At 40.1% G+C, this 144179-nt stretch overlaps 1 protein-coding gene across 1 annotated transcript; it reads left to right on the forward strand.

Annotated features, from left to right (window-relative positions):
- Positions 1-45097: 45097 nt before the first annotated feature.
- On the forward strand, positions 45098-94685 carry LOC310910163 (mucin-5AC-like). Its single transcript, XM_083862620.1, has 49 exons — positions 45098-45277; positions 47190-47255; positions 48170-48229; positions 49211-49472; positions 50447-50561; positions 51035-51125; positions 51497-51609; positions 52096-52312; positions 52650-52775; positions 53780-53897; positions 54627-54765; positions 56099-56209; positions 56580-56649; positions 57423-57560; positions 57645-57809; positions 58538-58632; positions 59583-59709; positions 60252-60507; positions 61116-61165; positions 61780-61880; positions 62009-62160; positions 62670-62808; positions 62905-63021; positions 63305-63484; positions 63996-64235; positions 64823-64979; positions 65588-65716; positions 66043-66184; positions 67386-67429; positions 67524-67730; positions 68604-81983; positions 82166-82389; positions 83245-83419; positions 83604-83854; positions 85161-85344; positions 85711-85909; positions 86840-87018; positions 87257-87326; positions 87627-87724; positions 88071-88102; positions 88821-88998; positions 89680-89784; positions 90022-90056; positions 90423-90539; positions 90654-90752; positions 91388-91516; positions 92148-92205; positions 92805-92910; positions 93432-94685. The coding sequence occupies exons 1-49, from the start codon at positions 45205-45207 to the stop codon at positions 93661-93663; spliced, it is 19851 nt and encodes a 6616-aa protein (XP_083718746.1). The 5' UTR covers positions 45098-45204; the 3' UTR covers positions 93664-94685.
- The last annotated feature ends 49494 nt before the right edge of the window (positions 94686-144179 follow it).

The raw sequence follows: 144179 nt of genomic DNA on the forward strand, positions 1-144179 counted from the left end.
TCTTTTGTCTTTACTTTCTGTTACTCGAAAGGAGTAAGGACTATGAAGTAGTTAATTAAAATAAGTTAAAAGAGGATTACTTATTTAGCCAAAGATTCAGAAAGTGATACAACATTTCTTTGTACACAAAGAGAAGATTTGAATTGGAATTGGGGTGATATGGATGTGATTCAGCAAAGTTGATGTACATAGAAAAGCCTACATCCTATTCTTTTCTGTATCCCTTGCTGTGTTCCTTATTATAATATATCTTTAAAGAGATAGGCTCTGTCTAGGCTGGTTTTTTTATGTTTTCCTGATTTATGACCTCCAGGTGAGTTTCCTCTAGGAAAGCAGTATTTCAGATTTTTGCCTTTAATGGGATATCCATTCCAGAGGCAAGACAAATGTTTTCAGGAAATAAAATACAGTAGGGCACAGTGACCTCTGGAATTTACATCATTTCCCTTATGCAGCAGTAGTGACAAGCAGACATCTGCTCCAACATTTCCACGAGGTCTTCTGCATACATAGCACACTTTATTTTATTGACAGCTCCAAAATGACTTTAGAGCTTTATCCTGCCATCACCACATTGAATGGAAAGTTGGGATTTTCATGTGATCTTTCAACATCAGCTGTGTTTGCTTTAAAGCATGCACCAGAGGACTCTGAGGCTTTTCATGAAATAGTGATGCCAAGCCTGACTTTAAGCATATATTCTCTGACATGAGGAAATTTTATGCAAGTGGAACCTATGGAACCTATTCCCTGTTTTCTAGACAGATTTCTGATAGGTTCTCTGTGCTCTGATTGATTTGTCTTTTTTTTTAATGCATAGAAGCTTTACCTGTAGCAAACTGACTAGCTCCTACAAATAATTTTCTACACATTCTTGGAGAGGTCTCAAATCCAGAAGGAAGGTTAATTAACCTTTGGTCAAGCCGATAAAGCACAAAACTTATTTGCAGCAGTTACACTGGCTAAATACAGATGGTTAATCTTGATGAGGATATCAGACGTCAATATGTCCTTTAAGCTTTTACTTCCCTCTAAATATAATTTTGGCTGTGATATCTCCCCTGGTATGAAATTTTAGATAGATGGAAACTCCTGAGAGGTTTCTGAGGCATGCAGTTTGAATCTCTGCATATTTCTGCCAAAGGAATGAGAAATTATCCGATATGCTGCTCTGGCCTCATTTTGCTGTTGGAATGATGATGTTACTGGCATACATGTACTGATGAATTCTCTTAGAAATCCTTTTGGATGAAAGGCATTATCCAAATGTAAATTTAAACTTTTAGCAGTATCACTTGTAACTTTAGATTAGGAATTGCATGAGCAGATGTTTGAGTACCCTGGCTAATTCTCTTTGAAAGGCAGGGCATAAGGTAACTCTGTTGCAGGCCTGGTTTGAGTCTAGAACAATAGGAATTCAGGGAGGCCAGGTGTTATAAGCAAGGAACACTGGAAAAGACAGGCAAGGTCTGTAAGTGTCCCTACTGGCTTCCTTCTCTTCTTTAGGGAAAAAAAAAACAACAAAAACATCATGAAAGAAACTCTTTGTTGTCTTCTTTCAAAGCCTATCACATTCCTAAGGAGTCTTGAGTCTTCCCTTTGTCAGTTTTCTTTATTGTTTTAAATTTTCCATATACCTCCACAACTTTCCTGGTTCCATGGCTTCCATCAGGCCACATTTCCATCAACTCCAGGAGCTGCTGCTCACCACGTTCTCTCATTTTGCATCACTAAGAGCAGGATGCTGCTTCCTCTGCCATGTTTGAAAAGACCTGATTTTTCCTAGAGCTGAGTCTTTTTACTACATTCTTTAAGGATGGATGCATTGATTTATGAACACAAGACTCCAAACAATCTGTGTGCCAGAACTGTTCAGTCCCATTTTGGAAGTAGATTAGAACCTAACTTCAATGTTCAGCCTTTCTGGAATTGTCAAAGAATGAAGATCACTTAGAAGTCGTCTCTGCTGATGTTCAGAGCTGGTTTGTTTTGCCTTCTACCAGCCACCTTCCCACCTTTACATCCAGTCCTGTATCCTGTATTCTGTATCCTGTATCTGTCCTGTGTCCTGCACTGAAATGCACATCTATGACTTTTTCAAGTCAGCACCAAGGATTCCTGCTAAAGTCCAGGTGGTGCCAAAGGGGCCTCTCCTTGACATCTCATATCCATTCCTGTGGGGAACATTTCTGCAGATACTTGATTCTCCTCCAGACATCTCTCCACTCCATATGGAATGTGAGAAATGGTATGCTGAGATGTCGGGAGCCAGGAACAAAAGAATTGTGCAAATCCAGTCCACCAGCTTTTTGTGTTAAGTTGTGCACGTGTGCTGACTCCAATGACACAGACACTGGCTGGAAAGTCAGCAGCTGACAGGTCAGTCTGGGGCCCAGAGGTGACCAGACCTGCCACCATGATCAGGCTTCACTGGTGTGTGGGGTCAAGTAAAAAACCACAGGGTTGAGATGAAAGGCAGATAGGGGCCCAAGGCCAACATTAAGGACAGTTACATGTGTAACTTCAGCTACAGCTGCAGCTTTACTGACATAGCGGAACTATGCAAAACTGTAAGGGCACACGTACACAGATTTTTCACTGAATGCTTTCAGTGGGTCACCCCAGTATTTGCAGTGATTTAGCTTTAGGCAAAGCAGCAAGGTGCTATCTTCCTCCAGAAAAGTTTTCCCAGGTAATAACCTGTGCCATTGACACAGGAAAAAAATGGTAGTTTTTCACTTCCCTTAATCTTGCTAATTTGTTATGTTAGAGAGTTAGGGTAAAAATGAACCAGAAAAAGAATGAAAACTACTGAAATAAAAGTATCTGCTGTCTAACTTGCATTGTTCTCTGCATTTCCAGCACAGACACCTCCCCAGTAATAACACTATCTCAAGGCCTTGTGCTGTGACTTCACAAGCTGTTTTAGGAATCCAGTGTGGAGAGGTGATTTCCATTTATAGGCAAGGCAGAGCACAGAGAAACACTGCAGAACAGAGGATAACTGTTGCACTCTATTTAGCTGAAAATTTAAAGCAAGATTTCTAGCCATGAAAATTCCTCCATGCTGTAAGCAGACCACCACAGGATTAGTGGATCTCCTCCTTTATTGAATTTATCTCTGATGGTCAATTTTTATCCAATTGTTCTTTCAGAAAAATGGCATCTTCTAGTTTTATGTATGATGGTTGGGAAACAATGGCCTAATGCTGGGATAAAAGGTGAATGAATCACCTACTGAATTGTTTATGCCACACATTAAGGGTCTCTGAAAGGTGCCATTCACATGGCTGAGATTGTGCTACAAGTCTGTATCCAGCAAAAGGAAGTATAGGAAGCACAGATGTACTCGCTCACTGGCATTTCCTAAACATCAGAAATCTTTGCTAATTCAAGTCTTGCTCTCAAGTCTCTCTACCTGCCAAATCCCTTCAAAAACCTTGTGGGTTTAAAGTTATCACAGTGCCTCAGGTTTAAAACACAGTGAGGTAGAGTGTTTCCACTGATTTTATTGACATTTTTATCAAGATGACCACCATGACTAAGATTTTGCCGTACTTCCCATTGGAAAAAAGGAGAAAGTATGTGATTTTGTACACACATTGTGGACTTTTCAATGTGGTCATTTCTGTCTTTCTTGTCCGATTTTTAATAGTTTACAGTCAAAACTCCTGGTTTTTAGTTCCTGCTTTACTAGAAAAAAACAACCAGCTACGTGGCAAATTACTCCAAGAGTTTGCAGTAATGTTCCAAATTTTTAAAGCACCACTGGCATAGTAAAAGTATACCTAGGAATGTAGAGATAATCTTGAAGATAACAGATATTACCCCACTATATTAACTAATTAAACCTTAGAGACCCCGGAAGAAAAAAGAGCAATATATTCAAAACTACTTCTAAAGACCTTTTCCTAATCTCTGTTACTGGCATTCATTCTGACCAACACACACTGCTTTATAATCTCTATGAATATTTACTGAGGCTTTGCTGCTGGTTCACTGTTTTTACCTGGACAACAAGATTCATGGAAACATTGACAAATCATAATCTAATCACAGATGAGATACTGTAAATGAGCTTTAGAGCTTTACGTGACTGTTACTGGAGTGGCTCAACAGGTTTTGATACGTGTCTGGTACACCTGAGTGTTTTATGGGGACATCCCACTAGATTTGCATCCACAAGCACAATCTTTATTGGTTTGAGAACTTACAACAACCAGTTCCTACTTCACCTCAGCAAATTGCTCTTATAATTGTTTTATCTATCTGTCTGTCTGTCTGTCTGTCTGTCTGTCTGTCTGTCTAGCTATCTAGCTATTTGCCTGAGTTTGGAAGATCCTTTATTGTTTGGGGGTTTTTGTTTGTTTTTATTTCTCAGATAAAAGTAATTGGATGCAACCTCTTCTGCAACCATGCTGATCTGTTTTCACAATGAATTTTCAGGTGCCTGATTGTGTTTGGCCAAAGGCTGGTATATTTGTATATCCCAGTTCCTCAGGACTTTAGTTCCTTGAATGGCACCTTCTTCAAAACCAGTTACTGTGCATTGATTTCAGTGAACAGTTTGTGCCTGACTCATTTGTTGGCCACACAGCTACTTATTGATCAGTGCCTTTAATATGTTACCAAACCAGAAGGAGCCAAGAGCTGCTCTGTCTACATTTATATGCAGACTGACCTGCTAGCTGTGCATCAGGAAGATGGAAAGGGATTCAAGCACAAGGGTTTTTTTAAAGTGAATGAATGCTGCAGTATTACCTGTGTTAGAGGAGTTTCTCTTTTCTGTCAGTCGATTTTAATCAATGTGTCTCAAATCCTAAATGAAATCCAAGAATCTGAAACATGCTCAGAGGAGGTGTTGTCCTGGGGAATTTGCTGCTTGAGGAAGCAGCAGTTTAAGCCACTTTGGAGACAATCTCAAAAGTGTGATAAAGATTTTATTCAATTAGTCAAAATTAGAAAGAGATATGAGTATGTCCACAAACACTGAGGAAGCTTGAGTCTACATATTGTGAAAAAAATATTTTACTGTATATGGTTAATCATCAAAAAGGAAATGGCAACAATAAAAAAAATTAGGTAATTCCATATAAATTATCTCAGTTTCAGTTCATTCCAACTTCTTGGATTATATAGGAACAGGACAAAAGTCTAATGTATAGTATAATCTTTGTAAAATCTTTGAGAGAGTCTGGCAGTACTACACTCTGTAGTACAGAACCTCTTTCCCTTGAGGACTGAGACCACAACTTCTATGATAAAGTTCATCTAACTTTCCTTTCAGTACAATGCTATAAATCATTTGTGTGAATAACGCTCTGAGAGAGCCTGTTTCTGACCAGGCATTGCGAAAGGAAGCATAAGCATCTGATACAAACACTGCAGATATGAAACAGGGCATAAAATGAAGTCAGCCTCTTTTTCTTTGTCTAATTAATTACATTCTAGAAATATTAGCCATATCCACAAGCTGTTACCATTGTTGCAGATCTTTTGGGAGGTGCTCCTTTACGTCATACCCTTTTCATTCAATATTGTTAACGTAAAAATACGCAACACAATGTAGTGAGCTTCATTATGGTTACTAAAGATAAAGATCTGCACATTCACCCCCTGCCTTTTTTTAAGGCACCTTTGGCCTTATGGTTTTGTTCCTCCACGCATGGGTACAGTGTCTCTTGGTACTAGGGACTCGAGGGGGTAAATACTGTGCCAAAGGGAAAATACTCTCTATGCATGACAACCTTTAAATGTCATGCATGGCCAGAGAAGCAAGGGAGAAGCTGTATTTCCCATCTGCACTTTGAGCTCAATGGGTCACCAGGTCTGAATATGACTCATATGGTTTTCAACAGCACAGAGTAATTTTTAAAGCTCCACATAAAATCACTCTGGTACAAAGAATTTTTGACAAATATCCAGAAGTCTATAATGCATATATGGCTTCATCACACAGAATCTGAAACACAGACTACACTGATGGTGTAGGGATTCAGGATGAATCCACTGATGGTGGTGGGTTCAGGATTTTTTTGGATTATGTGGAATATATTCACCCTATATAATGTAAATAGTAAAGGTACAATACAGATAAAAATCCAGTGCCCAGCTCAAGGGTTGTACAGTGAGGAATAAAGATACACAGATGGTGACTGCCCAAACGAACTTAACTGTAATATCTACATAGCTGGAATTTACATTATTCATAAGCATGTAAAATAATTTGCCCTTTTTATATATAATCAATTTGTCTGGCTTATGGGCCTGTTAATGTGGAGAAATACCCAACACTTCAATTAAGAAAACTAGTGGACCATATTCTCCATGGTGGTATGGTTTTTGTCTTTCCTGCATTAGTACAGTCCACAGTGTGATCATTATTACAGCAGGATAGAGGTACTACATTCTATTGTGAGTGGCTCCCCACTTATATCAACACCTTCATAAGCACCATGAACACACCACATGTATAACACTCACGTTGTAACCATGCTACATTTTTGGTTCAGGTAAAAGCATGTGACTTCTATGTACAGACAAAGCAAACATGAAGCAAAACCAACCAATCAAACCCATGTAAATACATATATGTAAAATTCAGTAAAATAAGCAGTGTTATGAGGAAAAACTCAACATGCTGCACAAGCTGTGGAGCAAGAAGATCTAGCTTCTCTGCTAAATAGCAAGGGTTGAGCTTATAGATCAATATAGCCTTTCTTTTAATAGCAACAGTTTTTCTTTTACTTGATAGAGTTTGCAAGAATCTAGGGCCTCTGGGATCACATACCTGCCAGATTCCATGGAAATCATCCACCAGCTACAGGCATTGTCTGAGAACAGGAGATTAATAGGTGGATAGATCCATGGTACATCACTGGATGACCTTAACTGCAACATAAAAACCTGAAGCAATAAGGGGAAAAAAGTGTTTATTCAATACAGTACACAGTTGGAAGCATGGGGTTTTATACTCACTTAAATGTCCATTTGTCCAGTATTCTGCTTTTCTGTTCCCAAGCCCAGTACATAAGTGAAATGGAGCACCAAAACCTGGGGTAGGAAAATACCTTAGAGGTAGAGAAAGGTAGAGAAAGTGTAGCCATAGTGCAGCCAAATCTCCAGAAGGGCCCTGTGGCTTTCTACAATCTCTGTTTTCCAGCAGGCTCTGCAGCAAGGCAGGGGTGGCAGCTGCTGAGCAGTGAGGTGTGGTGCTGATGCCCAGTTTTCCAGGAAGCCTGAGGTGCTCATACAGAGCAGCAGGGAAGCAAGATAGCACTGAAAAGTTTTTGCTTTGCCTATGAAAAATGCAGCCTTAAGTTTTCCTCCCAGACCAGCTCTTTGTACACTCCTGGGCAGTGAATTTCATTAACCTATACAAAGAGTCCTCTTACCTGGAAAATCACCCAGTGAGCTTCCTCATCCCTGTAGGATCAATTGCCTTGTAGTACAAAGGAATGGTGCAAAAACCGTTCCTGGAGAAAGAAGGAATGACACTCCCCAGCAAAGGATGCCTGCAGTCAGCTCTGTGCCATGTGCTTTGTATACCTGGTGGGTGCATCTGTTCCAAACTCTCCTTGTTTCCAGACAGTACCTTGACTCAGAGTGACAGTGATTAACTGCTGCATCTTGTCTGTAATATGACATCTCCCTCCCAGCATCCACTTCAGCCTTGTGTGACACAGGAGCAAACACAACCCAGCAATGAAACACTCTTTTCTTACCTTCTTCAACAAATACCTTACAGTCCTCACTTTCAGAGATGTAGAAGGCAAAGCACCTTCCATGTGAGAGTTGTAGGCTGATGCCACTTCACGTTCTGTCATCTGGGACTGGAAATCAATTAGAAGTATTTAGGTTGCTTAAATAAAAGCTGCAACTTTACCCTGCCAATGATTCATAACTCCAGAGTACAGAAGTAATATTATTTTTAAAGTCTGTTATCATTCCCTTGATTTAGGGTTTTGACTTAGAAGAATTGTAGCAGGTCTCAAGGATGAAGCTGTGCAGAGGTGCTAGAACTATTGCCTAAGGACATGTATTGCTGGGGTGTTAGGTTACGATTAATAGAAAGGGAGGAATGAATTTTTCTGGTCAATACATAACAGCCTTTCTAGTAAGATTAAAAAGGTCTTGTACAATTGCCAAGTGGCTTTTTTTTTTCTATGTCTATGTGAACATTTTGAACATTACAAGTGGTCACTTGGCTAACATTAAGAATGTGAACTGGTGGACTGGTGGTCACTGCTGACACAGCAATAGATGTTTTCCTTGTGCTTCCATCCAGTGACAAACAAAAGGAAGGAAATGACCACATTGACAGCATGGCTCTATTTCTTAGGTTGTCCAAGTCCAAAAATCATATCAAAAAGGAGGACTGCAGGGAAAGGATCAGCATATAGACTTGATTGAATGTGACAGTAGTAGCAGAACATTATTTTCTTTCAAGTAGGTAGTTTGTGTAATAACTTTGAATAATATGGTTCACTGCTTTGCTCATTTCTGTCTGTTTTTCAACAAATAAACTTAATTAAGAATACTTGTCTACAGCTGTGATCAGAACTCAAATACTTCAACTTGGTATATACTATATATATCTAGTTACAGATTTAAGACCTCCAAGTACTGAAAGTATGTAATTCCATCAGTCCAGCAACTGTAGTGTAACTATTAATGCTGATGAAGAACAAAAATAAGGTTTTTTACAAATTAATTTAAAAAATTTGGAATTGCAAAGAAAATTTTAATTCTCAAGCTAGCTCATGATGTTTTTAAAATAGTAGCCTATTCCCATGTAATGCATGCGATGTTATTAACAAGGTGAGTGAAAAAGCAATTTTTATTATCAGTATCATGTTTCAATGCAATTACAATTTTTATCACAGTATAATAGGAGCTACATTAAGCAGTTCTAATACTGTAGAATCTTTCAGTAGTACATCATATCACAACCCTTTTTCCTCTCATATTCAAAGCTTTTTGCTTAAGAACAGCAAGAATATCAAGTTTTGGAAAGGAAGAATTATTTGATTAGTTGTCTTGCCAAGGTTCGTATTGGTTCTGTATTTTATTGGTTAACATTATAATGATACCATTTATAGTACTAATATCATTAGAAACATAATGTCAAATATTAACTTTGTGAGTATCTTGAAAAGTGCTGCTGGACTTAAAAGGATATTTGATCCTAAAATATCTTTGCTGTGCAATTTATAAAGATTTCAATCTTACCACATGAATGTACTGCAAGATTAATTTCTTGTATTATTCCTTGAAAGGCAGCCATGTGACTTTTCTGATATTAAGGTAAACCACAATATACTTATTTTATTCTCACGTTCAAGGCTCACACCTTCTTTTGTCTGTTCAAGCAATTGTGCAGCTTTTAGCAAGGCCTCCCAAACACTTACTGGTTTCTGTTTGCACAGCTCTATGGTCATTAGCGTTAGAAGTTTAATAAAGCAAATAAATACCTCTCCATGACCAGTTGACTGCTTTCCACATTCATGTACTAGATGTATTAGAGCCTGACACAGTTCTTATTTTGGATGTGCATGTCTTCGACATTGCATCAAAATTTATTCTTCTCAGAACTGTGTTAGGATCTTTAGTGAGGACACCAAAGTGGCCCTTATTGAGCTCATGTCATATGAAAAACTGATTTAGCCCTGATTCGGAAGGATGTGTGAGTGCACAGTAAATGGATAGAAATGCAGAGTGATGACATTTTGGAAGGCTCTTTTTATCTAACCTTGGGGATCTGAAGTTTGAGCACATAAGACTTCACAAATGCCTCACTTCCTCTGTCCAACTCACACCAAGAGAGGGGTATCATTTTCTAGAGCTGCCCATCTTCCTCTCTGAAGTAATGGAGATCTATATGAAACCGTAAGGCCAGAGAGCTGTTTTCAGAAGGCTCAGCTTAAGCGAGTCTTCCTAAATGTGACAGCACGTATCCTTTGAGATTTTATCTTATGTAAAAAAGAAAATAGATACGTTCATAAATCAGCTGCAGCAGCATGGGCTATTTTAGATGCATTGACACAGGTTTTGTGGTATATCTGCCCTTTGTTGCTGCTGGAGTGACAACAGAATAGACATGCCTTTAGGGAAAGAGCTGTCAGTTTATCCGGTGATTCATGCAAGGCGTTGAGAGCCCTGATGTCTTGACAATGAATGTGCTAATTGTAGGCTGGGTACCACTGGGTGTGCACTGTTGAGTCCTACTTCAATGTGCTACTTATTTCCTCATTTATAATGATCTTTTTAAGTAATAAGAACAATTGAAAATAAAGCTGTGAACAAACTAGGCACTACATAATGAAAATCGTCATGTTCATGGCTCCTTCTGAAATTCTCAGATCTTGCATTAAAAAAAAAAGCCTCTGGTTTCTGCACATCAGTAATATTTTCTTATATAAGTGATACAGTTAAAAAGGCAGCATAAAATCTTAAAGTCATTGTTTCCCTTCCTCGGGCACTGTGTAGAAAGAATTAGAAACTATTCCTGTTTATCTGGCGTTTATCTCAAACATGTGTGAACTACCAAAAGTAAAAAGAAGCTATTTGTAGAGAACAAATATCTTTCCTTATCTACTTTTTCTTCAGGCCACTGAATCTTAACTGGCAAACAGAAATGGTTTTGTGGCTCAGTGACTTATCAGTTTTCATCAGAAACATTTATTTACAAGCTGTTTCTCAAAGTTGACTGTATTATACAGTAAATGCAAGTGTTTTATAAGCTAAGAGTCAGCACTTTAGCAAACTGATAAAACATCATTTACACGAACAGTAGCACATCTATGCTTTTGACCCAACATGTTTACTTACAGATGAGGTATTACTCCCAGTGTGGAAGTTTAGTTCACTACAGTACAGAATTATTTCTGACGCTGACAAAGCTAGCTCAGTCTAGGGTAAAATACCAGGGATCCTCTTGGTTCATTAGAGGTACAAAGAGAGGTTTACACAGAGCATCCTGCACTGCCGTCCCTCCTCACTCCTCATCCCGACCTTTCCCAGAATTACCATGCTGCAAACTCATCACCCCTGAGTCTCTACTGCTCTTTTGGATTTTCTTCAAATCCATGTATTTTCCTCTTTTCGGAAAGTCACTGAAGCTCCTTTAAAATAGGTCAGCTGTGTGCCAGCTGTATCCACCGTATGGTGAGATTCTCCTTTGTGCTGTTTGTTGTGAAGTTCATTGCATTTTCCTTGGAAGGCACTAATTGTCCTGTTGGTGCCAATAACTTACAGGATTTGCAGGCTTGGCAGCCGGAATTAGTATGACTAATTAATTACTCTTTGTAATTTCATTCTTAATGTTTTCCTCACATAACTGCTTCACAGCAATTCCCAAAAAATCACAAAAGGGTTTCCTGGACTGCCAGCACTTGAGAAAACTCAAGTGGAGTCTGCCAACACCACTTCCTCTTATTCCAAGAGGAAAGATTATTTTGTACCCTAGAGAAATGAACTGTGCAGAGAGGGAAGAAGATGCTGGAAGGTCAGAGTGTAGGTAGGAGAGACAGGCCTTCCAGTCTGTAGAAGGCTTTGAAGAAGGACATGTCTCTCTGTGAGCTCTGAAGTTGATTTCAGATTCAGTTTAGGGTTTTTTTCTCCTTGAGACACTAGCAGTTTTCTTTAATTCTGAAGAATTTCTAATTTAGAGAGCTAAAGGATAGAAATTATTCCCTTTTATATCTATTGCCTTAAAAATATGCAGAACAAAGCCATATAGACTGAAATTAATGTAGTATGCAAACTGACATATGGGGTCTTTGTGCATAGAATTTATTACAAACACAAGTCTATCAAGACACTGATATTTTAAAAAAAATGAGAAAATGAGAATCCATCTTGAAAAATTAATCTAACAAAAATATTCAAGTCCATTGAAATCTTCATTTTTTTTAATCTGAGTAGGAAAACTTATTTATATTTCTCCTTTTCCCCCTATATTCAACTTAAATTCCACCTTTGTGTTGTTTCTTTGGTGATGCTTATATTCCCAAGTTCCAACATAAGTAGTTGGTCTCTTTCTGCCCATCTAGACATAGTCCAGAAGTACTTTAATATGCTTTCCAGTTTATCTGCACAGCTTTGTGAACACATTTGATGGCAGAGGTAGATGGCCGGGTTACTCCCCTACTTGTCTCAGTGTTACAGACTTTCTCTTTAGTCAAGGCAACTTCTAAGATAGATATAATATTTACTACATACAGTACATCTCTTCATCTTATAGCCACAGTTAAAATTTACCTTAATAGTCACACAAACACAAAATTAGAACCAGGAAAGAGGTTGTGCTTTCCTGTTACATAGTTTCTCCATCAGCAGCAAACCTTGACAAAACCTCCCAGTGGGGAGTTAAACTTTGACATGGAGCATACCTCCATGAAACATTTAGAGTTAGGGAGTTTATGGACCATGTCCTCCATTAGCTAAAAATCATGGTAAGCCTAGTGATAATGAGGGTGGCTGATAACAATTGCAGATATATCCTGTTTAGGTGCCTCTTTCAAGACATGCCCATTTTGTCTACCTTTCAGACAGGAATGAGGTAGCGAGGCCATATAGGCTTGGAAGGACCTCAAGGGTTCCTATGTACCAAATAACTATTCCACTATGGAAAAAAGAGAAAAGCCAGAGGACAACTGGGTAAAGGCTGTAGAATTGTATCCACATAGTCACTCTGGATATTAACTCCTGTTTTATATCTTTCTCTTTTTTTTACTTCTCTCATATAATATTTGCAGTTTGCAATTCTTGAACTTATTTTCTGCTTAGTAATTTGCCTGTGTTGCTCACTTAGACAAACTTCCAGATAAAGAAAAGGTTGAAAAGAATAATATAAATAAGGTTATTACTATTTAATAAGTGAGTCACAGTTAGATGAAATATAGAAGCAGGGAGGCATCAGGCTATGTATAAGTCAGTAAGGCAAATACAGTCTTGGGCTTCACTTCATTAAGAAGATAAATGGCATTAGTCATCTCTTACCAGAAACTCAAAGTAAAACTCATTTCACTATTAGCTTTCCTAATTTTTTGATAAGTAGATAGTCCTTTTTTTGGAAAATGAGACTAACTCTTTTGCTTACTTCCCTCAGTCCCTTTTTTTAGAAAATAAACCTTTCTCACAAAGGTCATAGCTTATAAAAAATCCAAAATAGAGAAAATGGAAGGAAACATGATCAATTTTAAGAAGCCAAGTGTGTAGAGGGGTCTGTGACTCATTCTTTGAGACTATAAACTTCAGAATTTTGAAGCTGCTCTGGGAAGAGAAATATACACTCTGTATACAATACAAGGTTTTGGTTTTTTTCTTTCTATTCAAATCAGTTTTGAAACAGCTTTCTTAATTTTTTGAGCTGCCTCTGAATTTGCCCATTTGTCCTCAGTTTGCTGTTCCCCAGCATGCTCCTTGCCTATTCTCCTAAAGCAGGAAGACCAACAACCCTTGGCCATTCCTACCATTTGCCCTTTCCCCACTCTGAACACCTCAGGCTGTCAGACTATATGCTCCACTACCGTGATAATGACAAGGGACCTCTTATTCTAAAAGAAAATCGGGACACCAGATCTGGAAATATCTCCTGGAACACTAATAAATTTACTGGAGACTGAGAAGAGAACTGAAGGAGATAGAGCTGAACATCACTCATGTTGAAGTTGTAGAGTTGAAACAGTCCCTGAGGTAAATGAAAACAAATAAATTGTATTATTTCACCTTTTGTGGTGAATTAAACACAACTTAAGGCTTCCTTCTTGGCTTCTGAAGGAGAAGGTGTCATTTACAAATGCACAGCTTTGCAGAACCAGGAAGAGACTCTTGAATCCTCATGTCAGTGTACAGTAAAACTTACATGGCTGGTAGGGCAACCCAACACCTCCTCCCTGCCACCCCCAGGAGCACTGGACAAAGATCAATAACTCATGTGGTAAAACACAACGTGTCACATTACTTGACAAATCTGCCAGAAGAACTGAGTCTTGCATAGCACTTTGATAAATCATTCATGAACAGATTTCCTTTCACCTTTGCACGTGGATTAAGGAGAGGGGAGTAAAGGGGAAAATGTAGATGTCATATCAGGAACAATACAAATGAAAAGAGTATCGCATGAAAATCTAAAATTGCCCGTCCCACTTTCCCAATTTCTTCGGGGAAATACGTTCATTTGAGAAGGTGTGTCTGTTTGCTGCCTTTCTGCCTGATATGCAGGCAGAAATGCTTGCATCCTGCCCACTCTCCATCAAAATTTTGACTGAGGAAATAGATCCTCTTTGCCTACAGGCATTCAAGCCTAAACTCCAGACAGAGTGTAATATCATTTCCTTTACACTATGAGGAAGACAGAGAAGTCCCTTTTTCTTGAAAATGTTGGTCAGTGTGACTTAACATTCAGACAGTAACATGTTAAAGGGGGCTATTTTTTCTTGTACAAGGCTAAAGAGTGACAGGAGCTCACCTATGGGATTGGGCTGTGAACATATGACAAAGACAAAATACTGTCTGGATGGCTGTGGACAACTCCAACAAGGAGGGCTGATGCACTGTGCTGTGCAGGTTTTTGCTTGGATGAATGTCATGGTAGTTATGTTAATGGATTTACCTGAGAAAAGCTGCCTGGAAGATCAGCAGGAGCTGCACGAAACTCCATGCTGTTCCCCCTCTACCACAAGTGTCAAGACTTGACCAAATAACCAAATGACCAAACATCTGTGCAAAGGTCCCAACTGTGACCCAAAGAGAAAACTGAAGAAGAACTTACTGAATGCTGAAGAAACAATTTTGAAATTAAGAATTAACAACAGTTAGCCAAAAAAAAGATAAAAACATGACGTTCAGACTGAACTTACAAAGGAGGAACAGCAGTTCAACAAAATACCAGGAACAAAGACTGAAAGTAGGAAGGTGAGCAAAGCTCTCAAAGTCAGACGAGCAAAAACATTGTTCTGATGTGCATAGCTGACAAAACAGAGAAAAAGAGCCACTTCAGACAACCAGGATGCTCTCAGGCTCAGAGGTAACAAAGAATGGGGAAGGAAGAAAGGGCAGTAGAGCTGAAAATGCCTTCATGACTCACAGAGACTGGAAAGTACATGATTACATAGGAGGAGAGGAAATGGCCTCAAGTTGTGCCAGGGGATGTTTAGATTAGATATTAGGAAAAGTTTCTTCATGGCAAGGGTTGTCAAGCATAGGAACAGGCTGCCCAGGGAAGTGGTGGACTCACCATCTCTGGAAGTGTTCAAAAACCTTGTGGCACTTGAGGACATAGTTTAATGGTGAACATGCTGGTGGTGGTGGGTTGACAGGTGGACCTGATGATGTTAGAGGTTTTTTCCAACCTTAACAGGTCTATGTTTCTCTAAAAAAAAGTACCTCTAATTTTACAGCTAAAAGGGGAGTAATTCATCCCTCTCAGACCAATAGTGTGTTATGAGGGATGACCACAGTGGAGTCATTCAGTTCCAGGGCAAAAAAATTTTTGAACAACCATTGGACCTAATAAAAACTCATTTCCCAGAGTGTTCTGCCTTCTTGTACCACTGAAACTTTAACTGGATTACACTAAATGAAATTTTAATTGAACTATGGTAATGTTATTCCTTCAAAGCTAACAGATTACAAATGTGCCAACTTTCAGTCAGTATATTCATCTTATTGGACATCAGAGACCCCACCCATCAGTTCAGATGTTTTAGAATGTGAGTGGCAATGAACCTTGTTTCCAACATATAAACATTTTGATGTTCAGCTCTCATGCTGATTCCCTGTGCAGTAAGGGGTAAATTAATATTGAAGCTTTTCCTGAAGTGGAAGGGCTTTAACAGAAGTATTCTAATAAAGTTTCTTTATTTTACCTGGCTAACTAATTTCTCTAGCTTTACAGAAACTTACAGAAACCTGAGACATCAATTCATCTGCCAGATTTGATTGAAATTGGCCAAAGATCCAGAAAGTATTCTGAGGGACAGACAGATGTTTACTCTAGGGAACACATTATTATTGTATAACACATATAATATAAATAAGTGGTATGGTAACCATTTAGAGAATGGATCTTTTCTCCTAACTCCCCATGGTAAAGGTTTGAGAGTTTTGACTGAGCAATTTCTTTTCCGGACATGTTCAGAAGGCTTTGGCAAGTGCCCTTAGCAAAGAGCACGTCTTTGTGTACTCACTGCTACTTCTGGAAAACACTGTTTCTGCAGACAGGGGTTGGCTTGTGTTCAGCAAGGCCAGAAAGCACAATCAATTTTTGAACATTCACAGGGTCAAACATTTGCACAGCTGGCATATTACTTAAAAAAAAAAAAAAAAAAAAAAAAAAAAAAAAAAAAAAAAAAAAGTGAAAACATTTGTAGGAGAAAAAAACCTGCAGGTTAAGAATAGATTGTGTATAATTTTGTAGTGATCTCCACAATTTCTGGCCTACAACCATCTAGTGTTGATTAGCATTTCCCTACTGCTTTAGTTCCAGAGTCAATAAAATGGTTTCTGTTCTCTATAATTTGCTGCTTTCCTTATAGATGTGCACTGACACTCATTGCTTGCTAACAAGGTCCTATGCCAACTCTTCCCTGGTATTTACTTTTTGCAAATAGAAAGTCTTTATGTCTGAAATAATTCTGGTTCAGTTTACACTGGAATGTCTCTGGGGTCAGTTTATCATGCACAGCTGATAACAAGTGAAAGGTATGCCCTGGATGGCTCATCTAACTTAATGTGCTTACTAGCCCCTCTGGACATTTTGCCCAGGATAAATCAGATAGTACATCTTCTACCAGTCATGGCCCAAGACTGCATTTCAATGCACTATTAAACAGCTTGTGATTCATGCAGAACCGTGATATACCTGAAGGATTTTCCACCACTACCAGACTACAAGTTTATCAGTGTAACCATGTTAAATTGGGGAAGTCTTCCTCTTTACAGTACTTGTCAGTATGTTCCTCCATGCCTTTCCTTGTACATATGTGAATATAATTACATGTGTCTATTAGATATGATATGGTATGATGTGATATGATTAGTATAATCTCCAAGGTGCCTGGTCCTAACTGCATGAGATTGTCTCTTTGCCATATGTCCTTGCATCCTGGTACAATTCTGGGCAGGGCACATCATTATGGCATTTGTCCCCCAGGTCCTATGCATAGACTGGTGTGTAAATAGCTAATCATTTATTTTCTCACTGTCTTTCATGTTCCAGAAAGCTCCTAAACTGCTAATTGTCAGATATGTCTGAGATATCCCAGAGGAATAAAATATTGCAGAATTGTAGAATGGGTTTGATTGGAAGGGACCCTAAAGATCACAGCCATGGGCAGAGATATGACTCAGGAGACAGGGTTGCCCAAAGTCTCATCCAGCCTGGTCTTCTTGAGCACTTCCATGGGTGGCACAACCCAACCTCTCTGGGCAACCTGTTCCTGTACTTCACCATGCTCTTAGTAAAGAATTTCCCTCAATATCTAACCTAAACCTGCCTTCTTTTAGTTTAATACCATTGTCCCTTCTTATCCTGACACTATCTGCTTGTATAAGAAGTCCCTCTCCAGCTTTCCTGTAGGTCCTATTTAAGTACTGGAAGGTGCTCTAAGTTCTTCCCAAAGCCTTCTCTTCTCCAGGCTGAACAGCCCCATCTCTCTCAGTCTGTTTTCCTAGGAGAGATGTTCCAGTCCTGTGATCAACTCAGTGGCTCTGCTCTGGACTCATTCCAACTGGTCCATGTCTTTCTTGAGCTGAGGTCCTCAAACCTGGACACAGCACTCCATGTGGGGTCTCATGAGGGCAAAATAGAGGGGGAGAATCACCTAGACCTAAAGGAGTTGTGAAAGGTTGCTACCAGAGAAAACTGGATCTCAGCTCTTGTAGTCATCCTAGTGGCAAAAGTCAGCTCAGTAACACCTGAGGAACAGCTCTTAAACTGATGGGCTCGAATCTGCAAGAAAACCCCAAACCGCCAAAACAAACAAATTAAAAAAGAATAGCACAGTGCTTTCTGGTTTGTCTGCATGCTAGACAGGGTGGAGGCAGACTTATCCTGAGCCCCAGTGCTCCACCAAGGGCTCCCAGCACTGCTCAGAACTCCTGCTGCCACCAGAAAACATTGCTGGTTACCAAGGAGCAAGACCTCACTGCTATCTACACCTGTCTATCAGACTTTTTTTTTGTCCAAACTGAAAGAGAAGAAAGGGACACATCTCCTTCCTACCCAGCACTTTGTTAACGGCTCTATTAGTGAGATTAGAATCCAAAGGGGAGCAACAAAAGGAGAACCAAACTATGAAGTAAATTCTGTGGCATTCTCCCATAGGTGTTTCCACCCCTGTAAAAGGGAACATAAGCCCTAACAGTATGCCTCACAATATATATTAAAATTTCCATAACATTGTGATAGTGATGTGTGACAGCAGTTACACAGAGAGAAAGAAGGGTTTGGCCATGTACTGGTTATACTGAATGTATGTATTTTATGATCTACAGTTGCAAGGATATGTAGACAAGGAAAACTTTGCCTCCAGCTCTGGATTTGGAGATTTTTCTCAAATTTGATAAAAATAAATGATGTTGCTGATCAGAGAACTTATAAACCAGCATGTATATCTATGATCTTGAAACTGAAGTTTCTACATTACTTTTTTTTTTTTCTTTTTTGGCTTCTAAAAATGGCAAAAATACGAAAGCCCCAAGGACATCCAAATGAAAAATGAACCCACTCACACCAAGTCTTAAGAGAACAAATACCTACAAGCAGATGGTCCCCACCTTGCACCAAATTGGACAAGTAAATAGTAATTTATCTTTAGGTGCAGTAAGCATCATACAAAAGTTTGCCAAAGGCTGGATAATTCCATAAAGCTGCTCAACAAGAAGTGAGAATTGATTAGAAACGAAAGGTCTCACACCACCACCCTGAGTACTCAGCTCTTAATCAGGTTATCAGGCAGTAGGGCTTTTCTTAATTGATACAGTCTTTTAGCAAATGAGGGTGTTATCTCATTGGTGAGGTCATAAAAAGTGAGTCACTCAGAGTCAATAGGATATCTAGCACACAGGCCATGGTATGCATTATAGAGGCTAAAGATACTGCAGGTACTGTAGGTGCTGTTTACTTACAGGCAACTACTAAGTGTTGTGTCTCCCTCCAACCTTCAGAAAAAGCTATTGTAACCTCATTTTAAGCTGTGCCTACCGTTCAGAATAATTCTGCTTATCGTGTTTTGATATTGTTGCCTTGGCAATGCTATGGGACATTTTGAACCCAGGGCCTAATTTCTCATTTTCAGTTGCCCCAACCGAGAATTTAATTTAACTAAGTGGAATGCATTCTCTGAGCACTGAGCTCTGTGTGGTTAAACTGGCAATGAACTCATATTAAGAAAAGAAAAATGAAAACTTTTAATTAAGTGTTTTGCAGTTTTACCAAATTTTTACGTTAAGAATAGCTGCCAGTCAGAACTAGACTTCTTATCTTGGAGATCTCTGTGACGGTTCCATGATTCATACCTGAATTCTTGTGTGCTTTTGGCAAGCCTTTGGCTTTGATTTTCTTCCACTCTTAGGTTCCCAATCTTTGGTGTTGTACTCTTGCATGAAAACCAGTGCCTTCTTAGCTTTCTTTTTTTTTTAATTTCTTTTCCTATAAATTGGGAGAAAGTGACTCCATAAACAAACCCAGGGAATTTGCCTACCTCTTATGAGACTTCTAACAAAGTCCATTCCTAAAAAAATCCTTCCATAGTAGTTGCTAATACTTTAAGTCCCAGAAAAATATGCACTGTGTTAAAAGAGTTGATCGTGACATCAGCATGGGAAAGATTTTGTTTCTGAAATGAATTTTTAAGCCAAACCAAAAACTTTAAAGTTGATCAAGCATTTTGTGCACATATTAGAAATATTTTGTTTCATTTTCAAGTCACTATAATGCTTTTAAATATAAAATTACTCAAATGTAGAAGGCAGAAAGAAAGGGCTTTTTTTAAATAGAATATCTAAAGATGGAAGGGACCCATAGGATTCACCAAGTCCAGCTTATCAGTTGGACTTAATGCATTGGTGATGGTAGTTAGACACTCATCCTTCAGGCTTGAATTTCCGCCTGGAGGGCAGAAGGGACCAGTTTGTTGTTGAGGTGTGTTGAGTTTCACCCCTGGCACACAGAGCACACAGACACTCAGCTTCACTGAGTGGTGATGGTCCCATCACAAACCATCACTGGTTGGTTTCCCAGGCACACTGAGGCTGTGGCTTCTCCCACCTTTCTTCTCTCTTAGTTACTTAACACAATACTATGGTCAGCTGCATCAAGTGCAATGTTTCATCCTATGCCAGAAATGGTATTAAACAATATGTTCAATGTCTGATGGAGAAATCACTTCATTCTGAGAGCAACACAAGAGCAACTGTAGCTGGAAAATGCTTCCAAGTGGTATTGCAAAAAGAATTACCAGAAGAACAGGAAGCATCATCTCACACAGGAAATTAATAAGTTTTAAAGATTAAACAAATTATGTCCATTAAAAATTTGCAAGAAAAAGAATCCTTCCATTGTACCCTACAAAATGGTGAGAAGCTTTAGCTTTAAATAAGGTGAAAAATTGCTAAAGACCATCCCACACCCTGCTAAAGCCAACAGGCTGCAAAGAAAACATTCACAATTAACATAGGTGCCACAGATCCATAACTGTACTATCAGAGAATCTAAATAGTCTTAAGGGAATGAGAAACCCTAGGCAAAGATCTTCCTGCCACTGGGTTTGAGCACCTTAAGGTAATATTGAACCGTTTTTTAGCCTCCTAGACAGAAGAAAATCACAACTATCACCTTACTGCTGTTAGACCCATTCTGTCCAGGCTGCCCTCAAGAGATCAGGTATATGGAGCACTGCTCAAATGAGCATTGACATTATTGATTTAAAAAAATTGTGCACAAAAAAAAAAAAAAAAAAAAAAAAAAAAAAGGTCTTATTCAGCTAAGATGCTGAAAGTTTAATTTGAATGTTTCTTCTTAAATTCGAAAGCTTCACTGTCCTTACAATAGCATTTAAGTAAGGTCAGAAATTGATTCTATGTTTCATGATGTATCTATGTGCATAAGAGTTCATTGTACCAGAGTAACTGTGTCATACTAAGACCAGTGGAGTAATAAATTTTAAAGAAGATTAGTTTACTTAGTTGGCATATATGAGATAATAAATCAGAGTGTGTTCTCCAAATGAAAAATGAAAAATCTCTGGTTACATGGTTTCATCCTGGTAATAAAAGGCTGACAGTGAATAGCTTAGACAATTGATATTGAAATGTAAAGTCTTATTTCTACCAACGCTGAGGCAACTTCAAGCCTTAGCTCACTGACTCACCATCTCCTAACTGCTATGGAGTACTGTTCAACTTGTGCTGTAGTTCAGTGGCTTCCTATTAGACAATTGCCATCAAACCACAACATTGCTTTCCAGAAAGGCTCTTTACAGTCATGTAGAATGACCTAATTTCCAGACTTCCAAGAAAGTGAATGCATCTAAGTTACTCAAGCTGTATGCAGAAGATCACACTGGAGAGGTACTCAACCCACAGTTTTTTATGATAGCATCTTTATGCCCACAGGAAAGCAATGGGTGTGTTTTTGGAGAATTTTAGGTAAATTCCAAGCTCATTGCCTGAGCAGAAGCCTGTGTTAATAACCCTTGCAGCAGTAAAGCCATTGCTGAAGGCCTCAGCAGTGTTGTGTCTGGCTCAGTTGCACAGCTGTAGCCATCACCAGGTTCTAGGCTTGCTGCCTCCTCCCAGCTTGCCTGCTCTGCAGCAGCAGTGAATGAAGGTCAATGACAAAGATCAGCTTCAGAGTTCAGAGCAGACACCTGGGATGGGGGACCATATTCCCCCTGAAGTTAAGGAGAATCAAGCAAGGAATCAAGCTCCTCCTGGGGAATATTTACAGCATCAAACTTGGCATCCTGCTATTCTCCCCTAGGGATACAGCGACAAGAACACGGTGTCCTTTGCAAGTGTCTGGCATTGTCTTTGGAGGCAGAGGTAGAAGGACACAAATTCTCTGTTCATCATGCTTGGGTATCCTGGGATATTTAAAGGGGCACGAGTATTTTTAATTTGCACTGTATTCAGGCAACTAAATCCTACATCTGAGGTCTAAAGAATGATGTCCAAAATAAGTCTGTGCCTGGGTGTCCCCAGTGCTTCCAGAGGTAAGAAGATAATAAAGTGCTGAGGCATATCAGTTCAATGAGACCATGCGTTCATGACAAAGAGTCATTCATGTCTCATGAATGAGGCATCTGCTCTGTTCCTGAAACAGTGAATTCCCATGGATTTTGAAATCCCCTTTGACAGGAGCAGGCACATCAGTGGCTAACACTTGCTGAGCTTTAATTCTTGTCACAAGTATAAGCCCACACCTTGTACAGTCTGGAAAACACTTTCTGTAAACACCTTGACAGAACTGTGATGGTATCCATGGTCATTTATATTTATCCCATGAAAATTTAAATAACTTGCATTTACATCAAAAAAGCTTATAAAATGAAATTCTAAGTATTCACGAAAAGAAAGCTAACAAGAAATAACTTTTCCCTTCTCTTATACTAATAAAATAATAAAAATCAGTGTTCCAGTCTTTGATAAGTGGCAAACAGAAAAATCAATAAACAACCTCATATATAATTGTTTTAGAATAATCACTGGAAAAGGGCTTAAAAACTTTTTATAACAAAATTAAGGTAACTGAAATATTTTCATATTTGGTAGAAAACTGGATTGCCTCTATTTTCAGACAAGGACAACCCTCTTTTATTTTTTTAATCTGCAGGGCTGCTGCCTAAGAGATTAATGTTTTGAGTTTTCATTCACCCTGCAATACTGGCTGCTGTGGAGATCAGATCCCAGCTATCTCCAACCTGCCCTCCAGTTGTGGCAGCCCTGATTTGGGTTGTGGGGTCATGCAGGTCGTGTGGATCGACTCCATCACTATCACACCTGCCTTTATCAAGGCTGTGCAGCTCACCCCTTGTTTGTACGTAAAGCATTATGTGGTGTGGCTATCACTTACTTCCTGCACACCTGCTCCTTGTGTCTTCAAGGGAATGGAGCCAAATAGGAACAACCTTGGATGCAGACCGTGCCAACAGGATGCAAGTAGCCCTCTCTTTTTTTTATTGGTTCCAGAAAACTGATGTACAGTCCATGTTACCATTGGGGAATGTTGGTTTGCCACTGGCCACGGGCACAGATGAGCTGACCAAGTGACCCCATGGGCTCTGAGTGCTGAAACCAGCCATGCAGAATTGAATCTTGTGGTCTCCCAAAACATGTCCACCTCCCTGTGATCCTGGAGTGATGGGAGCCTTCTGTTGGTGGGCACACCCAGGTGGATCACCAACAGAGTCCCTAAAAGTATCATGAGAGAGAAGCCTTTAATACTTAGGACTAAATAAGAATGATCTCTTATTACTCAGCTTTAACAAGCTGAGTCAATACTTAAGAGAGATTACTTTATACAGCTGGTTAGTATATATATATATATAAAACAGAAAACTCAAGGAAACTTTCATCTTCTGTGACCACAGTTCCTGCAATACATTTTATATGTTTTCAGAAATACACTTTTAAAGCCTGAACTGGAAGCTTGATTTGGGGCACAAGGGAAACATCTGTAAAATGCTAACAATTCTGTTCAGTGTGTGGTGGGTTCATCACCTTCTCTCTCATGTGATCTCTGTGAAGGGTACCAGGTACCAGGTAGCTTGTGCCAACTCCCATGATTTCCCCAAGCAAGTATGATGTGTTTGAGTGCAGACTATCACTGCTGATACTCCCCTACTTGCTATCAGGAAGGAGCTGAATGGGCACACAAAAAAGTAGCCTGAGCTGCATTCCTCATTCACCACAGCACTTGCCTGGTCAGACTATGCTGCAAGAGACACAGGGTGGGTAGTCAAATCCTGTAAGTAGAAGTGGGAAGTAAAGGGAGTGTTTGAAGGGGGAGAAAATGCAGGCTGTTTTGTTTATTTGTTCATGTAGCCAAGGACACCAAACAAATATAATAACTGACCCAGAGATTTGTTGATTTGGGACATCACCCAGAGCTGGATCTCAGCACCAGTACTGGAAAAAGTCGGATTGTCTGACCCAATAAATTTGAATGGGTTTCTATTTCTCTGGTTATTAACTTGCATCTGGGAGCTGCTAAATCAGTAAATTGTTAGCATTTCTGGATCTGAACTCAACAAGCTTGACTTGCTCATCCAGTTACTGTTGCACATGCTTTGACATCAACTTTAGCAAGGAGGAGGATTTGAACCAGGAACTCCTATGAACAATTTTTCTTTGAAATCAGATTAGCAAGTCAGAAATGCCAAGTGATAAGAGAAGACTTTCCTTCACAGACTTCCTTTAGCAACCCTGAGTCAATGGCATTGGGAGGACATTAGCCTTCATATCCACCCTACACAGGGTAGAAAAAAATTATTCCCTGCCATCATAAAAGTTATAATTTTAGCTTTGCTTCAGCAAGCTATGGAATATAATTAGAGATGTATTAAAACTACGTATACCTTCCCTATTTTTAAAAGGAGAAGGTATTATGGAGGAAAAGTTCACCCAAAATCTGGATTTAAAAAAGGGAAAATAAAAATAAAGGGGAGAAAATCAACCTGTAGTGTCTTTGCTTGCTGGTTTTGACATTAAGTTCCTTTTCAGGCCAAAACTGAGCCTTCCAAGCTAGATAGAAAGCTTCTTCTTTTGGTGGAGTGAAGAGATAGAAGTGGAGAGATGTTTCTTTTTTGGAGCTGACTGGTCACTAGAAAGATCTTTTTAGCAAATTTATCCTGGCATAATATTCCTGACTAGTTCTTCCAGCAGTAACCCTTGTATAGATTGGAATAAACCAAGAAGGTCCTTGCTTTGAGGTGTGCACACCTGCACGTTGGCATCACACCTACAAAATACACTCTTTGGAGAGTCAGATACACTAAAGCCCGTGGCTCCTCATCAAGCAGGCATGCAAGATTTACTGAGGGAGGAGTACTTGGTGAACATGTAGGAGGGCAGTATCTCTTCTAAAAATAACAAATCAGTTTCCCTTTTTTTTCCTCTGTTGAACCATAATGATATGGTCCATCTCAGACTCAACACCTCTTTTGGGGCTAGAATGAAAACTCAGATTGAAAGCAGGATAATATTATAAATAATTTAGGAACCTGCAAGTATCCAAACTGCTACTAGCAGAAGAATAACCTATTAAACCTAAAAGTTTTTATACTTATGTCTGTTCTTAAGGTCATTACCCAAAAGATTTACATTAAAAATATCTTTAGACCATTGCTATTACAAAAATATTACTGCATCATATACTATCTAGCATTTACCAAACTGGATGGGTTATTTTCCAAAAAGGAGTTTTCAGGCGGGTATTCACATGCATGCTGGTTTACACCCATCTACAAAACCTCTCACGCCTAGCCTGTAGCATCCTAGCCAAAATGGAATCCAAGGAGGTGAAAAATTCAGAGTGTGAAATGCACTCACTGGGTGTCTTAAATCCAGCGGTGAGTTTCATGGTCCTCCTCTACTGAGAGTAGAGAGAAGCACCCCTAGAACATCATTCAGCCCAGCTAGAATCTGACTGAAACATGTGGCATAGCTCCACCTGAAGTTACAGCATTCTGTAGCAAATACCATTAAACAGCAGCATTCAGAAGTAGCTTCTGACACCCAACCCAGGAAGATCAGTGTCATCCCTCTGTCTTGATCAATTTTAATGCAAAATAAGAAAACACATTATACTGCAGGAGAAATGGAGCCAAGCTCTGTACATCCAGTGTTTCCATGCACAGGCTCTAGTTAGGGCTGTGATCTGTCATCACTGTGGTGGGTCATTACCACAGGTATGAAGTTGCTTCTGTCAATATTTGTTCAAGTCTGCAAATAAGTGGATTACCTGAATGTATATGTCTCTGCAAAGATTTACATGTTAGATTTGTTGTTATAGATCACAGAGGGTTTAACACAAATTTGACCACAATCATTTCAAAGAGCTAAGCTTCTTTCTCACCCTGGCATTTTACCACAGGTTTCAGAGTAATATTGTCACCAAGACAGAGACAAGATCAAAAGACATAAATAAATGCAGAGCAAGCAAAAAATTCTACTTCTCTTACTTTTTTTAGGTTTAGTATGCAATAACACAATTAAAAGATTTCATGCTCATCTGAAACAGTTTTAAAGGTAAAAATGGCTTTGTGAGCTGATGTCAATGCACTTTCAAAAAACAGTTTCAAAGGAAATGAAAAGAAAAAAATCTCAAGAGAAATTACTTTTTTCCCCATTCTCATTTTCATGAGTACATTCTGAGGAGAATGTACTGAAAATGTTAATTTGATGCCCCTTACCATATCTTTGCTACATATCTGGTGAAAAGGTGGTTTTCCACTCACTGTATGAATTTTATTGCAGCAGTGGCTCCTACTTTAAAGTGAATAAAGGGGAAAGTGTCCCAGAGGTGAACAAAAGAGTGCAGATTTTTCTATCATACCTGAAAAATAACCTATAGCAAATATCTTATTAAGCTGTCATGGAAGCCAAGACTGTGTTGAATCATTACATCAGGATGTTCCAGTCACTGGGAGAGTTTAGGCTCCTTTGAAGTTTGTGGTTCAGTGTTCAGCTCAGACAGAGAATTGTGAGGTTTCCTGACTGAAAGGAAGTAAGTATTTGTATTCACATCCTGGTGCAGGAATAGTATGTTCCACTGATGGGGAGAGAAACTTGTTGAACTTGGCTGAGAATAGTAATTCTTTTGAACCTATAAAATGGACTTTCAGAGATGCTCTCAAACTAAAAGCTTCCTTCAGCAACACATGTTCAAACTCAAAAGTAAAGCCAAGGAATTTGGCTCTTACAAGGCACATGAAGTGAGCAGCAGGTTGAGAATTTAAGTTCCAAGTGGGTGATAAAGTCCATTGTAAATGTTACACAGTACTAAAGTTAGAGCTACCAGTAGTGGGCATTCATAGCATTAGCACGTGCTTGCACTAAATTATAACAGCATTGAATATAAAAAAAACCCCAACCAAACCTCAAACAGCTGTGTACTTCAAAACTGATCAGGTAAAAGGTTTGGAGGAATGAGGGATTTTGAAAGTCTGTAAAGGAAAAGAATCATAACTGTAACTATTATCGTTACTCCTGAACATTATTTTATATATTTGCTTTTAGTATTTCTTTGCTTCCCGTTAGCATGGAAATAATGTCTTTCACAAACCACCTCCATTAGGTTTGTTCCCAAAGGAATTTATTTCAAATCAAACTATATTAAGGCTCTTTTTACCCTTTTTCCTTCCTCAGTGTGCATTTTCCTTTAAAAATGAAACTTTCTAATTTATTTTAAACCAGACAATTTTCTGCTTGATATTTTCTCAGTTAATGCCAGACAATTTTTTCCTCCTCCTTCTTATAAGTCCCCTTTCTAAAGAGCTTCTTGTTTGATTTCTCCTGATATATACATACACCTATCTCAAGCCCTTTATTGTAACATTTATGGCTTTCATATACATGTATTCTACTTTTTAATATTGTTTCTATGTTCTATTTAAAGGGAAGTGCTACCCTTTAATTTCACACACACTGGTAATATTCTTATTGACCAGATAGAGAATCTGAGCTCACACATTAGTGTGTCAGAGGGAAGAGTAAATGAGTTTGCTTCTGTTTTCTAAGATGTTAAAAATGGTTTACCAGTTTCTGAGAAATACTTGACGCTTTTTCCCTCTATACCTCATCCCATTATAATTATCTATGAGGTGTCCATGCTGCTCTGGCTTCATATCTCTTCTGGTTTTGGCTGCAACTCTAACATGCAAATGGCCAAACAATCAATTTATCCCCCCAAATCAGTTGAAACAACAATATCTGTGAGGCAGCAAAACTTCTATCTTTTTAGAGATACTTTAGCACATTAACAAAATTACTCAATGGAGGGCTTTCACGCTTCAAGGTGTTTCTTTTTTTCTTTTTTCTCCCTTCTCATTACTGGTGATGCAGCTTTCCCTCTTCACTGGGTGCACACATAAAATCCAAAGTTTGCCCAGATAGGGAGCTGTTATGGGTGGGCTCCACAACCTCCAGGACAGGAGGAACCTGTCACTGGATGCTGGGTCGGGTAATGGGCTGACATATTTCTTCTGCTCCTCTGCATGTGAAACACAGAAATACAACACAGCCCTGCATCCGTGGGAAGGTAAAACTGGTTTATCCCATAGCTTTGGGCTTTGGATCTGAGTATTGGGAGGAGCTGCTGTCTATGAGACACTAACTCAGAGAAGTGAAACTATGAAATCACCGGGATGTTGGCCATTATTAAACTGGAGAGTTAAGATTTCTGTCAAGGTCTAGCACCTTTTTGTTCCTGGTAGCATTACTTGGGGATTGCTGCAGATTCCAAAGGGTTAAAGAATCTCAACTTCCTCCCAGAGATCTTTGTACAACCCATCACCCATCTGCATACACACAGGACTGACAGCAAAATAAAGACCCATGTTGACACGGAACACGGATCCTTATTAATCCTAGACCTGATACAATATTTCAGAAAGCCATCAAACAGAACAAGGATCCTACACACTTAAACGTGACCTCTGACTGTATCCCTGTATAAAGGGACTGTATCTCTGTGTACAGGGAGAGATGAGTTATTTCTTTATGAGTCATTCTCATAAGTAGTCTTTACCATCAAAAGATATTATCAGAACTAGCTGGTCACTGCTGAACATCTCCTTTCCCACCCCAGTATAAAAACAGCTAGTTTCCAACCTTTTCCATTGCTGCCATGTTCTTCTCTTTCTTCTTGCTCCTTCCAACCAAGTCACTTTTTCCTTCCTGGTGGTCTTTGTGGCACCATCAAATCTGCTCTGAAGAGCATTATTGAAAAAAAATTAAAAGGGTAGTTATCAAGACCATTCTCTGCTCTGAACACTGCTTTCTGTTGCCATAACTGCTGAAGTAGCAACATGTGGTGTCTGTCAGTATAAGCAGTGACTGAAAGCCTCTGCCATCAGCACCATCACACAGTGGATGCATCTTGAAGAAGGTTCTCATGGACCTCCTCCTGCCCTAAAGAGCTGTTTCTACAAATGGTATGTCTTGTGTAGCTCAGATCAGTCATAACAGAGACAAAAGAAGGAAAAACATTAGCTGTGGGTGACTGATTGAACACAAATAACTGGAGGGTACAGAGGTTTAAAATGCAGCTCATTTCCCTCCTTGACCTAGTCCCAGCCTTAACTGTAACACCTCGAAGGTAAATGTTCAGAGGGGGCAGATGTTTTTCCTGCAGGGTATTTCCATCTTGCACACGGTTCCATGAAGTTCTCCTTTTATGATGGCTTTGTGCAATGCTGTGAGCCCAGCAGAACGGGCTGTGGCAGGGTGTTTTGGCATTTCAGTCTTGCACTTGGTCCTTCCAGTCCATGGAATGCCTCCAAGAGAACAGGTGTGTAGTGGATGAACAGATAGCTGATTTTACATACGTATCCACTTTCCTTGACCTCGGTGAATACCTGGAATAATTCGTTGCTAATATTTACTCAAAGAGTTGCACTCTGTGTATGTTGTACTATATCCTGCTTCCACGCTTTCTACTTTTTCCTATATTATTACTTGTGCCTGTTTTGCTGTCTGTTGTTTGGTTCTTTTGTTGCACGCCACTGGGGAAATATTTTGCCCCATAATTACACACCTAATAGAGCAGAAATTTGGTCTGAGACCAAGTGCTTAGAAATATATATAAGGACAGGAGTTCAGCTTCCCTTTATATGTTCATGACTTCATGCCACCTTCCACAGTCACCTTCTCAAGATTGGCTTTAGGTCATCCAACACCTTCATTTTTCTTAGGTCATTGTTCCTGTACCGGACCATCTTCCCTAAATTGCCATTTCCTTTTTAGTAGACATAAGGTCTGAGCCATGTATTGTAAAATAACAGACCTTTGCCTGGCACAAATGGGGAACAGGCAAAGCCCAGTTTGTAACCAGAGGTAGGAGAAAAGAGTGTGATCCAGATCCAAACTTTCTCAGGCTCTTGAAAGATGTAAATTATGGTTTTGGTGTTAATGTTCAGGTGTACATCTGAGTGGCCTCAGTGGAGGGCAGAGAATCCCAGTTTAATATCTCTTTTCCTGGGAACACCAGTGGCTGTGTGCTCCTCTCTTACACCACATCATGAACTCACTTCAATTAAATCAAGAGAACTACATAGAAGTAAGTAGAAGAGGGCTGGGTCACAGTATCCGAGAATTTACCTCTAGTAATTCTTGGCAATAGAATAGAAATTTTCCAGTTAGGTGTATCCAAACAATGGCTCCCTATGAGACATTTGGTACAAGTATTTATTTAAATTTTTGTTGTATTTTCAGGGGTTTAGGGAGAATTTGTACCAGAACAGTAATAGAAGACTGTAGCACTGTCAAGGGTTTTCAAATAACATATGCTTATTCTCATTAACTTAAATTAAATTATCATGGATAGATAACAAGCAATAAATATCCAGCTAGAAATCTTGTTTTAACTTAAGTATTTAGAGAGTTTAAGGGTGAGGCTGAAGTAGCACAAGGTCTTATTTAAGGGACCAATGTGATCTCGTTTGGGGACATCATTTACAACAAATATGGATCTTTTATAGCTAGATGTTCACATACACTGAATTTGGGATAAAGGATTCCTATCCCATCTAAAGCATTATATCTGGTTTAAAAATTATCTATACACTGATATAATAAGCATTCCTCTCTACAGAACAGGCTGAATGCAAACTTAACACTGTGTGCTTATATATCAAAGTCAGTGGGTTTATGCTTATTTATTAAAAGCCGAGCTGGGTAATAATTACTCCACCAGGTCTATCTCACAAGTTTAATTGATCTCAGATCCTAATTTACTTTCTTTTTTTTTTTTTCCTTTTCAAGAGACTTTTTTATTCTTCCCAAAGGACTCATGCATGTTATAAGTATCTTTATCTTATTTTTATGTCTTACACTACTACATAATATATATAAAAAATTAAATACTGGCAACAGAATTTCCTCCAAGTCACTCTCTGTAAAAATTCAGTAATGGCTTCAGGGGCAGCAGCTTTGCAAAAGTTGCTGTCTGTTGCCTGGATGGCTGCAGAGCTACTGCAGTGATCAGATACCTCTAGAAGTCTGGCTATCAAAAGATACATTAAATGAGATCAGCAAATGTCTCAGGAAACAATTTCACAGGGGAGCCACAGGGTCTGACCTGGCAGAAAAAGCCAGTATTAGCTGGTCCAGGACACTGCCTTCTTTACTTCATCTAGATAATCAAAGAGCAGATGAAATCAGAAATCTTAAGAGTTCTGAAAAGAACTATTTTCATCCCACCATTCATATGAAAAATTGCAATTCCATGCAACACTTTTCTATGGTTTCATATGAAAACAAAATTCGTCTAAGATTTACATATTCGCTTTGTCTTATTTGAGACTCAGATGGGGTTTTTTTTCTCCTTCAGCAACAGATCTGCAGGGCCAATGTCCCCTGAGGCAGTTTTTCTTGTTGCCTCATGTTTGGATGATTAGAGCTCTCCATCCAATCCTTTGGACTACTTGTTGCTACACAAAAAAAGAGACAGGTAAAACACTAAGTACTCCATCCTTGTCCTTAATTGAGTGGAGATGTAGCACTTTCAGGAAATTCACTTTTTGACTTGGAAATCTCTGCTGTGCTCCTCCTCTTCTTTCATTTTTGAACTGTTTTCCTCTTATATATCATTAAACCTGACTATCCTACATAATCCCAAAATGGCATCACAGTGTGAAAACCATCACTTTCAATCATTTCCCAATGTAACAATCATGTTAGAAATGTAACATAATTTTTCCCTACAGTGGCATAGGTGTTATTTTCTAAACTTAGCAGAGGCCACTTCCCAGCTGGGACCTTGAACAAATATGGAAAAACAAACAAGTAGGTTGGACTCGATGATCTCAGAGGTATTTTCCAATCTAATTTATTCTGTGATTCTGTGAAATAAAAGTAGACTAACATTCTACAACTCCCAAAGGTGGCAGATACAAACAAGCGATCTAGAAGCTGGTTATTGAAACAAATAATTGTCAGAATAAGTACCTTTAACTACAACCATCAGTAATTAAGTTTGTGCAAATGCAGAATTTCATCTTTAAATTGTATTTGCTTGTATTAACTTGTATAATAATAATAATAATAATAATAAATTATGATTAATAATGAGAAGGGTCAAAATCTTCCTCCCTTATTTTCTGACTCAACTTACTCAAAAAATGGCCCTTTCCCCTCTGTGCACCAAAGGAATCTTTAATCCAAACTGCCTCAGCATCCTCACTCCTTTGTCACATTACCTTTGCTCCTCAAATCCCCACTTCACTGCTTGTCAGGATAGAAAAGGAACTAAAGGGAGACTGACTTTCTTCAGCTGCAGAACTTTGTTGCCTCCCTGTAGCCACCCTACCAGGAGGCATAGTCAGAAATCATCAGCTAAATCCGTGCCTAACAAGTGGGAAATTGGACTTGGAACCAAGGCTTGATTTGGACTGAATGCCACTGGGACAGCATCTGAGTATTTTCAGAATTTAAAGTACTACGTTTCTGAGATGTGAAAATGTGTGATCTTGTCAACAGGATTGTTGCACACTGCAGGTATCCATGGTCTCAAACAGCCAAGTAAACAATCACAAACCACAGGATAATCACGCAGAAATTTGATATAATTAATTACAGGGACTATAGGGTCAATATATTTCATTAGTTCAGTTGAAGGTTCTACTACAGATAAAAACAGGATTTACTTCAGAGTCTAGAGGTTTTAACCTGACCAGAGGATTTTGTTCAGAATGGAGTTAAATTTCCTGGCTGAAATGTGTTGATCTTAGAGAATATAATTATGGAAAGAACCTGTGACATGCACATTGGCAACACAGATTTCTGAACACTCTGCTTATTCCCTGCTATTGCTGCACCATAGCTCTCAATAAGAATGTGCTTTTTCAGGTGTGTTGCTCCCTGTTGAGTCAGACAAGAGTGAAGCTCTTGGTATTCAGGGTTGTTTCCAAGGACCTGTGACAGATAGAGTAATATTTTTCTCTTCCATTGTGGAGAAGGTGCTGGCTGACACCTGCAGAAGCCTTGTGTAAACTGGCATGCTCCTCATACGTGCAGGCTGGTGCTCAGCTCAGCATATTTAAACTCCTTAGTATACAACAACACCCAACAGGAATAAATGACTCTTCTATTCACATTAGATGAACCAGGAGACCTCTCTGGGTGAAAGTGCAATTTCGTTTTTTATAGTCATTGCAGAAACAAGTGGATTTAACCTTGTAGGTCTCCATAGAAGACATTAAGGCTGAACAAGAATTCCAAATTTGGGACCTGTGTGGTTATGGGTGGTATGGCTGCTATCAAGAGAAAGCTTTGAATTAATCTCAGATAAAATAAAGTGAGAATTCTCTACTTTGTTCTTACTGAACATGAGAAATTTTCTTTCAGACACCTATCTGCAGAGCACAGCTTAGTATTAAGCAGGCACTTCTGGGTGAAAACCAACTACAAAATTCTATTCTTTGCTGTAGTTCTTGTTCTCTTAGATAATGGTTGAACAAGCTAGTCTTTGTTGTCGATGATGCTTGACTTGAAATTGTTTATTTAATGTTTTGGCACTAAACAGAACAACCTTTGGCAATCTCTGTGACTGTGTACTTGCTCAATATTTTGTTTAAAAATAGTGTCATGATAAAATCTGCTCTTCACTCAAAAAAAATACTGACATATTCAAACAGCACACACTAATACCTAAGAGAATGGGAAATTGCTAAGATAGGAATTCTATAAATTAATAGTTGATTAAATTAATATAGCAAGTTATTATTATATATTATACTGATAATGGAAATCATTCTAGCTCTTTGTATGAACATATAAATCGGTATCTGTTCTGGACATAAAGTAATCATTCAATGTTTCATTCATGATTTTGATAACACCACTTCTTGATGATATCAACTTTGGATGGGCAACAAGTATTCAGAAATTGCAGAGGAAAATAGACACCTGAAGCCAGCCAGGCAACTGCATACAGTTTGCTATAATATCCAGTTAGCAGGTCTGTAAAATAGCATCCTTTTACTTCCTGTTTAACATGAGGTAGGCTTGCAAGTCTAATGCTTCCAGAGCATTGCTGCACATCCTTATGTATGTCAGCTGCCAGGAATTTTTACTGCAGTTTTATCCTGATTAGAGAGATTTTCAAATCAGGTTTCAATTTATAAGAACCAGTGGTTCTTATGATGATTACATTTCCTGCTAGCAATACAAAAAGACTTACAGCTATTCTCAAATAATGCAGTCAAGGGGTATGCTAGTCAGACTCCAGGTGTTGAGTATGTAAGGACCAATTGGCAATAATCGGGATGGCTGCAAACTCTCTAAATACATTATTCACTGTAGAGGATAAACCTTCTCTTTAAGCTCAGTGATCTTGCAGATGATAGTAGTGACACATGAAGGAAGCAGTCTGTCTGTAACACATCCTGCTCAGCCCAGCCCCTCTCAATTCCATTTCCAAATGGTAGCTCACCTTAACCAGAGTTGCAATGCCTTCAAGAAACAGTGAGCTGTAAGCAAATTTGGTTTGGGATTTGTGGCCAGAGTTTAGGATGCAGCATTACCACTGCATATATGGTGCAGCATAAGATGCAGCATTACCATTGTACATATATAGGTAGCGTACTACCTACAGTTACCATTCCTTTCACTTTTCCTCTTTAATCTCCCAACATTCCCAGGAGAGGGGGACAAGAAGATTCTCTGCACACCCACCAGGGTACAGTATGGTGGCACTTTCATCATGAGTAGTTTTATTCTTTGTAGTTACTGGGATGAAGTGAAGTAGTAATGCAAGGGAGATCTGTCTGGAGCTGTTTCTCCTGTGCTCTGTATCGCACCGTTTCTTCCCTGCTTTGAATAAGCACATGTCAAGAAGGCTGCCAACAAAAGCATTGTTTCTGACTTTCAGTGTTTCAACAAACACTGTTTTCACACTATGAAATGTGGCTCTGAGTTTTAAATGCCTTGTTTTCAGGCATGACAAAAGCAGGAATGATTGAACTTATGCACAGACTGTGGGCACTTAAAATCCTCACCAATGCCATAGCCCTGGACTCCACCCTTTCTTAGCACTTAACCTGACATTGTTATTAAATACTGAGCTTTGTTATACACTGCTCTAGACAGTGGCTAGGCTTGTTGTGTATTTAAGATTTTAATAGGATTTGTCCTGGCTAATCTTACATGTTGTAACTGCATAGTGTAAAATAGTCATTGCTCTTTATACAGGGAAGGCGTCCTTAGGCCCATTTTATTTACCTACTCATGTACAGTTCTGGCTCTGACCTGCTTTTTCAGGCATTTCTACCCTATCCCTTTATTTACCAATGTGGAAATCAGCACAAACCATCATCTCTTCATCTCTGATTTTTAAACTTCTAATCTAGGACCCTAAGACATACTCATTTTTACTTGAAACACACACATACCCTAAAAAACAAACAAAAACCAACCAACAAACAAACAAGACTCCCAAAACCTAAACCCCAAGCCTACTTTTCTCAGTATAGAAGTTAAAACAACACAAATTCTAAGTCCAAGGAATTTTCCCCTGGCTTCTGTAAAAGTAGATTGTCAAAGTACATTGCTTATCAAGGTGTCAAGGTGGATCATCTCCCAGGACCACTGAATTTAGTGGATTGCACAACACAGAGATAATCATTACTTCATAAGAGTTGAGGGTATGCTGAGAAAAGCCTTTGCTTTGAGAACAGCATAAGTTTTGTGATTATCTGCAATGGAATCCTTTCCATAGAACAAGTTTATAAAATCTTGAATATCAAGATTTAATAGGTCAGATACACTGGAACCTCTTTTTACTACTTAAGAATCTAGGATATTATAATGTCACATGAGAGAAAATGTACAAATTTTTTATTTTGAACTCTTAATGGTACTTATCAATTCAGCTTGGAACCACTAGAAGGAAAAGTGATTTCACATTATTGATTACCACATTGCATGTTGTATTTCCTCAGCCACCCTAATAAGTGTAAATATAATGAATTAATGTGACCCATGACAAGCTGGTTCGAATGAAGGTCTAGCTTGATGGAGCTGGAAGCCATGATGTACACAAACTGCTCAGTACTTATTAAGTGTTATGCAAATCACAAAAGAAAAAAATCGTTTAAACCTTTTGATATGGAGCAAAATTGAAATACAATACAGAACCTAGAGAACAGGCTGAACTGACTCTTGTACAGCTCCAATGCGTTTACATATGACCCAAACAATTCCTAACACAGTGAAAGGCTTCTCTTGCTTTTTTCACCTGCAATCGATATTCTTTCTTGATCTGATCCAGCTTCATTTGTGTGGGATAAAACTGGACTGATTTCCTGGGAACCAAAACTAAGTATGAAAAACAAGGATGTCAAACTGATTCTAACCAAATTTTGACATAAATCTGTCAGCACCGACTTGGTGTTCAGCTGGGAAATGCTTCAACTGCTGATGTATGCAGTGTAGGCTTTCCTCTATTGATTCTTCCATAGAAAAGGAAGACTGTCATTTAGCAATGTTGAGTATATAACAACGAAAACAGCTTTTCAACATATTCAGGCAATTCTCTGTCATTGGGAATCTCTGAGCCAAGAAGGGATGTTTGCCTAAATGATTTGTCCTAAATGTAAATTGGCAAGTTACATGAAAAAAGTACAGGCTAAAATGTGTATGAGAGCACAGTCTGTGATATAGAGGAGTCTGATTCAGCAAAAAGTGATCACCTGATGGTTTACAGTCTTTGAGACAAGAAACGTAGTGTTTGGAATACCATTGTCAATGCATGGGACTGGCAGCCTCCTTCTGTGCAGCCCAACTGACTTATGCTGAACTGCTTTGAAATTCACCAGCGTAAGAGACTTGGGTTTCCTGGAGCCTTGAATTCAATCCAAAACCTGCAAGGAAAGAAAGCGCTCCCCACCTGTTTGCAAGAATGATTCAGAGAGAACAAATGAGCATACAAAGGAGTTCCAAAACTGCAGGATCCACACCATAAAAGCAAACTTACTTTTCCTGTTTCTCTTCTTGTTGGACAGAAACACAAAATGGAGATGAACAGCCTTCTGGATTGTGTTTGTTTTAGAAGGCTTAAAAGCCCACTACCTGCTATGAAACATATGTCAAACTTTTCTATTTCTTTCATAGATCATAGAGAGTAATTTATTTGTTTATTCTTGTGAAGACAGGAGAAAAGTCCCCTTGTTTCATGGCAATATTTTCTCTATCAAAAATGTTATTGCATTGATAAGGCAAAGAATGGAAAACAGCCCTTTGTGTCAATAATAATCTGAGATAAATTTCAATAAGAAACCCTACTTGACCTTCAATTTCCAAAAGAGCCAGCTTTTTACAGATACATTTTTTGCATCCATTTCAATGATCATGTAATTAGTTGAACAATGGACAAGCCTTCTTCAAATCTCTTCAGCATCCACTGCATAGAGATTGTAAGCTCAGTTCAGAGCTGCATTTGATGCATTCATTACTGCCTATTTTAGTTCTATTTTAATTTATCTAGTGCAGTGTTTTCTATCTATAGTGTCCAAAATTCTTTCCAGAAACTTTAACAACATTCCTAAATTATTAAGAGCAATATAAACAAGATATAAATGTGTTTTACTGTGTTGTGTAAAAGGAATCATAGCTCTTCTACTCCGTGTTTGTATAAAGGCATCAGCCCATAAGCATTTATTAGAACTAACACTAACCACATACAGAATGTCACATCTAGCGTGACTATAGACAGTGTGGTTACTTTCCTAATCAGCAGCTCACAAAAATCAGTTTCGGATCTGAAATCTACATATGATTCTCTCTGTTCGATTTATTACTAATAATTCAGACTCTACCTTCATTTCATAAGAAGTATTGTTAGCAGTTAAAGGAGGTGAAGAGTTGGAGATGCACACTCTAAATTAGACATAATCTGCAACAATCACTACTAGCTTACAACATCAATCTCCTACTGAGGACTGACAGTCAAACTGCCATGGATAAAATTTGCTTGATGATGACAACAGAAAAGAGCAGAATAATCTTCTCTTCATCCTTAACTCTGCAAGTCATTTCAGGTCATGGTAAGAAAGTTCAGTCCATAGAATTCTTACTTTCAAAACATGAACATGCAATACCAGTTTTCAGCCATTTGCAGCAACCTACCAAAGCAGATAAGGATTTTTATATTTTTCAGATCAATAAAGCCGAAAACTGTCTATAAAAAGGTCAACAGACAATTCATCCACTGACGTGTTGAATGTTCAATAATGTACAAGTCTAGCTGCTCAAGTTTGACAGCATTCTTGTTTTATATCATACTTCAGCACTGCAAAATGATAAGGAGTCTGACAGCTCAGCTTATCAAACCACACAAGACCAATTAGTCACCTCCATGATGCATATTTAGAGAATATATCTAAAACCCACGGTCTGTGATAACTTACAACAGAGAGCCCATGAGAATTTCTCATGAGTAGTTCTCCTTTCCCCACTCAGACTCCCTGAGGAAGGGTTACTTACGTGAGCAGGGAGTGCAGGCTATCAGAAGTCGCAATGTGCCATCTTTGTGCGTAGGCAGGATTGCACAACCCCGAGCCTGTGATTGGATCCTGCTGCTCTCCACTGGACTGTGTGCACATCAGGCACCTGCTGCAGGCAGCTGAACCCGGATTCAAGGTTCAATGAGGGTTTCGAGGCTCACGCTCTGAGTATGATGGTTGCCCACAGTCCTCTCTCACTGGAGAATTCGGCCACTGCAGAGTGAAAATGGCACACCAATGTCACCATGTTGGAATGGATTCAAATTCTCCCTTATTTTGAATAGTTTTGAAGCTGCATATATTCATTTAAACTGGAATTTTCACACTTGATTTTTTTCTTCTAGATTCTGTGCTGGACACTTCAACATCTCAGCTGCAGAACTGTAGGATCTTCACAACTCTATCTGAAGATCACATACTAAGCACGCGACCACCAAAAAAAATTTCAATATTTTGAAAATTAATCCTAGGGCTTTTATACTGTATGCCCCACAAAATTACTATGTCTTATTTAGCAATATGTAAAACAAAGATAATACATCCCATGTACTTAAAAATGTGTTTTCAAAATCCACTACTAATAATGACTTCCTCAGGGACTCCAGTGATGGGCACCACAGAAAAGTAACTGAGGAAATTGCTGACTGTATTCAGTGAGGATTGATTAACACACAGTAACAAAGTGTCAGGACACATAGGTAAAAATAATTGAACAAGAAAAGACATTTGTTATCTAAGCTCTGTCTAAAAAAAGCAAGAAACCCTCTAAGAAACATAGCATTTCACCTATGTAATTTAAAACTATCTCATGGAACTGCACTGATGGTCTTAACGTCAATACCTCCTAGTGTTTTGACATTGCAAACTTAATAATACTTCATAAAAATAAGCTCTCCTTAAAATTTACTAAAATAAAAACAAAACAATAGATAAAAACTATGAAGACAATAAACTCTCATATTAATAACTACATAAGTGAGCATCAGGTTTGTCTCCAAAGTGATTATGATTCTTATCCCTGCTACTGCAATAAAGTCTTAAATAAATGATAGCAGTCATTTGATGCTTATAAACCTTAGCCAAATTTCCAAATGAAATTAATTTGTGGCAAATTTGTACCTTGCTGCATTTTGTTCAACAACTTCCATTAGTTCAAGTCTTTATGCTGTACCATTTTTGGTTTGTGAACCAAGGTTTGTGAACTGAAACGCTGACTGTAGAAAAGGACTTTTACAATAGAGATTGAACACACATGCACAGATAGCTGCATGCAATATGTTCTCCCTTCAAGAAGGATGACATAACAGAAGCTTAAATTATTAATGTGAATGGAAATATTTGAACTGAAATACTAAAGAGATCTCTGCAAACTTTTATACCACTTCTATGAGTTTAGTTAATTGCTCTGAGTCCTGAATAATATATGGACCAAAGGATTTTGTTTCTTTTTCCATGCTTGTCCTGCTTGTATGCATTTAATTATATCCTCCCTATTTTTTTTTTTTTAAATAAGAAATTCTGCTACTGATGTAAGATAAGGGAATATACTCAAGGGTCCACTAATTATAGAACTTCTGACAAAACTTGCTAGTGGCAATAGTATATATACATCTCTGTCTCCACTTATACACAGTCTGTAGTTTATATTCAAACAAACAAAAAAGTGTCATTCCGAAGAATTATGTCCAACAGAGTATATTGACGCAGATATTTTTGAGCTTGTTCATCAACAACAGGTTCCTTTGAGGGTTTCCATAGGTATATAGATACTGTTCAGCATAGCCCTCCATTTCACCCATTTTTTGACTAGTTGTACCATTTATTTCTCTGAGCCTGCAAACACTAATTGCTTCTAAAAACTGATCTTTGATTTGGGTCACTAAGGTACTGCATAACAGACCCCAGCTTTCAGCTGGCTTTACACAGGACTGCAATGGCCCTATGGCATTGCACAGCTCTAGGCAGAGTGCTGATCCCAAACACAATGCTGCAGTGTCAGTGCCTCAGAGAAAAGCAAATTCTCTTAGGCGCAACTTCATGTCGATGCAGTGACACTATTTCCTATTATGAATTTACCTTGGCGTCTGCTAGCAGAGGGATCTCTGCAACATGCACCACTGCACAATGTAAATATGCCTTCCAGTATGTGTGTGTACATCAATTTTTTAGTCTATAACACCAATTGCAAATATTGGCATGCACAGTTGTGGTGTCTGTGTTTACGAACTGTAAAGAGGCTTAAGTGTTTATCCCACTTTATACACAGAGATATCCTGGACGTGTTCGGACAACATGGAAACCCTACTCTGGCCCCCACGTCTGTACTTCTCGTGGTACAGGGTGCATGTTTTTTTTTCCTTTACTAACTCTGCACAGGATCTTTACTAACTTTCCATAGGGAGAATGTCTTAGTACAGTACTCTTAGTTGTTCTCTGATGGATTTGCTTCCCAGAGGATAACTGCTAAATGAGAGATATTAGACTCAGTATGTTTTACTTCCTAGTCATTTTGGTGTTAACCAGTCTCTTATGTTGCAGCTAGTCAGTCTCCAGTTTCTGATTTAAAATGTCATGCTTTGCTTGGGTTCTTCTAAATGACACTTCAAACTTTGAAATGAACAGACCAGAAACAGATCCTAATCAAGTTACGTATTACTTGTTTTGCGGTAAAACATAGAGATTGCAATGGAGGTTAAAGCATAATGTATTGCTCCTCTACAATGCACACACTAAAAGACAGAATGAGAACTACTCATGTTAAAATCTGTTATAATGTGATTTGATTTTCAATTAATGAGCTATATCTAAGCAGTTGGAAGTAAAGGAATGGATCAATGGGTCTGTGTTTGAATAAGATCTAGTAAAGAACATAAAGGGAGTTGTATTCCTATTCTTGTTTTTAACTATAGCTTTACTTTAGATAGACTATATTGTATCATACTATGAAATACTTATTGCAGGTGTTTGAAATGCAGCTCATTACATACTTCACTTACATACTTCACTGAAGTAAGAGCTCACCTATAACGTTAATGAACAACTTTTAAGCTGAAATTGATCAGTTACCTCACTTTTCCACAGAAACGTTCAGATAATCCACAGAAACGTTCAGATAAAAATCATGCATTTGAATTTGCACAGATCAAAATTCAGGGACAATCAGAATGGTTCTTCAGCTGAATTCACTGCTAAGTGTCCCAGCACTGTGGAGCTTAAACATGGCTTCGGAAGTGGCCAAATGACCAGCCAAAGTCCAGCAGGCAGCTCTTTATTAACTTGAATTTTAGCATTCACACAGAAGTGCTGTAATTCCTGTCAGTTACACTTGTTCTCCTCCTTCCCTTAAAACGTATACTCCATACTCCAATATGGCACCAGGTGGACTAGACAACGTTTTGCATGTCTCCATTGGTTCATCATTCTTTCTTTTTTAACTACAAATGGAGATACTGGTTTCAGTCATTATTGCACCCAAAAGTTAACCAAGTTTGCTATCACATTTTATTTGCATTCTACAGTGGGTATCTTGAAGATAAGATATGATGGTCTCATTCTATTTTATGAAGAAGGAGAGTCAGAAATCATGAGTAAGATGTGTAAATAACATCACCACCATGTAATATTTGATCACATAGGGTTAAAAAGAATGGATCTGAAAATGCTAATAAACTCTTTTACTGAAATATTTCATTCAATTTAATATTGCAGATGCAGAGAATAGGAATATGATCCCATGAAAAAGTAAGAGAAACTACAGAAAGACATGCCAGGGTTTTCAGATCAAATGCAATGGCAAAATCTTCTATCTTTTCTGTTAAAAAACCTAAAAGTAGGTACATCAATAAATTCTTCTAACATATTAATATTTCCATTTATGCAGTCAATTGTATGGATTTGATCATAAGGATCAGATATGTTACTCCCAAGTAATTTTAAAATATACTCTCCCATGTCACATGTGTATTTCTATTGAGTGAATGGAGATGAAACAATTTGAAGAGGAATTATTTCTTTGAATAATTAATAATGCTACTAAATCAATTTATCATAAATATTTGAGATTATTTTTGTAAGTCTCATACATTTTAACACATTTTATAATAATTTCTGAGAAGAAATAGCACAAGATAAGAAATTTAATATGGCAAGAGTCATATGTTATAGTCAATCAGTAATCACTTAGTACTGCCGGGATAGTTGATTCATGACATATATGAGATTTGAAAATTTCAGTCAAAAATACAGATATATGGAATCACTTCTGATGGTGCCTTAAAACTCAATTAAAGGGATTAAATGGAACTGTAAACCAGTTTCGGCCTAACTTGCGATGACCATACTGGGATGTCTCAGACTTCAGGATGTCTTCCTGAACATGCAGGAAATGTATATGAAACCACAGCATAGCAACTGTTCATATGAATTGACTTTTAGTGGTAAGTAATACAATGACTCATAAAGTACATTTTTCCTCTCACCAATATAATCTCTTAATAAGCTTATGTGTTACCCACCTGAGTTTACCATACTATTTTATCATTACTTTAATTACGTATCATTTTAATCCACTAATTTTTTTTCTAGGTCTTCATCCTGGTATTTTGATAATAACCATTAGAGACAATGATACTTCCTTAAATATTCACTGCACGTATTTCTGTTTATACAAATATCTTGTAGACATCTTCTTTTCCTTGTTAAATAATGCTAAGGTAAATTCTGCAGACTTACACATCAGTGAAGTTGCCAAAAGTATAACTCATGACTGAAACAGAACAATTTTTTCCTCAAAACTTCCAGTTCAATTTTGTTATGTCACCTTTATTTAAATAGTTGTACTCTTAAAATGTTCAGGACAACCAGCATATTTTCTTGCTTTTGTTTGCTCCTTAGGTAAAAATCGTGCCTTTTATTTCCCTCTTAGTGTTGAAGTTACTTCCTCAAATCTAACAGAGAGTAGATTTTTATTAGATATTAGGAAGAAATTCCTTTCTGTGAAGTGAGTGAAACACTGGAACAGATTGCCCAGAGAAGTTGTGGATGCTCCATTCCCTGGGGGTGTCCAAGACTACATTTGACGAAGCTCTGAGCAAACCGGTCTAGTGGAAGGTATCCCCGTCCATGGCAGGGAGTTGGAACTGGATGATCTTTAAGGTCCCTTCCAGCACATACCATTCTAAGATTCTATGATTCCATGAAAATTTTTTATAAAACATAATAGAAAATTGTATTTGAGAGAATTTCAAATGGACATTTAGTTTATTCCCTTGCCCCAGAGCACTACCAACAGCACTTAGACTATTCTCATGTAGGTATCTTAACTAACCTAGTGATGGAAATTGGACAGTATTCCATGGCAACCTAAATGAGTATTTCATTACCTTTTCAATGCTCCTCTAATATCCCTCCCTAATGGCTAAACTTCGTTCCCTTTTAAACGTAGTTATGACTCTAAAGAATATGGAGACAATCCCAGTACCTTCTTCCATGCAGGAACTGTTTGAACCCATGTAGGATTATGGCATCTGCTCTCTTAGTGAAAAACTGTGTTTCTCTATGCCCCAGGGTAATTAATTTCCCAAAGTAATATAGCTGTAAAGAACTATTTTAACACACTCGGAAAACATTCTTCACTCTCTCATTGCTTCTAAAATTAGGAATATTCAAAAAAATATTCTCTACAGTTAGAAATCACATAGATCTTTTTTTAATCATAGATAGAATCCAACTAATTTATAATGCTGAAATCATCTTTACTCAGAAGGGAAACTACTAATAACTCTAAAATTTCCCATGTGAGAAGAGGAGTCCCTTAAGGAAAGGGCCATATTACTGACTTGCCAATGCAGAAGAATTCTCGTTGTCCACACCTGTGTTATGCCTTGCCAGCAGGATAACTGCTGACTTTAAATGGCATTTGATTTCTTTATTTTCACAAGCAAAGTAGCTACACAGGCAGATGCAAACTCATTTTAAAAAAATTGTATCAGGTGGAACTTATTTGGGGCTTTGTTGAGATGCTAATCATCATCACTCGCCCTAAGGAGGAGAAAAAAAAAAAAAAAAAAAAAAAAAAAAAAAAAAAAAAAAAAGTGAAGCAATTAACTCAAACTTCCTGCTCAGAAGTCACCCAGAAGTCTCTTAAATTGCATTTATCCCACAATAAACAAAAATTTGGGAAGACTAAGCCTAAGCAAAAGTTCTTGCTCACTTTTTGACATTTCATCAAAAAGACCTGTGGAAAGAAGACTCCTCCTAGAGTGTAAATAGCTGAGGGAAAGTCAGAGCATCCTCTATTTACCTCTGCACCTGCAAAAGAAAACGAAAATGTCTGAAGCCCCACCTTTTAAGAGCCTTGTGAAACAGTCTGGGAACTGAGCCAACTTCTGAGCTCTCTCACTATATAAGACTTGGGAACAGACAGGTATTTCCTCAGAGGCAGGTAGTTCGGTAGTTTCTACCGGACTTCCAGAAGATGGGTAAAGGTGGTGGGACACGAATACTACTATGGATATCAATACTAGCCCTGGTGCTCATACAGCTCAAAGGTAGGAAGCTTCACTTGCTTGGAATTTTTACTGTTTTGAAGAATTTATAACTTGCTTTGGAGTTTTAAGCTTTTTTTTTTTTTTTTTTTTTCCTTGGCTTTGTGAAGTTAATGAACCTGCTACCTCCATGCAAGATTTTGTTTTCTGCTTAAAATACTTTCCTTCCTATGAAGAGAAGATTAACTCTTTTGAAACTGTTGTCCTTTTATTCTCCAGCTGAAATCTGGAACAGTTCCACTGCATTGAGTGGAACTCCCTCAGAACCTACATTTCTACAAAAATGCCTCAAGATTTGCATTTAGCTTTTAATATCCACTTCAGGATGGCATAGCACTTCTAAATATACAAATCAAAAGTGCAAAGGTACTGCTAGAAAGGAGCAAATCAGTTGAGGAGTATGTCTGCATGAATTATTAAAGATTCTGTTAATCAACTGGTGAGAGAGTATTTAAAAAGGGAGGATTTTGCTTGAAAATCATTAGGCAATAGATTTTAATTTTTCATTTTTCATTTTTAATTTTTCATTTACTCTTGCTTATAAGGTTGCACAGAAGCTTAGCACACCGGGTTGGTTTGCAAAAGGCTGAAAACAAATGGAACTGCTATAAATGTTCTGAGGGTACTTAATAGTCATGGATGGAAATCTCTTTTTATTTTTAATTTTTCTTTTTTCAATTGATAATTTCCCTTAAAGTCTAAAATAACAATAGTGTTAGTTTTAAATGCATTTTGATCTCAAGTGCAGGTCCTATTGTATGATTTCATATTTTTCCTACTCCTAGGTAGTTCCATAGTAACTTATGTTAAGAAGTGGTAGTGTCAAAGAACAGCCCATGACAGGACTAGCTGTAGCATTAGCTCAGCATGCAATGGCAGCAGGGATCTGCAGTGGATGTGGCATGAGACAGAGCAGAGACACAGTGCATGGAGAGAAAAGCAAAAAGCTCTCTGAGGCTGGGCACTGAAGGAGCCCAGAAGCACTGAATGATGGACTCACATCCTCTAACCCCAGCTGCAGACCCCCAGCTCCTTCCCCAGGAGGGGCCCTCCAGGCTCTCTACAGCTCTGCTTTCAGCCTTAGCCCTTCTAGTGGTCCTATCCACAGCCTGCCCTTGTGAGGTGCAGCAGGGAGTGAACCTGCCCTTGCAGTTTTCTCTGACCAGAATAGTCTTCACCTCAACCTGCCCTCTGATGAACTCTCACTAAACAGTGCATTGAAAGCCCCTCTGGCCTCTGTGCATAATGTATGTATTCCTATTCTGATGCTGCCGTAGAATGGAATGAAAAATGGTTTCTTTGCTTTGGGACAAAGTCAACAGGCACAAATGTATCTATTGGAAAGAACCTATTTCCTTCTGTGTGGTGTGGCTTTTGCATTTATTTTCCTTCTGTGGCTTATTATAAGGAGAGTTCAAACTGTAAAATACAGAGTAACTTTGACAAAGATCAATGCTCTAACCCTAAGGTGAATTCCTCCTGTACAAAAGAGACTAATTTTAAAGCCATCTAGCTAGAAAAAAAGGTTTTACTGATGCTTAAAGCACAGAGTGATCATAAAACTTAAGAAATTTAGGTCCCTTATCTGGAAGGCTTACAAGGGAATCCAGGAGCATATTGTGGCAAAATAAGGACCTGCTCAAATCACTAGAGGTGTGTTTTTGATGGCTTCCCTACAGTAATTTATTACTCAAAAAATTAAAGAAAAAAAAAAGGAAAAGGCTGAAGGAGTGGTGTTGGCCATCATAGTTGCATGAGTCCTGATGCATTTCTGACCTCCTGTACATAAACATATCTTTGATGTTTTTTTTATATACCCAGTGTTGCATGTTTAAACAGATACAATTGAGACATTATGAGGGAACTCAAGAAAGTTAGACATTCACATTTTCCTTTACTATTCTTCTTGATGCAGTTCAAGCCCAGGGTGGTGAACAACCAACAGAGTATGTTTCTCCACCTCTCCTGCAGCGACAAAAATGTAGGTATTTTTATGCTGATCCATTTCTAGGGTTTTGTTCCAAATAAAGGTGATAAATAGTACGATTACTAGAATATTTTGATTCCTAGCTAAAATATACCACACACGTTAAAAGAGAAGTCCTCTGTACAATATATCCAGTTTTCAGCCCTTCTCTGACTGCTCTAAGCTTGAGAAACTCCTCTGAGATCTGGCCCAGTGGGTCTGCTCTACTGATATGACACAGTTATCTAATCTTTGACTTCACGAAAGGTACATAACTTATATCTAAAAGTGTATTTTCAGAAGAGGTGTGTGTTTATATACATATCACCAAGGTACTTGATAGTAGGTAATAAAAGGCACATTTTTTTACACTGTGTCAAGATGACTGCATCACTCACAAGAGAATAAGAAAGCCGTAACTACCTTAAATGTTAGAATAATTAAGTACTACAGGATCATGCATGACACATAACTAGACAGCACAAAATAAGTGTGGAAGGATCCAAAGCTAACTGGCGTATTAGTGATGACTGGCTGAAATAATTGATCATTAAGCCTGCCTTGCAAAATATGTGCCACAGATTATTTAAAAATAGCTGTTGTAATCACTATTACAATACAGTGCTCTGAGGATCATATTGCTGGTTTTGAGTTCAGAGTATCTGAGCCAGCATCAGATTGGAGCCTTGAACAAATGATGGAAGAAAGTACTGCAGCCTGTGCAATTTAGCTGTTAGTGAAATTTATAGAAAGACAGGACACAAAGCATTGTGTAAAAACCACCAATAAAACTTTGTGGAAACTTTCCCCTAGAGCATAAATAGTTGTAAGAAATATTAATCACTAAAAAGACTAGGTGATCTCTACCCATGTTTTAGGATTTCAGAAAAGATTAAAAGTCTTTTTTTCTCCTTTCTATTTTTGACCAGCCTTGAAATCCCAAGGAGTGACAATCATTCCACCTTTACAAAACTCACTGAAAGTAAAGGGTAAGTTAAGCAGATGCCATGGCTTAGATATCTGTGCTCTTGTTAATGACAAAGAGCATGGAGTAACTAAAAAAATCCATAAATTGTGTAAGGTCCTTAAAAAAAATTAGCAGAAAATTAATTATTCAGGTAATGTGGATAATCTAACTGTGAATCCACTACTTTGCCTTGTTTTATGATGCAACAGAAAAAAATATATATACATGCATACATATTGTACATATTTTTCCCTAGTATTATATATATTTTCAGTGAAACTAGTGTGCTGAAAACTGTCAAGACACCTTATCTAGGGAATAGGATACAATTCAAGCAGGCTGAGTGTAAATGTGGAAAGGGATTGGGAAGGTAATCAGGGATATTGGAGAGTATACTTGCAAGGAAAGGAAGACTGAAAAGAAAGAAGAGATTTCTATAATGGGCAGGGGGAGAAGCAGGGAGGTAGAACTCCATCAAGGTGAAGTGTAATTCTGGCACAAGAACAACCAGGCATACATGGGATGGGAATATGTTTTGGAAGATATTGACAAAAGTCTTCCAGCCATTCAGAGGTCATGGGTATGAGTGGCCTTCCCAAGTAGAAGTATAAGCTAGTTTTAAACTAGCTTTAAAATGGTTTTGTGGTAAAATTTTAGGCCTCTATACATTTAGGAAAGGATTTATAGGATACGGAAGTCATCAGAACTATAGCACTGGATCTAGTGACCCAGGAGGTCTCTTTTGATCCTAGGCCCTATATCCTTATGCAAAACTGATTAAGCACAAAAAGCAACTTAAGTAATAAATAAATTATGGCAAATAAATAGCTTGGCAAAACAAAAACAACAACAACAACAACAAAAAAAAACCCACCCCAAAACAACAACAACAACAAAGAGCTTTTTGGACAGAGGCTGGTGAAAGAAGGAGGGATAAAGCATCTACAGGGAGGGTATTACAAAAACTTACAGAAAATTCTTACTCCTTATTTTGAATCCACAGCTGGCAACCCCTCTCACAATGGCCGTGTGTGCAGCACATGGGGCAACTTCCACTTCAAGACCTTTGACGGGGACATCTTTTACTTCCCTGGGGTCTGCAATTACATCTTTGCATCCAACTGCAAGTCTTCCTATGAGGACTTCAACATCCAGATTAGGCGTGCAGTTGTGGAAAATGCTACTGTGATCACTCATGTCATCATGAAGCTGGAAGGAACAGTGATCGAACTGACCCCCAGCTCTGTCCTGCTCGATGACAAATTGTATGTACCTACCTTGTTCCCAGTGGGCTCTTTGAGCAAGTATCCCTTTCCCCCATCTGCTCCCAAGCAGTGAGAGGGCTCAGGTTCTTCTTGTAGTAGCAACAAAAACAAAGAGAGCTTGACAGCAAGCTAAGTGTCACTTCTGCAAATTATCCCTGTGGTTGTTTTGTTCAAATGAGCTATATTCAATATATTACAATAGTGTATGTATACAATTAAGTCTATAAGCTGCATTCTTTACACCCTTGAAGTTAGTACTTTTCATTAATTTTACCACAGCAGAATCCCTGGGAGGAATTTTTGACAGCTTTTATCCTTGGACTGAACAGCGTGCAGTAAAGCAGTGACCACTCTTCAGCTTGTACCTGAATTAATTTAAAATTATCTGTTCTGGAATTTTGCTATCTGTTTAGCAATTGTAGCATTGACTTTGGCATAGGGTGTGAAAACTACCCAAAAGGCCAGGTAAATATTTGGCCTGCTATCCCACAGTGAGCTGTCTGTTATGGCAGCTATGTACAGTGAACTAGTTTAAAGGTTATCTTGGGTACAGCTTCCTGAATGGCACTCATGTCACAGAAAGCCTAGAGTCTATCCCTTCATTATCAAATACTTCAAGGAATAAATAGCAATATCCTGAAGCACACTGACTGTAAAACAGAGCCTCCCAATGCTTTTTTGAACAATACAATCACAGATATGTGCTTAACATTTTACCCAGAAAAACACCCTTAACGGAGAAAGCCAAAAGGAACAACAGGAAAAGCAAGGGTGATCCATTTGTACAATGAGGGGCAATTGCATAGGAAATGGACAAAATATTACAAACCTCTGTTGTCTGTAATAGTTATTGCTCTAATTTCCTCACAGATACATGTTGAAAATTCTCAAAGATAATGAGAAAGGATATAATTGTGGACATTCAATGGATATTCTGTCCCTACCCCTGCTGACTTATGATGATCTTTTCCCAGGGTCCAGATGCCCTACAGCCATATGGGAATCTTGATAGAGAGAAGTAACAACTATTTGAAAGTTTCTGCCAAGTTGGGACTGACTTTCCTTTGGAATGGACAAGATGCCCTCCTGGTAAGAAAATATCCAAAACACAGCAGAATTACTGTATTTTGAAAATAGTCTGTTTACACCTTTGCAGTATTACAGCCAGGCAGGCATTAGTTACTTTTGGAATTGTGTCCATTTTTAGTGTATTGTTCTGTCTTCCAGTCTTCTCTCAATTTCTGCTTTTATTTTCCCCACCAAGCTCAGCTCAGAATCAATAGATGCTGAATTATAATGCTCCTACCTCACAGTGAAGTACTCCTCAGATTCCAGACCTGGCAAAGTATTGATGTTCACAACCCAGAGCTAGGATAAGAGAGAGCTTTTCTTGATCATCACTGACCATTCCATGTGATAACCTACCTTGTTATTACATAGCACAGTCTCCACAACAAACATATCTCAGATTTTGAGTACATGAGCAATACTGGTGTAGGCTGAGCTACAAACCATCAAGACTGCCATTTCTATAAACCTCCCTCCTCCTTTTTTTTTTTTAGGTGGAACTAGATAAGAAATATGCCAATCAAACTTGTGGACTTTGTGGGGACTTCAATGGAATTCCAGTCAGCAATGAATTTCTTTCAGGGAGTAAGTAATAAAAAGCATTAATTTTTTTCTTACAATATACTTTAATATAGGTTGTGGGTTGTATTAACTGGAAAACTGGAGATACTTCTTCATGTATTCCTGTGATGTCAGTTGTGCAAAGTCAAGACTTTGAGATGTACTAGACTGCTTCCATCACTGTTAGATATTTTAAGACTTGCCACATAAAACTTTTTACTTGCTTTCAATAGTCAGGATCCAGTTCTTTATATATCCTGCTCATCTTTTCCCTTTCATATTATAGTGATATTATTTGGTAATCACTGTTCACACCTTAGTAGGTAGTGTCACAAAAGAAAACCCCATGCAAAATTCAGTAAGCATTACTCTAATATTTGGACCATTTTTTACAGAGACAAAACTGACTCCCATACAGTTTGGTAATAGGCAGAAGATGGATGGACCCACAGAGCAGTGTGATGATCCTATTCCTCCTACTTCTCCAATGAACTGCTCAAGAGAATTTGTAAGAACCTCTCTCTCAAATTTTGTTTTCTCAGTGTGAATACATTCTCTGTCTTTGGAGAAAATTTTTAGAAGGGGAACAAATAGAGCATGAATATGACTCAACTGTAGGTCTCAAAAGAAAAATTTTCTAAATTTCATGTTGTATTATTTGCTAAAATGAATGCCAAAAATTCGCATTCCCCTTCTACAAGAAGACTGAGTATTTTCCTGAAAGAGAAAATTACTGAGGATGTCTTAATAAAAAGAAATAGTATAATGCTTGGGAAATGACCTGAGGTGATGGTAGCTAAGGATATGGAAGCTACTAGACTTATTCAAAGGAGTTCCATGTGGGTTTGCCCTATTGTTAAATTTTTGTTTAAATATCAGGTTATGACTACTGTTGGATGGGTTTCTGGACCAGATCAATCTTTGCTCCATGCCTTAAATAATTAGTTCCATATTTTCTTAACACTTTGTTTACCTTCTCTCTTTTCCTTCCTAGGCTTCCATCTGTGAGACAGTATTAACTAGCAAATCATTTACAAGTTGCAACATGCTCGTAAATGTCCAGGACTACATTGAAACTTGCATACAAGACCTGTGCCACTGTGACAGCTCTATGGCTGACTTCTGCATGTGCAACACCTTTGCTGAGTATTCCCGGCAGTGTGCTCACGCAGGTGGACAGCCCCTGAACTGGAGAACCTCAGATCTGTGCCGTGAGTATCCCTTAAATATGTGCTTACTACACACATCTAGCAAACTTCAAATATGTGAGGTTTTTTCCTGAAGAAGACAGTAATTTTAAAAGTGCGTGCAATTATAATGAAATCAGTTTTAACCTGGTGGTACACAAGACTTTGGGAATATGGAAGTTATGGGGATTTTGTCTAGGGTATTTTCATTATAAATCAGAAAATCTAAACTGTTTCATCTTCCGCTTGGATCAGGATACCCTTGTCATACCTTGACACCAAACAACCTAAATTGCAAATATACTGTTTTCTCAAACTTATAAATGAAGAATTAGCTTTATAATACTCTTTCTACTTTTAGCCAAATCATGTCCGTTCAACATGCAATACCATGAGTGTGGCTCTCCCTGCTCTGACACGTGCAGCAACCCGGAACGATCTGCACTTTGTGAAGATCACTGTACAGATGGCTGCGTCTGTCCCCCAGGCAAGCTCACTTCCTGCCTTTTCTCATAGCTAAACTAGAGCCCTAGATTTCTCACCTGTTACAACTTTCATACTCCGGATCATTCCCATCACATCATCAGTGTTATTATCATTGAAGTAATAGCTACGTTTCTCCCCTGGATGCACTATTTCTATTCAAATTACTAAATATGCCCTTTTAAACAACAAATATGATTTATACATATCTATTTTCTAAAATATATATATAATAACTGATAATAAGATAACTTGCTCCTAACAACAACAGTGTCATCTATTCTCAGCATTCCAGTTCAGTTCAGAGAAAGTATGAAGTGTTTAAGCAGATTTTGCATGCAATCATTAACTCCTGCTGTTAGCAAAGCTGCATCTAATTCCACAAATGACCAAATCCTTCTTGTCAGGTGTTGAGTCTAAAAAACAAGGATTTGACAGAGTGCTAGGCAGTGTGTTAGATCTGGTGCTTCAGAGAATTACACACAAGAATTGTGTATCCATACAAGATGTGTTCTCCTTTTGCATACTTCTGGGTCTAAATTTGTTGCTGTTGTGACTGTGTATCACAGGAGCTTCACCCCTTGCAGCTGTTCTGCCCATCCCCATGATGTCTCACAGAATTCACCATCACATGTTTGTGTAATAGCATTGACTTCTCTAAGGCAACCCTCTGTCTCTGGGCATAGAAATATTTACTGTACAGATATGTCCCTGGGCAGTCTTACAAATGGTACATTTATTCCAGTTTATTACCTAATAGTTTTAATCCTAATTCTATTCTAATGAAGCCCATAACAGAAAGCTATTTTCCTAGAGGCCCCTTTTGATCATGCTAAAATTTTTAGGTAGACCTCAATTGAATATAGCCCTTTAATCTCTACATAGCTTGTATCCTCTTATTTTAAAGTACAGAAGAAACAGGACATAGTCTTAGCCATCTGCTAGCTATGTGTCCAAAGGCAGGTTCTGCATTGCACAGAATTAATAATAGATGTTTTCTTTTCCTAGGAATGGTATTTGATGATGTTAATGGTGCTGGCTGCATTCCCCGCAGAGAATGTCACTGTACCTATGAAGGTGAAACTTATGCTCCTGGTGCCTCCTTCTCATCTAACTGCAGATCATGGTAACATACTTTCTCAGTTTTTGGTGTTTTTGTTTTTTTGTGGATTAGCTGAATATTTACTGATTCCCCCTTAAACAAATGAGCAACTACTTACCAATTGAAGTTCCATAATTACACTACTTTAGAGGTTACTTTTATGTCTGTTTTCCCTTCATACTTGGAGCAAAAAATTGAGTTTTTAAGCAGGAGCTTCAATTTTAAGAAATACCAATGAAAGAAGATAATCAAAGTCAAATACCAGACGTGTTTAAAAATGTGAATTAGTGTTACACTTTTGCAGCGCTAAAGTATAATACTAAGATGCACATATAAATACTATGGAGGACATGACATTTGGGGGCATGTTGCATTTAGAGTGGGAGATCACATTTGAGAGGTGTTTTTGACAAATATGTATTTGAATATACCTGTAATTACTGAAGCATAACTGCATAAGTGTATGCAACTGTACTGATCTATTTTTTTTTCCAATAAATATTTAACATATTTGACATAGATTACAAGTTCATCAGGACTGAATTCTGTCCAAAGACTGGAAATGATCAACAATGTATATATAGAAATACGGGTGCCGGCCCCATATTTATCTGAGATTTCAAAGCAATACTGGTTTCTTTGGCAGTATGATCAGTGTTTCAAGAGGAAAATTAAGGCATCATCTGCTCTTCGTGTTTTTATTTCATTTACACTTGCATTATCCAATGTTACTGAATGCTTCCTTCATTTCAGTACCTGTGTTGGAGGTGAATGGTCTTGTGTCACTCAGTCGTGCCCTGGGACTTGCAGTATTGAAGGAGGTTCCCACATTTCAACATTTGATGAGAAATACTATTCCTTCTTTGGAGACTGTAGCTATGTCCTAACCAAGGTAAAAATGAGTCACAATCCTTGCTAAATAAAAATGCTTTCATTACATGTAATGCTGTTTGATGAAAACTACTGGCAATTGCATCAGTTTTCTGAATCTCAAAGGGTTAACATGGATTGAGGGCTAACGGTTAGAGGGATAACATCCCTAAATGGATTTCAGGGGCTTTTCTGTTAGGGTTATACTAAATTATACTGTACTATTTTTGTGTTCTTTGATCATTGTTTAGGATTTGCACTGAGTTTTTATGTTAGTTTTCATAACCCGAAGCGTATTCATTGTTAATTTTTACCGGATGACGGAGGTAAACTATTTTCATAAAATCTGTTCTTGACATGGTCAATCTGAATGCTACCAAGAAAAAGAATCATAAAATCTTAGAAATGAGCTAGAATGAGATGATTTAGAAGTACATTAGCCAAATCCATGAAACTTTTGGATAAGATTCACAAGCACTGCCTTGATGCACAATGGCACCATAGGTCAGACTTACACACTAAACTCCTCCTTTTGGCACCAACATGCAAAATTAGGTTCTCAGGGTCTCTAGTGGCAGAGGAAAACCCCTAAATTTTTACACAAAAGTTTAAAAAAGCTCTAGAATTTAATACTGAATTTCTAGACTGCTATAATTCTGCAGCTCATGCCCTCAATTTAGTCTTCAATATGCCAAAAATTGATAAGACACATTCAGAATTACAGCCTTCTCTGAGTCTTTCCCTGTTGTTTTGGCCATTAGGCACACTTTGAAGGTGGCTCATAGAATACAGCCCTATGAAAATCAGAACTGAGTCAAAATCTGACCCTTTTTACAGTAACTTTCTGCATAATAACTTTAATTTCATTTTCTCCTATGAGGGGATATTTAAATCCATATTTCCTACCTATTAAAAAGAATGTTGAAATCTCCAGGGTCCTGAATAATCTGTTCAGTGCGGAAGACATTGGAAACAATTTTTCCTCTCCCTGGTAAACTTCATAACCAGTGGGCAAGAAAGGCACACCCCCTTCTGCTTTAGCAAATTAAAGAAATGTTACCTACACATTAGGAACTAGTCTTACTAATGCATGAGGAAGTTTTCATGTTCAGATTAATATGTCTAACTCGCCCCTGAATGCCAGAAGCAATGTATGATTTCCAATGTGCAGACTGCATTAATGCCAGCTTACGTGGTGCCTCTAGACATATATGTTAGACCACATGAGCAAGAGGAAATGAAATAATATATTAAGACTCACTTTACTAAGAATTCCATTTGGTGTGAACCTTTTTGAGATAAATATTTCAATATAGCAAATCCTTTTAATAATATCTCTTGTTTTCTTCTTCAAGCTCTGTGACAGCAATGAATTCACGGTGTTGGGGGATATCTACAAGTGTGGCCTGACTGACACTGAGACATGCCTGAAGGGTGTAGCCATCAGCCTGAACGGAGGACAAACGGTGAGCAGCAAATGTACACACCTGACATTCTGCAGGGATGTTCTCTAAGATTAACAGACAAGGCAAATGACACATAACAGCACAGACAAGAAATTTGCACTGCCTTTTTTAAAATCTCGTTTGAACATTATTAAAAGAAAAATTAAGAATGAAGTGTGCAAATTAGAAGAGAAGATCTTGGTAGCTTTCTGTTAGATAATTTCTGGTTTTTGCTTTCTTAGACAGTCAGTGGAACACAATAATACAGGAATCAGAACATCATCAGTCTCCCTTCATTTTTTCCCCTTTATCTTGAATAGTATTGGATATGAAACATTTGGAAAGTATTTAACTTATCTGCTTGATAATAATTGTCTTTTCTTGTGGACAGAACATTGTGATCCAGCCTTCTGGGAGTGTATTTGTGAATATGATCTACACACAGTTACCATTCTCAGCAGGTAAGTTCCTTTGAAAAATTTCTATTTCTCATTTTTACTTTAAAATGTTATTATGAGTTAAACTAAAGCCAAATTCTACCTCTGGTTACACTGCAGCAAACCCAGAGCACTGCCATAGAGCACTGTCTCAGATTTTTATGTAATAGGATTTGCCTATTTTCAACTAATAATTTTAGCAAAATCATGGTTTCAATTTGGCAATATCTAATTAGTTCAAGCAAACACTGTAATTGCTCACTTTCAGATCCAAACATTGTCATAAGAGAGGAAAGAAACTCTGACATATAACTGGACTCCAATTTCTCAAGTCATTTAGTTCCCTGTGTTCCCCCCATCTTTGTTCTCAAAGCACATTCATCACTGAAGTTTCTTTCATGCCAGTTCTTCTCAAACACTACTGCACCTGAACACAAAGCAAACCATGAAAGGACGGAATAGGTCCAGGCTGGAGTCTTCAATTAAATAGTGCTATAGCACTTTCATAAAACAAAGGCAACCTTTTATGTAACAACAGAAGTGTGTGTTCTTCCCTCATTTCAAAACAGCTGACAGAAAGTAGAGGGTTTGCATACATTTGTTTCTTAGGTGTTTAGGTTAGACTGTTTTGGTGCTGGATTTGAAATCTTTTAAGATTTCTTCAGGAATTAGGATCATATCAAACACAGCTGTAGAATTCCTCTACTACTCCTCTACTATATTGTTCCTATAATGAACAATTAATTCAAACGTTCATCTCGAATGAAATTATAACAATTTTGTTTTTATATCCCTAGCAAACGTCACCATCTTCAGGCCTTCATCTTTCTTCATAATACTGCAAACAACTTTTGGTCTTCAGCTACAGGTTCAACTTGTGCCTTCAATGCAAGTTTTTATAGACCTAGACCCATCATATAAAGGGCAGACCTGTGGTGAGTGACCTTGTCCTAACAACTGCCTTCACCAGTACCTGTCATCCTGTAGGAGACTTGCACAGACCATCTGCTTCCTTCTAGGTCTCTGTGGGAACTTCAATGATGTACAGACAGATGATTTCAAAACCACCAGTGGTGTGATAGAGGGCACTTCAGCTGCCTTTGGCAATACTTGGAAAACTCGGGCTGATTGTCCTGATGCCAAAAATACCTTTGAGGACCCCTGTACTGTGAGCATACAAAATGGTAAGCTCCACAACCTCTTCCATTTTCCTTTAAGGTGCAAAGAAGGAATAAGCTGATCAACCACCAAGTATTTAGCCAAATTAGCAGAACTGTTTGCACACGCACACGCACACACACACTTTTCCTCGATTGACACTAGAAGTCTTCAATTAATAAATAATAACTGGCAAAATAATTTGGATGTTCAGATATTTTCCTTTGGATCAAGACAGCAAGTCAACTCAAGGAAAATTGGAACCATACAGCATATTAGGGATTCATCCCTGGAAAGGACTGATGGTCCTAAAAAGCTGTACCTAGCCCCTCTGAAGGTTGTGGCCCTTCCACTGTTAAACTAAGAACCAGACTTAGAGTTCAGAGAGTGCAAGCATTCAAGGTCCATTTCAGCCAACAAAATATATAATTCTTGAGTATTCACAAGCTACTCTTCAGTTTTCTGAGATGAACTAGTGCAGTTTTAATTTACAATGTGAACCTTCCTTTTTAAAATTCAGCTAGGGGGATCTTTAGTTTATTCCATGGCAATTATGAATTAGAGAACATTCAGTTTATGAAGAGTTCATATTTCTGCCTAGAGGAAGTAAAAGACTGTGTGCCTCAGCAAATGCAGAGCTTAATTATATTGTTAAGCTTCTGCAATTTCCCTGGAGGAGGTCTAGTTACACTGTTACACAAGAGTTTAGCAAATGAAGTGCCATAGAAATCCTTACCACGTTTTCAATTCACAGACCAGTATGCTCAGCACTGGTGTGGACTGCTCTCCGATACCACAGGACCTTTTGCTGAATGTCACTCAACAGTGAATCCAGAAGTTTACCAGAAGGTATTTGGCTCTAACTCCATCCAATATAGTAGTAAAAGTCTCAGAGAATAACTTGCCAGTTGTGAGGAGATGTATTCATGATAGCTTCACAAAGAAGAAAATTTCCTATTGTGTAGATAAGAATGACCCCTTGGCTTGTAAAGAACTATCTTTCTTTCCATTCCCTGGAGGATAAACTTACAGGTGTATTCCTCCTGCACCTATTTTTAGGTGTGAACTTTAAGTTAGGAGTTTGGATTTGCTGTCAAAGGATAAAAATTGTCCCTTCTGAGAGATATAATGAAAGCTTTAGCCAGAATCTTAACTGGCATTTTAATTCCTCTGAACTGCTCTCAGAAGGCTTTTGCATATATGCAAAGAAAAGGCAAGCGATGTGCGTAAGAAGCAGCAATGAGAATTAGACAAGATGTGAATGAAAATGTTCCAGGAATTCAAGGTGATGAAATCCTGTAACAGAGTCCCTGGGTACTTTAATAAAACCTTCCTGTAATTGGAAATCTGTAAGATTATGTTCAATAAACATAATCTGGAATTAACAATATTATATTATCCCTGCCCAGCATAGAAACACATCAAATAACTTCTCGTATTCTTTGCTCCTCTGCTGCAGCATCCAGGCTCTTAAGCATAAGAGTTAAAAGCTGGGTGGCATCAAATAATCTCCATTTATTCCAAGTATATATGGCACAGTGCATATATACTGTGCACTGTGAAGTAGCTGGAAAACTGCCAACACATGGGGAAAAAAAAATCATGGTAGAGGACCTCTAATTACTCTTTTCATATAAATGATCTATTTTGAAAGAGCTCAATGAAAATCAGGCATATGTTTACTTATACATGTGGATTACATTCACTTTAACCTCTAATGAACACACCACTCTTAAACTGCAGAGTGCCCTGGCTTTGACATGACATTCTGATGACCATATATCATCCTCTGTTCCTAGACCTGTATGTTTGACACATGTAACTGTGAGAAGAGTGAGGACTGCATGTGTGCTGCCCTTTCCAGCTATGTCAGAGCCTGTGCTGCTAAAGGCGTTCTTCTCACTGGATGGCGGAGCAAAGCCTGCAGTAAGTTTCACATCCCTTTGCCTTTTGAAAATGATCACCCGGAAGGCCCCACACAGCAACTCTCAGGGACACCACCGTAAACAGTATTAAACTGGGGTTTAAGTATAGCATTGACTTTGAAGAAGCTGAGGAGGAAAGGAATGTCATAAAAGACAAACAGCAAACAGGGAGAAATATTAAAAAGAAACTTTGTTAGATTACTTCCTCAGAACCATAAGAAAAAACCTGAAGAGCAATACCCTTGCAATTGGAATAAAATAAGTAGGGTGTTTCTCAACTTACTTTGGCAAAAAGTATAAACGTAGCATAGAGGAAGAAACACTGTCTTCATATAAGCAAACTCGGTTCTTTTTCTAACTTGGGCAAAACATTTGATGTATTTATAAGTCTAATAGTACTACAAAAATTACACTGCTGGGGATATCAGTGAAGCATGTGTACATACCATGCCATGTTTATCATATATACTTTATCTCAAATACTTTACAGTTATATTGATTCTTGAATGAATAATGAATGTAACTCACCTTCTTTTTCTCAAGCAAAATACACCACCTTGTGTCCGAAGTCCTTGCAGTACACCTACAATGTCAATTCCTGTCAGCCCACCTGCCGCTCTCTGAGTGAGCCTGATGTCACATGCAGCATCAAGTTTGTCCCTGTTGATGGCTGTACCTGCATAAATGGAACCTACATGGATGACAGTGGCAAATGTGTGCCTGCTTCTAGCTGTCCTTGTTACTACAAAGGAATGCCTCTGTCTTCTGGAGAAGTTGTTCATGACAATGGTGTTGTCTGGTAAGAGATTTGGGAAAAAAAAAAAAAAAGATTGGTTATAACCAATCATAAAACCAAACAAATGTTATGAAATCAAATAAAATCAATTTCTATACCTAAAATTTTCAGTGAAAAAGATCGCAGCTTATTAAAAAATTCTTAGGATTACCCATGTTTGGAAGGTTGTACATAACTACAGGAATTCAACTAACAGTCCTATGGTGGGTCAGCCTTTGCTAACAGCCAAATTCCCACCCTGACCTCTCTGCCTCCCTTCCTCCCTTGCCTCCACACATACTTTTCTTATCCATGACTGTAAATGCCTTGTTCCATGGTGAAAGATGCCTGATAACCCCATTACAGATTATTCCCGTTAGGATGGGAATCAGAACTATTCTGAATGACAGTTTCAAACCAGGCATATAGACAGAGCAGATATTTATTTATATAGAATCTACTTGTATTTTGTTCTGTTCTAATATAGAATATTAATATTTTTAAATGTGCAAATTGTTAGGTAAAGGACACATTTTGTTTTATCACACAGTAATTTTTCATTAATTCAAGTTCATTGGGAAATAGGCTGAAACTTAACAAGTTAAAAAATATCCATTTTCTTGTTTTTATAGCACTTGTGCCTATGGAAAGCTGAGCTGCATTGGAGAGAAGCCAGAACCAGGTAACATATCACTTAAGATTTCCTTTAATTCTCCCTCTCCATCTTCACTCTTTTAATTTCTTTCTTCTCTTGTCATAATGATGCATATTGTATGAGTGTGAAATCAATCAAGAAAATGAACTGAGGCCTTGTGTAACATAGAAGACATTCTCAAAATATAAAGAAAGACAGTCTTACCTTTCAGGTGGCTGAAACAAGTTAGAACCCCTTGGGTTACCCAGGGTAAAAGGATATGTGGTCACCTAACTCAATGTGAGGGGAAAACCATTCATATTTTAATTAAAATGTAAAGGCAAAAAACCCCAAAGCAAACAATAATAAAAAAACCCAAACGAGTAAACCAGGATATTTGTTATTCTGTTTTGTTCTGTTTTTCTGAAAGGAAGTGTTTAATGAAGCTAACTAAAAATTAATTTTATTGAGTATTCCAAGCATAATCACAAAAACCAGGTGAATATAAAATCAAAACAATATTTGGTTTCTCTTTCTTGCTACGCACATCACATTAAGATACACACCATTCACAAAGGAGTATTTCCATCTTTTTTCTTGGAAACACAAAGATACAAATGCATGGTTGGTCTCACATTGCTTGTGACTTTTCTCTCTTTCAGTCTGTGCGCCTCCCATGGTTTATGTTGACTGTGGCAATGTCACTGCAAATGTGGTAGGAGCAGGATGCCAGAAGAGCTGTCAGACTCTAGATATGGAATGTGTAAGTACAGACTCTTTATACCTAGTTGAAAACATATTAATCAAGGTCTCTTTTATAATTGCCAGCTACAGCTGGACTCTTCCAGCAGGGAAACGTTTCAAGACACGTTTTCTTTATGGTCCTTACAGTACAAAACTCACTGTGTCTCTGGCTGCGTATGTCCTCCTGATCAAGTGTTGGATGGCAAAGGTGGCTGTATAGCTCCAGAAGACTGTCCATGTATTCATAATGGGGATTCCTACAGTCCAGGAGAATCAATCAGAGTTGGCTGTAACAACTGGTAAGAGCATATTGAAAAATAATATTTTGGAAATAAAAAATAGAATAATTTAAGCTCTAAGCAAATAACATCATTTCACTCCAGCAGTGTCAAGATTTCTAGGAAAGAATCTTGCATAAAACAATCCACTTAGTACCTAAAAAGCAAACTGTCTATTTTTCTCAATGGTACAGTCCAGAAATTGCAAGTGGTCAGAAAACCACCATGGTTTTGATATCATATTAATTCAAATCAAAAAAATCTTTTTCTTCCACGGAAATCCTTCCATTTCATTAGATTCAACAGGATCTAGAAATGTGAAAGAATTGGTGTTTTCTAATGCTGATAATTAGTATTGTCACACAGTCTTCAGATAATTTCCATTAGTCTTGGGCTATGCTGCATTATTGAGAATAAGCAAACCTTATTTTTTTCATTAGAATCTTAACACATTTTAAAATACAGAAATGCATTTATATTTATAGTGTGTGTCTAGTTTTTACATTTGGAGTGCTTTTTCTCCTGTGTAGCACATGTAGAAACAGAAAATGGCAATGCTCTGAGGAACCCTGCCTGGAAACATGTTCTGTTTATGGAGATGGGCATTATACCACCTTTGATGGCAAACGCTTTGATTTTGAAGGAGACTGTGAATATGTTCTGGCCCAGGTAAGAGAGTCCTGCCAAGATTTTTGCTCTAAGTACCTTTCCTAGAGCCTTGAACATATATGATAGTTTACAGTGAATATAATTCTCCTGTTTCAGAACTACTGTGGTGGTCAACAAGCTGTGAATCAGGGAACCTTCAGAGTCATCACTGAGAACATTCCATGTGGCACTACAGGAACTACCTGCTCTAAGTCTATCAAAGTTTTCCTGGGTGTAAGTATTTTCTTTAAGTTGTGTCAGAAGGATGGAACAAGCTGTCCCAGATAGACTGCATAGGAGAAGTGGCCTCTAAGATAATGAAAGATGTCACTAAAATTTCTGCTCTCTGCTCTAGAAAGCTAAGGAGGGAAATCTACAGAGAAATTTCATAACATGAGGTTGTTGAATAGGATCCTTTTGATGATAATATTATTTCAAGATGTTACTATAAATATACAAAGCTACAAAATAAGCAACTGTTAAAATTGGCCTCTAACTTTTTCTTCTCCTGTCTTAGAACTATGAGCTGGTACTCAGTGATGGACACTCTGATGTCATCCAGAGGACACCTGGAGGAAAAATGCCATTCCAAATCCGTTCCATGGGTATCTACATGGTGGTTGATACTACTGTTGGTCTGATACTCATGTGGGACAAGAAAACCAGTATATTCATCAAACTTAGTCCCAGCTTTCAGGTATATTTTGAAAGTGAAAACATGAATAAAATGAATTCTGTAACATATTCATATCTTTCTCAAAGACAGAGGGTGGAAATTTAGGCTGTGAACCAGGAGACTGCAACCAAAAGAGCAGAAGTCACATCTTATCCTTGTTATGTTGACCTTAATTGTTTACTATGCATTATCCTTGAATTAGATTATTCAGCAATGGCATAACAGCCACTTTATCAGTAGCTTTCTTCATGAAAAATCCTCACTGAAGAGACATATTTAGGATCAGCTAAAACTAAATAGCTCAGTACTCTAGAACAAAATCCGTCAATCTACTCCTTCTTCCTAACAACAGGTTAGAGACATCTCTTAATGAAAAGTGTTTTATGAAAATGTCCAACACTGTTACTAAATAGGAATTAATAACCTTAAATAAGATGCTTACATAAGAGTCATCCTGAGGTCTGTTACTCACAGATACTAAGAAATTGTACCTTACTGATCCTTATCACTTTGTCTGTTTATCCTGATGCAGGGCCATGTCTGTGGGCTTTGTGGAAACTATGATGGCAATGGAAATAATGACTTCACTACTCGCAGTCAGTCCGTGGTGGGAAATGTGCTGGAGTTTGCCAATAGCTGGAAAGTGTCTTCTAGCTGCCCAAATGCCAATCGTACACAGGATCCATGCACTGCAAACCCATACAGGAAAGCCTGGGCACAGAAGCAATGCAGCATCATTACCAGTGAAGTGTTTGCAAAGTGTCACTCACAGGTAAGACAAAAAATTTAGTCTTAAATTTTTGACAAAATTATTCCATCCATTTTTATGTGAAATAGATAAAAAAGTACTCTGAAATACACCTTGTCATGCTTGACAAAGTGAAGTTAGACCAAGTTCCTGCATAGAGAGACTGCACAGAAATATTTTCACTTTTCTCAGCTTTTCTGTTGAGCAAGAACACGAAATAAATAGTTTGTTTTGGTTAGTCTGTTTGTTTTTCACAGAAGGAACAATAGATAAATCTCAAGATATGTTTTATTTTCTAATCATGTTATTTTCGACTAAGATAAATATCAGCCACCTGATATATATGACTTTGTGCTAACTTGTAGTAATCACCAGTATCTTGCAACTGTCTTCAACATCAAACAGTTCTTAATATTGCACCTTACTAGCAATAGCTTTTTCAAGAGAAAATTCTATGTTTTCCCCTTGATTTTTTTCAAAGCATTCTCATCATTTATTCCTCTCTTAGCTTTCTCACATACAGAGATGTGAGTTTCAGATACCTTATTCAGCTATTTTAGGACAGTGCAAAGAGGACAAGGGCATGAAAACTTGAATGTTTTCTTCATCAGGTTGAACCAAATGAATATTACCAAGCATGTGTGGATGATGCTTGTGCCTGTGACACTGGAGGAGACTGTGAATGTTTCTGCACAGCAGTAGCTGCCTATGCTCAAGCATGTAATGAGCTGGACATCTGCATATCGTGGAGAACCCCATCCATTTGTCGTGAGTTTCAACTCACTACTTTTTTAAGGCGTTCAGAGGGAAGGAAAACAGAAGGAGAGAAAAAAGGAAACAGAGTAGAACAAAAAAGGAAGGATAAAATTGTATTTCTAAGAGGTTCAGCTGTATTCTTAAAAAACAAACAAAACCCGAAAACCACCTAAAAACCCCAACAAAGCAGTTAGGTAAATCAATAGAAGACAATCTATCTTAGTAAAATGAAACCACAGGTAATAATTTTACAAGTGGTGTGATTAGTGTCAAGTTAATTAGACAATCATGATACACTACTGGTGAAATATGATATTTTATTACACTGCCACCTGTCTACATCAGGCTCCATGTAAATAAACATTAGTGCATGCTAGCTAAGATCAGTGTTTCAGTCAACTGATTTTTCATGTTTAACGTGTTACTCTGTTCTGTGATGTATATATTTATTGGTGTAAAAAGGTTTTAGAAATATAACAATTGTAATGTGTTAGCAATAAGAGAAAATATGGTTTACCACCTATGTGATTATGCTGATCCCACTGGATTTTTACCTAGAAAAACTGAAACAGTATAGAGCTAAAACATCAAAGATATTTTTCTGATATTTCTTCTTCTAGCTCTGTTCTGTGATTACTATAACCCACAAGGGGAATGTGAGTGGCACTACAAGCCATGTGGAGCACCTTGTATGAAGACCTGCAATAATCCAAGTGGAAAATGCCTTCATGAGATGAGGGGTTTGGAAGGTAAACATGATTATGCATTCTACTTGAAAGGCTAAAATGCAGTATGGTGAACAAAATCTGTATTATTCAATGTATGACATGTTTGCATTAGAAATTAGTAGAAGAGATTTTCCAATTAGTATTGTATTCCCTAATGGATTATGTACTTGTTTGGAGTGAAGATGAGGACAAAATACTCCAAAGCATAATGTGCAATCAAAGGAATAGTAGTAGGAGGGTCTGAAATTCCCCTTACTGTGTGGGACATTTTGGGAAGAGCAAATATGAGTGCAGAGTTACTTATATTTATGGAAGGCCTAGTGTCAATTTGACTCTTTTCATTGCAGGCTGCTATCCACAATGTCCAAAGAATAAGCCCTATTTTGATGAGGAAACCATGACCTGTGTTTCTAATTGTGGTTGTTATGAAGATGGAAAAAATTACAAACCAGGAATGGAGATGCCTTCAAAGCAGAATTGTGAATCATGGTAGGATTAGAAAAAAAATTAAAATAGAGTTTAAAATTGTGGAATATAATTACCACACATTAAATTTGTTATTTACCAACAGAACTAGGCCAGTCAGAGGCTGAAAAATGTCTAATTTTCTTCCCAGGAAATTAAATGATAATATAGTGAAACATTTTATCATTGAGAGATTAATAATTAAAGTCCTTTTAAGTTACTGTCATAATTATTAAATGAAAACAAGCTAAAATAATTTTAGTTAGGGAAGAATCTGAGAATTTTTAACATGATATACCTAAATTCATTACAAGTTAGCAGCCAACTCATCTACATTGTTTAGTGTTTGTTTCTGTTATTGCACTGATACTTCCAAAGTTACAAGAGTCAGCACATACTCTCTAGCATTACCGGTGGCAAGTGTTGCTAAGCCTTTGCAAGGCTTAAGTACAGAGCTAGCAAAACCAATTGTGAAGCAGTTGTGTTAAGATACCTTTACAGTAGCTATGCTTAAATATGGTAAGCAGTGCAATCTGAATTGCAAAAATCTTAAGGCAAAGTCCCTTGGAGCTAAACCAACTTCCTTGGCACGTTTTGCACTTCATAGATGCCTTTGCCTATATCATCTAGGCCATTAATAGCAATAAACCTAACCCATTAAATACATATCTAAATTTCAGTTTATTCAGCATATAGATGTCCTTAGGCCCTGGAAAGAAATACATCAAGATTCAGTTCATAACAGATAAATTTCACTTAAAACCAGAATTCTTTTTGCATATTTTGGAAGCTCAATGTAAATTCACTGGGTATACTCCCTCAATGTCCATGGTAGCAATCCTTTATATATATCCTTTTAAATGTAAATGATACATTTACTGTGCTTTTCCCTTCCAAAAAATAAATAGGCCTATTGGAGAGATAACAGTATTTCAAATCACCCATCTCACATCTTTTGTCCTGTTCCCAAAAGTACTGGCGGGGATGCTGCATGTTTTATATGCTGGCTCAAAGAAGAGCTACCTTTCTTGCCAGAGAACTTGTGAAGATACCTAGCCTGAATTTGTACAGCAGAACTGACTATCTAACTCAGTGCAGATACAGTCATTTTACATTTAAACACACAATGAATAACAAAGGATTGATAAAAGAAAAATAAAAACAAAAAAAAATGATGTCACAAACCAGTATATCCACATGCATAATATGTTATTTTCTTTTTCAGCGAATGCACAATTCATGGCAAAAAATGTAGCTATGATGAACATGGTAAGTTGATGAAGTTGTTTCCATATTAATATGACCCATTTAGCGTACTCTGTGTTTTAGATAGCAAAGAATAACATCCTGTTTTAATCCACAGAATGTGTCTGCATTTATGAGGGGCAGAAATACAACTACAAGGATGTGGTCTACAACACTACAGATGGCACAGGATGGTGTATTGTTGCTACCTGTGGTCCCAACGGAACGCTTCAAAGGTTTATCCATGAATGTCGAACCTCAACAACACCCACAACAGCAACGACATTTCACTTCAGCTCTACACCACCTGCCACTACTTCCACAGGTACATCCTTTGTAGCCTATAAGAGTGTATTCTCCTGTTCAATGTGAAAAATATATTTTACGGTACAAAGTGGATTGCTTAGATATCAGCACTGAGATAATGGAACTTTGGTTTTTAGAATTCCAGTACAGCATTCCTCAGGTTGGTAATCTCTAGTTACTCTAGGCATATGCTGTTTTATGAAATCAGTATTCTGTATAAAATATATAAGTTTTGAAATTACAGAAAATATTAGCATTGCTGGAATTCAGCTGTTTTCCATCTATTTCATAATGAGAGTTCATCTACAAAAGCTCTCCAACCACTAAAGGGTTTCTTAAGATGAGAGCTAAAATACAAAATGTAGGGATGGATGTAGCTAATGTAGCTAAAATACAAAATGCTTGAAATGGAGGAGCAATAACAATGCAGGGAGGAGTCAAATTATTTGGAAGAAAGAAGTAGCTATGGATCTCAATGCATACACTAAACCATACTTTTTCCACTGATTTCAATACATCACAGAGAGACTAGTATATAGTGAAGCAAGATAGACAACAAGCAAATACACTCAACCAAATGCAAAACAAGTGAGATTTATTTTTTTTCCCCACAATGTATAAATTAGACCTGAGCCTTATTTCACCACCTAGTAACACATATTTAGTATTCTCTTGGGAAGTTACAGTTCCAAGCGTGTTACTACATGAAATTGCTGGGTAATGGATTTTCTGTTCTAAAATATATAAAGTTATATGTATAATGAAGTGATGCAGTACGGGAGGCTAATGCAAGAAAAACGATATTAGGAAAATTGTTAGCCTATTTAAAATAACAAAAGATAGTATCTATAGGAATTCATTCTTAATTTCTTGGTCTCTTTCTCTTTTACAGTGTCACCAACTACATCAGTATGTGTTCATGAAGTCTGTGAATGGTCAGAATGGTATGATGGGAGTCTACAAACTCCTGGCTATGATGGGGGAGATTTTGAAACTTTTGATGAGTTACGAGCAAAAGGTTATGCAGTCTGTAAAGCCCCAAAGGCGGTTGAATGCAGAGCAGAAAAGTTCCCTGATATACCACTGAAAGACCTTGGCCAAAAAGTAGAATGCAGTACAACACAAGGGCTCATATGTTACAACAAGGATCAAATTTCAACAATGTGCAACAACTATGAAATCAGAATCTTCTGCTGTGTTTTTGTACCATGCTCTTCCACGACGCCTTTCAGTACATCAACCCCGGTTGCAACTACAACTCCGAGAGAAACATCTACTGAAACAATGTATTCAGTTACTACAACTCCGGAAAGTACAACATTCGCACCTTCAACTACTGAAGAAACACCAACCACAACTAAAATGACAACACCTGTCACCACATCCCCTTCAACAATTCCTCTTTGTTTCAAAGAAAAATGTTACTGGTCAAGATGGTATGATGTCAGTTATCCAGGGTCAGGTTACAATGATGGAGATTTTGATACCATTCAGAACATAAAAAATAAAGGATACAGAGTCTGCGAAAATAGAAAGGATGTGGAATGTAGAGCAGTGCGGTTTCCTGACACGCCATATCCGCTACTAGAGCAACACATAACTTGTAACAAAGAAGAAGGGTTGAAATGCTACAATAAAGATCAACTGCCACCGATCTGCTATAATTATGAAGTAAGGTTTAAATGCTGCATAAATATACCAGTACAGTGTGAAACTACTACTGAAAGCCTGAGTACAGAAACATATTTCTCAAGTACACCAAAAACAAGATCAACAACTCCAAGCTTACAAACAAGACACAAGACAACAACAGAATACACAGTTCCTCCAAAAACAGACTACATACACACCAGAATAACATCAAAACCAACTAGGAAACCACAAACAAGCCCTACAACACATTCAACTACCCCCTGTGAACCTGAAATCTGCGCCTGGAGCGAATGGTTTGACGTTGACTTCCCCTCCTCGGGGCCCAGTCAGGGAGACTTTGAAACCTACCAGCACATCCGCGCCGCCGGCAAGCGAGTCTGCCGGCAGCCAAAGCAGATCGAGTGCCGGGCGGAGGACTACCCCGACGTAGCCATCCAGCAGCTGGGACAGGTCGTGCAGTGCGACGTCCACTTTGGACTGGTGTGCAAGAACGAGGACCAGACGGGCAAATTCAAGATGTGCCTCAACTACAAGATCCGCGTGCTCTGCTGCACCCCCAACTACAACTGCTCAATCCCCACGTTTATGCCCAGCCCCACCACCAGCACCCCGAGCACACCGATCCCGTCCTCCACCCCAGTCACCACCTCCACCTCCACCGTGCCCTACATCATCCGCACCAGCACTCCCACCTCCACGGAAGTCAGCACAACCAGCACCACCCTCCCCACGCCGTCTACCACATCCCCCTCCACCACGTCCACCACCCCCTGTGAACCCGAAATCTGCGCCTGGAGCGAATGGTTTGACGTTGACTTCCCCTCCTCGGGGCCCAGCCAGGGAGACTTTGAAACCTACCAGCACATCCGCGCCGCCGGCAAGCGAGTCTGCCGGCAGCCAAAGCAGATCGAGTGCCGGGCGGAGGACTACCCCGACGTAGCCATCCAGCAGCTGGGACAGGTCGTGCAGTGCGACGTCCACTTTGGACTGGTGTGCAAGAACGAGGACCAGACGGGCAAATTCAAGATGTGCCTCAACTACAAGATCCGCGTGCTCTGCTGCACCCCCAACTACAACTGCTCAATCCCCACGTTTATGCCCAGCCCCACCACCAGCACCCCGAGCACACCGATCCCGTCCTCCACCCCAGTCACCACCTCCACCTCCACCGTGCCCTACATCATCCGCACCAGCACTCCCACCTCCACGGAAGTCAGCACTCCCACCAGCACAACCAGCACCACCCTCCCCACGCCGTCTACCACATCCCCCTCCACCACGTCCACCACCCCCTGTGAACCCGAAATCTGCGCCTGGAGCGAATGGTTTGACGTTGACTTCCCCTCCTCGGGGCCCAGCCAGGGAGACTTTGAAACCTACCAGCACATCCGCGCCGCCGGCAAGCGAGTCTGCCGGCAGCCAAAGCAGATCGAGTGCCGGGCGGAGGACTACCCCGACGTAGCCATCCAGCAGCTGGGACAGGTCGTGCAGTGCGACGTCCACTTTGGACTGGTGTGCAAGAACGAGGACCAGACGGGCAAATTCAAGATGTGCCTCAACTACAAGATCCGTGTGCTCTGCTGCACCCCCAACTACAACTGCTCAATCCCCACGTTTATGCCCAGCCCCACCACCAGCACCCCGAGCACACCGATCCCGTCCTCCACCCCAGTCACCACCTCCACCTCCACCGTGCCCTACATCATCCGCACCAGCACTCCCACCTCCACGGAAGTCAGCACTCCCACCAGCACAACCAGCACCACCCTCCCCACGCCGTCTACCACATCCCCCTCCACCACGTCCACCACCCCCTGTGAACCCGAAATCTGCGCCTGGAGCGAATGGTTTGACGTTGACTTCCCCTCCTCGGGGCCCAGCCAGGGAGACTTTGAAACCTACCAGCACATCCGCGCCGCCGGCAAGCGAGTCTGCCGGCAGCCAAAGCAGATCGAGTGCCGGGCGGAGGACTACCCCGACGTAGCCATCCAGCAGCTGGGACAGGTCGTGCAGTGCGACGTCCACTTTGGACTGGTGTGCAAGAACGAGGACCAGACGGGCAAATTCAAGATGTGCCTCAACTACAAGATCCGTGTGCTCTGCTGCACCCCCAACTACAACTGCTCAATCCCCACGTTTATGCCCAGCCCCACCACCAGCACCCCGAGCACACCGATCCCGTCCTCCACCCCAGTCACCACCTCCACCTCCACCGTGCCCTACATCATCCGCACCAGCACTCCCACCTCCACGGAAGTCAGCACTCCCACCAGCACAACCAGCACCACCCTCCCCACGCCGTCTACCACATCCCCCTCCACCACGTCCACCACCCCCTGTGAACCCGAAATCTGCGCCTGGAGCGAATGGTTTGACGTTGACTTCCCCTCCTCGGGGCCCAGCCAGGGAGACTTTGAAACCTACCAGCACATCCGCGCCGCCGGCAAGCGAGTCTGCCGGCAGCCAAAGCAGATCGAGTGCCGGGCGGAGGACTACCCCGACGTAGCCATCCAGCAGCTGGGACAGGTCGTGCAGTGCGACGTCCACTTTGGACTGGTGTGCAAGAACGAGGACCAGACGGGCAAATTCAAGATGTGCCTCAACTACAAGATCCGCGTGCTCTGCTGCACCCCCAACTACAACTGCTCAATCCCCACGTTTATGCCCAGCCCCACCACCAGCACCCCGAGCACACCGATCCCGTCCTCCACCCCAGTCACCACCTCCACCTCCACCGTGCCCTACATCATCCGCACCAGCACTCCCACCTCCACGGAAGTCAGCACAACCAGCACCACCCTCCCCACGCCGTCTACCACATCCCCCTCCACCACGTCCACCACCCCCTGTGAACCCGAAATCTGCGCCTGGAGCGAATGGTTTGACGTTGACTTCCCCTCCTCGGGGCCCAGCCAGGGAGACTTTGAAACCTACCAGCACATCCGCGCCGCCGGCAAGCGAGTCTGCCGGCAGCCAAAGCAGATCGAGTGCCGGGCGGAGGACTACCCCGACGTAGCCATCCAGCAGCTGGGACAGGTCGTGCAGTGCGACGTCCACTTTGGACTGGTGTGCAAGAACGAGGACCAGACGGGCAAATTCAAGATGTGCCTCAACTACAAGATCCGCGTGCTCTGCTGCACCCCCAACTACAACTGCTCAATCCCCACGTTTATGCCCAGCCCCACCACCAGCACCCCGAGCACACCGATCCCGTCCTCCACCCCAGTCACCACCTCCACCTCCACCGTGCCCTACATCATCCGCACCAGCACTCCCACCTCCACGGAAGTCAGCACTCCCACCAGCACAACCAGCACCACCCTCCCCACGCCGTCTACCACATCCCCCTCCACCACGTCCACCACCCCCTGTGAACCCGAAATCTGCGCCTGGAGCGAATGGTTTGACGTTGACTTCCCCTCCTCGGGGCCCAGCCAGGGAGACTTTGAAACCTACCAGCACATCCGCGCCGCCGGCAAGCGAGTCTGCCGGCAGCCAAAGCAGATCGAGTGCCGGGCGGAGGACTACCCCGACGTAGCCATCCAGCAGCTGGGACAGGTCGTGCAGTGCGACGTCCACTTTGGACTGGTGTGCAAGAACGAGGACCAGACGGGCAAATTCAAGATGTGCCTCAACTACAAGATCCGCGTGCTCTGCTGCACCCCCAACTACAACTGCTCAATCCCCACGTTTATGCCCAGCCCCACCACCAGCACCCCGAGCACACCGATCCCGTCCTCCACCCCAGTCACCACCTCCACCTCCACCGTGCCCTACATCATCCGCACCAGCACTCCCACCTCCACGGAAGTCAGCACTCCCACCAGCACAACCAGCACCACCCTCCCCACGCCGTCTACCACATCCCCCTCCACCACGTCCACCACCCCCTGTGAACCCGAAATCTGCGCCTGGAGCGAATGGTTTGACGTTGACTTCCCCTCCTCGGGGCCCAGCCAGGGAGACTTTGAAACCTACCAGCACATCCGCGCCGCCGGCAAGCGAGTCTGCCGGCAGCCAAAGCAGATCGAGTGCCGGGCGGAGGACTACCCCGACGTAGCCATCCAGCAGCTGGGACAGGTCGTGCAGTGCGACGTCCACTTTGGACTGGTGTGCAAGAACGAGGACCAGACGGGCAAATTCAAGATGTGCCTCAACTACAAGATCCGCGTGCTCTGCTGCACCCCCAACTACAACTGCTCAATCCCCACGTTTATGCCCAGCCCCACCACCAGCACCCCGAGCACACCGATCCCGTCCTCCACCCCAGTCACCACCTCCACCTCCACCGTGCCCTACATCATCCGCACCAGCACTCCCACCTCCACGGAAGTCAGCACAACCAGCACCACCCTCCCCACGCCGTCTACCACATCCCCCTCCACCACGTCCACCACCCCCTGTGAACCCGAAATCTGCGCCTGGAGCGAATGGTTTGACGTTGACTTCCCCTCCTCGGGGCCCAGCCAGGGAGACTTTGAAACCTACCAGCACATCCGTGCCGCCGGCAAGCGAGTCTGCCGGCAGCCAAAGCAGATCGAGTGCCGGGCGGAGGACTACCCCGACGTAGCCATCCAGCAGCTGGGACAGGTCGTGCAGTGCGACGTCCACTTTGGACTGGTGTGCAAGAACGAGGACCAGACGGGCAAATTCAAGATGTGCCTCAACTACAAGATCCGCGTGCTCTGCTGCACCCCCAACTACAACTGCTCAATCCCCACGTTTATGCCCAGCCCCACCACCAGCACCCCGAGCACACCGATCCCGTCCTCCACCCCAGTCACCACCTCCACCTCCACCGTGCCCTACATCATCCGCACCAGCACTCCCACCTCCACGGAAGTCAGCACTCCCACCAGCACAACCAGCACCACCCTCCCCACGCCGTCTACCACATCCCCCTCCACCACGTCCACCACCCCCTGTGAACCCGAAATCTGCGCCTGGAGCGAATGGTTTGACGTTGACTTCCCCTCCTCGGGGCCCAGCCAGGGAGACTTTGAAACCTACCAGCACATCCGCGCCGCCGGCAAGCGAGTCTGCCGGCAGCCAAAGCAGATCGAGTGCCGGGCGGAGGACTACCCCGACGTAGCCATCCAGCAGCTGGGACAGGTCGTGCAGTGCGACGTCCACTTTGGACTGGTGTGCAAGAACGAGGACCAGACGGGCAAATTCAAGATGTGCCTCAACTACAAGATCCGCGTGCTCTGCTGCACCCCCAACTACAACTGCTCAATCCCCACGTTTATGCCCAGCCCCACCACCAGCACCCCGAGCACACCGATCCCGTCCTCCACCCCAGTCACCACCTCCACCTCCACCGTGCCCTACATCATCCGCACCAGCACTCCCACCTCCACGGAAGTCAGCACTCCCACCAGCACCACCAGCACCACCCTCCCCACGCCGTCTACCACATCCCCCTCCACCACGTCCACCACCCCCTGTGAACCCGAAATCTGCGCCTGGAGCGAATGGTTTGACGTTGACTTCCCCTCCTCGGGGCCCAGCCAGGGAGACTTTGAAACCTACCAGCACATCCGCGCCGCCGGCAAGCGAGTCTGCCGGCAGCCAAAGCAGATCGAGTGCCGGGCGGAGGACTACCCCGACGTAGCCATCCAGCAGCTGGGACAGGTCGTGCAGTGCGACGTCCACTTTGGACTGGTGTGCAAGAACGAGGACCAGACGGGCAAATTCAAGATGTGCCTCAACTACAAGATCCGCGTGCTCTGCTGCACCCCCAACTACAACTGCTCAATCCCCACGTTTATGCCCAGCCCCACCACCAGCACCCCGAGCACACCGATCCCGTCCTCCACCCCAGTCACCACCTCCACCTCCACCGTGCCCTACATCATCCGCACCAGCACTCCCACCTCCACGGAAGTCAGCACTCCCACCAGCACAACCAGCACCACCCTCCCCACGCCATCTACCACATCCCCCTCCACCACGTCCACCACCCCCTGTGAACCCGAAATCTGCGCCTGGAGCGAATGGTTTGACGTTGACTTCCCCTCCTCGGGGCCCAGCCAGGGAGACTTTGAAACCTACCAGCACATCCGCGCCGCCGGCAAGCGAGTCTGCCGGCAGCCAAAGCAGATCGAGTGCCGGGCGGAGGACTACCCCGACGTAGCCATCCAGCAGCTGGGACAGGTCGTGCAGTGCGACGTCCACTTTGGACTGGTGTGCAAGAACGAGGACCAGACGGGCAAATTCAAGATGTGCCTCAACTACAAGATCCGTGTGCTCTGCTGCACCCCCAACTACAACTGCTCAATCCCCACGTTTATGCCCAGCCCCACCACCAGCACCCCGAGCACACCGATCCCGTCCTCCACCCCAGTCACCACCTCCACCTCCACCGTGCCCTACATCATCCGCACCAGCACTCCCACCTCCACGGAAGTCAGCACTCCCACCAGCACCACCAGCACCACCCTCCCCACGCCGTCTACCACATCCCCCTCCACCACGTCCACCACCCCCTGTGAACCCGAAATCTGCGCCTGGAGCGAATGGTTTGACGTTGACTTCCCCTCCTCGGGGCCCAGCCAGGGAGACTTTGAAACCTACCAGCACATCCGCGCCGCCGGCAAGCGAGTCTGCCGGCAGCCAAAGCAGATCGAGTGCCGGGCGGAGGACTACCCCGACGTAGCCATCCAGCAGCTGGGACAGGTCGTGCAGTGCGACGTCCACTTTGGACTGGTGTGCAAGAACGAGGACCAGACGGGCAAATTCAAGATGTGCCTCAACTACAAGATCCGCGTGCTCTGCTGCACCCCCAACTACAACTGCTCAATCCCCACGTTTATGCCCAGCCCCACCACCAGCACCCCGAGCACACCGATCCCGTCCTCCACCCCAGTCACCACCTCCACCTCCACCGTGCCCTACATCATCCGCACCAGCACTCCCACCTCCACGGAAGTCAGCACTCCCACCAGCACAACCAGCACCACCCTCCCCACGCCATCTACCACATCCCCCTCCACCACGTCCACCACCCCCTGTGAACCCGAAATCTGCGCCTGGAGCGAATGGTTTGACGTTGACTTCCCCTCCTCGGGGCCCAGCCAGGGAGACTTTGAAACCTACCAGCACATCCGCGCCGCCGGCAAGCGAGTCTGCCGGCAGCCAAAGCAGATCGAGTGCCGGGCGGAGGACTACCCCGACGTAGCCATCCAGCAGCTGGGACAGGTCGTGCAGTGCGACGTCCACTTTGGACTGGTGTGCAAGAACGAGGACCAGACGGGCAAATTCAAGATGTGCCTCAACTACAAGATCCGCGTGCTCTGCTGCACCCCCAACTACAACTGCTCAATCCCCACGTTTATGCCCAGCCCCACCACCAGCACCCCGAGCACACCGATCCCGTCCTCCACCCCAGTCACCACCTCCACCTCCACCGTGCCCTACATCATCCGCACCAGCACTCCCACCTCCACGGAAGTCAGCACAACCAGCACCACCCTCCCCACGCCGTCTACCACATCCCCCTCCACCACGTCCACCACCCCCTGTGAACCCGAAATCTGCGCCTGGAGCGAATGGTTTGACGTTGACTTCCCCTCCTCGGGGCCCAGCCAGGGAGACTTTGAAACCTACCAGCACATCCGCGCCGCCGGCAAGCGAGTCTGCCGGCAGCCAAAGCAGATCGAGTGCCGGGCGGAGGACTACCCCGACGTAGCCATCCAGCAGCTGGGACAGGTCGTGCAGTGCGACGTCCACTTTGGACTGGTGTGCAAGAACGAGGACCAGACGGGCAAATTCAAGATGTGCCTCAACTACAAGATCCGCGTGCTCTGCTGCACCCCCAACTACAACTGCTCAATCCCCACGTTTATGCCCAGCCCCACCACCAGCACCCCGAGCACACCGATCCCGTCCTCCACCCCAGTCACCACCTCCACCTCCACCGTGCCCTACATCATCCGCACCAGCACTCCCACCTCCACGGAAGTCAGCACTCCCACCAGCACAACCAGCACCACCCTCCCCACGCCATCTACCACATCCCCCTCCACCACGTCCACCACCCCCTGTGAACCCGAAATCTGCGCCTGGAGCGAATGGTTTGACGTTGACTTCCCCTCCTCGGGGCCCAGCCAGGGAGACTTTGAAACCTACCAGCACATCCGCGCCGCCGGCAAGCGAGTCTGCCGGCAGCCAAAGCAGATCGAGTGCCGGGCGGAGGACTACCCCGACGTAGCCATCCAGCAGCTGGGACAGGTCGTGCAGTGCGACGTCCACTTTGGACTGGTGTGCAAGAACGAGGACCAGACGGGCAAATTCAAGATGTGCCTCAACTACAAGATCCGTGTGCTCTGCTGCACCCCCAACTACAACTGCTCAATCCCCACGTTTATGCCCAGCCCCACCACCAGCACCCCGAGCACACCGATCCCGTCCTCCACCCCAGTCACCACCTCCACCTCCACCGTGCCCTACATCATCCGCACCAGCACTCCCACCTCCACGGAAGTCAGCACTCCCACCAGCACCACCAGCACCACCCTCCCCACGCCGTCTACCACATCCCCCTCCACCACGTCCACCACCCCCTGTGAACCCGAAATCTGCGCCTGGAGCGAATGGTTTGACGTTGACTTCCCCTCCTCGGGGCCCAGCCAGGGAGACTTTGAAACCTACCAGCACATCCGCGCCGCCGGCAAGCGAGTCTGCCGGCAGCCAAAGCAGATCGAGTGCCGGGCGGAGGACTACCCCGACGTAGCCATCCAGCAGCTGGGACAGGTCGTGCAGTGCGACGTCCACTTTGGACTGGTGTGCAAGAACGAGGACCAGACGGGCAAATTCAAGATGTGCCTCAACTACAAGATCCGCGTGCTCTGCTGCACCCCCAACTACAACTGCTCAATCCCCACGTTTATGCCCAGCCCCACCACCAGCACCCCGAGCACACCGATCCCGTCCTCCACCCCAGTCACCACCTCCACCTCCACCGTGCCCTACATCATCCGCACCAGCACTCCCACCTCCACGGAAGTCAGCACTCCCACCAGCACAACCAGCACCACCCTCCCCACGCCATCTACCACATCCCCCTCCACCACGTCCACCACCCCCTGTGAACCCGAAATCTGCGCCTGGAGCGAATGGTTTGACGTTGACTTCCCCTCCTTGGGGCCCAGCCAGGGAGACTTTGAAACCTACCAGCACATCCGCGCCGCCGGCAAGCGAGTCTGCCGGCAGCCAAAGCAGATCGAGTGCCGGGCGGAGGACTACCCCGACGTAGCCATCCAGCAGCTGGGACAGGTCGTGCAGTGCGACGTCCACTTTGGACTGGTGTGCAAGAACGAGGACCAGACGGGCAAATTCAAGATGTGCCTCAACTACAAGATCCGCGTGCTCTGCTGCACCCCCAACTACAACTGCTCAATCCCCACGTTTATGCCCAGCCCCACCACCAGCACCCCGAGCACACCGATCCCGTCCTCCACCCCAGTCACCACCTCCACCTCCACCGTGCCCTACATCATCCGCACCAGCACTCCCACCTCCACGGAAGTCAGCACAACCAGCACCACCCTCCCCACGCCGTCTACCACATCCCCCTCCACCACGTCCACCACCCCCTGTGAACCCGAAATCTGCGCCTGGAGCGAATGGTTTGACGTTGACTTCCCCTCCTCGGGGCCCAGCCAGGGAGACTTTGAAACCTACCAGCACATCCGCGCCGCCGGCAAGCGAGTCTGCCGGCAGCCAAAGCAGATCGAGTGCCGGGCGGAGGACTACCCCGACGTAGCCATCCAGCAGCTGGGACAGGTCGTGCAGTGCGACGTCCACTTTGGACTGGTGTGCAAGAACGAGGACCAGACGGGCAAATTCAAGATGTGCCTCAACTACAAGATCCGCGTGCTCTGCTGCACCCCCAACTACAACTGCTCAATCCCCACGTTTATGCCCAGCCCCACCACCAGCACCCCGAGCACACCGATCCCGTCCTCCACCCCAGTCACCACCTCCACCGTGCCCTACATCATCCGCACCAGCACTCCCACCTCCACGGAAGTCAGCACTCCCACCAGCACCACCAGCACCACCCTCCCCACGCCGTCTACCACATCCCCCTCCACCACGTCCACCACCCCCTGTGAACCCGAAATCTGCGCCTGGAGCGAATGGTTTGACGTTGACTTCCCCTCCTCGGGGCCCAGCCAGGGAGACTTTGAAACCTACCAGCACATCCGCGCCGCCGGCAAGCGAGTCTGCCGGCAGCCAAAGCAGATCGAGTGCCGGGCGGAGGACTACCCCGACGTAGCCATCCAGCAGCTGGGACAGGTCGTGCAGTGCGACGTCCACTTTGGACTGGTGTGCAAGAACGAGGACCAGACGGGCAAATTCAAGATGTGCCTCAACTACAAGATCCGCGTGCTCTGCTGCACCCCCAACTACAACTGCTCAATCCCCACGTTTATGCCCAGCCCCACCACCAGCACCCCGAGCACACCGATCCCGTCCTCCACCCCAGTCACCACCTCCACCTCCACCGTGCCCTACATCATCCGCACCAGCACTCCCACCTCCACGGAAGTCAGCACTCCCACCAGCACCACCAGCACCACCCTCCCCACGCCGTCTACCACATCCCCCTCCACCACGTCCACCACCCCCTGTGAACCCGAAATCTGCGCCTGGAGCGAATGGTTTGACGTTGACTTCCCCTCCTCGGGGCCCAGCCAGGGAGACTTTGAAACCTACCAGCACATCCGCGCCGCCGGCAAGCGAGTCTGCCGGCAGCCAAAGCAGATCGAGTGCCGGGCGGAGGACTACCCCGACGTAGCCATCCAGCAGCTGGGACAGGTCGTGCAGTGCGACGTCCACTTTGGACTGGTGTGCAAGAACGAGGACCAGACGGGCAAATTCAAGATGTGCCTCAACTACAAAATCCGCGTGCTCTGCTGCACCCCCAACTACAACTGCTCAATCCCCACATTTATGCCCAGCCCCACCACCAGCACCCCGAGCACACCGATCCCGTCCTCCACCCCAGTCACCACCTCCACCTCCACCGTGCCCTACATCATCCACACCAGCACTCCCACCTCCACGGAAGTCAGCACAACCAGCACCACCCTCCCCACGCCGTCTACCACATCCCCCTCCACCACGTCCACCACCCCCTGTGAACCCGAAATCTGCGCCTGGAGCGAATGGTTTGACGTTGACTTCCCCTCCTCGGGGCCCAGCCAGGGAGACTTTGAAACCTACCAGCACATCCGCGCCGCCGGCAAGCGAGTCTGCCGGCAGCCAAAGCAGATCGAGTGCCGGGCGGAGGACTACCCCGACGTAGCCATCCAGCAGCTGGGACAGGTCGTGCAGTGCGACGTCCACTTTGGACTGGTGTGCAAGAACGAGGACCAGACGGGCAAATTCAAGATGTGCCTCAACTACAAGATCCGCGTGCTCTGCTGCACCCCCAACTACAACTGCTCAATCCCCACGTTTATGCCCAGCCCCACCACCAGCACCCCGAGCACACCGATCCCGTCCTCCACCCCAGTCACCACCTCCACCTCCACCGTGCCCTACATCATCCGCACCAGCACTCCCACCTCCACGGAAGTCAGCACAACCAGCACCACCCTCCCCACGCCGTCTACCACATCCCCCTCCACCACGTCCACCACCCCCTGTGAACCCGAAATCTGCGCCTGGAGCGAATGGTTTGACGTTGACTTCCCCTCCTCGGGGCCCAGCCAGGGAGACTTTGAAACCTACCAGCACATCCGCGCCGCCGGCAAGCGAGTCTGCCGGCAGCCAAAGCAGATCGAGTGCCGGGCGGAGGACTACCCCGACGTAGCCATCCAGCAGCTGGGACAGGTCGTGCAGTGCGACGTCCACTTTGGACTGGTGTGCAAGAACGAGGACCAGACGGGCAAATTCAAGATGTGCCTCAACTACAAGATCCGCGTGCTCTGCTGCACCCCCAACTACAACTGCTCAATCCCCACGTTTATGCCCAGCCCCACCACCAGCACCCCGAGCACACCGATCCCGTCCTCCACCCCAGTCACCACCTCCACCTCCACCGTGCCCTACATCATCCGCACCAGCACTCCCACCTCCACGGAAGTCAGCACTCCCACCAGCACCACCCTCCCCACGCCGTCTACCACATCCCCCTCCACCACGTCCACCACCCCCTGTGAACCCGAAATCTGCGCCTGGAGCGAATGGTTTGACGTTGACTTCCCCTCCTCGGGGCCCAGCCAGGGAGACTTTGAAACCTACCAGCACATCCGCGCCGCCGGCAAGCGAGTCTGCCGGCAGCCAAAGCAGATCGAGTGCCGGGCGGAGGACTACCCCGACGTAGCCATCCAGCAGCTGGGACAGGTCGTGCAGTGCGACGTCCACTTTGGACTGGTGTGCAAGAACGAGGACCAGACGGGCAAATTCAAGATGTGCCTCAACTACAAGATCCGCGTGCTCTGCTGCACCCCCAACTACAACTGCTCAATTCCCACGACCACGCCCAGCCCCACCACCAGTACATTCCCTGTTATTACCCGAAGTGAACCTTTCTTTACTACTTCTCCGCCTCACGTTTCAACTACACCGTGTTTCTGCAAGATTGGCGATTCTATTTTTTCACCTGGTTAGTTTACGTGATTTCATAGTCTGTTAATTTTCTTTCCAATTTTTCTTCTTGTGGTTTTTTTTTTGGATTTTGTTCCTTTTTTCTTATGAACCTTTTTGTTTTTTTCAAATTCCTTTTTTCTTTAATAGTTTTTTGGGTTTTTTTAATAATTCTTTTTTTTTTTTTTTTTTTCTTGTTAGGTGACTTGATTTACAACAGAGTGGATAGTGTGGGATGTAGATTTTATGCCATCTGTACCCCAACGTGTGATATTGAACGACACGCTGTGCATTGTAATGTCAGTACTTCACCAGCCCCTACTTCCTCAGCATGGTCAACAGTAACAACATCAGCTCCTCTTCCTCCTACCTCTTCAAGTGTTGCTGTTCATGGTTGCGTTTCCCCTCTATATCCTCCATTGAAAGTGCGTAATTTCTGTGTTATTCTTTGACTTTTGTAATCATATTTTTGGGTTTTACCAGATGGGAATAGTTTGTAGTCTTTAAACCCTACATGTGCTGGTTGTCTTAATTATTTTTCTAATGATGGGCAATATATTGGGGATAATATTCAAATTTTCCTTTTTCCGAATTTTAGTTTTTAATACTGGTAACACAAGTTACAATATTCTCTCTTTTTTTTGTTGCTTTTTTTTAGTAAACCTCTTTGGTGCATTGTGTATGTAAGCTATCTTCTCACTGACATCATAGAAGGAGTTTTCTAATGGATCTTATTTTTTCCTTAAATGGAATTATTTAAGCTGCAGTAAAGGCTTGCATCTGTTTCTCTTCTCCCGCCCCTTTATCTATACTTCTTAAACTTATTTTATTGTTATGTTCTCTGTTGTCATTGAAGTACTCTATACATACAATAGAGGAAGTCAGTTCCTGTAACCCAATGTGTCCCCCAAGCCCTAGAAGAGCCCCTTATGCAGAAGAAACAACTGTAGTTAAGCTTCCCACCCCTTTTTAGCATTAAGAAAATTAACCCAGAGGAATATTGACAACTTTTTATTATCAGTGAAGGTTTTTATTTTAGTCTTTTTTCTAGATTTAGAAAAGTAAGCATTTTCTATCCCTCATATCATGGTCAAAATTTTGAATACCACTAGTTCCCACTAAAAAAATCACTAATAACAGAAATTCAAGAGAAGTAACACATACTAGTTTTGTTTCCAACACCACCATTACTAGAAATATTATAGGATAAATCTAAAAAGAGGGTTAAAGGTTATATCTGTTTGCAGAGTTTTGTTACGAAAACTTTCTTCATTTTGCAGCCTGGAGAAAGATTCAAATTATCCAATTGTACAGAAGTCATCTGTAAAGGAGACAATGATATAGACGTAGTACCAACGTACTGCCCACCTGTAAAGGAAATTACCTGCGCAAACAAATATCCACCTTTGCTGGTACCTGATGAAAATGGATGCTGTTACCGATATGAGTGTCAATGTAAGCGCCAATAGATTCAGGAATAACATTTTTGGGAAAAAAAAAAAAAGCGCCAATCTTTACACAGATTATATGGGTGTTTTAGTTTCATAAGCTTGCTCTATAAATTGCTCTCTCTTCAGTTTTTAAATTTTCTTCTGCATAAATTCTCATCCTAATTTTACGTATATTTTTTCTGTACCAGGTGTGTGTAGTGGATGGGGTGATCCTCATTACATTACTTTTGATGGAACCTATTATACCTTCCTTGAAAACTGCACTTACGTCCTGGTGAAACAGATTGTTCCTAGATATGACAACTTCCGTGTTTACATTGACAATTATTACTGTGATGCGAAAGATGGACTCTCCTGCCCTAAATCTATTATTATTTTCTACAAATCTGCAGAAGTGGTGCTGACTCGTCAACTCATGAATGGTGTGATGACCAACGTGGTAAATATTTTTTTTTATTTTTGCAAAAAAGAAATAGTTTTGATAGGGCTTACTGATGCTGTTCTGAGATAGTCTGTTCAAATATCACATCATGGAGGTGATCAGGGCAGAGGGTATCACTAGGGGGGAAAAAAAAGTATTGCACATGATGCTGAGAACATCCAGGACTGCACTGGATGCAAACAGTGTTTGAAGAACAAAATTCATATTTCATGAAAACTGGTATATTGTGCCATACACTTATGTAAACAAACACATTTTGAAGAAACACAATGCAAATTGCAAGCAGGAGTCTTTTCTTGGGGGGAAGATGAATATGTATCTCTTATCTGCTGGATGACTTCTATCATGGAACTTCAGGCACCAAACAGCCCTGACGTGATTCCCCCTTCAATTTCCTACTGTGAAGAAAGGTACAGCTAAAGAAAAAGGGTTACTTAGACCATCACTCACCTTCATGATCCAAAGTAGTGTTTGCAAACCAATGAAAAGATAGTCCTACTCTTACACTGGAGAATCTACTAGTTGATTAGAGAATCTATAGAGAGGGAGAAAAGTTTGTGTGAATAGGTACTCTCACCTTAGAGTGCCCTGCCAAATTCTCAGTCAGAAAACACATGTTGGTTCCAGTGATTTCCTGTGAAAGAAAACAGTAACTGACAATTTTAACTCATGCTTTAGCCCAATTCAGTGAGAAGAGAGTTGCAGAATAACTTCTGACAAAAAACTATTAGGAAAATATGTTTGCCTTTATTAGCTCATATAAGATACGGGCTACAAATTGAAAAGTTTAACAAATAAATATGATCACTACTACATAAAACTGGCACTAAGGGTGTCTGACTTCATTTTGAATTTAGACAATTCTTCTGATGTCAATTACTAGGTAATATAGAGATGGTGTGATTATTATGGCACAGATATTTCTGTAGCTAAAGAAAACTATCAGTCATTTTTATATGAAAAATGTTTCCAATACACATAATCATGAGGGATACAATGAAAATATATATACTTGGATATATATGCATAGAATACTGTGTATTAGCATACAATCAGCACAAATGCAGTATGTAGAAGCCACTTAGATTATTATCACATTTCAGCAATATAGCAATGCAAGCCAAGATATCAATGCAAATATATTCTGTCATTAGGATGCCAATGGGCATTGGATGTGATGAACAACAATATGAAGTTATGCATAATTATGAAGATTAGAAAATATATATTTTAAAACAATCAGGCAAAAGCAGTGCTTATTCTGACTTGGTGTTTTGTTTTGTTTTCTTAACCCTCCATTCAGATGTACTTCAACAAAAAGATTGTCCAACCAGGCTTCAAAAAAGATGGCATTTCTTTCTCCAATCTTGGCATCAACATGATTGTTGAAATAGAAGAAATTGGTGCTGTCATCACCTTTAGTGGTCTGATTTTCTCTGTGAAGCTCCCATACAGCAAATTTGGCAACAACACTGAAGGACAATGTGGTAAGAGGGATGCAAAGATTGGAGGCAGTCCTCTTTCCCCACCCCTACCTTGGTTATGCTCACTCACTCTCTGGCTGTGCAGTCTTACAATTGACAGAAATTTTTAAACAGCAGTAAATGGAAATTACTACAGTTCTGCTCTTCAACTTCTGTAGGATGTCAGAAGCTCAATATTTCTTTGGGGCTGGGGTTTTACATCTGTTTGTTTTCCCATAACCTAAAGTTCATATAATAGAGAAAGTGCTCCCTCTGAAGCAGGGCAAAATATGCATTTCATGAGAACATCACACCTAAACGTATCAGCCCAGGAATGTATTGGGCATCTCTGATATGGCTTATGAGACTTACCCAGATTGTCTCTTCTAGGAACATGTACAAACAACAAAGAAGATGAATGCCGCTTACCAAGTGGTAAAATCATTTCCTCCTGTCCCCAAATGGCTCATCACTGGATTGTTGACAACAACAAGTCGTGCCATGGAATACCAATACCACCAGCTATAACCACACCTCCACCAAAGCCGCAGTGTCAAACACCTCCGCTCTGCAAGCTTATCTTGAGCGAGTAAGAGAACAAATTCGTTTTTTCTAGACAAAGCCATCTTGTATAGTACAAGAAGAATAACAGCTACAGCTTTAGCGTGTGATAACAGCTGAAAATGTCAGCTTAATTACAGAATATATATAGTTAAAAGGCCTTTGCAAAAGAAACTGGTCTGCATTAATGACTTTCATGCCAAAGATAAGATAACTGAGCAAGGAAAGGTAAAGTCAGAAAATCAGGGATGCAGCAAGCACTAAAATCAACACTACGTGGATGCAATACTTCCAGAGTATGCTTGGTAACTATTAAGCAAAGACTGAACTCTAAATTTCCAGTGGGTCTTCAGTACAAATCATAGAGAACCCAGTTACCAAACCCGTGAAGAGTGCAGATGCAAACAGCTGAGAAATGTCCTTCATTCTTTGTACATTTTACCTAAATCATGGAGTTCTAGAAGCGCAAAGGCTTGTTTCATGAAGTATTTCCTATACCTGTGTAGGCTGACAAAAGCTTTTTTCAGATGAGTTTCTCGTAAAGTAACTTACTTACTTATAAAAGCCCTCTTATACATGCTTTCTGTAGTATCTAGTAAGTTTGGAGCTATTTTATGTGAATTTTCTATTGCTACATTTATTTCATTCTTTTTTTCTCAATCTGGTGTAGTTGCCTTTTACACCAAATTTCTGGTGTCAAACTGCTGAAAAGTTGTGTACACATACAGAAATACTATGACTACTAAATTATTTAGAAAAAAAGGCCACTTCAGATTTCTTAATCTTTCCTGAATCTATCTCTCAGCTTATTGGCCATTGCTAGGGTTTTTTTTTCCCATAATACCTTCATTTCTGAAGCAGTCACATGCTACTAATGGGAAAGTGTTGTCTGACAGGAACAGACTTTGTCTAACGGCTCATTAACATAGAAGGGGGTTGCTTTCTTTGTTGCCTGCAGGATTTTTGCAGAATGTCACACTGTGATACCACCAGAGCCATTTTTCAAAGGCTGTGTTTTTGATGGATGTCGCATAGATGATGAGTTCATGCAGTGTTCCAGTTTGGAGATATATGCTACTGAGTGTGCCGCTAGAGGTGTCTGCATTGACTGGAGAGGAATGACCAACAATACATGCCGTAAGTATTGCAGGAGTTAAAATCTGTGTGATAAATGGTAAAAATTTGTGGTTTATTCACTAAACATATCTTCTCTCTGATATTTGGTTACTGTTTACAAAAATCCAGTGGGGTCCTTTCTCACAGAAGCTGATGATGAAGAAGGCAAAACTGTAGTAACTTTCTCTGGAAAAAATGCATCTACTGTCAATTTTTAATTTTTAAAATTTTAAATTTTTTTTTGTCTTTTTCCCTACAGCATTCAGCTGTCCATCAAGCTTGGTATACAAGCCATGTGGGCCCATTAATCCAGCTACCTGTGACCAAAGGTATGGAAAAGCAAAAAAACCCCACCCTGAAACACTTGCTTATATTTCCCCTTATATTTTCCCCTTCTATTTACTTTCCTCAGGAATTTGAGTCATTTCATAACGAAATGTGTTGCAAATTTCACTAATTTATTCAAGATTTATAAATACCAATCAGCTCTAGGACCCTTTCTATGTTTCATGTTGCCCTTCAGAAAGTGTAATTTTTTGTCTCTCTTGTATCTGACATGATACACTGCTCTGCCCCCTGCCTCACCACAAAAGTGTTATACTCAAGCACATATATTCTTCCCGTTCCAGCTATGAGCGTCCTGGCTATGGAGTAACTGAAGGCTGTTTCTGCCCTGAAGGAATGACTCTCTTGCGTGCAGAGAGCAACATCTGTGTCTCTGAATGTCGTAAGTCATTTGTAGCTGGTTTGGGGAATAAATAGAAATCATGATTGTTAGTCAGGAGACCTGAATTCTATAGTCATCTACATGGTCAGTCCATTGCCAATCAGCCTCCCTAAGTGTCTCCAATTGTAAATTGAATAAGACTCAATATTACCTTTTTTTCCCATCCTCCTTCCCTAAGTGAGACCCACCAAGATGGCAGAACTCTACAGTTAGTCTGCATATTCATTTTCTTGTTAGCTTTATCTTCACAGTATTTTTATTTGAAACTGCACGTATGTACTCCTTTGTCAGTTTTCAGTGGTGCAAATACTCATTCGTTTGTCTGTTTTTCTCTTTTTCTTTCCAGTCTGCAGAGAACCAAATGGAATGTCCAGATGGGTGAGTATCACAATGAGTGTGGCTTAATGAGCACAGACAAGTAAAACAAGATGATATTTAGTTTTCCACTAAACCAAAGCTTTATTACAAATTTTTGTTCACTTTTAGTCTTAAAAGTAATGAGTGATAGAGCACCCTTAAGAAATTTAACAGTAAGTGATAAAATATTCTTTCAATAACCTCACATACAGAAAAAAAAACTTAAGAGAAAGAGAGATGGTAGTAGTGGAAGTTAGGCATATCTGATTATTTTATTTCCACAATTTTGGCTCACTAAAATTACTAGAAATGAAGGAAGAGATAGCTAACAAAATTTACCTGGTTTTTATCATGTTCATAGCCTGCATCCTTAGCTCCTCAGCTGCATAGAAATTAACAACCCAACGTGAAAATGAATGTCATATGATTATTTCTTTTTCAAAAATGGAAGTGAGGCTCAATCACTACTCCTTTAGATCTCCTGTAACTCTCATGCTAACACTATTAACAAAGAGAATGTAAGAGCTTTGTGAACTCAGAATCTTTAGTGGCCTCCAATATCTTTCCCTAATAAGCAGTTTGAGGATCTCTTACAGAATCTAAAATATGAAAAAGCTGATATAATCAGTTATCACTATATGCATGAATATGTTAACTAGAAGCAAATAAAATTATTTCAGTTTATTTTTATATTTATTTTTTTTTCTTTCCTTTGTCTGTGTTTTCCTTTTTTATTTAGCCAGGAGAAAAATGGACAAAAGATTGCCAAGAATGTGTTTGTGACAAAAATACTCTTAAAGTGAAGTGTAGAAAACACGAATGTTCTCTGGCACAGCAAGTATTTTGTGAAGAACCAGGTTACGTGCCTGTTCAGATACAGATACCAGAAGATCCATGCTGTACTAGGACTGAGTGCTGTAAGTACTGTCCTAGTTCTTTATCATGGTGAATATGCTATATTAATTTTAGGAAACTACAGCAATAATTTCTAATTTTTTAATACTTTGCATTGATATCATAAGGCTTTTCTCCCTCATCCCACTTTTTAGAGCCTTCTTGCACAGTATACAGTAAATGCCTGAAGATAACAAATTTAAAGATTAAAAGATTTTATATAGTTAGACATAGAAAAGTAACAAAATCCTCTATAATTTAACACTGAAAGCCTTTAATACTGCCACTATCTGAAATAATATTAAAAAACCATTCAAAACATTTTCTATTTCAAAGACTAGTATTAGGAGAATTAACTTCAAAAAATAGTCCCAGCAATTTAAAAATTGCTCAAGAAAGTTCCAGAATCGGTTATCAGACCAGAGTGTCATTAAATTTCCCCATTGGTACAAATTTCTCTTTGAAATTATCTCTCTCCAGCAATTACCACTCTATTCTTCTCAGTGTTTTGTTTTACAAAGGTTATGGGAAAGCCTGATCACACTGAAAACATCTTGGCACATAGACTGAATTAGTTATTAAACTATCTTGTGTAAACACCATATCTACCCTATGGGAAAACTTCAGAAGTTCACGTAAAACAAAGCTGCTTTAATTCAAAAATTCTGAGCTTATTATTTTCTACATTCTCTTACATGAAATAGACTGCAACACAAGCCTCTGCCCTGACATCACACCCCAGTGCTTAGAGGGACAGGAAATCATTACAGTAATGCCACCTGGAAACTGCTGTCCTATCCTTGAATGCAGTAAGTATTGTGCACCCTCTCCATGTGCTATTTACTGCTGTATTTTTCTAAGTTACAAAAACCTTATAAAAGAGACACAAATTACTGTGTTATCATTATTGGGCTTTGTTGTGAATGAGTGTTTTAAGGCTGCTGCCACAGGCATATGAAATGGGGCTACAAAGCTACGAAACAGAAGTTTTTTTTTCATGCATTTCTGCCTCTTAAAACTTACAACTCCTTCTTCCTTCTTTACAGGACAGGGCTGTGTAGTCAACGAAACCTATTATGCAGTAAGTACACAGAGTTACCCACTACAAAAATACACCTTCACATAGTTCACGGTGCAGTGTTTTTGAGATGCTTATCATGGTGTATATTTTGTAGGAAGGCCTGAGATAAAACATTATTCAATATTTCACTGAGGTTAACACCCTCTGTACAAGCAAAAGCATTTTCTGCTCTCCTTTCTACATTAGCAGAATTTGATTCCAAAATTGGTATTACCAAACCAGAAACTCTGCTTAAATAGAACAACCAGAATTGTATTTACAGATAGCTTAGCCTACACATACCTCATCTTTGTATTTTCTCGGATGCGTATATACAGAGCAGCTTGTTTTAACTGACTAATAATGGACTTTTCCAACTTCCCCTAGCCTGGAGCTGCCATTCCATCAGGCCCCTGTGAAGAATGTACCTGCTCTGAATCCTCCAGGCCTCACCACCCTAGGGTGACATGCCAGCCTGTTATCTGTGACACATACTGCCCACTGGTGAGTGCTGCTCCTTCTGCTGTCAGAAATTCCTACCCCACTCAGCTCAAATAACCACCAGCTGAGGTCAGTGACCTGACTTAATGCCTTGTATCTCTGTTTCTTTCAAAACAGGGCTATAAATACACAGTGGAACCTGGACAGTGCTGCGGCACGTGCAAGGCAGCAGCTTGCGTAGTGACTGTGGGAGACAACATCACACACGTGCTCCATGTAATTACTTCTGGTTTAGTTCACTTCTGGAGAACTCTGCTAGTCTTTCCATTCTTTCCTCTCCTTGTATTTGTTACATTTATTTCCTCCATCTTTTCTCACATTAGACAAATGCTTACTCGGCCAGGGGCTGGACAGTCTCCACACAGCTTAAACAACACCTTACACTTCAAAATGCCAGTTCTAGGACTTCTGGAAGCAACTGTGATATGATACTGAACAATGGCTTTCAGAAATCAACATAGGAAAATATAGAGGTGAAAGCAATGGCATTTTCTTTGCCTCCGTTCTGAAACTGTAGTACCCATTTTGCTCAAAGGATAATTTTATCTTTGGAGGCATTCTGACACATCCATAAATTCTAATGACAAAACCATTGAAATGCAAATTATTCTTTCCAAATGAGTCCATGGACTTGGCCTATTCACACAAAAAACCACATCTATATCCAGATAAAAATAGAGCCTCTTCACTTGGTTAATGAAAAACACTTAATAGTAGTTATCAGCTTAAATTCAAGGAAGTTGTTTGGAATAATCAAACTACTATACACAGCAACAATAAAACATTGAAGGGCTTTTGTTTCATTTTCATATAAGGAGATTTTAATCTGCTTTCATTTTGACTACTTTCAGGAAGGAGAATACTGGAATCCGCCTGGTGATAACTGTACTGTTTACACATGTGAAAAACATGCTGACCAGTTCATTCAAGTCATCAAAGAGGCAAGCTGTCCTCCCTTCAACTATGATGAGTGTGATTCAGTAAGTACTGTTCTACCTGTTCTCACTTTTGGAAAGGTTGCAGTGCCTAACACCAGCGATAGAAGGATCATGGTGTCCAATGAAAATAACTAGCAAAAGCATCATGCAGGAAGTAACTCTCTTTTTATCCTCTCTGAACCTGGTCGCAGTCAAATTTTATCTCAGAAAAGCAATTCAAAATTAAAATGAGTGATACATCAATCCTCTCTGAGGATCGGACATTAGTGAAAAGGATACAACAGAGTATTTTGGATTCCTAAAAGTGACCTAGAAGCAAAAATCAGCCTCTGGCAAGTCAGCTACTTCATTCATTGTTACCCTGTCTGTTATAATCCTCCACCTCTACTGACTTTGGTCACAATATTTTGACTTATATGTGCTATGAGTTTTATTGCTTGCTGAAATTATACTACTTAACTGAGAGTTTTTCTCCATTTCAACTTTCAAATAAGTCTTATTATTATTATTAAAGTAATGATGTGCCCTTAATATTTAGCCTTGCTTGAAGTTAGATTCTATGTCAATGCAAAAATAGACAGTCTCTGGTGCCAGAGAAAATTAGGAAGCAGGGAAAGTCTGCTTTAGTATGCAGATATGAAACCCGAGTTATCTTTTTGTTTTCCCACTTAAGAATGATGTCAGCTTATCTGACGATGGCTGCTGTCTCGTGTGCCGGAGAATACCGAAACGTAAGTAATAATAATTTTGTTAAAAGTATTGATGATATGTGCCTTATTAGGTATCTTAGTCCATTTTGCACAATGGGTGCATAGACAGAAGATGTGAACTGACCAGGTTTGGGTTCACTGCTTCACTGGGGTGAAAAAGGAAAAAGAAAGGAAGATGACATTTCCACTATGCATTTTAGGTCCTTGTGAAACAGAAGGCGAACTTTTCTCATCCCCTACTGTTAAATGCTGTCTTCTTTGTGGGTGGATGAGGACTATGATTATTCTCCAATTTCCATAGATACACTCTCTTTAAGGTGGAAAGTGAAGCCAGTTCTGAGAGATGGGTGTGTATCCAGCAGTTGCCACAGCACTGCTCTTAATTTCTGCATCCCGCACCAAGTTGCATAAGAAAAAGGGGAAGTTTCATCCACTAATTACACAAATATCCAGTCTTCACTTGGCCCTCAGCAATTAAAGCAAAAATGCACTGTGACTTAGTTTCCTATTTCAGGTCCATCTACCTTAGTTTTCAGTTCAAACTATTATATCATACACAGATATCTATTTATATGCCCATGTATTCTAACCTATTTTCCTCTGCTTTGTGATGACCTCAGTTTGTATGAAGCACAATATGACTACTGTCATCAACTATAATGGCTGTGTATCTCCTGCACCTGTTGAGATAACATACTGTGAAGGCAGCTGTGATGCTTATTCACGGTAAGTGGCATAAAAGATAATTGTTTCCTCTTGTCTTCTACTCTTCACAACAGTTACATCCAGCAAATCACAAGTGTTTTTCTGATGTGTCCAACATCCACCCATTCATCAACCGTTTCCATTGTGCTAATTAGCATGACATTGTACTAGCTTGATTACCTCGAGATTCAGTGTTTAACAGCCTGTTCAGTGTCATAGTGAATAGACCTGAATTTTGATATTGCCCATTTAAAACTGGGGTTATTTGTTTCTCATTATTCTCTCACTGGACTGGCTCACTATGTGATCTGGAATAACTCTTTACTTTTTCTGTGCCTTACTGAAGACTTAGAATCATCAATTTTTACAATGAGGAGTAATTTACCTGTATTTCATCACAATACTGTAAAGATGGTAATATTGAGCAATAGCCCCACATGCAAGCACACAACTTCTGGTTACGTTTTGCAATGGGTGGGAGGGCAGTGTTATTTCTCACATAAATTCTGAATATCTCTCCCTTTCATTGTTTTTTCAATCAGGTATTCTCAAACGACAAACACAATGGTGCACAAATGCTCATGCTGTCAGGAAATCAAGACCAGCAAAAGAAAGGTGACTCTGACGTGCAGTGACGGAACACTCCTTGATCACTCCTACACCTACGTGGAGAAATGCAGCTGTGTGGGTGCTGAGTGCATTACCCAAGACAACACCCAACAGCAGACACAGCAGATAAAGACCTCTCAGGAGCAAGCGAATGTCAAAAATTAAAACTACAGAGAAGTCCCCAAACAAGGGCTGAGCATAAGACTAAATAAAGAAACTTCAAAAAATACTAAAGTGTCAAGAGCAGCTAAAATTTTGGATGAACAGATGTTTTCTGCGTAAACCCCCAGTATGTCTGTCTACAGAATTTCAGTTTTCATTATCAATGTATCTCCTGGTTTTTTTATGTCTTGTCTTTTACACCTTGAGAGGTACAGCACAAGTTCATTTTTCCTTAATTTGTCTTCTGAGAAGTGCTGGACATATAATATTTTCATTCCAGTTCACTGAGAAAAATCAAAAGACAAATCCAGAAAACAAACCAAACCCAAGGAAAACTGTACCCTTCTGCTTCTATATGTTTCTTTTTTTGGTGAGGAAAACTTAGAGCACAGAAAGTCTTATCTTCTCTAAACTTATAAACTTCAATATTTTGAACAATTTATGATGGACATATTTCCCTACATGTTTTTTCTGAGGAAAAGGAAAAAATCCTATTGTGAGAAGCTGCTGCACACTACTTTTTGTTTACATAACACCATCAGCATAGTAGCTGTATGAAAATATGGATTTTTTTATTTTGTTTTGTTATGTGGTTAACTGTTTACAGAAGAAATATATATATATATTTGCCAACAGAGGCATATGAAGGATTTTTTTATAAACAAAAGTATAATAATAATAATAATTGTAAATTCTTTCTTAGGAAGCTTTAAAAAGCTGAACCACTGCTATTTATTATTTTTTTTTTTTTTTGAAAACTGATTTATTGGATTGTTTCTTTCAGAATTAATGTTATCCCATTTCTTACTCTCAGTCATGTTGTCTGGGTATGGTATATTTTCTTTTGGTTTTGAATATTATTTTATTTTTGTTCCTTAAGACACAAAAAAGAAATTATGATTAATAAATTTTGAGCATTTTACAGCACGTCTGCTTTGACTCTTCAGTCAATCCCTTGTGTGAGTTGCTGGCTCCATAAAACATAGTTCCAGGTCCAAAGTCAATGTAGAACTTTGAATGAAAAACACTCAAAGCCAAGCACATCACTTAGATGCTATCTGTCTGTGAACTCTCAGAAACCAAGCCCCCCTCTGAGTCTGCAGATGTTTCGTAGCCCTGAAAGTTTTTAACCTGACTGGCATGAACTATCCAAAGTATTCCAAACCAGTCAGTCTCGTGTTCTAGAGCCCACTGCAACATATACAAATCTATACAAAAATCTATGCGGTTACTACTGAGAGGGAAGCTGGTGTCTTTACAAGCAATCAGGTGGGTGGAGGTGTGGGTGTTGACGCCTTTGAAATGGGTCCCAGTGTCCCCACTGACTCTGGGCAGCAGGTTTGTTGCAGGCTCCTGGCACAGACACGGGTCTGCACAGCCCGAGTTTCTGAGCTTTGGGCTGAAATAGTGGGTTCGAGGGGGGAATATGTGGTGGGGAGTTTGGGAAGGCGGTGCCTTCCTACTGCCTCGGCCAATGGGGAAAGGAAGAGGGAAACACATGGCCGGGAGTTTTGGATAAAGGGAGGGTGCCCGCTCTGGAACCTTGAGAGAGAAAACCCTACAGGTGTGTCCTCTGGTGGACTCTCTCCATTTATTTGAATAAAGCTGCAGGATTCCTCTGTCTCCTCTTTGGACACAAACCTCTGGCATTTGTGGAATTTTCCTGACACTACTCCACTTTAGTAACAGGGTACTTTGCACCAGCCACCACAGCTCTGACTGTACATTGTATAGCGCCAAGCAACATCTTACAAATAACTGCTCTAGGATTTGTAAGGGGAACAGTAAAAAGCTGAAGTTTATTACTAAACCTTTCTCCTGCCCTCTCTGGAGGGCTCAACAGAGGAAGTAACAGGATAACACCACAGGCTCCCCGCGGGTGCCCTGCAGCACCTTAGGCTGTCACACCTGTTTTTCTTTCAGAGAACAATAACCACCCCTATACTTCCCCCTTCAGAGACGAGATCTGAGTTTTCCGTGAGAATCACTAACACCCCCCTACTTCCTGCTGGCAGAAATCCCGACCTCCGTCCCAGCTTCCTATTGACAAATTGTTCTTTTTTTCCACGCCTTGGGCTCTGTTGCTTCCCAGTGAGGCCCGCAGGTGTCACACTGCTCTGTTCCTCCCTTCCCAGAGAACCCAACAGGCTTCCCAATGCAGAGCTACTACCAAATTCATGACCAGTTCAGATTTTCTGGATTTAACAGGCAGGCTAGGAAATTATTATTCTCCTATTCATTCTGCAGAAGGGAAAGAATGTGTGTAATACAAAATCAATTATTACACACTTTGTTACCCCACAACAGCTCCTTGCCCACCATTAACCTACTGTGGAAATGGCAGATTTCCTGCATGTTGCTTCAAGATCATTACTTGTTTCCCCGTACAAAGCCTGTATTTCAGCATCCCAGAAGATATCCTCTTTTCTGGAGATCCCTGAGTGTAATAAGTCTGTACCACCAGTCACTCCATACACTGAAAGAGAAAAAGCTAATACAATGAGGAAGAGGAGAAGGGGAGACGTGGCACATGGGAAGACTGAGAGATGATAATGGCAGGGACAGCAGAGTTTGGTGGCATAAGAAGAAAAGAAATAGAAGCAAGGGCACTGACAGGCTTCAGTCCTGGCATGGGGAGACAGGAATCAAGGGACACATAAGCCAAGGTAAATCATGGAGGCACAGCAAACCTGTGGCTGAGGAAGTGCTGGAGACCCTGCCTTGGAGAAGGAAGGGTCCCTGTCCCAGTCCTAGTGCTGGGAAAGAGCAAATGGGAACCCTCAGTTCAAAAAGAGGACAGGGAACAACATGCTTTGGGTATTAAAGACAGAATGAAAGCTCTTGAAACAAGATGTGGAGTAATGTAAACCAGTTTACCAAATGCAAACTGCAATGGGTATAGTAGAGCAAACTTACATTCTTCCTAAAGTTTCCTTTACACAAGGCCTATCTTTGCTCTGTTGTTGCTGATACAGTTTGGATAATAGCTCCAAAAAATCTTCCTAAAAACTGGGATAAATGATACCCCTTATCTTTGTAAAAAACAAAAACAAAAACAAAAACAAACAAAAAACCCACAAAAAACACAAACAAACAAACAAAAAACCCCACCTTTTTTTTAAACCACAGAAAAATAATAGAGTCAATAAATGGTTGGGTGGGAGAAGGGGATTGGCTTGGCAGGTCTTTCATGCTGGGTCAGCCTGCAGGTCACCCTGAACTGTGCTGGTGCATGTGGTTAATGTTTGTTACACTGATGGCAACACCAGAGGGCTCTGGGCTCACAGTTTACACACCTGGATGAAAAGGTTTGCTGTCAAAAGGGTTTCTTCCCAGGCACTTCAAAGTGAGCCACACAACTATTCCTTACTTTCAGATTCTGAGGATGAACTTTGCCCTTAACTTACTCCTGAATCTACAAGCATCCATTCCACATAACAAGATTTGTTTATGCATCACTTAATTATTTTTTTCCTATCTGATCATCGTTGGAACACAAGTTGAAGCAGAGAAATCAATCACTTAGAAGTTGTTCCAGCTGAAAAAACCCACCAGCATGCAAAGTTTTAGTGTCTAATTTCAATATTAATTAAATATTGAATTAATGGGCATTCATACATTTGCTCTCAACTCATGTCTCTTGTTTCATAGCTCAATTTTTTCATGACCAGCTTATTTTTATTCCTTCTTCACACAACATATTAAAACTCTGCAGTGTAAATAACAAATAACTAATAATCACTTTTCAATTTTGCATTGTAATTATCAGCAACATATAAACTATCACCTGAAATTAGATGTCTATTCAGATTCCAGCTTTGAAGCCACTTCCAGTAATTCACTTGCCTCTTAAAGCAAGATGATGTTTAAACCACATCATGTTATAAAACAGCTATGGAAGGACTTAGGGTTGTTTGTGGCACAACTCAGGAGCTGGGCTGATAACAGAGAACTCAGGAATGGAAGCTACACTTTATAATAGTAAAAAACAACTCAAACAAGGAAGCATTTTTCCTCTTCAGTAGATTTTGTTCTAACCATTGCAAAACAAAAGCCAGTCTGGCAACAAGCCAGATTAAGACAGTTTTATAACAGAAAAGGAGACTAGTTCTATTTAAACATTGTTAATGTAATAATAAAACAATTATAAATGCAGAGGAAGTACATTTTTGCAGAGGATGCAATGGTCATGACTGTCAGAATTTCCTTTTCTCCTTACAGCTTCAAAAATTATCTTCCTTCTTGAGCCTCAAATTTCTTTTGGCATTCATTATGACTCCTATTTATAACTACAATTTGATAATGAGTAACCAGCAAAAATTAAAATAATTGGGTTTGGGTTTTCTTAAATAGACAGAAACTTCTTCTGCCTGCCTCTAACTACTCTCCTCCTGTTACAACAATGCATACAAATAAAATCCCACTTTTGCCTCCTGTTTTAAGAAAGCAAAGGCTGTCCAGGCAGTCAAAAATGGAACTCTTAAATAGAGTAATAGAAAATGTGTAAAGTCTAAGTAGCCAGTCCTGAAATGAAACCATTGCTTCTGCATTTGCACCAGTCTAGCTACAAGGATTCAGTGGGATTTACTGACTTTAAAACAAACAAACAAACAAACAAACAAATCAGAAATATTTGAGAGAAGCATGATTCCAAGGCAAATTCGAAACTGGCTTTTGTTTCAGAGAATATCAGATGTGGACTCTGCAGCTGTTCCCTCACTCAGTGACGAGTCAGTCAAAAACTCTTATTGAAGTTTAACTCTATACAGGTGTGGAGCCAAAACTGAGCTTTCTCTCATTACTCAATGTCACAGCTACTGAAGCACGTAGCTTTCACAACATGAAAATCTGTACAAAAGGCATAATGAACACCTTCATGAAAAGACCTCCTGCCACAACAAAACTGAATTTCATATTCACATTAATTGCTGGTTGCTCTGTATTCTGAAGAATGAGATTATTCTACCTGATGTAGTTTTATCATTTGCTTTACTATCAATGCTTTTGTGCTTTATGATCTCATTCTAATGGTAATTAAGGTCCATTATTCAGATATCTGCTATTTTACAGGAAATTAGCATTGCAAGTGCACTAAATTTGGTCAACTGAAGATCATGCAAAACATTACCTAACATACTTCATGGCAAGGGGTAGTTTTACAGCATTCATAATAAAGAAGTTGTCACATTTGATCTAACTTTTACATTACATAGCAAGGAAGCTATGGGAACAATTTTTCCATCCCTCAGTAATACTGTACAGGATTTTACTGAACAGAATTTCAATAAACAGTATTTCAATCCCAGCTGAGATTCCATCGTAAGTAAATTTTCAACCTAAACAGTTTTTAGATTTCTAGTATTATCTGGGCTTTTCCAAAATAAAATTAAGTTTGTGAGTTACTGTGTGCTGGTTTTGGCTGGGAGAGTTGATTTTTTTCATAGTAACTGGTATGGGCTATATTTTCCTGTGACACAACTGCACCAAAAAATAGATTTAAATCATCAGTCGCTTATTTGGCTACAAGAAAGGCTTCAGCTGATTAAAAGATTGTATGATCTACTCTTCTCTGCCACTTCTTAGCTCTCCAGGCTCAGAGTAAACTGCAGAGAAAGAGCAAAGACAAGTTTGAGTCCACTCAACTCCTGCTTCACAAAGCTCTCGAGCTCTTCTGCCTTGGTCCCAAAGAAGGGAACCAAGGAAGCACTCCTGAGGCAGAATTTCACATGAAACAGCAACCCTAAGGCACAAGACCATCAAAGCCAGCCTGCACTACAAGACATATGGAAAAGCTTGTCAGTATTACACTGATGTAACTACAGTGGACCTGATACTAGCAGGGTCTCAATTTACCTCACAGGAGAATACAAATATGCACTGTGACTAACCTCTGAAACGTTCATGGAACTACAAAAATGGCATAGAGACTATTTTTTACAGTTCATTCACCCAACTGAAGAGATCCCTGAGCATCCCTGATGCCTCAGTAAGGACACCTCACTTACCCATCTGAGGAAGTACATCTGAGAAACATACAATGGTTAAAAATTACCAGAGACACAGAGAATTTACCCTGCCTTGGTTCATTCATTCTGGTGTGATCATGCTGGTGTTACTATGCGATTTTTTCAGCATATGTGACAAGATCACCAGGCTTTCATATGCTGGGAATTGCACACACAGCATCACAATCTTTCTTGCATTTATGATAGGGAAGATAAAGAGGGAGCCATTTTTCTAAAGTCAAGTTTCTTTCTCTTAGTTGTCAATTCACTTTAGACTAACTGAGATTAATCTGACCCATTGGTGTGGCCAAGCTAAGGATTCAGAAATAATGTGCCCATAATAAAGTCACCCAGTAGCAAATTCCTTCAATCCTGGCAACTCTTGTTTTTAAAAGCTTAGGTCAAAGATATAATTAATGTAACACACTGCACATAATCTCTCATACACAATTCAGTCACAAATACCATGAAATAACAAAGAATCTAACCATATTGTGCCCCACACAGCTCTTTGAAAGCTCCTCTTACAAGGACTCAGAGTAATCAGTACGGGATGAAACAAATTTATCTAAATGTGCCACAACCAGTTCATCCATGCTGTTAGAGCTTTTTGGGAGGGAAGAAGGAACAACCACTCTTCTGAGAGTTTTTCCCACTCAAAGCACCCCCATGGCTACCACAAGCTGTTGAAGATGCTGCAAACCATTGGCGGTACAGGAGCTGTGAGAAGCCAGCAAGAAGGAGGTTGTGACCTTCCCAGGGCTTAACCCAAAACTGACCAAGCTGCAGGAGTGTCCTACCAAGAAATGTTGAGAAATACATAAGGGGGAGGACCCCCTTCACCAGGGGACCTTCAGGTACAGCCTATTAACCCCTCAGGGCCCTGCTGGATATGGGCACCAGTAGCAGGAAAAGCCTTGCTCCTGGTAAAGCCCCTAAGGATAATGTCCACCCCAATGTGAGGTGTTGTCTGACTCCCAGAGAAAGGGGCTGCCAAGTGGGATTTCTGTCAGTGCATCCCGTGCAGAGGAGGACTGTCACCACTCTGTGCCACACACACAGGGCACCTGCTGCTCCAGGGATGGTAGTTATCAGCATCCCCACTCTCCAGGGGAAAGACAGCAAGGCATGTACCTGCAGCATGGTACTCCTGTCTCTTTGGGAAACCCCTTCTGAAAGGACTTGGCAGCTCTGCTGCGTTTCTGCTGCTGGGACAGCAACCAAGATTGTGCCTGAAAAGGCTGGGACTTTGTTTTCACCTTTCTTTTAATGGTTCTTTTTTATTTATATTTTTTTTTCGTCCATACAGGAATTTGGATCAGAACAAGCCCATCCCCTACTGCACACATGGACTGCAAATGAAATCACAAGTTTTCTGCCTCAAAATGACTCAGTGGAGCACAAGTCATCCTGCCTCAGTGAGGTAAGCTGTTGACTCCTGCCCAAGATTACATGTAAAGGGTTGGAAAGTGCTGCTGGCAAATGGACCCCAACACCCTTGAGGCCCCAGGAGGGGTGCCCTGGCCCTGCTGAGACCTGGGGTCAGCCCCCTCAGTCTCTGCAGACAGGCACGGCAATGCCCTTGTTCCATCCTATATCCCTTGTGGCAAAGCACATACCATGCAGTATTTATACAGCTGGTACACACATGGTATTTATACACAGGTGAACAAAGCAAACTGCTCCACCATTCTCCATAAAGTCAAGTTTCTAGCGTCACTGGGATTTGGGGTTTATGTTCTTAAAAGGTTAAAAAAGAAAAATATATCCAGCTGGTTTTTGAAAGTGTGTCCTTTTCCCAACCCCTTTGTTTTTATCAGCAAGTTTTGCTGGTGTACCCTGGTTGCCTGGTTGCATTAGTACTGCATTTTACAGCCAGTTGTGTCCTAGCAGATACCCTCGTGGTGTCTGCTGGGACCACATCCCTACTCTGCTCACAGGATCTTCAGGAAAACCTGAGGATTCTGTTTAGACGATGGGCTGGGTCAGGACAAGACAGGGAAGGCTTAAAGCTGTACCTGTTCCTCTCCACAGACTGTGCCAAACTGTTCTGGTATTGGTGAAAATCTGATGTGTCACACCAATGAACTCAGGTATCCTGACTGCAAAAGTAACCACTGTCAAGATCAAACATGTCGCTTACTAGGAAACAACAAAACACACAGAGAAAGTTTTCCACCTTACTGAAAGAACAATTCTATCCCTGCTTATATTCCTTTAGGCTATGTCTGTCTTGTTATTTGTTCTTTGTTTCATTCTTAATATCCATTGTATTGTGTGTCTTAATGCATATTTGTACTTATGATTATATTGCCTTGCTTCTGTTACATGATATAGGCAGACTTTAATTCTGATTATTGACATACAAGTTTTTAAAGTTGCGAAATACATATTTTAAACTTTTTTTTAATCAGAGTGTGAGTTTATATTTTAAATTAAATTCATTAGCTTTCACTTTTCTGAAGAAATTTTGTTATTAGTCTCCAGGAAATACAAAGAGCTGTTTTCAGAATCACATAGAAAGTTTCATAGCTGTGCCTTTGATTTATTCTCTGATCAGCAGTTGCATAGAAGATCGTCTATCTTGTCAGCCTTAAGCTTCTATAAAATGAAGTAGCAAACAGAATGTTTTGCTTGAGGCAAGAGGTTATTTTGTTCCTTTCTCCCAAAAGGTTCTGTGTCATCTAGGATGTGACTCAGATACTTCAGCTGAGTTAGGCAATCTGCATTGATATGTATATAAACTCTCACACTGAGAGTATTTTCTGCAGTTCGTGCCCAAGGGTCCCCAAAGGGAAAGGATCTACAGGGAAAGTGCAGATTTGTTGTCTACTGTTGTTTTTATTTCAAACAGGTTTTTTTCTCTTATTTTCAGTGGAGCTACTTGTACCCTTACTGCTCTGAAGTCTATTCAGCCCTCCCTCTTCAAATCAAAGTCAGATGTAATGTAAGGTTTATAGGAAGTGCAATGTTTTATTGGCTTAGCTGGAATAATTAGAAAAATTAGGCAAACCTTTTGGCACAGCAGACCTCCAGTCAGCTTAGAGAGTTATTTCTTAGGTATGTCTACCTGAGGAAATAGTTTAATCCAGCCAAATCCTACTCTTCTATCCTGTTCAGTTGAAGCCAGAACACTGGATTTGAACAGCTGGGACAAAATTCGGCTGACAGTCACCTCCAGAAAAAAACATTAGCATCATTGATACTTGAAGAAAAATCCTGTATTATTTTAGAAATATGTTCGAGGTCTGGCTTTCTCCCTGGGCTTCTGCTCCACAATAAACACTCTAGACAATCGGTATTACTACTGTGAGATAGATATGTTGCTCTTTTTTTGCTTCCTGTAGTGTTACATGTACATTTCACCACACTTCATATTAGGCTCATATGCCAACAAGCACAGAAAACTCTAAACCAGCAGTCAGCATTTCACCTGCAAACAGCAAGGGGTCTGGGTCTCGAGGGGTTGTTCCCAGCAGAAAAGATTGGTCCCTCTGCTGTTAACATTGGTGTGTTTGGGGCTGTGATGGTTGCTTGTTTTACTGAATCAGGTTTCATGGCAGGGATTTTCAGGGTCCTCCACTTCTATCCAAGCATGTAATGTCATTAGCTGCTGGTAGGGGACAAAGTTCTTCTAACTGGAAAAACTGCTTTGCCCTTGAGTTCTGCAGAGGTTGAGAGTAATTGTCATTTTATCTCAGATAATAAATCTCCTATTCATTTTGACAAAGGCTTGGGTATTTAGCAGCGTCACACAAACTGAATCTATACAGAGCAAACAGTCAGACAGAGACTGCCATTGTGGATGAGTTGTATTACCTTCAGCCTGGTGCCTAAAAATGTCCTTGAAGCATGGTCTTGACTCTACCCCAACACAATGCACATGCTGACAGATCAGAGCCTTGTAAAATAATTGTTGGTAGATCAAGTAAATCCTTGTCAAAAATTTACTCTCTGGTGAAAAGATCAATAGAAGTAATCAAGACAGTCTGATTGGGAGCTGTGTGAAGGGTGTAGAAACAGAACAAGGATTGAGAGTTTTAGCTGAAATATTTCTGCAAAAATCATGTGGCAACATAAGTAACGTTTCCTTAGAGGAAGGAATGAGTAACAAGGAAATAGCAACCCTAGTCTGTCTACTCTCTCTCCCTCTTTGTTTTTCTTTGTTTCTCCATCCCTTTTCTGGTGTATTTTTTGTATTTTCTGATTGCATTTCATTAGGAACATTTCCATTTCGTGGCTGTGGTGTACTGGTTCTTAGGTGTCAACTCAGCAACATTCTTGAGAATTTATAGAACGCTAAACTCATGAATAGCTGCGTTGGAACAACTGGGATTACTGATGTCTGTAAAGTCAGAAATTGTTTAAAACCGAATTCTATTCCACGTACTTGTTCAGAAAGGTAAATTAAGAACATAAGCTTTTCAGAATAAACTAACTGCGTGCTTTGGCATTAGCTTTACCCTAACAGCTAAGACCTCCACTCACATGGACCAGGATTTTTCTGTGCTAGGCACCGTAATATCCTGTGCTCTGGATTAATTCTTTGAAATATGCACCTGCATGCTTTGCCAAACTAGATTAGAGTTTATTTTTGTTTACATCTCTCTGCATTGTCCTATTTTTATTTATTCAGATATTTATTAAGCCAAGTTGGTGCTTGTAGAAGAAGAGCATAGAATTACTCTCTGCTGTACTGTACAAACAAGAAATGTGAGAATTCTTAGAGATAAAAGGTAACGTAAAGACACGGAAGAGAGGAGAGAGGAATGTAATAAGCATCTAATGTTACCTATGCAGTTTATGAAGCTTAAAGGAAACAGACGACTTCTTGAAACAAGGATTTTGCTAGTTATTTCTGGAGTGTGTTCCCTCCTCTGCTAGTTTTCAGACAGTAGTCACAGTTTTCATGGAGTGAAAAGTAGCCATCAAACAGAGGGAGGGATCAAAGCTGACTAGTGACAGAAGCTTTTCTTAAACTCCAGCAAGCAATGTCATCTAAAGGAGACTCTGAGACACAAGGATGTCCGTGCACCACCTCCAAGACAAATAAAATTCAGAAGCATGACGTCCTTTTCATGGCTTGCTCAGAACAGCACAGAAAGGAATTCTTTATACCAAGTTGTTTAACTCTTTTTGTCACATGAGCCAGCCAGTATTTTTAATTGTGTTTCATTCACTTTGTCTCCAGGATCTAGAGGTCCAAATAGTAATAAATCTCATTCATTTTTTCATTTGCTCCCTCACACACAGTCTCAGCTTTCTCACTTGTCCATATGGACCCACTTCTCCCTGACACATTTCTGAATTCTGCCTCCTCACTCATTCATTCCAGCTATTCTCCCTGTATGATCCCCAAGGCCCACATTCTTCTTCTCCCCTCTCTCCCGGGCAGTGCTGCACTTTCCACCTCCCCTTTGCTTCTCTAAGCAATCCAGTAACAGCAACAGCAAAGGACAAAACAAAAAGGTGCAGTGAAAACTTGTGCTAGCAACAGCTGACCTGCAACAGAAAGTCACAAAGAGCATGAAATGGGTCAGTCTTAAAGAACTTTTAAAGCAACTTAAAGGTGTTTTAAGTTCTATTTTGTTTGCTTCTTCTCTACTGACTGCAACTATGATCCATATAAACTTTATGACAACAAACAAAATAATAACAGCCACAAGAAGAAGAAATCCATAGAGATAGTGGTCTCAAAGGAACCACATCAAGCTCCCCTGAGCCACATGTTTGTGCAACATTCAAGGGTATTCATCAGCATTATCACTTTGTGCCTGCTCAGCTCTTTCCTTGACATTCTGTTGGCCATGACCACTGATGTCTACTTTTGTTGTTTGTTGTCTACTGTTGTTTTTATTTCAAACAGGTTTTTTTCTCTTATTGTCAGTGGAGCTACTTGTACCCTTAGTGCTCTGAAGTCTATCCAGCCCTCCCTCTTCAAATTAAAGTCAGACGTAATGTAAGGTTTATAGGAAGTACAATGTTTTATTGGCTAAGTTGGAATAATTAGAAAAATTAGGCAAACTTTTTGGCACAGCAGACTTCCAGTCAGATTAGAGAGTTATTTCTTAGGTACATCTACCTGAGGAAATAGTTTAATCCAGCCAAATCCTACTCTTCTATCCTGTTCAGCTGAATCCAGAACACTGGATTTGCACAGCTGGGACAAAATTTGGCTGACAGGTGGGGTATTGGTTTGGATGGACATTTTCTCTCATGTACTTGTGGTCGTGCTTATACTAAATGATCAGGGTGCAAGGAGTTCTCATCTGGTTAAAACCAACATCAACCTACTTACTGTTCTTGTAACAGTAGTGTTACAGTAGTAACACAGTAGTGTTGGCGTAAAAAAAAACTTTAAAACTTATTAGCAAAGCAAACATGTTTATCAGAAGCGTTTGATTCTGTTTCCCAGTGTCTAGTTTACTTTCCTGCTGAACTACAGAAAGGTTAAGAGTTTGATTTGGCATCCATTAAATGCTTTTCTACACAATGGAAATACCAGGATCTCTCTGAGCTAAATGTAACACCCTAGGATGGCATCAGCAGTTGTATGAACAAGTTGATTTCTGGTCAGTTCTAATGGAAAAGAGTTTTTCAAGTGTAGTTGACAAGGCATGGTTTTCAAACATAAGTAAGTCCCCACCAAATTACACGATGATGCAATATGTTGATTTGTTAAATGATATATCAAGAAATTTATACTCTTTCTACATTCTCACTGAAGTATTTCCACCTCCTCCTTCAAAAAAGATTTGGCGGAAGTTGATCAAAAATCTATATCAAGAAATTTATACTCTTTCTACATTCTCACTGAAGTATTTCCACCTCCTCCTTCAAAAAAGACTTGGTGGAAGTGGATCAAAAATCTATAAGGTGTCAACTTAAGAAATTAGGTTTTTAGAAAAAAAATTTTAAGAAATTAAAATTTTAACAAAGTCATAGCAGTTGGAAAGAGGGTCTTTGCATAGAAAACGTTGTGTAATCTCATCTGGCAGTGCTATGACGTAAAGATATAAGAAACATTCAGGAGCAAATCAAAAATGGAATCAGTTATGTTCAAGCCAATGTAAAACTGCTTGTTCAAGGTATTAACTCATAGCAGTAGATATGCAGTAATTCAGCTGTTGTGATTATACACTGCATTATGCATTGCCTTGGGATAGAAGGCACTTCGCTCACTTAGTAAATCAGCATGGGAAAGGATACAATCATTATCAAAGTATGCATTATTAAAAGATTAATAGAACTTATCTGAGCTTCCACAGAAGTCTCATCACTGATTTCAGTGAGAGGTGAATAATGTTCTACATATATTAAATTCTTACCCAGCTCAGAAAAATAGAGGATAGAAGAGAGCTAGGAAGCTAATCACTAAAATACAACTGCAAATTCTTATGTTTGAGCAAATTAGTATAATTTAAGAAAAATATAGATTTGCATAGAACTTTGTCATGGCTTTTATTATCTGGATTTATGGACCACAGAAAAAATACCCAGAGACAGTTCTTCTCTCAAGGCAGTCTTCATTATCAAACAATCCAGTTAATCTTCCTGCCTGTAAGCCCATAGGAATAACTTTCCCACATGAATTTTCATTTTTGAATAAAAAAGGATCTGAGGAAAATTATTTTCAAAATAAATTTTGGTGTAGAAGGGACTAATTCACATGCATAAATATACTTATATTCCTTTCACTTTATGAGCAAATATTAGCTAGTATTGTGACTAATTAGCGGGTACGCCCAAAAGAACAACCATGAGAGTTTCTTGACATTCTATTCAATTCTCCTTGGTTTCAAAATATAACATGCCAAAGGTTTTGCTCCATTCAGAACTTTCATATGGATTTGATCTACAAATACCCTAGCAAATAATTCTAGAGCCAGATGTCTTTTTGGGTACAGCTAATGTCTCTTATGAACAGAATGACCTCACTCAGTTCTTTCATGACTGGTCAAACTGGAAATTCTTTCCCAAAGTCTTACTTGTCTTTGATCTTTGATATGTACAGAATTTTGTTAGGAAATAAGTAGCACTAAATGGAAAAAGCCACTGGGTTGTCCAGGTGTGTATACAGCAAGTTCTGTGAGACCACCTTACCCTTCGCAGTTAAGGTGGGTGGATTATTTTAATCCAATCCAGATTCCTGGTAGAGATCACAGCATTGGTTCTAAATTAGAGCAAATTTATTGTGATACTTTTTCTGTTAACATTTCTTGCATTATACATCAAGATTCTTGCTGTAAATACTGTCCTATCCACATCCAGACTCATTAAACAGAAATGCCCAGTTTTTGCTTCCTAAGTGTTTCAAATGAGTTGCAAGTGGTTTGAAACAGTTTGGCTGCTTTACCTTTATCTCTTGATGGGGTACCATCAAGAGATGAGTTGTAGAGGATAACAAATTGCTTAAATTACTTCATCTTAGTGCAAGGCACAGGGTAGATCAATTTAAATATTATGCTCTACATAGACAATGAGCTACATTGTCTCATTGCAGCTCTGGGTAATATGCAGCATGGGTATGAGATACCCTAAGAAAAATGTAATGAAAATATTTGTACCCTCCTTTTTCCCTTATGATAGAAATTTCAGGCAGTTCTATATACAATGCAATTTAATATGTTACCTTGTTATTACTCATGATTTCGATGTTTAAAAAATAGAGTTAACAGGTTTAAATACTTATTTCAGCTACAATAAACTGACTGCCCGAGATCCATCAGCATTCTGCTTTGACAGGCCCCTAAATACCATATTCAGAATGGCAATTAACTTAAACCAAGTGTGAGTTGTTTTGCATTTTTTTTTCTGTTTGTAAAGAACAATACTTAAAATTGCAACTGACCTCAGCAGTAAAAAAATAACAGCAATTAGTACAGATCTATTGCTCTGGAAACCTCTTGTTGCAACTAAAATTAATCAAGCAGTGAAGTCAAAGAAACACCAAGATTCTTCCTTTGAATTATGTCCTGTCCATGTTCATACACAGACGTAGGCAGAAATAACCAGATTTTGTTTACTGAATACTTTAAAAGAGTTGTAAGTGGTTTGAAAAACAGTTCAACTGCTTTGTTTGGTGGGCAGCAGTTTGCTGTCCTGTTAGTCTCTCTTGGTCTTAAAATCAAGGGTGATGCTATGATCTATGGAAAGCAGAAGCTTGGTTACTCCTATCCTTGCTTTGCCCCAGCTACTCTGTTTGTTGACTGCAGAACACCCTCAGAGAGCAGGTGGTGTACTCAGCACCAGGCTCTCTACTTAATGTCTGGTAGTTCCCAGTGTTTTGACAGATAAAATAAGGAGAGCATTTTAACAGAGTAATAAAGTCACAGCCACAAGGGTCATAGTCCCTCTCCTTCATGGAAATGGCAGCTCTTGTGATGTCTTAGGTACATGACAATACCTAGGGATTTGGAAAATCCTACTTTTAGGAAGCATTTGATGAAAGGTAACTATATATAAGAAAAGGAATTAAACTAGAACACAGATTCCCTGTTCCTGAACAGCCAGAAGCACATTTAACAATCTCATGGTGATTTTTAACAGCTAAAGGGGATCTCTGAAATTAAACTAGGAATGAGTTAGGAAAACAAAGATAGAAACAGAAATAGCAATAAAAGGCTGGTAGTGCAGCATTTAGATGTGTTACAAGATGAGTACTTGTATGAAGACCTAGAAGCTCTCTCCAAAAAATTTAAAGCCACAAGTATGTCATCTGTAAAACATATGAATTCAGTTCATATACCCAAGAATTTGGAGGAACAATAAATCATAAACCATATATGATTTTTTTGCAAAACTATAGAAAATAGTTAAGCTCACAATGGATAATCTTGCACAAAAGGGCAATGAAATTTTGGAGCCAGGACATCCACTGACAAGGAGATACAGAATGATAACCTTGGCTCCTCAGACAGAAGTTCAGCTGAGCCTCTAAACTCAGTCAGCACTGCAGATAAGAATTAAACTTAGAGCCTGAACCTCCCATGCACTCTTCAGACCGAATTAAAAGTTACCTGCCAATATGGGCGCAGTCTTCTTAGTCTGTCCAGCTTTGAGGATATGTGCAGCACTAATGAGCATGCTCAAATCTGAACAGTTTTACAAAGAACATGTGCAGAAGTGACTCATGAAGTGTCACTGAGAAAGCCTCACAAGGAAAAGCACACCAAAATTTGTTCAATGGCAGAATCTGAAATAGGCAAAGAAATGCAAATAAAGACTCAAGATTGGTTTGGGAAAATAAAATGTCATTAAAATGAAGGGATACATGCAATTACTGGGACAGAAGAAATAATTATGCCAAGCTGGTGGAAGAAAAAAAAAAAAAAAAGGAAAAAAAAAAAAAAAAAAAAAAAAAAAAAAAAAAAAAAAAAAAAAAGAGAGAACTGTATTTATCTCCCACCAAGGATTCAAAAGGTCAGATTTAGTTCATGTATGTTACTAGCATACAGCAGAATAAGCATTTTATGAAATTAAGAAAACATGCACAGGCAAGGCAAACCCACAACAGTGCCAAACAGATAACAAAATGCCAAACAGATAACAAAATGCCAAACAGATAACAAAGCATTGGTGGTGATATTAGTCCAGAAAGGTGTACACAGCACTATGCAGAGGAGGAAAACAAAGCTGAAATCCAACCAGATGAACCAAATGAAAGCCATAAACACCATCCTAACACTGTGAGAACCAAGCAAAGGTGAAAAACCCAGCACTGAAGGTGAAAAACCCAGCAGTTTTCATGCCATGGATATACATGATATACAATGGAAAAGTTGTGCTTTCAGCTGAACCGAGTGCTCTGTTGTGCTGGGCTGCCCATGGCTGTGTGCCACGTGCTCATCTCTCCCCCAGTGTGGGGCTCTTCTCTAGGTGCTTCCACAGGTCCTCCAGCACAGGTTTCCCAAGGGCCATAGCCTTCTTTGGACATTCACCTGCTCTGGTGTGGGGTCCTCCATGGGCTGCAAGTGGATCTCTACTCCTCCATGGACATCCATGGGCTACAGGGGTGCCCCTGTAGCACCCCTGGGCTGCACCATGGCCTGAAGGGGATTCTCTGCTCCAGCACCTGGAGCACTTTCTCCCCTTCCTTCTGCACAGACCACTGCCCACAGACACCACATTCTCACATATTCTCACTCCTCTGGCTGCAATGCTTCTGTGGAGTAGTTTATTTCCACTTCCTGAATGCATTGTCCCAGAGTCATTACCACCATCTCTAATGGGCTCAGTTTTGGCCAGAAGCAGGTCTCTCTTGGAACTGGCTGGTGTTGGCTCTATGGAATGTGGGGGATGCCAACTCTATAGTCCCCCTGCTATAAAAACCTTGCCACACAAAACCAACACAGCAATGAATTTAAGGACATTCAGCATGGTAAAAGTGATTCACCATGTCTCTGGGCAGACAATGAATCAAGAGTAGCCCAGAGGAGAAGGACTTTGGGGTGTTGGCAGATGAGAAGCTTGACATTCCAGATATCAAACCAATGGCATCCTGGGCTGTGTCAAAAGCAGTGTGGCCAGCAGGTTGAGGGAGGTGATTCACCTGGAGCACTGCATCCAGCTCTGGAGCATAAGAAGAACATGGACATGTTGGAATGAGTCAAGAGAAGGGCTACAGAGATGATCAGAGAGCTGGAGCGCCTCTCCTGTCAGGAAAGACTGAGAGGGTTGTTCTGCCTGGAAAAAAGAAGGCTCTGGAGAGACCTTGGAGAAGCCTTTCAGTCCCTCAAATGTGCAAACAAGAAAGCTGGAGGAGGACTCTAGGGCAGAAAAAGATAGGAGAAGGTGGGATAACTTCAAACTGAAGGAGGACAGGTTTAAATTAGATATAAAGAAGAAATTCTTTACCATGAGGATAGTGAAACAATGGAACTGGTTGCTGAGAGAATCTGTGGATGCGTCATCCCTGTAAATGTTCAGACCAGACTGGATGGGGCTTTGAGCAACCTGGCCTAGTGGAAGGTGTCCCACAGCAGGGGAGTTGGAATTAGACAATCTTTAATATAACCACACACTTAAGGTGTCATTCTGTAATTAAGGAACATTGACTAATACTGCTGACAAACAAGGCAAGTTAGTTCATTACTTCTAACCTTCACTGCTTTTAGCTCTCACCTTTTTTTTTTCGCATTTAGACAATCTAATCTCCATAGAAAGTTTTCTTTCACATTCCACAGTACCTTGCATAACCAGTTCTAAAATTACTGTAACAAAATAAAAAGTGATAACAGTATAAAACAGCATATAACACGGAGCTCATCTGCCACTCACTGTTAGAGTTTAACTGTCTTTCCACATATTTTCAGCCTTGTTTTCTCTGGAGAAACCTCTGTGAGATTTCTCAAGTGGTGTGACATGTTATACTAAAAAAAACCCCAGACTGGATAATTTATTCTAAGAACCAGGGAAAGGAGCCCATGTCCAGAGAGCATCCACCATTTTCTTCCACAGTGGCAGTGAACATATTTATTGTGGGGAAGTTAACAGGCTGTTGAAAGAAAGGGTGCAGAGTGAATCCCTGGGTAGGGCTGGAAAGTAAAACCCTGGGGAGTAACCTGTAGACTGATGGAAGGAAAGAGTGACTGAGGCTATCAGAGACAGGTGAGAAAAGCTTGAGCAGGACAAGCGGAGGAGAGCAACTAAACCTCTACAGAGCTTGGGGAAAGGGTGTGCCGGATCCTCTGCTTAAGTTAATACCAACTGCGTGGACGTTAATTGCAGGCTGTCATTGCATTACGTTGTTTTCCACACCACAATAGCCACTTCTCTGACCAATCCAATTCTCTCATTTTACCAGTTGACATGGCAAGCAGTGTCTTCACAGATCTGAGGCACAATGCCTGGGCACAAACCCAAACTGGGCACAAAACCCGGCTCCCAGTTGTCTCTGGTTTATCACACTTGTGAGGAGGTACAAGTTCTTAACTCTAGAGGAGCTGTAATTTGAACACAGAAGGCTCACAATTTTGGTTTTTATGAGAGTCTTACTATTAGCACTACCTAAATTCTGAATGCTTACCTTTGCCACTCTCATATTATATGATACGATTTCAGGTTGTAATTACGATATTTATACCATACTGACATTTTATCTGGTGTTTGAAATTTTAAATTAAGCCAGTATAATCAATGTCTCAAGTTTTGCCCCTACTTCTATGCAAAATGCCAAGAAAAAACAGTAAAACTGGAGATATTTTATCTGTCCTCAGAATTATTTGATTTGCTGTTTAATGATCAACCCATTGGTACAGATTTTTGATACCAGATCAAAATGAGAGAAGAATATTTGTCAGCCATATCCTTGGCTGTTGCAGTTAACTTCCAATGACTTCCAATAACTTTCCAGTAACTGGTGTCTGTCATCTCTACAGATCTATCTTGAATTAATAGCCATGGGAATTAATACTGAGATGTCAAGATAAGCTTCTGGTTTTTACACACATTAAAACTGAGAAAAACAGAAAAAAAATTCAATAAGTAAATAAATAACGCCTTTGACATTTTCCTGCAAATGTTCTCTTGGAAATGAGAGTGCTTTTGTTTAGTGCCAGCCAATACCAAAAACTGTGGTTCCTTGGCATATTCCTGATACAAATTAATAATAAAAAGAGCTGCTAAGTTTTTGTTATTAAAATACTTCAAAACTTGCTTCTGGGGTTTCTTTCCCCTCATACAACTGTAGGTGAGAGCCTGCTCCTCCCTACATATTTAAACTCTTCACTGTATTATCTGGGAAACTGAAAAGTCCTTGAACCACTTTTTTTTTTAATCTATGTGAACCACTTGAAGCAATTCTTGTGACCAATGAACATGTTTGCTTTAACCCTTGTATTTTTTGTGCTACTTTCATCTGGAGATGTGATTCCCCCAGCAATCAGTAAAAAACAAAAAAAAAAACCTGATAGCTTTCAAAATTCCATAAGCCACCTAACAGAGTGACCTGAATTTCTTCTGCACTTGTTAATTTTATTAACAATTTCATCCACTCCTTGGGGTGGAGAGGGAGGAAGAGAGAGGCTGTAAGGTTGAATAAACTGAATACTGGAACATGTCTGACCATCCCTAGAGATCAAAATCTCGGTCTGAGCAGTACCAATCATAACAACTCCAGAACATGAAAAGGTTTGAGCAAAATTCCTGGGCAATATCTTTTGAAGAACACCTTTGAGTACAGCTAGGACAGCCTTCTGAAGAACCACTATGCACTGCTAAATGCTTAGTGGAATAACATATTCAAGTCTGACATGCATTGCTTTGGTCACAAAGAGTTATGAGTGTGAAAATTAAAAACTATCTTAGAAGAAAGAGGAAGTATTTGATATTAGCCCTCTTTTTTAACAACAATCCCAGTAAAAGAGAAAGGACAAAGGAGAAAACAGCCTTGACCCCAGTGACACTCCTAATCATCCTAGGAATGGACACCTGCATCACCTTTACCAGATGAGTACAAAAAGCATTGATTGCTCCTTCAGAAAGCTTATCCCTTTATCAGTACTCCCTTGCTCTTATACACCCAGTGGAAAACAAGAAACCCTCTCAGAATGTTTCAAAGCAGCACAAGAAGATCCTGGCTTTCTGTTATGCCCCTCATGCAGAGGTGGGTGTAACTGAGAAGGGAGGCAAGCTCTGCGCCTTCTAACCATCACAAACAGCCTATTGCTAGAGGCATGTGCATGTAAGTTGCTGAAAGCCAAGTCTGTTGGGTGGCTTGTCTAATTGTTTAAGTGAGACTAGAGTATATTTGTTTTATACAGCTAACTGGTCACGTAAACAAGAAATCATTTGCCTTCTCTATGTACAGATGAATTTATATTCATTATGAGTGCTGGCACAGAATAAAACAATGTTCTATGGGCAGGAAATGCAGTATTTTCTTTTCTCCTCGTTTGCTGAAGCATAAAGATACAGATTTAGAGTGTGTAAACAGCTTACTACTGATTAGGAAGATGTAACTTCATTAAACATCCTGGACATTTGGACAGAAGACATGTTTCATGCTATAGCAGGCCAAAATGTTGACTTAAATACCCCAACATTGCTATAGCAAGCTTCCACTGATTTCAGTCCAGAAATCAAATCCAAATAACACTCTATAAAGAAATTATTTTTAATTTATTTTATAGTACTAAATATGTGAGGCTCTGATCTCTTTAGAGCTAAATAGAAGTGGAAGTGGGGGCTGAACTGGAAAAATTGAAAGAAAATGACACCATTCAATTCAGTAACACCTGAATGGAATATTGTATTATACTCGCCTATTCTTTTACGGAAATATTTTAAAATATAAAATTGCAGGGTAGGATTTTGATAAGAACCCAAGTGAGTTAGGTTATGGCTGTGATCCCATTTTACAATTTGAACACCTTCCCAATTTTGTGTCCTTCCCCTGCTTCAGCAGAAATTATAAACACAAGCAGAGTGTACTGAACTGAATCCTACAGATGTGTAGAAGGTGACATTGTCCCATTTTACCCAAAGAAAGTTCTTTCTGCCTCTCCACACATCCTAGTTTTTGTGGGTTTTTTGCCCCTTACTCCTGAGGCTCCCCCACCCCAAATTATATCTCCCAGGTCTCTCTGGCTAAATCCCCCACTGAGCAGCAGCCTTCATTCCATTCTTTATGATGGAGATTTTTTTAATCCATCAGCTACCTGCACTCTGGTAAATTGTGAGGAAGTTAAAGCTGAGGGTGAACTGGGGGAAAATGATGTATATACCAAGTGCTGGCCTGGAAATTGTTTTTGCCAAACATAGCAATTTTAAAAGAATTGTTTCACTAACTTTGAATAGTTTTGTCCATCTTTTACTATATTAAAGTAAGATCTATTGACCTAGGAAATTGACAGAAATCTGCCCAGAGCAACTCATCCTACCTCCAATGTCAAGCTAAAAGAGATAAAGTGACAAGAAGTAGAAGTACTGTCTGTGCTTATTGTAGTATGCATTTGTTCCTACTTTTGAAATGATTGCCCAGTAAAACTGCAAAAAGTCAATATTCAAGAAAAAAAGGTCTGTTAAACCTTTACTGGCAAGCTTTATACCCTTGATTCATGGCCTGTTTCTTTAATTTGTAGTTCTCATAACTCTGTGGATATGAACAGAATTAAACAAGAATGATTCTAAAACAATGTCATAATGATCACAGACTATAATCAATTTTTTTAGTCCTCTGGTACAAGACTGGCTGAAATTACTCCTGATATTTTTTTAGGAGAAGGCAAACCCAGAGAATTGAGAAGTACATTTCAAGGTTTAAGGCCATCTCTAAGAAATACAGGATAGGTGTAGGTGAAGCTGGCTGAATCTGTCTCAGATGGGTGCCTAATGCCTGTCAGTGCCACACAAAGGGGTTTCCATGGCATGCACTCAGAGTGGCCACATGAGACTGCAGGACCCTTCAAGGTTATTACTGTCTTCTTCTTACAAAGAGATTAGCTGCCCCAATAAACATGGAGGGACTTCTTAATGCTGGGTCCCCACATATGAAATATTCCACAAACTTCAGAAATCAGTGGGGTTTTTTTGCCAAGGAGTTGCCTGGCATCAGTTATAGTACTGAAAAACTTAGAACAGTTACTTGCATCCATTTGCATAACTGTAAAGCAACAAATGAAATTTGTTCCAGGACCTGTTATTTGGGGAGGAGGAGTTGGATTTTATTTGCAGTCATGTTACGTTTCTTTACTAGACTGAATCTTAAAATGTACATACGTAAATGTATTTACTCCTCCCAAAATGCAAATACCATTGGCCAGTTTCTGAGGAAGGAAGAGCATCCTCTGTTTGCCTGTTCATTAGCTAAAATCCCCCAAACCTCACCTTTCTACACTCTCTGAATCAATCTGGGACTGAAGCCAAAATCACTTACTATATAAGAGCTACAAAGCGCAGATGAACTACAGTCCTGATCAAGTTTAGACCCAACATCCTTGTGCCAAACTCCACTCAAGATGGGGTTTGGCAGGGGGATATTGCTACCAGAATGGGCTTTCCTGTTAGCAGTTTGCTGTATCCATCAAATAGGTAAGAAATTTTCTTTTTTATTGAGGAAAAAAAAATACTCTGTTTAGACCTAGTAATAAATTTTAAACAACGATACTAATTGATTCATATAAGAGGTGGCTGACAAGATTTCTTTATATATTTTCATTGAATATTAAATGTCTGTCTCTTAACTGGACTGATTTAATTTAATATTGCCTCAAACTTCTCTCTATAACTACATATGGAAAGTAGCCTTGAAGATCAAATTTTAAAAAAACCTCTAATTCATGTCTTAAAATGTCAGATTTTCAGAATCTCATATGCCCTACAAAAGCATTTTATTTCTGTTGTATTTTGTATTAGAATTCGTTATGAATGTTATGGTTCTTATGAAATCTAAACCGCTACATTTTCCAATTGGTAGATCAGACCACTGGTCAGTCTTTTTCAGTATTTTGTCATCTACCAGGGGCTAATACCTTATTTCTCAGCATTTCTTGCAACTTCTTTTGCAAAAGAAACCAGGAGAGAATATTTATACGGCAAGGAGTTTCAGTGACTAATTGTGCAGTAACTAATTTATAATACCTTGTGCAAAATATTTGTATAAATTACAGATATTGAGTATGAGCAGGAAAGGGAGATTCATGTGACACCACAAACCATTATTTTGGATAGGGTTTTTTTCATCTGTCAGTATTATATCCATAAGGGCTGGACTTGGTGGTTTTTATTAATATGAGTAACCCTGTTAAATTGATGGAACCAATCAAATTGGAACTACTTGCAGGAGTACAAGCTTGATAAGGCAGTCCTGTTCATGTACAGTAATTTCTGGCCTGTCAGCTGATATTTTAAAATCTGCAGATTGCCTAGGTAAATTTATCTTGCATATCATTTTCAAAACATTGAGAAATGCAAATATAATTTAAGGCACCTTTATAGTTTGTGAAATAAAGACTAAAACACTGGCCAGTTGGTCTGTATTGTACTTGAAAACACAACTATCTCATAGAGTGTAAACTTCTGTTTGCAGTTACGCAATGTTGGTCAGAAGTGTTTTCAGCCATTCATAGAACAAGAAAGTTATTTCTCTTGTGCAGTGCTAATCTGATTAACTGCTTTGAAAAATGAGTGGTGATTAGACAGTGTCCAGCCAACACCTCTTTATTTGAATCACACCCTGTGGAAAATATTTTCCAATATCCGGACTAAAGAGTAATGGTCCTATCCCATGCCATCTCCACAAACATTGTGTGCCTGCCTTTATATTTCATGTCAAATATTAACTTTTATAAACTGATGACAACAATAATTACCCGCTGGTTATAGAGTTTGCAGGATGCATCCAAATATTCTTAATAATAAGGTTAGTTTCCAAATTATCAAATAGTAAATTTCTTAACTACCGAGAGACAATTTTATAACAGTAAACAACGTGGCATTGTGAAATTGCTAAACAAACCAATGCAGGTAGAATTTCCTTGGGAATGATGTATTTGCTAAGTAAACAAAAGCTCCTGCTGTTTCCTTGAGAAAAATTAACAGAACAAAATACATGTATAGATCTATTTTGTTCTGTTACAAAGGTTCCCACACTAGAATAAACAAACCTTCTATGATTCTATGCCTGCTGAGATTCCTATGGATGTGTGATATGAAAGCAAACTTCAGCCTATTATGTAGAGTTGAAGAGGTGTTTCTTTTACCTGATCTGTATCGATTTTTTTCACCAATTATATTTTCATCAATTATAATCACCATAAATAATAATGATGTGAATACATTTACTTAATGTTATTATCTGTGATACTCGAGGATGACCAGGAAATGGAAAATGGTTAAACTCTGTCCCATGTTACTTCTTTGCACATCACTAGCAGTCAAGTTAAATGAGAAAAAAATTTAAAGCTCAGAGCTGAAAGAATCTACAGACACTGCAGCAACTTCTAGCTATGATGGCGTTGTCTAGAACCCTCTGCTCCAAAGCCAGTACATTCTTGGGGTTCTCTTTAGGATAGGAACTTGACAAGCACTCTTTAGCTCTGGGATCAAGTAATAAATCTGCTTACATGGTGCAGAGCCAGAAGTTATATTTTAAAAACATTCTTTTAAAGCAAGGTGCCATTATTTAAAAGGCAATGAGAGTTGTTCAGCTTTCATGGAGGTACATGTGCTGATGTTCTTCAGTGGAGGGAAGGCTCAGCAGGGAATGTAAGTGCCAAAGGGGACTGGGCCTTCTGGCATACTCCTGACCTCAGGATTTCCCCCTCTTCTACTGAGTACTGAGCCATACTGAGTATGGCTCTCAGCTCAGTGAGCTAGGTCTTATGGATCCAGTTCTGACTCAGTGAACTCTTCTCACCTATTGTATAAGGAAAAAAGGGGGCCTAACTTAGGGCAAACTCCACAGGCAGTTCTGCTTTGACTGAGAAATGCTTTAGGTGCCTACAGTGCTCATTCACATAATCCAGATAAGGATTCTGATATTAGTCATTTCATCATTTAAATCCTGTGAGGATTTAGACTTGGCAGGTTAAAGGTACCTGTTAGTCAATATGTTACAAGCACAGTTATCACATCCTGAGTGCATTCAGTTCTTCACAAAATAAAGTTGTAGCCCTTCAACTTTTACAGGAAATGCTTGATATATTTACTTATAAAATCCAAGACCTTAGAACATCAACCCAGGGGGTCAGGGTCGGTCTTTTTCTAGAAATCAAAGCATTCAGGAGAGTATTTGTCATCTCTCAAAAGTCTTTGCTTCAGGTGTTGTAGCAAGAACCCTTGTTTAAACAGCTTTACAGCATGATGCTTAAGGTTTTCTGCAGAGAAGATGTGAGTTTGAACAATCTTTAAGTGAGTAGATGGGTAGAACAGGAAACCTGGCTAATTGGGTTACTTCTGGGTTACTGCTCAGGCTATGGCACTTGTATTGCCCCTCAGAGGTACCTTCTTGTATCCAGGTGTAAAGCAAATCTAGATCCCTGATTGAGGCTTCCCATCTGCTCCCTGGGAAAAGGCCCTATGCTTAGACACAAAAGAAACTGTCATAAATATCTGCAGCCATTATTCAAGCTTGAAGTCCCTTGATTCTTTTAACCACTTCCATGCCTTTTCTTATAACCTAACTTCTACAAAAGAATTTTAATAAATGACTCGCCTGCATTTTGTGAATTCTTCCTGTATTTTTTCACACATTACTGAGATCTAGTGCAGCAGTGACATAAGGGGCTGTTAATCAGTCCTTAGAATCTCTTGCAGTGAGTTTGGAGAGAAACAAAGTAAGCAGATATACATATGTTATTTGGATTACAAGCTCTGTGTATTTGTAATAGAATATCTCTTTCTATAATTACATCTTAGCTTTCTTGAGGAGCCTGTTTTATTTTCTCTGATGTGATAAAGGAGACTCTCCCCTTTGTTTTACAGAGTTGTATCTGGGTGCTTTGATCCTTGCTAAATGCTTTGCTTTATAAGTTCAAGTACAGGATATTACTCTTAATATGCTTTTCACATTTTTTTCACAGGAGGTCAGATTGGAATCCAAATAGGAAGTCAGTTCTCTGGGGGTCTTCTACGGAAACAAAATGGTACATTTCTTTATAATGTATATTTGTATTTATAATACCTTAAAAAAACCCTCTTTAGTATATTGCCAGTAGTACCAGATGAAAAGAAATGTGTATTAACATCTCTCTCTCTCTCTCTCTCTCTCTCTCTAAGAATAGTAATATATTTACTACACACCAGTTACTAAGTACACACACACATTACACAGTGTGGTTATATTTGTATAATCATAGTTAACTAAGAAAACAGATGTGTTTGTAGAGGCTGTATGCATATCTGCATGAACATGTACATATATAATCAAAGTGATGTTTGGTTCCTTTTAAAAAGAGGAAGTTTTCACTTTGGCCTGCTGTGAAATCAGTGGCTGATGTTGGGAAATCAAGATGGCAACCCATCCTTGCTGACTTTTACCATGTAATGATTTATGTCTGTCCTGTACAACCAATGTGTGGCCATTTTGAAGGGTTTTCAGCCCCTTAATAGAAAAATAAAAAACAAAGAGAAGATGATAATTAAGGTTTTTATTTCCTCCTTAGAAAGAGGAGGTGTCATGAGAAGGCAGCTATGCTTTTGTAGCAGTAAGAGACTAATTTAGTACAGTTTAGCCCTTTATATTGTTCAGTGTCTCTGAAGAATTCTAATATTCTAATGCAGCATAGTTTCATAAAAAGGTCAAAGTTAACATGTAAAAATGCAGGTCATCACAGCTGAAAGCAATTTCTTATGACTTAAGTATCCTGGGTTCAAATTTTAGTATGTACTTTTAACCTGTGTAAAATAAAAGAGGCTTAATACTGTTTCCTTAGGTCTGGCATATTAACTCTCTAGTCCTTCCTGGGTCTATCTTACATGCAAATTTAGGTATTGTTATACTATTTTTTGAATTCTTTCTTTTTTTATCTAGCTTCTTTCAGAATTTCAGCTAACTTGAACCTCCTCCCATCACTGCTGACAAATCTAGCAATAACACGTAAGTAAAGGACACAAAATGTATTCAGTAAGTGTTTGGTTTTAGAGGGTATAGACAGAAAACTTTAATATAAATGGGGAAAGGTACTGATAAAGGAAGTAATGGATAATTCGGAGGAGAAACCTGGAAATTATTTAGAAATAATCTTAAAGTGTGATCTTAACTGAAATGGAGGTGACTAATTAAGCTCTAGCGGAACATAACTATAACCATTTGTAGGGGTATATGAGTAACAGATATAACGTGAGTGATGAATGAATACATAGTTGTATAGTGGTTAGACAGAAAACAACAAATATAGGTAGGCAGCCAAAAAACATTTCGTGAGAAAACAAAGCTTTGGAAAGTTGATTTTCCTCATGTGAAAGGTGGGTATTTTAAGTCATTCTTTAACAGCCAGTTTTAATTCACAGCTGCTAATCCTGCTCATAATGGCCGTGTGTGCAGCACATGGGGCAACTTCCACTTCAAGACCTTCGACGGGGACATATTCAACTTCCCTGGGCTCTGTAATTATGTTTTTGCCTCCCACTGCAACGCTCCCTATGAGGACTTCAACATCCAGATGAGGCGTGAAGTGGTGGCCAACACTCCGACAGTCAATCGCATCACCATGAAGCTCGAAGGGGTCGTTGCTGAATTAACAAAGGGTGCTGTCATCGTCGATGGCAACAGGTAGGTTCATTCACAACACTTCTTTGACTTCTTCAGTATCCACAGGCTTTTTTTTTTTCTCCCAATCTTGCCAAGTACTGTAGTGTGTTTGGGGGGGAAACAATTATGTGTTCTTCAACAGATCTGACAATTTTACCAACATAAATAATGAATGAAATGCTCTTAATTCCTGTCACAGAAAATAAATCCTTTCCTTAAGGATTTCCTCAAAAATAAAATTTGGATTAAATGTTCTGAGAAGATGGTTCCAAATTGGATCCGTATTTGATAAAGTTGGACCATCTTATTTTGTAATTGCTTTTCTTTCCCAAAAGTACATTATTTTAGAATCCCTGCAGATGGCAGATACCATAAGATTTTCCCTTCTTCTTATCAAGCATTAGGATCAGAGGTTAACTAGCATTCTTTCTGCCTTTTCCCAGAGTTCAACTGCCATATAGTCAATCTGGTATTACGATAGAGAAGAGCAGCATTTATGTGAAAGTTGGCAGCAAAATCGGTGTTGTGTTACTGTGGAACGAAAAGGACAGCATTCTGGTAAAAACTGCTCCTGGACCTGTCTACTGCTTCAGAGAACAGAGCTAGTCTTTGGTTAGGCCTGTCTATATCTGTTTAGGGGCTTGCTACTGCCTTCTTATCTCATACTGGTGAGCAATTCTTTCTTAGTAAAAATAGGCTTGTATCCAGGTAGTCCTAAATAACATTATATGGATTTATACCTAGTGGATAGCAGGCATCTGCTTAAAACAGGACGAAAAATCACTCTCATTATATCATTAGCTATTGGTATTATTATAGGGCCTAATTACCTCTTCAAATATTTTTTTAGCAGAATTTCACTCTCCTATGTCTTGATTGTTTTCTATGGATTTGATTTTCTTCCTGAAAAATCAATAGAAGATGGCTGAGAACAGTATAGATAGTACAGTGAAATCTGAAGTCTGTGTCAATAGTATCAATAGCTTGGACTCTGCAATCAAATCTAAGCCACCTCTTTATTCTATCCTTCATGTTTGAATTTAATTGTTAAATAAAATTCCGCAGATCTAACAAGAAATACTAAGAGACAGCAGGTGCAAGTGTTTTCTCTGGTCTTGAATATACTTTAGAATATTTATACTAACTTCTATCAACTTACTGTTCATCACTTTAGCTGGAATTGAATGAGAAATACGCCAATCAGACTTGCGGACTTTGTGGTGACTTCAATGGCTTTCCCATATACAATGAGTTTGTTTCAAACAGTAAGTGTTTTAAATTAAAAAAATTGGTTTATGGGATCTCCAACAGGTTCTGATATGATCAGCATCCCTCTTTCCCATCTTGTTAAATGGTTTACCCATAAGATATGATTCAATCTCTATTTTAAAATGTGTAGTAGAGAGATCAGATTATATAAGTTAATACTTTGAGTGTAAATATAGTACTGGTGCTAAAACTGATGCACATCTCTTGCATGCCACTGTTGTACACCACGCTTGGTAAACTAATCAGGTAACTCAAAAAAAATGAGCAGATTTTCATTAATAACATAAATATAGAAATATATTCAATAAAACAAAAGACAATTATATTTTCTAGACAGTACATTTCTTGTTTCATTTTTGTCTCAAAATCAGTATATCCACATTTCCCTGCTGATTTGCATAATCTTTGTAAGATCTTATATTTTTAACTATTCCCAGCTTGAGCATTTTCCTAAACCTTGTCTTAAAACAGTCTCTATTGTCCAAATTCCTGTTTAGATCTTTTTTTTTCCTCTGCTCTGTATGGGTTCAATATAATCTGAAAAGAGTTTGGGGTTTTTTTTTTTGAAAAATCTTAGTGTGCATCTAGATGTAATAAGCTGAGAATTGTTTGCCAACATTTACTTTTTCCAAGGTGCTGTACAAAATAAATTGAGGTAGTGATGTAGTGTTTCCTTTGGAAGGAGTGATGATCACATTTAAAGGCTTAGGGGAGCTAACTGTCTTAGCCAGTCTTGACCCAAATTCTTGAGAGAAAAAGAAGATAACAGGCAGTTGCTTTGAACAAAAACCTCTGATCTTCATTATTAAACTTCTTTACTACAGATGTTAAGATGACAGCCTTGCAGTTTGGGAACATGCAGAAAATGGATGGGCCAACAGAACACTGTGAAGACACTACTTCTGTCCCGACATATAACTGCTCTGATAACCTCGTAAGGATCTTTTGACTATCCTTTTGTTTTTCTTTCAAATTTATTTGTTCCCTTCTACAGCTTCATACAGGTCAATAGGAAAAGCCCCCACAAAACAACAACAACTTAAAGGGGGCTATAAGATTCCATGACATAATAATTACACAAAATAACAATACCAAACCCTTCCCTCCCCCAACTTCTTTCTATTTACTGAGACTTGTCTGGTTTTTTTTCTCCAAAGGATGACATATGTGAAAAAACATTGACCAGCACTGCATTTGCAGAGTGTAATGAACTAGTTGATGTTAAAGATTACATTAAGGCTTGCCAAGATGACTTGTGCCGTTCTGCAGACTCTAAAAACAGCTCCTGCATCTGTGACACCTTTGCTGAGTACTCCCGGCAGTGTGCTCATGCTGGTGGGCAGCCCCTGGACTGGAGAACTTCAAAACTGTGCCGTGAGTATCACTGGAGACAGCCTTACTTCATGCTTAGTAACTAACAAACAACCAGCTCTTAAATAATGCTGAGGATGCAGGATGAGTTGCAGGCTGTTCAAGAGTGAATTCTCTAGAAAATTCTGATGTATTAGTGCCAGCATGAAGACTTCAGCAAAAGAGTTAAGGATTTTAATGCAAACAGAATTAAACACTACCAGAACACTAGCATGGATACTCTAATGCGAGTGAAAGTGTAATTTAATGAACTGGGACACTGAAGGAAGCAAATAAAGGAGAAACAAGAAGGAAAAATGAGGCATGCTTGCTTACTTGCTTGCTTGTATTCCTGTTTCCTCATGGTGGCTACAGCATATGTTGTTCTCAATTAACTGATTGGATCTTCACAAATGTATGGCTGGCTAATCACCCATTTATCTCCTCTTGCTTGATAGTGATGAGTTTGTATTGATTTAAACTAATACTTGATTATGGTGGGTAGCTGTTGATACTGTCACCAGCACTTGCTCCAAAAAAAAAAAGCCTATAAAGTGCTATTTGTCCTTCTGATGGTATTTCAAAATGCAAATACATTAAAGCTTTAGGAATTTAAGTCTTACATTCCACTAGCAGTACAGGTGTTCATAGGGAAGGGAGCCTTCAGTAGAAACAGACCTTGCTGGCTTTCCTGAGGTTGTTACCTTGCTATCCCCAGAAATCCAGTCATAGAGCCAGTTCAGCACCAGAGTCATGGAATGCACACCTCGACTGTAAAATAGGGATCTAGGTGCTTAAACTTGCAAATTCTAGAGCTAGCAGTCAATTTGAAGCTTGGTGTGGGTTTTTTTAATCTAGCTGAAAAACTTAAATGGATATAAATATTTACGTGCATAGTGAACTAGAAATACTTTTGACTGAAAAAGAAATCTCTTCCTTTAAATTTCAGCCAAGACGTGTCCTTACAACATGCAGTACCAGGAGTGCAACTCCCCCTGTGCTGATACATGCATGAATCCTGAACGATCTCTGTTTTGTGAAGAACACTGTATTGACGGCTGTTTCTGCCCCCCAGGCAAGTTCTTAAGTACTCACATCTCTGATCTCAAAGAACAAGGGCTTACCTGTAGGATTTGGGTAGGTTCCATGGGATTTAAGTCTCACGTAGTTGTATTTTTCACAGCTGCAAGTGACAAGTATTTGTCGTGTGTCAGCTGAGAAAAGATGTCTGAATCAGTTGCCAATACATGTGCAATATTCAGAAAGCAGGAAAAAAGAACAGCAAACAGATGAAGACCAATCTTTCAACTAGCCACCTGTGCTACAAGTCCCTCTTTCAGAGCAGGTGGAATTTAAGAATACAAAGGTTGAATCTTTCACTTGGCAAACTGATATAGTCCTGCTGTCCTCAGCACTGGTGTGTCCACTCGCAACAACTGCAGGTCTCCTGCTAAGAAAATATCTAGGATTTGTAACAAATAAAGTGGTGTATAGGAAATGCCTCTTCAATTGATCAAGGTTTTATCTTTCTTTTTTTTTTTTTTTTTAATCTAGGGACTGTGTTTGATGACATCAACAATTCTGGCTGCATTCCCCAGCAGGAGTGCTCCTGTACTTACAATGGCAAAACCTATGCTACAGGAACTTCTTTTTCAGAGCCATGCCAGACCTGGTAACCTTTGTTACTTTTCTAACTCGCTATTTCCTCTCATATAGTTAATGGGTTTAATAGTTTATTATTTGCAATTGCATCACTGGTAATCGATATATGTATTTAACTGACCGCTACATTTCCAAAGCACCCCTAAAGAACATTATTTGTTTTATTTAGCAACAGCCATAACTAGCTTTGCACTCTATCTCATGGTGATCAAAGCAAGGATTTACAATGTTTAGATTCCTCACCAGTCAATTAAAATGCTTCCTCTTTGTTTATTTTGTTCAAACATCTGGGATTCTCTAAGGGGAATGAAGTTGTAGTCATTAATGTATTTGCAAATATTTATTTTCTCTGGAAGAAAGCAAGGGATGACACAATACAAGCTTGATTTCACAATTATTTTTAATCCTGTACCTGTGCTCTACCACATCAGCTTTGACAATAGACACAGTCTGTATCAGGAACAGAGGTAGAGTTACCTTTTCCTATTTATTAATTTATGATACATTTGTATTACAAAAAAGCCCCTGAGGTGATATTTTAACTTGTATTCTGCTTTAAGTTACCTGAAAAAATCCACAGTTATTTATGCAAAACCCGTTTTGGAGAGTTCACCTGTCCAAAGAAGGAAAGCAATTAGATAAGCAATGAGAATGGTTACCAGAGTCATGGATTTTAATACGTTGCATCACCACGGTTTGGAATCTCTTAAACCTGTGTATCAAGCCACAGCTTAAAGGGAAAAGCAATAGCAAAGCAGCTGCACCTAACAGCATTTGTATGTCCTCTTATTCTGGACCCCTGTTACTGATTTCACTTAACTTTATTCTTCCAGTACCTGTAATGGAGGCCAGTGGAGTTGCCAAGACAAGTCATGCCCAGGAACATGCTCAGTAGTGGGAGGTTCCCACATTTCCACGTATGATAAGAAGCACTATGATCACCACGGAGACTGCACCTACGTCCTCTCCAAGGTGGGACCCAGAGGATACTTCTAGGTCATAAAGAATTAGAGATTTACAGAAGGAAAACGTGATATCGATCAACACTTATGAAACTTAGCACTTCTGACATACAGACATTAAATTCCCTGCCACTTAGCCAGATGTTTGCTAAGCTGCCATTTCAATGACAATCATCAGTTAATTGTTAGGATATCATGCAACCATGTGTGGTGATCACTGGAAAATTTCCAGTTCTGCGAGAGAGTAATTGAAGAGCACTGTCATCTTTAACAATTTCCTTAGTGTGCAACCTTCAGTACAACTAATGCAGCTTTCTTACTGGGTTGCCAGTAAGAATTTTTGCCATGTTACTCTATTATATGACGTTTGGCCAAATGGTACAACTTTAAAAATTATAGTAACTATTCTTAAAAAAAACCAAAAAAACCCCCCAAAAAAACCCCCCAAAAAAACCACCACTAAAGAGACTATAAAACAGACATTTTTTTCCATTTCTGTGTAACTTAAATACAGAAAATCACTTGAAGTTAATTGACACCTTTCATTTAACTTTTAAATGCTTTTAAGCATTTAAAATAAAAGAAATAGAAAAATTGGAAATTAATTATATTTAACATATTTAATTGGAGACATGTGTAAGTGAAATATTTTGATCTTTTAGGGGCTTTTTTCTGCTTGTTGTTTGCTTTCCTTTTTCCCTATCTGTAATTCAGTAAAAGGAAATAAAATGCTGTATGTTACTGTTCACCTGAAACATATTTTCTCTGAAATTTTTGTCTATCATTGATACCAGCTACAGAAAGATAAGAGTTACAGTAAAATTGAATCAAACATTAGAAGCTGTCATTAATAAAACCACCAAATATGAATATGGAACTCCATCTTGATATCCATAAGGATAAAATCAATAAAATCCAGATCCTACATTTCTTGTTCCTAATAATTCAAACAGGGAAAAATTCAGCCAAATATGATCTGGAATTTGCTAGAGTCTGAATCTTCTCTGGAAATAAAATACTTTTTCAGAATTGAGAGAAAAAATTATAGGGAAAACTTCTGTAATTAATCTTCTGTGAAATAACTTGACTTTTTTTTTTTTCAGGACTGTAAAGAGGAAAAATTTACCATCCTGGCAGAACTACGAAAGTGTGGCCTAACAGACACTGAGACTTGCCTAAAGTCAGTGACCCTCAACATGAATAAAGGACAAACTGTAAGAATGCAAAATAAGCACAATAAAAATATGGGGAGAAAAGAAAATAGGGCTTAATGAGTCAAGGAGCTGCATTTCTTTGTCAGGTTTTCAGCATATGTGATGAGTAGATGATATTTTAATCAAGTGAAAAGAAGTGGATTTTGTTATGAAAATCAGATCAGCCATAAATTTGGCTTTGTGGAATTTCATTAAGTAACATATTGTACTCACAAAGCAGAAAAAAGCTATTTTCTCTGCCAATTAGATGGGGAAAAAACCATGAGCTTCAAGGTTAGTAATTATGATTACAACAGTTAGGGATGTAATTAATCACTTAGAAGTGTTCAAAGAAAACAAGATGATGTAATCCCCTAAAAAGCCAAGAAAGTCCCTTTAAAAGTAATTCTTTGGTGGCAGGGAAAATTAGTAAAGTGTACAAAATAGAAATAAGGGGGAGGTGAAATCACAAAGGTCTACCCTTTTTATTGAATACTGGTTTAATTAATATCACTGTATTCCTCCTCACTATTACTCTTTGGACTATAGTTATTCTTCACACATGGTTGGCCAGAAGGGCAGGCTGGGCTACATCCAAAGCAGCGTGGCCAGCAGGGTGAGGGAGGGGATTCCTTCCCTCTGCTCTGCTCAGGGAAGACCCCCCTGGAGTGCTGCATCCAGCTCTGGGGTCCCCAGTGTAGGAACATGGACCTGTGGGAACAGGTCCCAGAGGAGGCCACAAAGATGAGCACAGGGCTGCAGCACCTGTCAGGAAAGGCTGAGAGTTAGGGTTGTTCAGCCTGGAGAAGGGAAAGCTCGGTAGAGACTTTAAAGAAGCCTTTAAGACCCTAAAATGGGCCTCCAAGAAAGCTGGAGAGGGATGTTTTACTAGGGCACAAAGTCATATGACAAGGGGGAACAGCTTCAAACTGAAAGAGGGCAGATTAGATAGATTAGATATTGGGAAGAAAATCTTTACTGTGAGGGTGGTGAGGCACTGGAGAATGTTGCCCAGAGAAGTTGTGGATGCCACATCCCTGGAAGTATTCAGAGTCAGGCTGGATGGGGACCTAAAGCCACTGGTCTAGTGAAAGATGTCCCTGCCCATAGCAGAGAGGTTGGAACTGAATGACCTTTAGGAGTCCCTCCCAAGCCCAACCATTCTATGATTCACAGAATTTCCTTTTGTTCCTTTTCCTTATCAGATTGTCGAAGTCAAACCTGATGGTGGTGTGTTTGTGAACTCCATCTACACCCAGCTGCCCATGTCAGCAGGTAGGTTTTTTTTCTCTAACAGTGAATGACATGAGCACTTTTGAAATAAAGTGGGATGTTTGGTGTCATAGAGAAATGCAGGACAAGCACAGGCAAGGGTTCAAACAGTAGCAAACAGATTTTAGAGTCTCCTGACTTGATTACTCTCAGATTTACTTCCTTCTCACTGCACAAAGGTGAAGGCAGAAGACATCTCTTTATCTCTTTTACCTCTTTTTTTGTTACTACCCCTATGCTCACACTTGCTTAGAAAGAAATTTTATTTTTATTCTCCATTTCAGTAACTAAGGATTCCATGTGATACCTCTGACTTCCTGATCTTTATTCCACTTCTGAATTTGCAAAATCTGCAATAGAAATTCAAACAGAACAGTATTGTGTTTTCAGCATTTGGCCTTGTTCAGAAAGTGATCACTTTGTTTCTCATGTGTAGCTAATGTCACCATGTTCAGACCCTCCTCATTCTTCATGATCATGGACACAAGCTTTGGCGTCCAGGTTGAAGCACAGTTCACACCAGTGATGCAAGTGTTTGTGCGTCTGGATGCTTCTTTCAAAAACCAGACTTGTGGTGAGTGAATGAAATATAAGGGCACCTTGATCGTTGTCTTTTTTTTTTTTTTTTTTTTTTTTTTTTTTTTTTTTTTTTTTTTTTTTGTAGTCAGAGCAGTATAAACTTTTCACTGCTTTTCAACAGGTCTCTGTGGAAATTTCAATAACATCCAAACTGATGACTTCAAGGTCATAAGTGGAATAATTGAAGGAACTGCATCAGCATTTGCTAATACATGGAAAACTCAGGCTTCATGCCCCAATATCCAGCAGAATTTTGAGAATCCTTGTGCACTCAGCATTGATAATGGTGAGTGCTTCTTAGAATTTCTTATGGGTTTTGTTTTGGTTTGGTTTTGTTTTTCTCGTCTCTAAGGAAAACACATCTATTGGAAAGCAAAGATAAAAAAATAAAGACTTACATATTTGGTAAAAATGTACATCTGAAATCAGAAACAAATACTCAAAATGAAAGCACTGAAGTAACAATGTAAAAAAAGAGTGACAGAAGCACAAGTGAAGCAAACTGCAAGGTCACTGAAAATATAGTAGATGTCCAAGCTGGCAACTTGGTGTCAGAGAAGTGGATTACAGGAGCATCTTTGGAAACCTTTAATTCATCCCCTTCAGCAAGTCCTCTTCTTTGGTTTTGGGGACCTTGACCCACAAGATGAGTGAAAAGAAAAGAAGAAAAGACGGGAGAAGAAGAGATTTAATGGAATGTCAGACCTGTATGCACAGGCCAGGGTAGCATGAGTTTGTGACTAATGAAGTACAAAGAATAATGTGCATTTTAATTGTTTTTCTTTTCACAGAAAAATATGCTCAGCATTGGTGTGGACTACTCACTGACAGCACAGGACCATTTGCTGCTTGTCACTATGCAGTGAATCCCGCTGTTTACCACACGGTACTTTGTCAGACTGCTTTTCCCTTTGGAAACAATAGAAATAGGAGTTGTTCCAGACATGTCTTATGCAACGTCTATATCCCCATTGCTGTACTGCAGTACTTCCTTCTTTCAACACGTGTTTCTCTTTGTGTTGTAACATTACTGTATTTCAATTGTCAGTCTTGGCTTCAAGATCCTGACTTATTTGCCGATGAAAAGGCAGCTATTTATTCCTGGATGGTTTTACACATAAGGCAGAACAGTGTATTTAAAGGCATGTCAAATGCTTGTTTGAATATCAGTCAATTGTCACCTTATCAGCCTGGCATCTTCTTAATAACCACTTGGAACAGACAGCCCATTACCTAATTACCATCACTCTGCTATCAACGTGTTGCAAATCACTCTTCTCACTAGGAGTCACCAGGTTTTGACACTGGTGAAATGATGTATCTGGACTGCACATTGTGAATGGAGCTTTGGATGCTGCTGTGCAGCATATCCACTAATAAGGTTCAGAGGACCAAGAAGCTGTAAAATGTATAACAGACTTTAAGGCCGTTATTTCCTAATTATAACTGCAGTAATCGATTGAATTTTCATCACCTGTGTTTTCCTGTGCCAGGAACGTTAGACAATGACTAGAAAGTGATAAAGCTGTTACTGTTGTCTGTGAGTGAGCATATCTGAAGAATTAAGGAATAAGACTGGAAAGATAATGATCACTGTTTTTTTAAGACTGACAGTATTACCAGTCCTGAGACCTTATTTTCCTCTCCATTCTTAGAACTGCATGTTTGACACGTGTAACTGTGAAAATAGTGAGGACTGTCTGTGTGCAGCCCTGTCTGCCTATGTGAGAGCTTGTGCTGCAAAAGGAATCCAGCTGCAGGGATGGAGGACTGATGTCTGCTGTAAGTTCTCTCCACTACCCCATTTCCTAAGAACACACCTCAATAAAAATTGCTGATCAGAGATTCTTTACTACTCATTTCTAGACAAATCAGTAAGTGATGAGGAAGGGATTTTGTTAAGTGCACTCTTGGAAGTAATTCTCTGCTGTCCCCTTAGAATCAATCCATTGCTGGCAAGAGTGAATATGAATAGACGGGAGATGTGGCTTGATTAGGAAAGGGAGCGTTGTTCTGAAAGTGCCTCCATCTGTTTCTGTGCAGAGTTTCACTACAGCTTTAAAAGTATTACAAGTTATTGCAGAGATAATGTGTTGTATTAGAATAACAGTACTAGTAATACCGACCAGAACATTTGCAAGTTAAATGTCTTTGAAGCTGCACCCTGGATTCTGCTCACCCAGTATGTCTGTTTTCAGCATACCAGATGACATTCAGGGAAACACATTGTCTCACTCCTCAAGAAGTTTAGACATCTTGGCAATGAATGGCAGCACCAAATGGAGGTTTCCTTCTGAACTTCCATTTGAAAAAATATTTTCTTCCTTGCAAGTATCATTTACTCCACATGTACAGTAACTTTTCAGATCAAACTTTGGAATTATTTAGAAATACATTTACATGAAAGATGCTACATAAGCAGAGGTGTACAGTATTGTTTACAATCTTGTTATTTCTACTGCCTATGATTTTTATTTTTTCACATGAGAATTTACCATCTGGAATTAACAATCTATTTTATTTTCTTCTCTCAAGCAAAATACACCACCTCATGTCCCAAATCCCTGAGCTACAGCTACACCATCTCTTCCTGTCAGCCCACCTGCCGCTCTCTGAGTGAGCCTGATGTCACATGCAACATTAAGTTTGTCCCAGTTGATGGCTGTACCTGTGTCAATGGAACCTACATGGATGACAGTGGCAAATGTGTGCCTGCTAATAAATGCCCCTGCTACTACAGAGGATCTCCTATTCCATTTGGAGAAGTTGTCCATGAAAATGGGCGTGTATGGTAAGTGAATAATTTTCAAAACATTCAAACGTGTATTTTCTCATTTAAGTCTGGTATGTGTAAGATGGTTTCACCCTGAATTTCAAAAGAATGCTCTCTCTTCAAGTTCTTCAACTTTAGGTTCTTTTATTTTCCCCTTTTACAAATGGTGCATTATTCTCCTGAGCTGCAGGATGGGGACAGAGAGCAGAATGAAGACACTACAATGAAAAGTGAAATGGTTAATGACCTGTTACACCATTTAAATACACACAGTTCTATGGGGCCAGATGGGTTCTATCCAAGGGCACTTGAGGGATCTGCTGGAAATGTTCACAGAGGCACTTTCAATCATTTGTCAGCAGTCTGGTTAACCATGGAGGTTGTGGTTGACTGGAGGTCAGCAAATGCAATGCCCATTTACAGTATGGGCCAGAAGAAGGATCTGGTGAACTTACAGGCCTGTCAGCCTGACCTTGTTTCCAAAGAAGGTCATGGAGCAGATAGTCTTGAGTGCCAGCATGTGGCATGTACAGGGCAAACAGGGGATCAGGCCCAACCAGTGTGAGTTTGGGAAATGCAGCTGCTACTTGACCAACCTGATTTCCTGCTATGACAAGGCGACCTGCTTTGTGGATGAGGGAAAGGCTGTGGATGTTGTCTGCCTGGACTTCTGTAAAGCCTTTGACATTAGGGAAGTGATTGTCCCCCTGTGCTTGGTCCTGGTGAGACTGCACATCGAATCCTGTGTTCAGTTTTGAGTCTCACTACAAGAAAGGCATTTTGGTGCTAGAGTATGTTCAGAGAAGGGCAGCAGAGCTGGTCTGGAGCACAGCCAGGTATTATGAGGAGAAGCTGAGGGACCTGAGGTTGCTTAACCTGGAGAAAAGGAGGCTCAGCAAAGACACAGTCTCTAAAACTGCCTAAAAAGAGGTTTGTGGTGGGGTGTGAGTCAGCCTCTTCTCCCAAGTATCAATTGACAGGATGGGAAGAAATGGCCTCAAGTTGCACTGGGAGATGTTTTTATGGGATGTTAAAAAAATTTCTGTACTGAAATGGTTGTCAAGTACTGGAACAGGTTGCCCAGGGAAGTGGTTGAGTCAGTATCCCTGCAAGTATTTAAAAGCCATGCAGATATGGCACTTAGGGACATGATTTAGTGGTGGACTTGGCAGTGCTGGGTTAATGGTTGGATTCGAGGTTCTTATGGGTCTTTTACAACCTAAAGGTTTCAAGGATTCTGTAATATTTCTAGATTGATAAAGCAATTGTACTTTGGTGCATTTTTTATTTAATTCCATAATTTTTCAAATATAAAGTTACAAAACACCAGGAAGAAGAGATCTTATGAGAATGTAAGTAACAAGCAGTGACATATATGGATTACAACCTATGAATTTTTCTGCTAAGCAACAATGAATATCACATTAGTGGTATTGAGAGAAATTCTTTCCTGAGACTGCAAAACAGGTTTTTGGAATTCCTTTAAAAATTCTGAAACTTGACAAGGGATAAGTAGCTGTCAATCTCAATATTTGGTTTGCGAGGAGAGAAAAAAATAGATTGTTTTTCCCTCTCTCACAGCACTTGTGTCCAGGGAATACTGAATTGCATTGGAGCACCAAATCCAACTCCAGGTAAAAATAATTTTCCACTTACTTTTTTCTCTTTACCGGGTCATGCACAGAATAGTTAATAGAATTTATTCTTCTTAATGGATTTTTAATAGAAGCATTTCTCACTTAGTCATAGTGCTACAGTTATCATAGAAGGCAGGAGTGAACTAGATTAATCATAAAACCTCTTTTTACGTAAATACTTTTTTTTCTGAAATGTTTTGTGGAGTTCTTTTTGGGAATCCAGTGCTCTGAAGTGAATCTAATCAGCAGATTGAACAGGGACAACAATCTCTACTAACTGAAATAGGGAATTTCCAAAGAACTTGTAGATGGTTTAAATGGCTACACTGTGGAATAAATCCTGTGCCACTTCTTTCTTTCCTCTAGTCTGTAAATCTCCCATGGTCTACTTTGACTGTAAAAACAACACAGCAGGAACAACTGGAGCAGAATGTCAAAAAAGTTGCCAGACTCTGGATATGCAGTGTGTAAGTATGTCATGGCCCAATGATGGTGATTCCAGGTGCTCTTGCTGACAAAGTAATTGATCTACCAGATATACTCCAGATCTACAACACAGATACATTATTCTGGTAGCAAAAGCCCTGAAATAATGTTAGGAAGCATTAACAATGGAACCCTTGGATCAAAATATAAGATGTAATATCCAAATTAATTCTTAAGATTAGTGTCTACCTTTCTTCAGCTACTTCAGGTAACAGCTAGTGAGATACCTAGGGCTCTACCACTTATTTGACTTCTGTTGGAGAGGATAAAAATTGCCTAGAGAAATGACTCTTTCTCATACCATGCTGCAGTTATGAACTTCTTACACATCTGATTAATGTTACTCTATTTAAGTTCTTGGTAGCCACATGCCATTTCATGAGTAAGTGCCATATAAATAGATTTCAACATAACTCAGCCAAACTGAAAAAAATATAACTTGTCTTTCTTTCAAAAGTCCATTCAATCACAAATCACCCACTACAAAGTGCAAGATCCAATGTGTTTTAAATTTCACAGGTTCCAGCAGAACAATCAGGATTGGTATACATAAAACATTTTTCTTTAACAGATTTATATTCTATTAAATCTATGGCTAATAACTTCTTTTTTGTTCCGTTATCCTTTAGCTACTTCATAGTTCTCCCCTATTTAGGCTGGGCAGCAATAAGACCATATAAGGCACCTTTTATGAGAATTTAATCTTTCTTTTTCTAATGTGATCATTTCACTCTAAAATTATGTTTTTCTCTTATCTTTTCCAGTATAGCTCACAATGTACATCTGGCTGCGTGTGCCCAGATGGGCTTGTGTTAGATGGGAATGGTGGTTGTATTCCTGAAGAGGAATGTCCATGTATTCACAATGAAGCCATGTATCAGCCTGGGGAAAAGATCAACTTTGACTGTAACACCTGGTAAGGATATCTGCAGAAGTAGCATTCCTGGTTCCATCATTATATAAGGCCTTTCCAAAGAGCTTATACAGTACAAGAGCAAGGAAAGATTTGGATTGTAAATTTAATCAGTTGATGGATTTTAGATCTTTAAGTTTTGGATTACACAGTATGAGAAAGTTGCCTTCTGATATCTGTCAGATGGCTAAAGCGCAGAATGGGGGAAAACCTTTAGTACTATAGGGTTCATTAAGTATCTTGTTTTGCAGTTAAGGTATTCAGGTAGCAGAACAGAACTTTTCTTTAGTTCTTTACTTGAAGAATGTAAAAGACTATTTTATTTCCAGAATCAATATAGCATTTGGCAGGGATGGGTTGCCAAACAAATACTGATTGTTCAGATATCTCCACACAAAAGAGTGAGTTGTTTTATTACTAAAATATTTAATTCTTTTTTTTTAGTGTATGCAAGAATAGGAAGTGGGAATGTACCAAAGATCAATGCCTGGGCACTTGTGCTGTTTATGGAGATGGTCATTATAACACCTTTGACGACAAAAGGTTCAGCTTCAATGGAAACTGTGAATACACACTAGTCCAGGTACTGATAGTTAGCAGTAGCAAATGAGAGGTAATCTTGATCATACCTGTAAAAATAATATATTTTTAAATGTTATTCTCTACCCAGGACCACTGTGGGAAAAGTGGCACAGTCAATGGGACCTTCAGGGTTGTCACTGAAAATATTCCCTGTGGCAACACTGGGACAACTTGCTCAAAATCTATCAAAGTTTTCTTAGAGGTAAGAAGGTTTTGCATATAGATCGGTTTTGTTTTGTTTTGCCTTCTGCTAAGGCTTAGGAGAAGCCTAGATTTCTATTGCTTCAAAGAATTTGGAAAATATTTTAAAAAGCAATTCAACTATTAAGTTAGGTCTACATCAGATTCAAGTGAAATATTTGGTAGACTTTCCTACCTTTCTATGTCTTCCACTTCCAATATCTTACATCATCCTTGGGAAAAGTAAAGGTCTAAAGGCAGAAACTTAGCCTATTGTGTCAGAAGATTATTTTATTGTATGCAGTATAGCTCCTCCATGACAGTCAAAAGACACTTTTTTGACCTACGCCATTTAAAGCATCTGTTACCACACTTCCAGGAACCTGAGATTTGAACCATATTGCTTTGATTTATTGCATTTTGATTATTTGTTTTCATGATATAAACTATTCATAGTACTCTTAAAAGCAGAAAAACATGTTTGAGAGGATAGCTGCAGCTACTGAGCTCATTTCTCCTTACCTTTTCCTCCTGTTTCAGAGCTATGAACTGATCCTTGGTGAAGAGCGTGTCAGTGTCGTAAAGCGAGGACAGAATGACGAGGTGCCATACACAGTCCGCTATATGGGAATGTACTTGGTAGTCGAGACCAAAAGTGGACTGATCCTCATGTGGGACAAGAAAACCAGCATATTCATCAAGCTCAGCCCTGGTTTCAAGGTGGGGAAATGGCAGTTCAGTGGCAATTTACTGTCCAGGTTTGACTGGGTGTGAATCTTGTTGAGACCTTGCCAGGACCCCAGATAGTGATGTCTCTAGCATTCCTGCAGTTCATCCCACGTTGCTTTCCATTCCTGTGGTACCTCAGGAAGCCATGTCATCATCCTGCTGCCATTCTGAGCTTGGAAAGCAGCTTCCAGTGCCTATTTGGCCTGACAGAGTTTGAGTTGGCAAAACACTATTTTGGACTTGACTTTGTTGAAATTACAAACTGAACCTTGTTAAGGGTTATCAGACTTATTAAAATTATATAACTACATGTGTATAAATCAACTGAATAGGCTCAATCTTGAAAATAATCCATTCTTTCCAGTTCTCATTGACATGCAAATTATCACACTTCAAGAACAAGGAAGTGTATTATGAGTGAATATTATGGGTGAAAGCCTCTTGTATGCCACCAAGTATTTGTCAAGCATGTAACCACACAGATGATAAGGAAAATTAATTTGTATTTTCATATTCTTTCTCTTAGCTTATGATATATAAGCACTAGAAACTGCAGTAAATATGGGATTTGCTATTTTATTACATACCACAATGACATTTAAATTAGGTATTTAAACTAAGCCTAATTTAGAACTAGATATACCAACTTCTTTCAGTATCATAGGTTCTTTTCTTGCCTCACTCACTGGAATTTTATAAAAATAGCAGTAATATGAAAAATATGCACCTTAGTTTCATAGAAAAAGCATGTATTGCAGCCTCTTACAGTTGTACAGATCCATGCATTCAGAACGAGGGATATTTCTGGATCCATAAGGAAAATGTAATTTCTGCATGTACCTGTGAGCAGACTTAATTGTAAAGACTCGGTGAATAGATTAGGTGGCTGAACTGGTAATACTTACTAGTTAGAAGGTTGGGATTTTTTATATGTATAGATATTGTATTAAACAAGGCTTTAATGAAAAGCTTAATCAGCTGTGGGTCTTCATTTCCTTGTTGAAAATATACCTCAAAGATGGAAGGTTATGATGACAAAGATGGTTTTATTGTTTATATTTAAAAGAAAAAAGTTAAGAACAATATCCTTCTAGCTTCAGTGGTCATATTCTGTTTCTCTATTCCAGAATATGAAGATATTCAGGACTGATAGAATGGAATGCCACCATTCTACAAGCTGAATTTCAAGTATTATTTCAGTCTCAGATTTTATTTCAAGTTTTCTCACATCCATTATTCTTTTATTTACTTCCTTATCTAGGGCCAGGTCTGTGGTCTCTGTGGAAATTATGATGGCAACAGCATCAATGACTTTACTACAAGGAGTCAATCTGTAGTAGAGAATGTCCTAGAGTTTGGAAACAGCTGGAAAGTATCCTCTACATGCCCTGATGCTGCCAGTGTCAAGGACCCATGTTCTACCAACCCTTATCGGAAGTCCTGGTCAGAGAAGCAGTGTAGCATCATCAACAGCAACGTCTTTGCTGCCTGTCACTCTCAGGTATTACCAGGGCAGAAGTTTACTGTGTGAAAACTAAGTCTGTGGGTTGTTGAAGGTGCTGTTCTCATAGGTTTTAACATGCATGCCTCATTTCTTAATGTTTCATTTCGAAACTCCAGGAAATCTCCAGTTTGAATCACCCTCAATGGGACAGAGATTGATAGTCCCTACTTGTAAGAAATAAAAAAGACATTTACAAAATAATTACAAAAGAATAATGATTTCATAATTGCTATTATTTCCTTGCAGCCTGACTTGAATAAAAATTCTAATAAACCAGGTAGAGAAGACAGGCTTAATGAAATAACATAGAAATGAAGTGTCAGCATAGCCTTTACCTTACAATAATACATAACAAATGTTTTCAGGTAACTGTGCAGTTGCCTAATATTTTTTTAAATTAATTTAATTAATCTACACCAGGATACAAGTCTGGGTTTCTAAAAATCTGGCAATACATGGATGTATCATTTGGCCTCACCTCAGGTGTCTTACAATGTCTTACAAAAGAAAAATAAACTATCAACGTAGGCCTTTCCTCTAGTATACTACCATAGAAAACTACTCTAGCAAAAATAAGAAATAATTTAGAAGGCAGGATGCATAATATTATATTTCTGTTTCATAACAGGTTGAACCAGCAAAATATTACCAAGCATGTGTGACAGACGCTTGTGCCTGTGACAGTGGAGGAGACTGTGATTGCTTTTGTACAGCAGTAGCTGCCTATGCTCAAGCATGTAGTGAAGTTGGTGTATGCGTAGCCTGGAGAAGCCCAACAATTTGTCGTAAGTTTTATGTCATAAACAATTCTGAAAGTGTAGCTAAATGTACAGTATCTTACATATGTGCATTAGATTTTTCCTGCTTAAGCCATTTTTGGTTTTTGTTTTTTTTTTTTCCTGAACACATTCAATGCTCTGTTTCTCCTCAGCACTGTTCTGTGATTACTACAATCAGCAAGGAGAATGCGAATGGCACTATAAGCCTTGTGGCGCTTCCTGTATGAAGACCTGTAAGAACCCAAGTGGAAAATGCCTCAATGACCTGCCAGGCTTAGAAGGTAAAAATAGCTTCAAGTACCTCCTAGTAGGTACATATTATTATATTTTAGATTGTCTTTAATGAAGTGTATTTCCTCCATCAGCTGCATTTGCACAATTCAATTTTCTCTAATATCATTACATCTACATGAATGGAGGCAGAGTATGGAAACTGGAGTAAGAAGATCCCTAGGACTAAATTCTTAGGGATGGGTTCTGCTAATGCTATTAACTCTGCATTACTTCCTAGAACTATTGCAAAACATAAAGTAAAAACATTATGACTATTAAAAATAAGACCTGCAAATGCATTTGGCACAAATATAACTTTTGCTGACTGTATCTCATTCTTACCTTTTCCACCTTTAGGCTGCTACCCTAACTGCCCACCAGACAAGCCATATTTTCATGAGGATCAGATGAAGTGTGTTAGTCTCTGTGACTGTTATGATGATGAAGATGGAAAGATATATAAACGGGATGAATGTAATATATGGTAAGACTTAACATACCAACCTCATCATATACAAGTGAAAAAGGATCAGAACTCCAGGGGGAAGTTGTATGTTCCTGTCATGTGCAGGATCACTTCATGCTACCTGTGAAAAAATAATGCCTTAAAATCTAATGCCAGTTTTCCTACTACATTAATACGCTTTTATGTGATTTTATGTTCTATTGAATTTGTTCCTTATTATACTGTAAATCCTCAGCATAAAGATACATCAAGAACAAGAAGTCCTTTATAACTAGGCTATCTTTATTTCACATTTCTGTGGCAGGAAAAGTCTTGTGCCATGAGTAAAAATATTTATTAGTGGCCTGCTTCCAAGGATTTTATTACATAACTTGCATCATTTGAGCATTTAGACTCACCCTTTATGCCTTCTATTTAGTACAAAAACATTGCAAATGCAAGGAAAGTGATATGAAGGAAAAAAGGAAAGTCTTCCTTAAGAGTTCTTACCTGTATCTTTGCATAGTACTTAACTTCACTTCTATTTATAAGTTCAGGTTTAATATAAAGGAAGATTTTGGAAAATAATGGCCAAAAAGGAGCCAAAACTAACACTCTAAAACAGCCAGAACAGAACACTCTAGTAATAAACAGGAAGTGCCTTGCCTTTTGATGCCATCTGTCAGAAACTTTACTAATAAAATTACATCACAATCACAAAATATATGGGTTTTTATGCTTTCTGTTTCAGTGAGTGCACATCAGAAGGTTTACAGTGCAAGTTCAATGATAAAGGTAAGACAGCTAAGAAAAATTACGTAGAAAAACAAGTATTGGATACTGTATTTTCATAGATGGCTGAACTGACAATAAACTTCTGAATTACAGCCTGCAGCTGCATTTATGAAGGGAATAGCTATAAATATGGTGAACTGATCTACAACACCACAGATGGAACTGGATGGTGTTTCAGTGCAACATGTGATGTCAATGGAACAATAAGCAGAAACATCTTTAAATGTGGCATTTTTACAACAACCCCATTTACATTCTCCACAAGTCAGCCCACAACTACTGCTCCAGGTATGCATGAATAATCTTTAAAATAACTCAAAAGTCTCTGTAAGTGAATAAAAGGCAGGTCCTCTGAAAGGCAGGACCTTTTCATCTGTTAACCGTATATAACTTTACTTGAAACTGTTAACTTCTACTGGAGCCAGCAATTCACCTGGCAGCTTTAGCTGAAAAAGCAGACCATAGTGTAGAAATGAATACAACATTTCTTACAAATTCAGTCTCTTCTGATTCACCATGGTGTTCCCAGGGGAAAAGTTAATAGAGTTTATTAATCATTGCATCCTGGAGAATCTTCTCATTTCCTTACAAAATAACCCAGGAGTTCTAGACCAGCTTCTGAAAACATGAAAGACAGTTGCTGCCATTTTTAAAATTACTGAACACATAAGCACAAACTGAAGATAAGAAATTTAGTTTGAAGGAATGTTTAAACTATTTATAACCATTCTTTGGAACCTTTCCTAATTGTGTTTAATACACAAATCAGCAGTTTCCTTCTACTCCTGGAGTACACTGCTATATTATTCCTGGCCAAATTCTAAGTAATTGTGAGAAATATATCCACAAAATTATAATATAGCAAGAACTAAATACTCGAATTTAAGTCTTCTATTAAGTAACATTCATATTGAGAAAGTCATATCTATTCCACATGGTTATCTTCATAATGCCAGGAATATGAGGTCTTATTAAAATACATAGAAATCATCTATTACATTATATATTTCATATATAGCATATGTGTATTCTCTCTTATGAAGTACTATATATAAAATACATATATGTTAAGTATATATTTTATATTTATAAATATGTTACATGTGTCAATATTTAACTAAGTAGAAAAGTCATAAACTAGTAAAAATATTTTAAAACCTACATGGTTATGCAGTTAAGTGTAAATAAATGCAGAGATAATGCCAAGGAGAATACAACCTCTCCAAGGTTCTTTATTTTCTTTATTTTATTTTAAATACCAAGGAAAATAAAACTTATACAATAGCAGTTGTGAGATCTATTATCTAAGCAGTGACATGCTGTGCAAAGGGCATCAGATTACCTATATTTAGCTACAAATTTTTAATAGATATCGGAGAAAGTACCTCTACAATAATAATACAGGCAAAAGGTCAAAACCTACTTTAGAAATTAAATTTGAGACTGCCAAAGCAGGTTCATTAAAATTAAAATACTAGATAATATTTAAAAAATTATTTAAAACAAAAAAAAAAGGTATGGAAGATGAATGAATTCTTCCTAGAACTATCTTTAGTAAGAACAGACAAAACTTATGTTTTCTCCTTTAAATTACAGAAATCACAACTGCAACACCAGTGACAACTGTATGTGTAAAAAACGTCTGCGTGTGGTCAGAATGGTATGATTCCACTCAGCCTGGAAACAAAGAGGACAGTGGAGATTATGAAACATTTCAAAATCTCAAGGATAAAGGATACAGTGTGTGTACAAACCCAAGCGATGTTCAATGCAGAGCCAAAGAGTACCCAGATACTGAAATTACCAGCCTTAACCAAACAGTAGAGTGTAGTCAAACCAGAGGATTAATATGCAATAACCAGGACCAAGAATCTATGCAGTGCTATAATTATGAAATCAGAATATCATGCTGCAGATACATACCATGTTCAGAAGTACAAACTACAACGCCAACAACGACAAGAGAATTCACAACTACTGGTGTAGAATCAACACCATTTACACTACAAACAACGATAGTGCCAACAACACAAAAACAAAAAAGTGAAGAAACTACAACATCACCAAGAGACAGAGAAAGAACAACTTCTCTGGCTGAAGTGTCACCAACAGCAACGACATCACAAGTCTCAACAACAGCATACCAAATCACAACAACTGCAGCCAAAACCTCCACAGCAGTAACCCAAGCTCCATCATCACCCAACACCATCTCCACTCTCTCAGAATCAACACTAGAAACCACTCCTGGCACCACAATAATCACCAGTACTACTGCCCTGCAAACACAGGGCACAACAATCGCTACACCTACACCAAGAGTGCCCACCCAAGCTACCACCATTGTCAGCACCTCCACAACAACCGTGGTAAGCAAAACATCTACAGGAGGAAGTCTTCCAACTCTATTATCCACTGTTGCTACTCAACAAACATCACCAATTACTGCCTCCACCCCTGAAATAAACATAAAAACCACCCTTGGAACCACGGCTATCCCAAACACCACAGCCACAACCAGAGAAGGCACAACCATCATCGCTACCACCACCAGCACCTCTCCCCCTCAGACTGAAGGTACAACCGCCATCATCCCAACAACAACAGTGCCCACGCCAGCAACAAGCACTGCCAGCACCTCCAGGACCACTGCAGGAAGAACCACAGGAGCCTCAACCACCTCTGCTCCAGGAGAAACCTCCACTGCAGGAACCCAGGCACCAACATCTCCAACTACCACCTCTGAAGTTAGAATAAGAACCACTGTTGGAACAACAGCTGTCCCCAGCACCACAGCCACAACCAGAGAAGGCACAACCGTCATCGCTACCACCACCAGCACCTCTCCCCCCGAGACTGAAGGCACAACCACTATCACAACAGGCACAACAACAGCGCCCACGCCAGGCACCACCACTGTCCGCACCTCCAATACCACA

This window comes from Zosterops lateralis (genome assembly GCF_965231275.1).
Source record: "Zosterops lateralis genome assembly, chromosome: 6".
In the NCBI taxonomy this organism is placed as follows: Eukaryota; Metazoa; Chordata; class Aves; order Passeriformes; family Zosteropidae; genus Zosterops; species Zosterops lateralis.

Excerpts from the sequence above, each read along its gene's own strand:
- LOC310910163 (XM_083862620.1), top strand. The coding sequence starts at position 45,205 with ATGGGTAAAGGTGGTGGGACACGAATACTACTATGGATATCAATACTA. Across the intron at positions 67,731-68,603 it reads ACCTGCCACTACTTCCACAG|TGTCACCAACTACATCAGTA; the intron begins GTACATCCTTTG and ends TCTCTTTTACAG. Across the intron at positions 81,984-82,165 it reads CGATTCTATTTTTTCACCTG|GTGACTTGATTTACAACAGA; the intron begins GTTAGTTTACGT and ends TTTTCTTGTTAG.